This window comes from Lygodium microphyllum, chromosome 29 (assembly GCF_053477565.2).
Source record: "Lygodium microphyllum isolate KBCC chromosome 29, Lygodium_microphyllum_v1.1.10, whole genome shotgun sequence".
NCBI lineage: Eukaryota > Viridiplantae > Streptophyta > Polypodiopsida > Schizaeales > Lygodiaceae > Lygodium > Lygodium microphyllum.
In genome coordinates, this window is record NC_141163.1 from 102916455 (window position 1) to 103060633 (window position 144179).

A 144179-nucleotide genomic window follows, 5' to 3' on the forward strand; every position below is an offset into this window, starting at 1 on the left:
GGAGGTATGGATTGGGAAACCTCCGTCTTATGCGCATCTATGTGTCTTTGGATGTGAGGCATACTGCCATGTACCCAAGGTCAAGCACAGTAAGCTAGATCCTAAGAGTGTCAAATGCATTTTCCTTGGCTATGGAGATGCAGGCGAGATGGAAAAGTCATCCACAACCGTGATGTAGTCTTCCATGAAGACAAGATACATAGGCAGCTTGAGAAGGTGGTAGAGATACGTATGGTTATATTCCAGGAGGAACCACGTGCTCTTGCATAGCCAGTTGGATAGCTATCAGTAGTAGTTGGTACACATGGCTAGGGTGTTGGACAGGATGCTAGAGATGCAACAGAGCCTGCAGTGAGACGGTCTACTAGAGCTAGACGTCCACCTGATTGATTTGAGCCCTCGATGCATTATGTCTTGGTTATAGATGTACGAGAGCCTCTCACCTATGATGAGGCTATGCGCAGGGGTGACACTCACTCCTGGGAGAGGGCTATGCAGTCTGAGATGGACTCCCTGCATAAGAATATGACTTGGGATTTAGTCACATTTCCTAACAACAAGAAGGTTTTGCCATGCAAATGGGTGTACAAGCTGAAAAGTACCCTTGGATACCCCAAGCTAGCTTATAAGGCAAGACTTGTTGTTAAGGGTTTTAAACAAGAGCAGGGAGTTGATTTTGATGAAGTCTTTTTTCCTGTGGTTAAGATGACCACCCTACGCTTGGTTTTGGCCTTAGTCGTGCAGCTTGACTTGGACATGTATCAGATGGATGTCAAGATTGCATTCTTGCATGGGGATTTGCATGATGAGATTTACATGGAGCAGCCTAAGGGCATTGCAGAACTTGATAGGGAGCACCTAGTGTACAAGTTGAAGAAAAGTTTTTATGGCTTAAAGTAGGCACCTAGGGAGTGGTATCATAAGTTTGATGCCTTTATGTAGTCACAGGGCTACAACAGGAGTGCTATGGATCCATGTCTTTACACAAAGAAAGCTCGTGATGGCTCATTGCTTATTTTGGTACTTTATGTGGATGATATGCTAATAGTGAGGAAAGCTCATGATGAGCTGGATGCTCTTAAATCTCAGCTGAAGAAGAGCTTTGAGATGAAGGATTTGGGACAGGCCTCTCACATTCCTGGTATGCGCATTAAGCGCGATCGACATCAGGGACTATTCTACCTCTCATTGAGAGAGTACATTCATAAAGTCCTTGAGCATTTTTGCATGTAGGACGTGAAGCTATTGGCTATCCATTACCTTCTTATGTGAAGGTTTCACATGCCGGTTGTCCGTAGACAGACAGATGAGCAGAGGATGGAGATGGCAAATATCCCTTATGCATTAGTCGTGGGCAGTTTGATGTATGCCATGATATCCACTCATCTAGATATTGCCTTTGCAGTTGGTGTTGGGCATGCTATATGGCTACATCTGGAAAGAAACATTGGGATGTCATGAAGGGTATCATGAGATACCTGAAAGGTACATCAGATATGCGTATTTGCTATGGCATCTAGGATACAGGAGTTATGGGATACACAAACTTTGATTATGCAGGACATGCAAATAGTAGGAAGTCCACTTCTGGCTATGTATTCACCTATGCTAGAGGTGCTGTCTCTTAGATGTCCAAGGTTCAAAAGTGTATGGCTCTCTCTACTACTAAGGCCAAGTATGTTGAAGCCACTGAGGCTTGCAAGGAGGCCATATGGTTGGGCCGTTTGGTTCATGACCTTGAGATTGATTCTATACCTATGTTGCATTCGGATTCTGTGAGTGCTATTTAGCTAGCCAAGAATCCGATTTTCCATGTGAAGATGAAACACATTGAGGTGAGGTATCACTTCATATGTGGGGTTGTGGAGGACAAGTCTGTTGACCTTGTCAAGATCTCTAGTGACGAAAATCCTGCAAATTTGCTCACGAAAATCCTCACTACTGAGTGCTTTGCCTTCCTTAATAGATTGATGGGCATTGGATGAGATGACAATTTTCCTCATCTTGTTGTACATGTGTACATTGTACTATCTTTTCTTTTACTTTTCACTCCTCACTGGGGCAAATTCACCTTTAAGTGGGAGGTTATTGGGGATAAAGGTGCCTTTGCCTAGCCACCTGTGTATTACTACACTGACAGTACCCGCCACTGCACATTGCAGTTGGCGGGCGCCCATGACCATCATTTTATTCTTTATTCTTTCAATGACAGTTTGAATAAAGGAAGGCCTAGTCACACATTGTGATTGTTGGAGTTCCCATTTGGTCTCTCTCTCTTGCTCTTGCTCTCCTGCCATAGCTCTTCCAAGCAAGCTTCGATCCTTCTCACCTTTCATTTATGGGGAGGAGAATGCTCATTAGAATGTAAGGTTACCTTAAGATAAGGTCTACCTTGGCTATGGAAGGTGTGAATTGTTGCTACATGATGGTGTGATTGTGATTGTTTGTGTTTGCTAGAATCTAGATCTTTGATTAAAAACATTGACAAATAGGATAAAAAGAAAGATTGCGTTAGGCTACCCCCAAGCTAGCTACAAGACCCTACTCCAAGGAGGTTATGGTTATTGCTTCGAGAGGCTTAGATTAGCTCTGCAGCGAAAGGTCTATTCGTAAGGATAGCCTCGGGCAGTAGGAGATGTGGGTGCTAGGGGGAGACTTTGGCCGTAAATTCCGCATTACTCCTAGAATCTAATGAGCTCCTTCGTGACCTAGGATGGGATCCTAAAACCCTAAATACTAGTCACAAGGGTGGAATCTTGATGGACAGAATACCCTCGTGGAATTCTGTATAGCTTTTGTAGGGTCAAAAGATGGAAATTGTAATAAAATTCCAATATAATAAAGAAATTTATTTTACTCAAGGGTTGTTTGAATTGTATGCGTGTCCATGAGATAAATTATGTGAAGGAATCTGTAATTTAAATGACTAATTAAGGAAGCTGGTTGTATATGTTCCAATAAATGTAATGTAGGTAAGTAAAAAACTAAAGATGATTCCATCATCAAAGGGAAGTGGGTGGGTGTAACCCCGACGGGTCCGTAGGGTGGTCCCAATTAGCTAGGAGCTTTTCTAAATCAGTGATAAATTGACCAACTAGTTGTTAGATAGAAACGACTTGCATTGTTTTAGGGGTTTGCTTGATGGGTAGGAGGGTTGACATACCACACTCCCCTCCGTCTCCCATTCTCTTTGAACCAAGTGCAATGGCAAGTCCACTTTAGATTGAGTAATCTTGTAGAATTGGGAACTTGAAATTATCGATGCTAGTTGGTTGTTAGGAGACTTGTCTGATTTTAGGAACCCAAAAATTAAGGTTGATCCTAGTGGGTTCGGTTGGAAAATCTTCCATTGCAAGGTAGACTCAGTAGTGCCTAAGTGACAAACCCCATGATACTCCAAGGGAGTGCTGGGTGATATCATTTTGGAAAACCTATTGATGGACTACTAAAAGGTGCACCTTGGATTGAGACTGGTGGACACCTCACAAAAGTAAGTGATCAAATCAGCCCATTGTAGGATAACTATATCCAATATATATCAACAGCATGTACATGAAGTAAGTGTCCCATAGTCTCAATGAAATTAAGCTCAAGCTCAACTATGAATATCCAAAGCTTTATGTAACATTCAAAATGTCAAGAAAGCTCCCACTAGAGCAAAGAGTGAATGCTAGAAGTTCAATACATCAGAGTTATAACATCCAAGCATCCAAGATACATATGACATATATCCGGCATCATAAGACCCAATATTTTTTCCAAGCTCTTATTGTGGCATCCAAAGTAGTAGCCAATGGCATAAATCACATTCAATGTTGGTATAACCAAGCCGCCCAAATTACAACTCAAGAACTCTCAATGCGCATAATGGAGCATGTAGCATCCATGTTAGACATCAATGCATCCAATGGAGTGCTCGAATAGCATTCGAGAGAGCAAGAGGGTTACGGGGGTGCTCATAAAATGGTATGTTGCCCTATTATTATAACACTTAAATGACATTGAAATCTAAGCTATTTTGACATCAATATGCAAGCATACCAGCATCAGTAAGGCTCAAAAGCTTTTAGAAATAGGCTGTCCCAGAGGTATTATAGCAAACTATCTACAATAACTAGCAAATTGTTGCTCTATATAATCCAAAATGGAGGTAAGATCAACTTAAAAAACATCCTAAGGCATTGGGAAAGTATCCTCTAATGATCTCAACATCAGATAAGCATGTAGCATAACCGAATGACATCAATACATGAAATGCATAAAGCTTTCCCTGTCAAAGCTTGATGTCTAGAATTGTGTACATCACTGAAAATGATTGCTAAACAGAGCCAAGGATGGGACGCAGAAAGAACATGAAGAAGAAAAAGAACAAGCAGAAGAAGCTTCAGAGGATCAGAAAAAGTTTGAGCTCGAGTGACAATTCATTAGTCCAGATTGAAGAGGAGGAGATCATGGCGTCGATAGGAACAATTCAAAAAGTTCATAAGAAATGTCTTGTTGTTGTAATAATCGGGCCAGAACGTTGGGGCATTCTACTGCGTGAAGCTCTTATCCCAACAAATATAGAGCATGATCTTGCTCAAGTTTTGTGAGCAAGAGTGGGCATGGTTTGCTGATTCAGAAGTTTAACTTCTTATGCTGCCGCCAATGCTTCTGAATTTAAGCCCAAATATCGGCTTTGTAAAGTATCGATAATGCAATTGAGAGGTCTTCGTCAATTGTGCTGTGTGGTGCTAGTGAGCTATAGAGAAGGGAAAAGATTTTCGTGATCTTTCTTACAATTTTGATGCACAACATAGTGCGTGTCAACTGCAATCATATGAAACACTAAAAGGAAGGAGCCTCAACCCGTGCATGAAAGTGATTGCACATATAGGCTTCAAGATCTAAAGCAAAGCGTCTCTGATACATATACATGAGGTCTACTATCCATAATCAGGAATAACAAAGATTTGTGAGATCCAAGCAATGTCCACATGCAATACACCAATGCGATTGCCTTTGTCAAGTGATAGAGAGGAGCAAGAAGTGTTTGACTAAGTGTTGCAAGTCAGAGAAAGGGCCTGAAATTCAAGCATAAATGACGACGAGTGGGCTAATCACTATGATGGTCTTGCCAGTCTCCTTGGATACTAGTGAGTCCTTAGCAATGAGCAAAAAAGTCTCTTAAATCCTTGGAATAGGCCTCAACACATGGGAGCAAGTCAGGAAGAAGCGGGAGCAAGATTCATACCTCGGGAAGAAGAGACTTGAACTGGCATCATAGAAGCATCAAGTTGAAGCTTTGTCTTGAATTAAAATGAATGATGGGAAACTTACTCAAACCAATACTTTGATACTAGTTGAAGAAAGAAGCCTTGAGTGAAAACATGCTAGCGGAAGCAAGAGTTATGGTGGAAGAAGCAAAAGAGCAAGAGCAAGAGACACAAGATGTGGGAACTCCAATAGTCACAATGTGAAACTAGCCTTCCCTTATTCAAATGTAACTGAAAGAATAAAGAATGAAGTGACAGTGATAGGTCTCCACCACCTATGGTGTACAAGTGTACGAGTATTATCAATGTACTGAATACACTGGTTCTGCCTTTACCCCCAACATCCCTCCCTCACTCTCCACCAAGCTACTTGAAATGTATGCACTTTGTTTAATGCACCTATTTGTGTGTGTGTGTGTGCACGTACACGCATCTATCTCAAACATGCATACAACATGTCTGCTATCCATAATCGGTAATAAAAAATATTTATGAGCCCCAAGCAATGTTCACATGCAATATACTAATGATGAGAGGATGCCTCTACTTTGTCAAGTGCCAGAGAGGAGCAAGAAGTGTTTGATTGAGTGCTACAGGTCAGAGAAAGGACCTGAAATGCAGATGCAAATCATATTGCGTAGGTTGACCATTGTGGTGATCATGCCAGTATTCTTGGCTACTACTGAGTCCTTAGCAATGAGAAATAAGGTCTCTTGAATCCTTGGAATAGGCCTTAGCACATGGGAGCAAGATTCATACCTCGGGAAGAAGAGGGCTAATCTTCCATGGAAACTTCAAGCTATAGCTTTGTCTTGGATTGAAATAAATGATGGGGAAGCTACTCAAACCAATGCTTTGATACCAATTGAAGGGAGAAGCCCTGAGCAGAAGCAAGGGCTATGGTGGAAGAGGCAAGAAAGCAAGACCAAGACACATAGGATGTGGGAATTCCAACAGTCACAATGCACAACTGGCCTTCCCTTTTGAACAACATGTATCTCTTGAACCATTTCTTTATGAGCATAGCCACACATGAAGAGGCAGTTTGCCATCAAAGACATGCCAGGTTTTTAATAAGCGTCCATGTTCCATAAGTGTAGGGATGAGTTAATTGCCAAGGAGTGTTATTATAAGCTCCACGTTCTATGAGTATGGGGATGAGGTAGTTGCCAACAAGGAGAGGCCGCATGTCCAAGTGATGATAACACATGTAGGCATATAGGCGCTTATCATACGAATGATCAAGCAAGTATCTTGGTGCACCAAATTTCTCTCTCTATCTCTCCTATATATATATATATATATATATATATATATATATAATAGTTCTTTAGTGTGGCGTTAATGGAGATGGCTACATGATGAGTCTCAAATGATGTTGAGTGGTCAATGGAGATCAATGATATGACATGTATGTTCTCTTATCTTTTCTTTATAGAGATTTTGATGAAGATTGCTATGTAAAGAGTCTTTGATGAGACCGAGGGGTCGATGGAGATCAATGATATTACATGAATGTTTTCTTATCTTTCTTTGCAAAGGGTTACTGGACATGTTTACACTAGGGGTCTTTGATAATGCCAAGGGGTCAATGGAAATTGGTAAGAGAGATCGATTAGGTGTGCTGGTTGACAAGTCATGTCTCTTTCTATCTCCAATGTAAGATGCCTATTCTTATATGCACATTTTCTTATGTTCTACATTGCTGCAAAAATTGGGAAGGGATATTAAGCAACATGTGATGCCAATAGGGTATGATGTGCATCATGGCCTACACATCAAGAGTAACATGCATATTTTCAACTCTCTTTTAGTTTCCAGGTGTTTTGATTTGAATTCCTCTACTTGCATGTGGGGAGGGAAGAGAGAGAAAGAGATAACAATATTATGGACCCATATTTAAGGGCAACAATACTTTAAAGGAGAGAGAGAGAGAGAGAGAGAGAGAGAGAGAGAGAGAGAGAGAGAGAGAGAGAGAGAGAGAGAGAGAGAGAGAGAGAGAGAGAGAGAGAGAGAGAGAGAGAGAGAGAGAGAGAGAGAGAGAGAGAGAGAGAGAGAGAGAGAGTTTTGTGGCTAATAAACAGTTTTGTGGCTAATAATATAGGTGAACTCCTTGGTAGGCACATCCATCTCTCTAATATAAAAAGTTTTGTGGCTAACAATATAGGTGAACTACTTGGTAGGCACACCCAATGTGTATGTTTTGGGTCAAGTCCCCTTGAGTTTAGGTCTATAATGGCAGAATGGAGTGAATTTACAACAAGGAGTGCTTTATTTGATTTAAAAGACTTATTTTTGTGTACATCTAGTACTAACCTCAGTAGAAGAAGAAAGCAGAAAAAGTGGAAAAGTGCAAGTTGGGACCTAAAAGAGGTTGCCCAGAAGGAAATCACACACAATGGAAGAAGCAAGAAGGGAAACAGCCAAAAGTGCAAGGGTAGCCTCAAAAGCTAAGTCAAAGGTGAAAGCACATTTTTAAATGCAAGGCGCCCCTAAAACTTTTTGTAAAAGAGCTCTAGGCTCCCTCCTGTGCAAATTGTTAAGGTAAATGGGTGGTAAAAAGAAAGCTAGGAAGATAGGAGGACAATGGAAAAAAGGGCCTAGTAGGCCACGAAAGGCCATGTAAAAAAGGGGATGATTGCCCAAAGGGAAGTAGGGTGAGGGTTTTGTATATAAAGTTGAAAAGTCAATGAGGAGCTCATTCATGTGTGTGGCCAAAAGAAGCTCTTCTCCTCCTCCTCCTCCTCCTCCTCCTCCTCTTCTTCTTCTTCTTCTTCTTGTTTTTGCTTGCTTGAGCTTGTGCTTGAGAGAGGGAGTGTGAGAGTGTGAGGGAGTGAGTGTGTGAGGGTGAGGGACCATGGTGGAGAAGCTATCCATATTCTCCTCTCTTCTTCTCTTCTCTTCTCATCTCTTGTCTTGCTTGTGACAATGGAGCTTGGAGCATGGAGCTTGAGGATTGAGCTCGCTTGAAGCTTGCACTTGGATCGTGGAGCTACCTGAGTGCTCGAGAGAGGAGCCAATTGGATCGAGCATGGAGTTAAGCTCACTACGCTCGTAGAGTTAGATAGTGCGTCGGCTATGTGAGAGGTAGCCATTAGTGATCGGCTTGAAACGCTTGAACAATAAGTGGTCCGGGCGTCTTGGCGCTTGAGCTTGAGCTCGGTCCTCTACATTTTGGTTCCGTTGCCAGACCAACTGATTCAAGCCTTGAGTGCTTGTGCACTCCGAATTGAGCATTGAAGTAGGGTTTTCCCCAAATCGGTGCTTGAGGTAGATAGGTAGGAAGCGAGGGAGTTTGAAGAGGGATTCAATCTCCTTAGCAAGTAAGTTTTTGTTATTTTTTTGGATTGGGAAAAGTAGGTTGGAGTATGTAGGTATTTGCTTTGTGATTTGGATGCATTAGGTAGGAAAAAACAAAGAAAAAAAGGAAAATATGCATTAGGGTTTCTGTTGTCATAAGAGGGCAAGAGGTTTGATTTGTTTGCTGATTTGAATATTGGAGTTCATTTGCTATTCCAAGTATATACAATCCTTGATTAGGGTATATTCTTACATTCTGGAAGTTTTGTGACTCCTCATAACCAATATCATTAGAATCGAGTTGATTTTTGTCATCCCTAGAAACTCATCACACAGAATTGGCCCTTCCGATTCCCAGAATTGGAAAATCAGCCTGGACGATTGCCTTATGGGTAAATTGACATGTTCGATTCGAATGACTAAAAATCAGACTATTCGATTGAAGAAATTAGCCCACCAAAAATTAGCCGTCAGCCTGTTCGAGTTGGCCAGAATTGGAAATTGGAACCAAAATCGGATAAAGCTCAAACCTAAAATCGACCGAAGCTGATAATCGGCATGTCCAATTATGAGAATCGACCAAGGTTGTATCCAAATAAAAAAAAAGAAAACAAAAAACCACAACTGATTGACCCTACCAATCAACGCATACATCGTAGCCCAATCAATTAGGACGATGCTGTAGAAATCATAGCAGACCCAAGAGTGGTTAGGAATCAAGCATAGAGCCCCATTAGGCTAGGTATGTAGATGAGAGTGCGAGAGCTGCAATCATCACCTTGTATTCGCACTCACATTGTTTTTCATCACTTGAAGTGTACTTAAGAAAAGCTGAAAGCTTGATTTAGCACGATGCACAGAAGAAAGCACGTGCACACACATTGAGTGAAATTAATTGAGGACTGTTTGTAACTAATAAAGAATTTACTTAGATCTAACGATCAGGACCAACCCATTGATAGGAGAAGACCCTAAAACATAGTCGGGTGATTGGGAACCCCAAGGACCAAGCACGGACGTGACCCAGGAGTCAGAGGCTGCAAGGATCGACACCATTGGAGGAGTGGATCTATCCGACTTGATCAATCTCATTGAGACAACTTAGTGGAGCATGAGATTGCGAATATGATAGAGTCAAGCACCAACCACAGACATGGTGAAGAGCTTGACCTAGGTAGTTTCCTAACAGAAATCCAGTGGCTAGTCACTAATTATGACCTACAGACCCAGATAGAGACCACCATGGTAGGACACCTGAGGATATCATAGCGGACCTTGAAGAGGAGAGGAGACTAGTGTGGGAAGATTTGTAGGGCATAGTGACCTACAATCGATAACAAAAAGTTAGAAACTTGCGATTGAACATAGAAATGTGCGAGATTTAGCGAGTGCTAGCCCTAGCAAGCAGAAATAGAATGGGTCCAGATGTAGAGAGGGAAAGAGCACTGGAAGGTGATCTCATGCTGAGTGAGCTTCTTACGAAGCGATCGCTAGACAACTCGTCAGCAGAGTAGAGCGCTGCTACAATGGCAACCTCATTGCTTACAGGTTTAGGAGTTAACTAGGGCTCTAAGAGCCAATCAAGAATCCCTGCTGTGGCTAAGCAGCTAGACAAGTACCAGCCGAAAGTTGACCCATATAACTACATAGAGCAGTTCGAGCAAGTTTGCGAGGCCAACGGCCTCACTGATCTTACTTGGTGCTCGCAAGCTTTTGATCTATGCTTAGGAGATAAGGGTAGGACCTAGTACACGAGTCTGGATGCTACTGAGTGAACTGACTTCAACAACCTCAAGAGTCTCTTCATTAAGAGATTCTACGAGCTTGGGTACTTCGACAACCTTCTAGTGAGGCTAGTGAATGTCAAATAGAAAGACAAGGAGGATATAAGAGATTACACCACCCATGTGCGAAGTCTCTTCAAGAGGATCCCAACTGGTGAGCAACCCACTAAAACAGTGGTCTCCACAGTGTTCATCAATGGGATAAGAAGTGAGGAACTCTACAAGGCATTGGTAGGCAATTCAAGCTTGCAACGAGATGCGCTAGCTAGGGTCTTTGATGAGGCAATTAGAGTGGATGACCAGCTCAAAGAGAAGCTCCAAGAGCTCACGACTCGAGAAGAGACAAATGCTAGAAACTCTGAGAGAGTTTCAATGTCAAGTGAAAGATCAGGCTCAAGTTCTCAAGATAAAGGGAAGGGCATGGATGCAAGTCAGGAGCTAGCAGAGATGAAGACAAAGCTAGCCAAATTACAAGAAATGATGAGACGACCAACATGCCCTCACATCCAATGCATGTATTGTGGCAAAAACCACTTGCCAGCCGAGTGTCAGGACCCAAGATGTGAACATCTAGCCTTCCTATTGGACAATCCAAAAGGCTCATCTCTTAAATTATAATATTTTTAAAGACTCATTTTTTAGTCCAAATTTTTCCTAGTATTTGTTATAATATAATGGCCATATATTCACATTTTTGTACTCCTCTTTTTATCATAATGTAGTTACCATTTGTTCATGTGTATTTGTAGTTCTTTTCATTTTATTAATTGATTTAGGTATTCTTGATTGTTGGTTTTATTTCATCAAATTAGTTTAGGTACTCTTGGTTGTTGGAAGGTTGTGTAGTCAAACAATGGATCCAGTTTCACTCGATAGTAGATATCTACTATCTAGTTTCACTCGATAGTAGATATGGATAATAGGGATTTGGCCTTTGATGAGTCTAGATCCCTGATACCAATAGTGATGGTGAGGGCCAAAATTTTCAAAGTCTTGCAAGAGTACTAGAATTAGAGCAATTGTTAGTGTACCCTTCATGTGTTGTAGTGCATGGGATAAATTTTCCAAAAGGATAAGGACCCCTTTTGTTCATTCACCATGCAAGAAAGGGGAGGAGATCATGGAACATGTGTTTTGGAAAATTGTTGAAGCAAAAGCATTGTGGTATAAGAAGAAACTACCAAGGTGTGGAATGTTATTAGAATGGTTGTCATATGCCACATATGGCTCTTTAGAAATACTAAGGTTTTAAGAGAGCATTAGAGAGCTACACTTAAGTCCTTTGATATTTCTAGAATCGTTATCCTCAGCACCTATAAGGGTGCAAAAGATGATGAGCATGTATTTAGGTTGATTACACACTCTTTGAATGGATGAGGTCGGTTATACACATGCATGGACAATCACTTCAATGCAAAAATAGAAGGGATATTGTGTTGACATGGCAACTCATGATTTGCTCCATGAAACATGCATGATGGGCAAAGCCAGGTGAAGAAGGTCCCTCATTGTGAAGGGGAAAAACCTTGCCCAAGTGGGATAAGGATAAGCACTTATTTTCCAAAAAGTAAATCATGCTTGATAGGCTTTAAACCATTGTCAAATCACCATGCAGTCTTAAGCCCTAGCCATTAAGACAAATACCTCTTTTTGACATATTTGTCTGTGTTTTATATATATACAACATAACAAATGGTTTGGAGGCTAGGTGGGGGCTTACGTCCAATGTGTAACATGCAAGTTTGGGTAGGGGAGGTCCTCGGTCTAAGGGGTAAATCCCTGCCCAAGTGGAATAAGTTGACAAGCACCTTTTTAACAAAAAGTAAATAACATCTAATAGGCTTTGAACCAATGTCCAATCATCATATAGTCCTAAGCTGTAACCATGAAGACAAGCAGTCCTTTTTTCATATTTGTTTGGACCTTGTATGTAAACAACATAACATACAATTTGGAGGCTAGGTGGGGGCTTGCTCTTGGTGTGTAATAGGCCTGAGTGCGCAAAAAAGAACTTTTAAGCCATGTGCCGAGATATTTACCAACTTCGTAATTTCCAAAAAGCAAACACATTTAAAAGAAAAAAGGAACCTTCTCATCTCTATAATCTTCAAATATCTGGGTGGGGGATATATATTGCCCAATATTTCTATGCATGCCCAATTCATGTGTTAACAACCTTAATTATTTTAAAAACTAATTGCAAACCCAACAAGGTTTGAACATTGAGAGGGGTCTTTTAATGAAAGGGCCAAGTGCTCTTTGATGTCACATGTGGGTATGGACTATGTGTAATGAAAACCACGGACTGGTTCAGGTAGTGCCCAAGTTCTTGAAGGGAGTGTGTAACCAACCTTAAAGTTGTAGCCAAAATCCTAGAGAAAAGCAAGCCTCGGCCCTCTTGTTTTTGTTGGAACCTTGTGGTGATGTGATGACTATACCTCACTATGAGCCGCGCCCCACTCAATTGTATTGACTTGAGCGGACATGACAAGTGTAGCCAAATGTCAAGACCACACCCATGTGCAAAGTGTGAGGTAGTGCGAGGGAATTTGACAAAACCAATGAGAGAGAATGATCTAATCCAATCGTAGAGGGGAGAGACTTGCTTCCACGAATGACCGATCGCCACACTGTCTTAGCTTTGGAAGTCCATGAAATCCCTCCATTTTTAGAGGGACTACATGGCTTGCGTGGAGTCGTTGAGAACACAGTTGTCAGTGGGTCCCCATGCTTTGTGAGGTGAAGTCCCAAGGTCGCACTTGCATTTTCTTTTGCTTTGTGGACTTGCCTATGACCTAGGTGTGTTCCGTCTCTATGAATATAGGAGGTTGGGTATTTTGTTGTATAACATTGGGAGGGTGCCTAAGGTGGGGGACTTTATCCAGCTAGAGTCCAAGGGGGGCCACGGGAAAAAGGGATAGAAAGTTGTATTATCCTCCTCCTCTCATTCCCTTGCGAAACCTCTGCCACCCAACCGACTACACACACACACACACACACACTCTCTCTCTCTCTCTCTCTCTCTCTCTCTCTCTCTCAGACATACACACAGCCCTTTGTATCCTCTCATTCTCTCTCCTGTTGTGTGTGGAGCTTTTGCCATTCCCCATTGGCCGCCACCTTTCTCTTCTTGCTCGACTGATTGGCCGCCTCTCGAAGGAAAGAGAGCCTTGCAGCACAGACATACACACATACTCCCGGCTGTATGGCTATGGCGGCGGCCCCTTCCTCGTCTGTTGCTGGCCCCTCAGCATCTTGCCACCACAGCAGCCCTCAGCTGCTCGGGGGATGCAATCATGCCACCCCCTCCTCGCATCTCCGAATCACGTCTCTCAAGCAGAACACAAGCGTGCGTGCCCCATTTATTTGGCCGACACAACGAGCATTATCACATTGCTTTGGTTAACAAATGATTATTATAATTATGAAGTTGTTGTTGTTCTTGCTGCTAATATTTGATGATGATTTCTTGGTTCGTTGTGTGCGCAGGTGCGGGCTGCCAATGCTTTCTTCGGGCAGAGATTGGAGAGCCTCTCCCTCACCTGCAAGAAATCTCAGTCAGTCCAAGCCAGCAATGGAAACGCTAGAGCTGAACTGGGAGACACCTTGGTAGGCCATCCACAAGACTGATGTTTTTAACTCCAATTGGAATTTACCATTGGTTGGACAGCAGTGCTATTTGTTGCTCTTATTGGAATTCACTATTGATGAAGAGTAGAAGCTGAAGCTCACTCATGAAATGGTTCTAGAAAGTTTAGACATTTTCTCATGCAGTAAAAGGGCCTTTCCCCCCTTGTTTTTCCCTATATAGTGTTCAATATCATGAGCTTCTGTTCTGGAGGCACCACATACCTAGTTAGATGCAGTCGCCAGTTAGGAGCAGAAGGCTGCCGGTCCCCCTGCCCCCTACCAGACCCAGGGCCGGGAAACCCCCACCGCCAACTGCATCTAGCTAGGTATAAGGTCCCCCCAGAGCAGAAGCTCATGATGTTGTCTTAATTCACAATGTGGGAATTATAGTGGGAATGTCTAAAGTTTATTGTGAACTGGAAATCCACCATTGATGCAAGGTTGAAGCTGAACCATTGATGAATAGTTGAAGTTGAAGCTCTCATTATGAAACGGGATGCAAGTGATGTGGTCGATTTCAGTTCAATTCGGTCGTGGAAGATTACGGTGGTAATGCCTGATGTTGGGATTGGTAGGAAGAGTTTCTGACTAAGACTAGCAAGAACAAGGACCTGAACAGGCTGATGGTTGCCATGGGTGAGGCTCTGCGTACAATCGCATTCAAGGTCCGCACTGCATCTTGTGGAGCCACTGCCTGCATCAACACATTCGGAGATGAGCAGCTAGCTGTGGACCTTCTGGCCAACAAGCTTCTATTCGAGGTAGAGCATGTGAAGCAGTTGTAGTTCTTAGAGACCAGTTCGAAAGTCTATTATCAATCATCAATAGAGTTTCGCTCCACATAGATCAGGGGGAAAGATTGCCTGTCATGGCTGTTTTGCAGGCTTTGCAGTACTCGCATGTTTGCAAATGGGCCTGTTCTGAGGAGGATCCAACACCTCTTGACATGGGAGGAGGTATTCAGTCTTCTTAAGAACGTTTAGTTATAGCTAATTAATATGCTTCTCAACCTGATCCCTAATGCATAGTGCCATGCTTTTGCAGAGGGATTCAGTGTGGCTTTTGATCCACTGGATGGGTCAAGCATTGTGGATACCAATTTCACCGTTGGCACTATTTTTGGGGTATGGCCTGGGGACAAGCTTACCGGCATCACTGGAAGGGATCAAGCTGCTGCAGCCATGGGCATCTACGGCCCTCGAACCACTTATGTGCTTGCCCTGAAGGATGTCCCCGGAACACATGAGTTTCTTCTCATGGATGATGGTACACATATGCATATCCTATAAGTTCATGATTCTGAGGCAGGTTATTGGTGCATGTGTATGGATGAATACATATGAATGCATGGCTGCACCCATATGTATGTGTATGTGTGTTTGTATGAATAAATGCTACAGGTATATAGCGGCGGTGTTGCTAACAATGCATGGTTTTTCATGTTAGGCAAGTGGCAGCATGTCAAGGAAACTACAGAGATTGGAGAAGGCAAACTCTTCTCACCTGGGAACTTGCGAGCAACATTTGACAACCCTGAGTATGAGAAGGTATATCTCAATGCCGTCTATCTATGCTTTCCTAGTGATTATCACTTACCACGGCCACACTACTTAGGGTGTGATGTATAGGCTCTTTGGCAGATCAATGATATTGTGATGAACTGAACCATACTTCTGTATGTGATTCTGTTCATCTGCTATTCTCAATCAGTGTTTTAGATTGTGAAAGCACAAGTTCTGATAGATAATTCGGTTTATTACACTGCTATTTCAATGGAGGATTGCAGGCTTCCCCTACTAAGAAGGGCATGCTTTTCAACTCGTGTCCAAATGGTCTCAAGAAATATTATTGTGATAGATTCTGAAGTGCAATTTCATAAGCATCATTTCCTATTTCTGATTTAGACACTCCTTACAAACCATGTCTTTTGACAAATGTAGCTCATCAACTACTATGTGGGGGAGAAGTACACTCTTAGGTACACGGGAGGCATGGTTCCTGATGTGAATCAGGTAAAGCAAATGCTCAGATCCCAAAGAGTCTATGATGTAAATGATTGATAAATGGGAATATGTCGCCGTGAGCTAGAAATTGAGTTTATGCGAGTGATTGATGTATGGGACATTGTGATTATGAGCTTGAAGTGATCGTGGATTGGTAAGTTGGTGATTGATGTATGGAACATTGTGAGCATGAGCTTGAAATGATTGGGTATTGGTTAATGTGAGTGATTGATTTATGGATGTGATCAGGAGCTTGAAATGGTTGGGGATTGGTTAGTGTAGTGATTGATGGAAGCGATTTGTGACCGTGAGTTGGTTTTTGAGGATGATTGAGGCATGGGGAGGTGGTCATCACAAGAAATTTAAAACAAAATTGCATGATAATTCTTTCATTGTGGATCACGACAACATCATGAGCTTCTCTGTTGGAGGGACTGCACACCTAGCTATGTGTGGTTGGGGGTGGGGGGGTGCTAGCCCCCAACCCCCAGCCACAGATAGCCAGGTATGCTGTGCCACCCAAGCAGAAGCGCATGATGTTGAAAACTTGTTTGCATAAGCCTGAGATGATTTGGCATTGTATATAAATGATTGATGCCTGGATGAGTAGTTAGACTTGAATGGCTGATTGGGGGGAGTGAGTTCTGAGGCTTGAATGATTGATATCCGATTGATGTATTGATGAGTTGTGAGGCTTGACTATATGGATTGGGGCCGGAATGGTGCAGATAATAGTGAAGGAGAAGGGGATCTTCACTAATGTGTCATCGCCAAGCACGAAGGCGAAGCTGAGGCTGCTGTTCGAGGTGGCGCCATTGGGGTTGCTAATAGAGAAGGCCGGAGGATACAGCAGCGACGGGAAGCAGTCGGTGCTGGACAAGACGATCGTCGGGACCGATGACCGAACCCAGGTCGCCTATGGCTCCAAGAACGAGATCATCCGCTTTGAGGAAACCCTCTACGGCTCCTCCCGCCTCGCCAAGGTTGCCGCCGCTGTCTAACATCCCCCTCCCCCTCCCCCTCCTAACGGCTCTATTTTGAAAATTCAAAAATTTTTCCTCCTTATTAGTAGCCCTCTCGTTGTACATTATCGAATCGATTATTTTTGAAAATTGAGGCATCCCACCCGTTTTTCTTAATGTGAACAGATAAGGAGATAAGTTCTCTTTAATGTAAACAGATAGGAAAGTTGTACACTCTTATGAAGAAGATTTGGTATATTCTCACCATAGGTGTTTTTTGAGGAAGATAGAATTCGCTAGAAATGATCTATTTAGGAGGGTGAATTATTTCTTGGTTTCAGTCTCTGTCTATTTGAACATGCCATATAGAAGCTTCCACCAATTTGATGAATCTGAGTGGTAGCACTAGTGTCCCTAAGAGGGACTGTGTCTAGAATTTACAAATTCCATTGAGCTCTTCTTAAACTAGTAGATCAAGTAACTTGGATATACATTCTTGAATTTTACACTAGTTCAAAAGTTTTCTTTTCACAAGCTAAAACCCTTCTAGGTTTAAGTCTAATGAGAAATATCAATGCTAACTGGCTCTATAATAATGTGAGATACCTCTATTCCAAACAATGGGTAACACCTTTAAAGGTGTTGTTAGAATATTAGAAGAGCTATGCACAATATAACTTATCTCTACCAAGGGTACCCCACCTCATTACTCTAATAGCTTTTGTATGCTAAGTCCCCACACTTCACAAGGTGAGCTAAGCATATGCATGTCTCCATAAGAGGGAGAGACAAACATGGATAGAGGGCAGACAATTTGCTTTAACTAAAGCTTCAAGTTTGTTTTCTATCTACATTTGAATGTGTGTGTGTGAGAGCTAAGAGTATAGTATTTCATGATAACTATTGTATATTTATGCACAAAGATGTCTTGATTTGCATATTGCAGAGGCCTACATATGTGCCTCCACACATGCATAGAGGGAGAGGAGATATGCAAGACGCATATGTTCCAACTTTGTTTCCCACTTTACCTATGTAAAAATATACCAATGTGTAAATGAAATTACCATAGACTTAATATTCATACTAGTATCTTCTTAGAAGTTTTTAGACCAAATTGAAGACATTAGAGTATATAATCATGCCAATTGTCTCGAAGGAATTATTGATAATAGAAAATAACAGCTATTTGCCCTTTATATTCAATTTAGAGAGTTGCAATTATGAAAGTAAAGATTATTGTATTTTTGGGATTGGTGGGATTTTACACAACATTACATGTGGAGAAAGTTATTTGTTGCATGAAGGCATACCACTCATCCTTTTTTTGGAAGTAAAGGGAAGTAGTTAATGTAACATGCAAAGCACACTATCCACCCTGCTCTTATGAGCATAGGAAAGTAATTGAGCAGCAAAGGGAAGCATCCATGTGTTACATTTGAAGCACACTATCCACTATGCTTTTCTAAGCCACTCTACTTTTCTAAGCAAAGGAAAGTGGGCGTGGTTGCTTTCCTTTGCTCACTAAAATGCAAAGTGCGTGAGCCGAGCTTTTTCAAGCATGCAAACCACCCAATATCGTGATGCTTGGCCAACAACATTGGCCAAGACCAACAAGTTTGATAAATCTGAGTGGTAGCACTAGCGTTTGTGAGAAATATTATATCAACAATTTGCAAATTCTATTGGGCTTTTCTTAAACTTTTAGATCAAGTAACTTGGATATACATTCTAGAACTCTACACTACTTCAGAAGTTTTCTTTACAAGCTAAAATCATTCTAGGCTTCAAGTCTAATGAGAAATATTCATTGCTAAATGACTTTATGATGAAGTGAGATACCTCTTTTCCAAACAATGGTAAGCACCTTTAAAGGTGATGTTAGAATTCTCGAAGAGCTATGCACAATATAGCTTATCCCTACTAGGGGTATCTCACCTCATTACTCTTAACGACTTTTGTTTGAGAAGTTCCCACACTTCACAAAGGTGATGTAATCACAATAGCCTATCTTGTAGAGAGGCTAAAAATGTATAAAAAAGGTAGTGGTTTTGTCTTTAGAGGTCAAAAGCTGCGTAGTTCATAGACTTATTGAAATTTTAAGTTTTTCAAAAAAAGTTAAATATGAAGCTCTATTAAAACAATATGTAAATCTCTATTGGGCCTTTGAAGATTTGATTTGATTACAAAACTCTTACTTGTCCTTGAGGTCTAGATAAACAACCTTGATTTCACACAAAAGGAAATCCATCATGCACAAAATTTCACATTTGACCTCTACTAGTAGCATGCGTATAACCTAGCTAAGTATCTAGCTCCCAACCAATTAATTTTTTAAGGAAAGTACTATCCTTTTGCAAGGATGAAAAGTGTCTTAGTATCATGTAAGTATGGTTTTCAATACAAGTTTAAAACATTTCTTACTGATGAATGTTGATTAGTAACCATAGCAACAAGGGAGACCTTTAATTTAAAAATTATAGCATTTGTGCATGATGGGTACTAACATCCCATGCTAGGATGCATGTAAGCATAGGTTGTCCAACCACATATAAATGATGGTATTTACCCCTCCTCCCCTCCTCCTCTGTCCCTTTCTCTCTCTTACTCTCTTGCTTCCCCTTCTCTCTCGATAGGTGAGAATTCTAGGTCATTATACAAACACATTAACCTATAAGTGGTGGCTCAAAGATGTATATCACACAGCGGACATTGAGCCAATAGTATTGGCTCACATATGTAGTTCATTGCACAGATAATGTTGATTCAAAGCATTGGCTCAAAACTATAGTTCACATACTATTGGCTCAAATATGTAGTCAATTGCATAGATAATGTTGATTCAAAATTAGCGTTGGCTCAAAACTATAGTTCACCCTCAGTTCACCTTACATCATAAATCACCATGAATACACATACATGTACAAATATAATAGTGAACATCATCAATCCTGCGACACATTTTGAGTGGTTGCAATTGTATGAGCAAGAGGAATAGTCAACATTAAGCTATTGAAAAGCTCAATTTGTCTAGTGATTATGAGAGCTTGACATAATACGGATTAACAACATTCAAGTTTTTTCAAAAGTCATGAATTTTTGTTCGAAAGGGCAACATCGTCCTTAACAATTAGTGTATATATGCACTATATCTATCCCTATATTTGTGGATGTTCCAGGAGGGTGTGTGCTCATTTATCTACATGGTTATAGTGCGCACATATCATAATGTGTGTGTGTGTGTGCATGTGGGCATGCACACCTTTGAGGCCTCTTTGGGGACGTTAATAAAACTCTCCTCTCTCTTCTCTCTCTTATGCAATGGTGAGGTGCAGGTGGAGTGTTTTCTTGCATGTCAATACGAACGCTTGTAACTTTCTCTGATCTGTTATGCAACAGCATGATGGAGTGTCTTGGAAGCCAGTGAGTTACACAACACAAACACTTGTAAACCATATATACCCCTGAAGAAGAGGAAGCAGCCACGCAGGAATATCAATGGGTGACATGCATGTGAATTCAAAGTAGGCTAGTGTCTCTCCTTCGGTACTCGTTTGGGAGCTGGCTGCATGCATCAGTCAGAGCATTGCCTTTCCAGATTGGTGTTATTACCCACAGCCGCCCGTTGCTGGAAAGAAGAGAGAGTAACATCAGAGCCTCCTACTAGTGTGTATATACAGAGAGAGAGAGAGAGAGAGAGGGAGAGAGGAGGGATGATTGCCTGCGCCGTGCTAGATCATTTCATCTTTGGTGCAGCTCCACGTGAGGAGAGAGACCCTGCGGCCCATGCCCACGTGACTAGATAGATTGCAGCACGCGCACATACAGCTTGAGCCTTGAATCCGACCTGCTATCGATCGGACAGCTTACAAGGACATGCAGAAGACTGAGCTGACAACGGGAGCAAGCTCATGACATGGTAAATCCTATCTTCTTCTGCCGGTCATGAGTACAAGGTGCCTCTTCAATGGGAGGAAGATTTTTTGTCTTTTGAGAAGTCAGCATTGGTTATAACTTAAACATTAGCTATACTTAAGTGCTATACAATCAAAATTTCACTTAGTATAGTATTATTTGTGAGCTCTACATTTTAATTGTCTAGTCGATGCAAAACCAACATGATATAAATCTTTTCTATTAAAACATTGAACTTTGGAGCATTTACCTTGTTTCATATCCCAATGTTAAAGATCAATTAGAAGTAATCATGCTGCTAAAAGTCATGTGTACTTGTTCATGCTATTAAAAGTCATGTGCACTTGAATAAGCAATGGTCCTAATGTTAAGGATCACTTAAAAAGTTTAATTTATTTTTTAAGTCAAAATTTGACCTTCGTATGCCTATCATTGTTTTGATCCTAAAGAACAAAACTATGTGCATGTGTTGCCAACACATTAGTCTCCATGATGTTCTTCCATGCTAATGACACACTTCTACAAAACAATTGCTAATTTGGCATTTCCATAGAGTTCCCATGAAATTTAAGAGATAATGGTCTTGGTCCTATCTCAATTGCAATAGGAGGTCAAGGTATTATTATGCCCATGGTCGATTGCAACCCCTTTGGAAATTAGCTTGCCACAAGTTGACTTGAAACACTCAAGAAAAAATATCACTCATAAGCTTTCCCATTAGTGCATGAGATACACAAAGGGTTTCAAGCTATGGAGTAAAGGTACAACGGGTGCCTAAGATTTACCATTACACCTAGTTTACCTTACACTGTCATGAATGATATGTAGAGGAAACCACATTTGATTATTGAAGTCTTGCAATAGGTCTAGATGTAGAGGCGAGCTCAAGCTCAACTGCCAAGATCCTTGGACCACTTATTATTCAAGTGTTTCAAGTTGAGCATTAATGTGGCTATCTCTCACATAGCTGACGCGCTCTCTCTCTCTCTACCAGTGTAGTGAGCTTACCTCCATGCCCGATCAAGTTGCCTCCTCTACCAAGCACTCTGGTAGCTCCATGATCCAAGTGCAAGCTTCAAGCAAGCTTGATCCTTAAGCTCCACACTCTAAGCTCCATTGCTGTTAGTAAGACAAGAGAAGAGAAGAAGAGAGAAGATGGAGAGCTTCTCCCCCATGGTTCCTCACCCTCACACTCTCACACTCCCTCTCTCAAGCACAAGCTCAAGCAAGCAAGAAGAAAAAGAGGAGAGCTTCTTTTGGCCACACACACGAATGAGCTACTCATTCACTTTTCGACTTTATATACAAAACCCTAACCCTATTTCCCTTTGGGTGGTCATCCCCTTATCCCGTTTTTTACATGGTCGGTCGTTGCCTAGGCTCTTTTTTCCATTGTCCTCCTATCTTCCTACTTTCTTTTTATTGTCCATTTACCTTTACAATTTGCACAGGAGAGAGTCTGACACTCTTTTACAAAAAGATTTAGGGGCACCTTACATTTAAAAATGTGCTTTTGCCTTTGACTTAGCTTTTGAGGCCGCCCTTGTGCTTTCGACCATTTCCCTTCCTGCTTCTTCCATTGTGTTTGATTTCTTTATGGGCCACCTCTTTTAGGTCCCGACTTGCGCTTTTCCACTTTTTGCACTTTCTTCTTGTGCTGAGGTTAACATTACCCCCTCTTAGCCTAGCGCCAGTCCCATGGCACTGATGGGTAGTAGTTGAAAGGTGGGATGGGTGTAGCTAGATGGTTTTTTTGAGTTTATATACAAGCTGTTGCAAGGGATGGTGTTGCCTCGCACTTTCCTTGTGAGAGCTCTCGGGGGTTCTCCTTCATCCTTGATAGAGCCTTGCTAGAATATTCGGTGCTTATCTCCAGCCTTTCTGAGCACCTTACTAGAAACTTTGGTGCTTTTTGACATCCTTGAGAGAGCATCCTTCATCCTTGATAGGGCCTCCCTCATCCTTGAGAGGACCTCGCCAAAGTAGATGGAGCTCCCTTTTTTTTCTGAGCTTGCCTTGTCTTGCATTGTTCCAAATGAGCTTCTTCATGCACTTTTTGATTGGGGCTGCCTTGGTCTCTACCTCTGGTTTGTTTCATATGCATGGTGACATGTCATATAAGATTAGCCCCCTCTTAGACAGATGCTAGTCCCAGGACACTTGTGGTTATGAGTAGATGAAGGTTTGATGAAAAAGGGCAAACGCGTGAGTCGATGATGATGGGGTCTTGGGAAGAAACTGATCAACCAATTAAGGTGGTGGAGGTCGGGAGCACATTGCATGGATGATGGGGCTTTTAAAGTTGGTGGGTTGCAGCCTTTGTTTGTACCTGAAAAGAAAAGAAGGTGCACTATCTGGGGGCGTGTCTGCCTTACCATGTGGTGCATTGTGCTCATGCTAATGGAAGTGGGAGTTGGGTGGAACCACAAGCAAGCTTGGGTGTTGTCCCACACTTGAGGACCCAGTTTGTGCATCGTTGGAGGTGCGGTGTGCACAGCTTAGGGAGATAGGTTTAACAATAGGTAAGTGTGACCTCCCTCGGTATGTCCTGCCCTTGATGTGCCCTAAGCATGATGTGGGGAATCAAAATGGGCTAGGGAGTTAGAGACGGAGCCGGCCGATTGAAGCCATCGGACCTTTCTAACTTGAGGACCACCAGGTGTAGTGACTGTGACCTACGTGCATTTAAAAAAAATAAACACATTGAGCCAGCCATAGCACATATATCTTTGTCGGCATTGGAGGTCAAAAAGAGTGATGGGGGGCATCCTTGTTGTAAAAACCGCCCATTAAGGAGCAGTGACTTGCTGTCCCTTTTCAAAACTTGGCCATGTGACTTCAGTCAGCCTTCACCTCTCTTCGCACTTATGCTCTGGTGGCTCTTCTTTTGTGGGCTTGGCAATTTGAATTTGGACATGTAGCCCATGCCTTAGGGCCATGCGAGCGATTACCAGCTTTTGCCTTAAGGACTCAATGGCCTCCTCTCCCTCAAATTGTGTGGCGTCCAAGAGAGTGCAGAGGAAGGCACGTTGTTGGGCTTCTAAGGTCACGTGTGTGGCCTCCATCTTGCTCTCTGCTAGCACTATGTCGCCTTCTTCAAGGGCTAGTCGGCATGCTAAGGCGCTTACTCTTTCTTTGCTCTGGTTCATTCAGTCATCTGCTTTTTTCCTCATATCTTCCAAGCTTTCGTTGTGCCTACAGGCTAACGCCTTTAGCCATCTCTCCAGATCTTTCATTTCTCTTTCTAAGTGCTATTGTTCTTTAAGCTCCAAGGCTAGCCTTTGTTCCAGATTTACTATATGCTGCTTTAGGTGTTGTCAACTTCTTTCATTGCATCGTGGATTTTTTCATTTTCTTTTTGCAGGCCTTAGTATATGCCACCAACTCATTAAAATTGCATTGTAGGCTCATAAGGCTGTGTTCTTCTGCCGACCGTGAGTTTTGCTTGCCATCTCTCATCTCCTTCCTTGGTGCCTCAAGCTTCTCCTGTAGCTCCTTGTTCTCTCTTTGAGAGAGGACCACTTGACAAATTCTTTTCAACTGAGAGGCTGCCATTGTCTCAATTTTGGCCTTGAGCTCAGCTACGATGATGTTTTTGTCTTCCTTTGCATTGTGACATGAGTTCTTGCACATAGGTGTTGTAGGTTGTGGATAATGGCAGTGCAGAGGGACATGTGGTTGTAGATGCCTCTATCTTCGGCTGTTTGAGGTCCCATCTGGATTTCGCATCTCTGCAGCTGCCTATCTTCTTGCGCCCGTCACAAAAGTTCTTGCACTCACACCTTGAGTTGCCCAGGAACTACACCCAAGCCACAAGATTGCTAGCATCTAACATGGTAGAGGAGTCTTGGGTGGGTGTAGTGACCAGGGTTGTGGGTAGTAGGACGATTGGGATAGGGTGGATCAAACCCTTGCTCTTTCCCTTGGTCATTGGGGGTGGCAGGTCTTTGGGTGCCTTGGAGTTGGTGCTTGGATTTTCGTGTTGGGGTGGGCTCATGGCCGCCAACACTTCTTGTCTTGAAGGTTGCTCCATTGAGAGAGGCGGATGGCGAGAGTTATGTCTTCTTCCTCCTTCTCCTAAGCCCCATCTCTTCCTCCCCAACTCTTCTCTTTCTTTCATCCTCAGCTCTTCTTGATTTTTCTTTTATTCTCTTCGCCTCGTCCCTTTCTTCTTTATTCTATCATTCTTTTGTGCTTTTGGACTCACTTTGTGCTTTGTGTAGATCTGTTTTCTCCTTCTTCTCCCTCTCTTCTTTGGCCTTCTTCTGCGGAGTCTCTTTCTTTAACTTCTTGGCCCTTCCTTGTGCTTCTTGCTCTCCTCTATCCTCACTCATGGTCCTTTTGCTAGACTGCTCATGTCCTTGGTGTGGAAGGACCTAACCGGCATCTCACCAACTATCTCGTCCTCTCTTGCTTTCCCTAGTGCTTGTCTTGTGATGGCTGTCAAGATTCCTTTGAAGCCAATGGTGGAGGCCTTTGAGGACGACAATTTCCTAGGTTTGGAGGCCGGGGATTTTGCTCCCATGGGTCTTCTGCTGATGGCTAATGCTTATGCCGACATCTCTATCGTCTTCCTCACGAAGCCATTGAGGGTTACCTCGTCGAAGGACCGGGCAGCAATGCTCTCTAGCATTGGTATGTTGATTTTGTTCATCAATGCATTATACCTTTGATTGGGGAATAGAGCATGTACCATTTTGGCTTGGATTTGAACCTCAGGGTCGGGCATGTCCGCTAGGCTGATGCCGTGATGGTGGTGTGGACCATCACTTTGTCCATCCCTAGCATGTTGTACACATCTCGTTTTGGCCTAGCGCTCAATGTCTACTTGGAGGGCTTTCTTTTCTAGATATACTATGACAGTGCCCTAGTTTTGATCGAAGGTCCAAAGGAACTCGACGCACTTCTCATAGTCGACAGCTTGACCCACCTTTTCCACATACTTCTGCAGTCTGAATTTGAGTTGATTATAAGCCCTCATCTCTAATGAGAGGCCGCATTTTGCTTGCTCCTCCTCTGAGAATGGAAGTTTGCTGCTTTTGTCTTGACGTGCCATTGTGGGTACCTGTCATAATGCCATAGCTCACCATTAGTGTCCTCAAGGTAATTTGTTGCAGAAAGGTGAGCATGAATTAATTATGCTTTCTAAGGAAAACTAACATGCTTTATTACAAGAAGAGCATCTTTTCCTTCAATCAACCTACTCATTCCAAAAATTTTACGACTTTTCATTAGTCGCGAGTTGATTTTTATCCACTCTCTTTCGCTCTTGCTCACTCACTGATGGAGGTTTCATTCGTGCATTTCATTCACCTTTTCCGTTCGCATGTTTGATTCCACCTTGCCCCAGAATCCTTCCTAGCATTAAGGTTTGAGGGGTCAAGGGCATTCAGTGCTGGCTTATGGCCGTTTACTTCTGCATGAGCCAATCATAGAGGTTTGGATTATATTCAAGATTAGCATAGCAGTGAGGTGCATGTTGAAAGGATGGATGCTTACTTGAGTGATGTAGGTGACAACATCCATGAGGAGGTATCTGGAGTCGATTATGCTAGCAATGTGTAACTCTTCCTCAATAAGGACTTGATCTAGATAAGGGTAGCTCATGACATGATCTTCTAGTGATCGATTGTGAGTGATGGCCAATACCCTAAAAGAGGTAGGAGCTATGTAAGTAGGATCATACTCGGAGGTCATAATGGCGCGTCATTGCTTAGCATTGGTCATGATTTGGCAGCCTTCTTGTTCCCACTGGAGTCTGAGGGCATACCACTTCCTCAAGAAAGACGAGTCATTATCGGCTAACTTGCGGAGTTCATCCAAGCTTTAGCTCATGGTAGTGACTCTGCTCTTGCTCTGTAGCAGGTGATCAATTGTTGGTTGAGGGCTTAATCTCGAGATATCTCGGCATCACTGATCAATTCCTCCATGACCGTGGAAATGTTTACCATCACGAATTCGTAATCCTCCCAGGTGCATGGCATGGTGTAGACTTCCAACGCTAAGGATGGATCAATTAGACCTAGGTCTAAGTGTTCATAGCTCTTAGCAAGTAGAGTGAATGTGGCATCTAAGCACTTAATGCAGGTGATCAGGTCGTCTCCTGTGTTCTCAGCCTCTAGTAGGTCTTTAGCCAATGTGAGGATTGATTGTCTCGTTCTTCATAGGATGGCTTAAGACCTACTGGTGGGTAAGGCTTGACCAAACTAGATATTTTGGCATCTAATGGCTACGGCTCTGGTTGTTCTCGAGACTGTGATTGGGCTCCTTGTGTGATGGGCTTGGTTAGAGTGGGGAATGCTACGCTACTAGATGTTAGTGATGTCGTAGGGACACTAGTAGGACTTGGTTGAGGCAGCTTGTGAGTGGTAGGCTGTGGCTTTGGTCAATAGACTTATTGAGTCTTTGCCGGCTTACACACTTGAGGTTCTATGGGCTTCGTGGTCTGAGTCATTTGTGGCATTGGGGTGTTTTTTGTCACGTGGCTTGGTGTGGTCAAGGTTGTGGGTGGCTTTTGAGTAGTGCTGTTGGCCCTCTTAGCTTTAGGTACCCATATTAAGGTATTACCCTCATAATAACCTTGCGATTGCAATAAGATCTTGGGGACCCATCGTTGTTTGACCATTGTGTCGATGCTTATAGTTCCTTCTCTACCTCCAAGGTTTTGAATACAAGTTCCTAGCCTTGTGAGGTCATGATTGGGTGCCCCCAAGCAACAATCTTGGATATTTTGGTACCCATTTGCATTGTGGTGCATGGGCCTTGGATTTGATTTCAGCGGTTTGCTAGCTTTGAGGTTTAGTGGGCTATGAAAAGTCACGACCCCCCTCCTTAGCCTTGGTGGTGGATTGCTCTATTGATGGCTTTGTAGGTTTTGATGGAGCCTCGTTGCCCTTGCTGAAAGCGGTGACTATTCGTACATTGCCGATAGCAAGGTGAATACATTGTGAGTTATAGTCGATGCTGCAGAGTGTCAGCTTTTTAAATGTACATCCTAACAACGATTCCTACTTGCATCCTTTGCATTCGAAAACACATAAAAAATCATTGGTATGCTTTTAGACTTGATAGAGACTGTAACTTTGTACTTTTCCAGAAGTGCATATGATTGACCCCCAAATGGGCTGAGTTTGGCATTGGTGGGTTGTAACTGTGGTCTAGCAATTTGAACCCAATGACCGTGAGTTAATATATTAAAATCAACACCCTCATCAATCAACACCTCAAATGTGTGTGTTTTCTTGGCAGTGATGACAGTCATACGTAGGTAAGTTGGAGTTACGGTTTCCCCATCTTCATCTTCGATTTTTGTGATAGTGGCCACTCGTATCTTGACAGGGGATTCTAGCAATGGTGGCTCGTGTAGTGGGTACAACCCTCGATGCTAAAGGAGTAGCAGTCCTCGTATTCTTCGTGAGATCTATCCTCATCTGATTGCTCGTCATCTCCTTGTTGAGATATTTGCAATCACACCTACTTCAATCCCTTTGTGAGAAGCAATGAGGGCTTAGGACCAAAATCCCATATGCACAATAGGAGAAAGTACCACCACTCAATTCCTATAAAGCATTGTACTTGCACTCTTTTTCTAAGGCAATGGTAGTACTCTTTTCTTTCCACTAAAGTGTCATGTCACTGTCAATACAAAAGATTGTGTTTATGAGTCCAAGTCTCAATCTTGGAACCTAATTCACTTGTGTAACAATTTTTCCTTGTCAAGTCCAATGTCTTCATGAATTCATTTTTCCTCTTTCAACCTCCATAGCTTCCACATCTGCCATGCTCTAGATCCCACGTATTTTAACATGGTATCAGAGCCCAGTTGGGCATGGCCTAGCTCATCTCAACCTCCTTCTATGCTCTTCCAGCTTCTATTCATCATTGCTTAGCTCAAGTCCCAATTGAAGGTCTCATTTTCCACCTCTATTTCCACGTGATCTTCTTGGCAGCCATAGCCAGCCTGTACCTACCTTGCTTGGAGCCTTCATATCTCTCAAACCAAGCCATATCTCACTGAGATTCCTTCTGGAGATATCTTCCTCTACTCAGGGCGCTTCTTCCTGGCACTTCAAACCAAGACATTGATGATCATCTAGCTCAGCATTGCGTGAATACTAGCTTGCTGTCCTGTTTGTGCATGTTTCTGATCGTACAGTTCATTCAGCTCGTACATGCAACAATGTTGGTCATTATCATAGGGCTTTTGAAGCTATACATCTAAAACCTCTCCCCCTTAGAGGGTTTCTCAAATGGCTACCTTTGTGAACAGCAATAAGGAAAAGACCAGTCACCTGCTCCTGTGAAAACCCTAATCTTCCATAGCTCACTTTCACTGAAGCTCTTTTTAACTTCATATTGAAAGATCTTGAAGGATTTTGTAGATTTGGAAGATTTAAGGAAGAAACATAGTGTCTATTGACACTCATTTTAGTGCTCTAAGCACGTGCTTTTTGACACATCCCAACCAACTCTTCTATTGCTTAAATTTGATAACTCTAAAGTTGATTTGCTATTGTTTCCACAAGTTTAATGTGGGCAAAGATTCTTCAACTGCCCGTTTCAAAGGAGTCCGGTTTCATACCTGGCAGACCCGCATCAAACTCATCTTGATGAAGAAGGGCCTCTGGGCCATTACCACTGGAAAAGAAAAGAAGCCTCGTGATGCGGATCTTGCTGTCACTTGGCAAAAGAATGATGATAAGACTCATGCCATTATCAAACTGGAGCTAGACGATAGCTATATCCACCATGTGGATAACTATGAGACCTCACAGGATACATGGAAGAGACTTGACACTTTGTTCGCTGCACAATCTAAATCTTCAAAGTATGGTCTCTTGATAGAGTTTTTCAGGCTTGACATGAAGTCCAGCACATCACTTGCCACGCATCTAAATTACATGGAAGGACTTCTAACTCAACTTGCAGGAATCAACATTAAAATGGAAGAAGATGTTTGCATCGGTGTTCTACTTAAGAGTTTGGTGTTTGAATATAATAATGTATCAATAAATTTAATCAACATGCCAAACCATGAACTTGTTGATATCCAGGCGTCATTGTTAGAGGAGGAAAAGAAGCTAAAAACTAAGGAAGAACCGAGCACCTCTAGAGATGAACATGCATTATATGTTGGCAACAGGTACAAAGGCAAGAAGGATCAGCTCTTCTGTGACTCTTGCAAAAGGACTAGACATACTGAGAAGTTCTACTATGCCAGAAAGAGGTCCCAAAAGGCCTATCTAGTTACAGTCAAAGAAGAAGAAGAAAACAGAGCAAAGGAAGAAGAAGACCACCAGGAGAAGGACAAACCTCATCAGCCCTTTTATTCAGATATGCTTTTTCAGTTTCGTATTTCCTAGCCCTAATGCCTTAAACATAAACTTGTAAACTCCTCAGTTATCCTTGTACTATAGCCTCTGTACACTTGTGAGGCCCCTGCTACAGTCTCTGGATGTCCACCATGTTTGTGGTATCCATGCTTAGCCTTTTTTGCGACAACCTCTGGTGTTTTGCCATGTTTATGGTGCGCCCACACTTTGCAGGTGTTGCTTTCACTAAAGCCTCTATACGCTTTGTACTTCTGGTTGTGATTGAGGAGGGGTGTTGATATATTTGCAATCACACCTACTTCAGTCCCTTTGTGAGAAGCAATGAGGGCTTAGGACCAGAATCCCATATGCACAGTAGGAGAAAGTACCACCACTCAATTCCTATAAAGCATTGTACTTGCACTCTTTTTCTAAGGCAATGATAGTACTCTTTTCTTTCCAGTAAAGTGTCATGTCACCGTCAATACACAAGATTGTGTTTATGAGTCCAAGTCTCAATCTTGGAACCTAATTCACTTGTGTAACAATTTGTCCTTGTCAAGTCCAATGTCTTCATGAGTTCCTTTTTCCTCTTTCAACCTCCATAGCTTTTGCATCTGCCATGCTCTAGATCTCGCGTATTTTAACACTCCTAAGTCTTGATGCGGTGTTTCCTTTTTATCAGTGACTAAGGCCTGGTTTTGTACATTAAGTTTAGGTTGTGCACCCTAGTCCATCACCACTTGGGTTCATCCAAGAGATTGTTGAGAGGTTTCAAGTTAGCGGCAGGGTTGCTAGTTAACTTGCCCTAGTCTTCTACAACCTGTGCATTGCACATCCAAGGCCGCATCCAAGGCCGGCATAATAGGATGCCATAGTCCACCACTCCCTTCATGACTATAAAGTCAACAGAGAATTGGATCCCTACGATCTTCAATGGCCAGCTCTTTAATACTCCAAATGGCTGCACTTTCACTCCATTGGCCAGGGTGACATTGAACCTAGCATTCTCAACAGGAGGGTTACCCCAGTCCTGGAGTACTACATGGCTCAGCACACTAACTCCTACTCTCGTATCTACGATTCCCTTTCTTGTGGTGTCTCCCAAAGCTAGGACCAGTAAGAGTGCATGCCTTTCGATGCCTTTCCAAAAAGCATTGACGTGCAAGTACTTGGACACCGAGTGTAACGTTAGACTCGGTATTAGAGTTACTGCATCGTGATGATGTAGATCAGCTACCCCTTGCTCCATTGGTCCTTCAACCCACTACTTCAGTTCTTGCATAGCATCGGATGCCGCCTAAGCATATCTCCTAGGCTTAGAGTCACATAGGTGGTCACTAGCATGGTGAGGAGGTCATTGGCTACTTGCCTCTCTCCTAATTCTGTGTTTCTTGGACAACAGCCTTGACTGGTTTGTTGGCCTGTAGCATGTAGGCTCTATTTAAGTGGCACTGCTTATGGCATAGCCGTGTCCCTCGACTTTGCTCGTGGAGACGAGGTTGGTGTGCTTATGCTTGAGAGATCATCTAGCTCATCTTCCAATAGGGGCTCAACATCCTTTAGGCGCTTCTGGGCCTCTTTCACCCATTTGACCTTTTCGATGGCCTTGAGTTGGTGCTTCGGGTTGGGGTACTCCCCGATCTTTGCACTCCCCTTCTCAGTCGTCTTTGGAGTCGACGTCTTTGCTTCTCCATCTGTCACCTTTTTTCCAGTAGGTAGCGTCATGGTACTCTCAATTTTTAGTGTGACCTTAGCGTCAGCTTTCTTTCTCCTTTACCTACATCTTTTCTTTTTGATTGAGGTTGCATCTAAGTTGGTAGGCCCTGGCAATGATATGACAACTTGCGTGTGGGTCATGACATGCAACAGGATGGGTGTGTCCTCTCCGTTAAATGTCTCAACTCCAAACAGCACCAATGGTACAGATGGCTCATTTGCAACACTAGAGGGTGGTCCTCGTCTAGGGCATTCGGCAACCAGGTGAGTGATTCCACACTCTGGGCATCTAAGATCGGCCTTTTCTCGATTAGTTTACTCTTGTTAGGGACAACGTGAGGAGATATGTTCTGGGTGTCTACAAGTCCAACACAAGATCAACACAAGATTGACTCGCGGTAATGGAACTTGGAGTGTGGAGCTTGCTTGAAGCTTGCACTTGGATCGTGGAGCTATCGGAGTGCTCGGGAGAGGAGGAAACTCGATCGGGCATGGAAGTAAGCTCACTACACCCATAGAGATGGATAGCATATCAGCTATGTGAGAGGTAGCCATTAGTGCTGCTTGGCTTGGAATGCTTGGACAATAAGCAGTCCGTGGGTCTTAGCGGTTGATCACCTCTACATTTTGGTTCTATTGTCGGGGCCAACGGATTCAAGCCTTGAGCACTTGCATGCTTTGAATCGAGCATTGAAGTAGGGTTTTCCCTGAACCGGTGCTTGAGATAGATAGGTAGGAAGCGAGGGAGTTTGAAGAGGTATTCGATCTCCTTAGCAAGTGGGTTTTTGGTTTTTCAGATTTAAAAAGCAATTTGGAGTAGTGTAGGAGTTCTCTTTATAATTTCTGTTTACATTTAGGTAGGATAGGAGTAAAACCATGTGAGCACATAGTAGGGTTTCTGTTGCTATATAATAGGTTGAAATAGGGAAAAGAAGGGCAAAAAAAAAAAATTCTGGGTTAAATGGTGGTAAGAGGAGCAAGACTAAGGTGAGTGCAGACCTGGGCGGGGCAATAAGAGGCCAGGAGTGGCAAGGAAGACCTTATTTTGCATTTGAAAGGTTAAGGAGAGCTTGAGAGAGAGAGAGAGAGAGAGAGAGAGAGAGAGAGAGAGAGAGAGAGAGAGAGAGAGAGAGAGAGAGAGAGAGAGAGAGAGAGAGAGAGAGAGAGAGAGAGAGAGAGAGAGAGAGAGAGAGAGAGAGAGAGAGAGAGAGAGAGAGAGAGAGAGAGAGAGAGAGAGAGAGAGAGAGAGAGAGAGAGAGAGAGAGAGAGAGAGAGAGAGAGAGCTTCCAGGTCCAGGCCTACATCAGATCTCGATCGGAGTATATGGAGACTTTTAATGAGATTTAGGTATGGAATGCCCTTGCCTCACACTCCTCTTTGATTTTTGGAAGATCTTGTAGCCACTAGTGATATCAATCTTATTTTTTGGGCAAATAAGTGATCAACACGTGTTTTGGTCGGTGGAATCGGACGCTCCCCACAGTGTCTGATTCTCAGAATCGAAAGTGTGCGATTCTCAGAATCGGACCAAGTAACCTGTTGGATTCCCAGAGTCGGAACACTCGGACAAACTTACGTGGTCCAATCAGACACCCTGTCCAATTTTGAAAATCGGACACACAACCTGTCTGATTGGACACTCGACTCATCCGATTGCGACGCTCAGACCACACAATCGGACCATCAACCTTGTTCGATCAGACATACCCACTCTGATTTTTAAAATCAAGCCATCCCAAAATCACACTTCAAATCGGACACCTATTAAATCGGACATCGGATTGCAAGAATCGAATGCACAAAAATTGAACCAATCGTCCCAACTGTCTAATCAGACAACCTTCCCCAACCGATCCACTCGTCTAGTCAGATGCACACAACAATCAGATCACTCTATGGTCGGGACCAACCATAGGACTTAGATCCAACTACTAATTGGACCACTCTTTGGAATTGGATCCAGTCCAGTGGTCGGACCGTCCGACTTTGAAAGACGAACCACCTAGAATCGGACAGTCCGATTCTAGGAATTCGACCAACAAACCAGAACAAGAAAATATAGACCCAGAGACCGTATAGAGCCGAAAGCACATCATAGATCTATCATCAAGCTGAAATCTAGAGCAAATAGTTCAAAACTTGGCTACGAATGGTCCTTCAAATTGCACATGGTGTTTAGCATAGCGGTTCTGTGGGCCTTGCGGACCCCCATAGAGGGGGCTCTACCTCCACACCTCCCCCAAGTAGGTTGGAGAGAAAATGCACGCTGTGGTAGGTCCTCCAAATCAGATCCTAGTGTAGTAGTGGCTCTACACAAGCATAGATCCTCACTTGCAAAACAACAACCAAAAGCCCATACATGAACAAAGACAAAACATAGACACTAGAACCTCAATGGGCCAATCTAGCCAACAAGGGGAAAAAGGCCATACCACAAAAACATGTGTAGGTTGCGTCTAGATTGCATCTAGTCAAAACAGAATGCAACAACATCAAGCTACTGCGATGATGGCTAGACATGACAATCCTAACGATAGATGCACCTTGAACAACACTGCACAAAAGACCCAAGACATCAATGGAGAATCAACATCTGGTTGTGTAGTTGAGGACTCAAAGGCATACATCAGAAGGCTTAAATCTATAAGCCAAGACTCGGAAGATGAAGACATAGTATCACTTGCTTATCTTAGAGTCAAACTCACCGCAAAAGAGAGCATACTGTCGATGCTCTCATTGATGAAGGAGCTGATTTCAATATCTTGACCTATGAAGCATGGACCCTACTAGGCCAACCAAATCTCACACCAACTAATGCAACTCTTAGTCCTTATGGGGGACACCCACAAGCACTTATAGGGAAGTGCAAAATCCTTGTAACTATTGAAACTGAAAGCTTTGCCTATCCTATTCCATGTTTCTCCAAATAGTGTAAATTGTGGAAAGGAAACCCTCCTAGGACGACCCTTCAAAAGGGCAACGAAGCGTGAGACTGATTATGTAGAGCAGAGGATACACTTGACACTATCAGGTGTGACAATAATCACAACCTTTAGCAACTGTTACCTCATCAAACCTCGAGGGAAAGACAAGGAATGTGCTGATATACCAAGCAAGCCTACTAACGAGAGCAAGGACTTGTTAGAAGAGTTGATACAAGCATATGTTGAACAAAGAGAACCAGTGAGCGAGGCCATGCTTGAAACAAGAAGGTCATGAGGCAATGCCAATGATAGACTGTGGACTTACAAATATCGTAGAAGACCACAAAAGAAGCCCAGGCCTTATAGAGATGAAGGTATCGATGGAGAGCTAGCACAATGCTGCGATGGATATCCAAAGCGTTGCTATGTGCTCAAGGGTATTACACATGCAACCAATGGATTTGGTACCAAAATCCCCCGCTAAACCTCCTCTATCGATTGAAGGCTAGATCACGTCAAAAGCAAAGAAGCGTAGGAGGAAATTTAAATGAAAATCCAAGTCTCAAGGCAAGAAATCAAACATGACTATTTGAAAGGCAATCCTCAGCCTAGCGTGCTAGCAAGAGGACATAAGATGTAACCATTGGGTGTGCACAAAGACCATCAGTGCTCAAGGAGCCTTTGAATTTCCAAGAGGATGATGAGCACCACATGCACAACGTTGCTCATGGTAAGGCTGATTTCTCAACAAAGCTATCAAGAATCGTGTGGTGGGGGGACTTGCTCAAGATGCTGCGCCGAATACACACAGAATGCACAAGGAGAAGCTCACTCAAGAGACAAGAACAGAGATGGAGGCCAAAACGTTTTCTTGCTGGTTTCTTCTTCTTCTTCCATACACTTTTTACAATTTACACAAAGTATAGATAAGATACAACATAAAGGAAAGTGGCCTATTAAGTCAAACAATGCATAACCGGCTACACTAGTCGACTGGCACTATAACTATGCCAGCTGTAAATAGGTGTAACAACCTGAATATAATAAGTAATGAGTTAGCAGCCATGTGAGAGTCATAATGACCAAAAAATGTGCTAAGTGTAGACATGTGGACCCATCTAACCAGGAGGTCCATCATTAATGTCCGCATGTGTTGAGCTTGTCATCTCAACGCTCCCCCTCAAGCTCAATTGCATCTCTGCAACTCCAAGTAAGCTTTGAAACTTTTGAAGCTTCTCTGTACCCAATGCCTTCATGAAGATGTCAACTATCTAATCCTGTATGCTGACATACACCAAGTCAATCTCACCTACTAGTACCTTCTCTCTCACAAAGTGGTAGTGTACCTCAATATGTTTTGTCCTGGCATGGAACACAGGGTTCCTAGCCAATTGTATACTGCTCATGTTGTCACAATAAATGACAACTAGACCTTCCACCTGCACATCTAAATCAGCCAATAACTTTTGTAGCCATACTATCTCACATGCTGCAACAACAACATCTCTATACTCAGCCTTTGTACTCGACAAAGCAACTGTAGATTGCTTTTTGCTGCTCCAAGTAACTGCTACACTACCAAGAGAGAACATGTATCCGCTGGTAGAACTTCTATCAGACATACTACTAGCCCAACCTGCATCTGTGTATCCAAACACCTATACATCTATACCTGCCTCATAGAAAAGTCCATAATGTAATGTGGACTTCACATATCTCAATATGCGTCTGACTGCATCTAAATGTGGCTTTCTAGGTACTTGCATAAACTGACTCACAAGACCAACAATGTAGCTCAAGTCTGGCCTTGTAATGGTCATGTAGATCAAACTCCCCACTATCCTCCTGAACATAGTAGGGTCTTCTATCTCATCCCCAATATGAGCACTCAACTTTACATTCTGCTCCAACAGGACTGAAAGTGGTTTGCATGTTGTCATACCATACTTGGACAACATATCCAAGCCATACTGTTTTTGGGAAAACCATATACCATCATCACATCTGATCACCTCAATGCCAAGGAAGTACCTTAGCTCACCTAAATCCTTCATCTCAAACTTCTTCTTAAAAAAATCCTCGACTTCAGCAATCCCACTATCACTATCACCTGTAATAATCAAGTCATCCACATAGATGACTATGATGACCAAACCTGCATCTCCCTTTCTCACATAAAGTGAGTGATCAACATCAGAAACATAAAAGCCAATATTGACAAGATACTCTCTGATCTTGTCAGACCATGCTCTAGGTGCTTGCTTGAGCCCATAGAGCACCTTCTTCAACCTGTACACATACGTGGGATGCTCTAAATCTTCATAACCTGCTGGCTGATCCATATACACTTCTTCTTGCAAATCACCATGCAAGAAGGAATTCTTCACATCCATTTGCTGCAACCTCCAACCTTTGGCTGCTGCCAAAGCAATCGCACATCTAAGAGTTGCCATCCTAGCAACTGGACTGAAGGTTTCATCATAATCTATGCCATATGTCTGGGCATAGCCATTTGCAACCAGCCTAGCTTTATACCTACTAATAGAACCATCTGCATTGTGCTTAATCTTATAAACCCACTTACATCCAATAGCTTTCCTGCCCTTCGAAAATGATACTAGGTCCCAAGTCTTATTGGCCTCTAATGCAGCCATCTCCTCATCCATTGCTGCATCCCAATGAGTATGACCAACAACATCCTCAAAATGAGTGGGCTCAACATCCTCAACTAGTTTCACCATATAAGCATAATGATGAGTTGCATAACCTTCAAAACCAAATCTTTTAACAGGGTATCTGACCCTGCTAGATCTGTGTACCATTGGATCACTCAATGGAGCCTTTACATTACTATGAGCTCTCTATACACTTGGTGTCTTGACAGAAGGGATACCAAGTTCATCTTCCAAGCTCTCTGAGCCACTAGAATCTCCATGAAGAACTGCATCAATGCCATCTGACACTTTATTCTTTCCTTTGTCTTTACCTGTAGTGCTACTAGATGCACCTGAAGATGTAGAGCTACTCCTTAGTCTCCCAGACCATGGACTACCAGATGATGTCTCTGGTCCACTAAGAGTCCGTGATTCTTGCTTTTCAGCCTGTACATGAGTGTCATGATCATCATCATCATCCAATGCATCACCCCTAGATGCATACCGACTACTCATTTCATCAAAGATGACATCCCTGCTCACTCTGAACTTACATGTGACAGGGTTATAACAATGATACCCTTTTTTCTCTAAAGAGTATCCAATAAAGACACACTTTTCAGCCTTTGGATCCAGTTTCTTCCGCAACTCATCTGGCACATGAACGTATGCAACACAGCCAAATACTTTCAAGTGCGCTACATTAGGCTTCTTGCCAGTAAAGCATTCTTCAGGAGTCATACTATGAATTGCAGCTGTGGGAGTTCTATTCATAATATAAACAGCAGTATGAACATCCTCAGACAAAAAATGCTTAGGTATATTCTTTTCAGCCATCAAGGCACGTGCAACTTCTACAATATGCCTATTTTTCCTTTCTGCAACCCCATTTTGCTATGGGGTATACCTGCATGTAAACTGTCTCTTTATCCCATGAGACCTCAGAAAATCACTGAATTCATTTGAGAGGTACTCTCCCCCTCCATCTGACTTCAAGCACTTTACTTTCAAGCCTGTTTCTCTTTCAACTACAGCCTTGAAATTTCTAAAGTGCTCAAACACTTCACTCTTTTCCTTCATAAAATATACCCACAGCTTTCTAGAACAATCATCAATGAATGTGACAAAGTATGAACTGCCTCCAAGAGATACATTTTGTGTAGGCCCCCAAATATCTGTATGCAGAACATTAATGATATTTTTTCTTGCATCTCTGTCATGTGAAAAGGGTTGACTTGCCTACTTACCAAACTGACATGCTTTACATACCTTATGAAATTCTGCAACTCTAAATATAGGCAAACCTGTACCCTTTGGAATGCATTAATTTCAGCCTTTATACATTTGCATGTCCAATGCGTTTGTGCCAAATCTCAATATCTGCAACAACACCTTTTCCTTTAGCATACATAGCAGCATTCATAGTAGGAATTCCAACATCCAGAGTAAACATACGTCCAACTCTACTTCCCTTTGCTACCAACTTGCACTTGTCATTGAAGTCTTCTACAAAGCAGCCCTTTGCATTAAATCTGACTTGCAGCCCTTGCTCTACCATTTGACCGACTGATACCAAGCTCTTTGTAATAGATGGCACATGCAATACATATGAAAGAATCTTTGTCTTACCATCATGCAAGGACAAGGGAACTTTTCCAATGTGTGAAATTGGGTGGTATGAATGATCACCCGTCTGCACATAACCTGCATTTTGCGAATCCTGCATCTCTCCAAACCATTCTGCATGGCTAGTCATATGATTGGATGCACCTGAATCAACATACCAAACATCATCATGTGTTCTCTTTCCTGTAACAACATTCAGCATATGCTGCATAACAAACAGATGTGCATTTTTATCTTCATTCTGTGGTGAAGACGATGCATAGTTTCCTTGCTACAACTTACCACTACGAATATAATCTTTCTTAGCATAACATTGGGCTGCAATATGACCTGTTTTTCCACAGTAGTGACACACATTACTAGAGTTGTTAGAACCTCTGTTCTGCCATCCACCTCTTCCTCTAAGGCTCCCCCTGCCTCTAAAGTTACCACGACCTCCTGAAACGTGCATATCGCCAAATCGCTGATTCAATCTGTTTTGCTAGTTGTCACTACCATGTCCTGTACCACGACCTCTTGAAGAGAACCTGCCACATCCCCTTCTTGAACTGGAGTAGAAAGCTTGGACCTGCTCACCACTTCTTTCAGATGTCTCACTCTGCATGTTGATCTCTTCAGTGATCATAAGGGAGACCAACTCATCGAAATCTAGAAATGGCTTTCTGACATATACGGAAGTTACAAAAGACTTCCAAGCCTTTTCATTGTTAAGTCCACCCAAGGTAGACAACACCAAATCATCATCATTGGGCATTGCATCAATCGCTGCCAAGGCATCTGCAATGCTCCTTACATTCAGTGCATACTCATTGATAGACATCTTTCCTTTCTTCAATGTATTCAACTCTTGCTTGAGTTGAATCTTTCGTGCCTTTATATCTACGGAAAACATACTTTCAAGTATGGTCCAAGCTGCATATGAATTCTTTGCATTTCTAATATGTCCCAGCATATTATTGTCAATTACTGTAGACAACCAATACATGACCTTTTTGTCTTTTGCATTCCATTCCTTTCGTGCCTTTTTCTCTTCTACAGTTGGAGGATCACTCACCTCTGGCTCATTTTCTTCTCCTGAAACAAACTCGTAGAGGCATTTTCCAATAAGGAAGTTCATGACACGAAACTTCCATGAAGGGTAGTTGTTCTTGTCGAGCTTCTCAATGATGGGGCTTCCACTATTCTCTGCCATTATCATAAAACTAATACCAAACATCAAGCGAATCTTCTGCAACCCTCGACCTGTAGTGCATAGCAATATACCAGACAACCTTTTTCACTGCCTGCTCAACAATACATGCAATCTGAAACCTATTTGCAGATAAACCTTATGTTTGCTTCCTGCAAACACCTAAAAAATTACAGATTTGCAATCTATAACCTGTGCACCCACTTTCGGTCAAAATAGCCAAGACCACAATGTACCTTGAAATTGCTGTCCGCAACCTTGTGGCTCTAAAACGGGGCTTGAAACGGCCTCAGATGCCCAAAGTAACTGCGGAAAGCCCTAAAGGATCTATTTGCAGAATACACAAGGCTCTTCGCGCACACCAAATCTCACTGCAATCTGAGATTTTTGCTCTATCCTACTTCCGATGCCTCCACAGGCACTATCCAAGAGAGAGAGGGGAAGGATGGGAGAGCTTCTTACCCGTGGCTTGCTTGCTCGAAGCTTGCTTCTTCTCCTTCACTTCAGCCTTCGAAATCACCCTCTCTCAGTGGCGCGGCTTTGATACCATGTCAAGAATCGCGTGGTGGGGGGACTTGCTCAAGATGCTGCGTCAAACATACACAGAATACACAAGAAGAAGCTCACTGAAGAGACAAGAAGAGAGATGGAGGCCAAAACGTTTTCTTGCTGGTTTCTTCTTCTTCTTCCACACACTTTTTACAATGTACACAAATTATAGATAAGATACAACATAAAGGAAAGTGGCCTACTAAGTCAAACAATGCATAATCGACTACACTAGTCGATTGGCGCTATAACTATGCTAGCTGTAAATAGGTGTAACAACCTGAATATAATAAGTAATGAGTTAGTGGCCATGTGAGAGTTATAATGACCACCGACATGCTAAGTGTAGACGTGTGAACCCATCTAACCAGGTGTCCATCATTAATGTCCACATGTGTTGAGCTTGTCATCTCAACAAAAGCAAATGGTAGAATTGTCTAATAGCCACAAGAAAATCCAACCAGTGCCAAGCCCACCTAGGAGTCCCAAATCTCCTACACCCCTTTCCCTAGATGGACACAAGAAGCACAACAATAGTCGTCAAGTGCAGCTACTCAATCCCAATCTCTATCTCCATCTGAGCTTCCAAATGTCCGAGGTGTGGGACATGACAACACCCCTAACTCTCAACCTAGGTATATGCATGTACAATCCACCGTGGCTAACTCAACTGATGCTCAGTGATCTGGACAACTAAGTGCTCAAAGGGCAACAAAAGACATGACCACTTTTGATATGCCTAAGGACTTGACACCGAAATCCACCAATAGTAGCCAATCCACTGAACTAGCTACTACTACTTCCAATCAACAATCATAGCAGTCATAGCTTTTGGCCGTGACAACGCCCCTTGTGGAAATGTCATTAGTAATTCACTTGTGGAAGAGGTGTCGCAGCCAACATCCTTGGCACTTCCAAAGCACCTAAAGCCTAGGCTTGAGGAGAAATCTCTCAAAGATTTGGCCAAGGAGATGGTGCATTTGACCAATGAACCAGAGATGAAGTGTCTAATGAAGCTTGATCACAAGTTGACAACCATCACACGTGCCTACATCCATGTGGACATTGGAAGGCCAACACCAGAGCACACAAAGCTCATAGTCGAACCCTTGACTTGGGACGAGCAACAACATGTTTTCTCCCACTATGTAGTTGTTACCGAAGAAGTCATAAAGGACATCCCAAAGGCCACAGCTAGAGAATCACGCTTGATACCCTCACTCTATACTGCTCAATGTGAGACAAACAAGGAAAAGTTGGAAGCAATAAAACAAAAAGGGAAAGGACAAGGCAAGTTTGTGCAGAAATGGTACTCCAACTAGAGTTTGGCGTAGCTAGAATTGGCCACCAACTAATGACGCTCATCGCTGAGCAAAGGAATGACCTTTGGACATCAAGACATGATCCCACATACGTTGCCCTAACCTCATTAAGAGTGTTGGTAATGGTCCATGAGGTCCAGCTTTTTGCCACTATCCAAAAGGATCCCTTGTTCGATAAACTACTTCTAGAAGAAGATATACATGTGGCTAGTAGGCTAGGAGTAGGGAGCATGGTTCTTGATGTTAGTGTATATGTCTTTTGCCTAACTCAAGACCTTGCAATCCTAGATCTCTATGCTTCCCATCAATACAACCCTGACTTCTTTAGCTGGTTTCATCCAAGTCTACATGACAAGAATCCTAAACCATCTCTTGGTTCTACGCTAGAGTCACCCGAACCTCCAGAGCAAGAGAAAAATAGCTCTAAACACAACACCCGCTTTGATAGGAAGCAATGGAGGCATGTTCCAATGGGTAAGGAGACAAGAGTCTAGATCAAATTCTCAACTAGAAGCAACTGCCAATGCAATCGAATGAGGGGCTAAATGCAAGGGAATTAGCTGAAGAGCTAGACTCTCCAAAAAGAGAGGGAGTTGTATCCTCACAACCTAGCGAGGCTGTCCAGCAAGCTGCGGCTATGTCCCATGAGGACACACCATAAACAGAGAATGTTAAGGCCCAACCAAGCACATCAATGGCTGACCTAGTTCAGGGCCTTGAATCTTTAAAGGATACACTTCAATTGCCTAATAAAAAGAGGAGAAAACAACGGTAGGTGTAATTTTCTATTCTCTATTTACACAAAACAGAATTGTTTTGGTTTTGATAGCTTTAATAAATTCCATAATGCATGTTTGATGCTCCAGGGATGCTATTTTGGTGCCCGGATGGTATGCTTATGCTTTTGGGATTGATTTGAGCTTGAAATAGCTCAAATTTCACTATCATTTTAGAGCAATGATAAGAAGGCAACAAATATTTTTCATGGAAAACCTTATGCCCCTAATGCTCATTGATGCTTTACGAGATACTCAGTGTGGATGTACTACTACTTCGATTGTTATGTATACTTCTCAATATGCTATGGCATACTTTTAAGCTAAGATTTAAGCTTTGTTACATCGATATTGGCTGTGGTTACATGCCTTGGTTACTTCAATGGCTTATGTAGTTTTACAGGCTTACAAAATATATTTCGTTTTGTGCTTCCATATGTATGCTCTATGGATCTTGGATATTTGGATGTTATTCAAATGATGTCTTGCTCATTTCGCATTCAATTTTTGCTTCAATGGGAGCTATTCAAATTTATGCATTGAGCCACATTGATACTTGGATGTACTACAGAGAATTTGGTTTATGAAATTGAGATTGAGCTTATTACAATGAGACAGTGGGAATCATTATGACATGTACATGCTTTCTTGATATTTATTGGATGCAATTACCCTATCGAGGTTGATTTGATCTCTTGGATTAGACCTAGTACCTATGCCTATCAAGGTGTCGCCAATGGTATTTATATGATTTTGAGTTATGTATTGAGCTTTGCTCAGCTGGTTATACATCTAGTAGTTCTCTTCATTTACCCTTGAGACCTATCCTATGCATGATGTCTATGCCTATTGCATATATAGTTTTTTACACAATGCAGTTGTGATAGTCTTTAGTGTTGATTGTTCCTAGGTTTTTCCCTCTTGGTTGCTTACAATTGGTTGTTGGCACATTGCTGCAATTCATTATAACAACATGTTATTTCAGTTTCATTCCTTCTATTTGAGGACAATCGCGTGTATTTGACTAAAGTTTGTGGACAGCTCATTATTTTGGTAGTATCTCTTGTCTCCTGCTTGATTTAGTAGTGGTTTTGGGGCTGATTTATAGGATATTATAGCAGCCCATTTTGGTGTTCTGTGCAATTGCTTAGTCTCATTATGGCTAGTGGTTCTCATGGCAGTGCTATCTTCAATATTGAGAAACAGGATGGGACCAATTATAGCTATTAGAAGACCCAAATATGGCAAGTTTTAGTGTAGAAATTGCAGGTTAGACCACTCAAAAATAGGGGTATCAAACTCGTAGTCAAGGATTGGGATGAACTGGATGAGTTATGCAAGTCCACAATCATTTTATCACTCTCTAAGTAGGCTCACTACAATATTGTACTAGAAATCAAAGTGCATATGAGCTTTGGATACAAATTAAGAATCTTTATGACAAGAAGAGTCTGCATCTCAAATGTATTGGCTAAAATAGTTGATGGACCTTCACATGAAGGAAGGGACTTCTATGCTTGCACACTTGAATGAGTTTCACTCCATCATTATCCATTTATCTTCACAGGAGATTGAGCTCAAGGATACTTTGCATCCTTTATTTTTGCTTTGTACTCTACCTGAGTCATGGGATACTTTTAGTATGGCTCTCTGTGCTAAGGATGGATTGAAATTGCAGGATGTTGAGAGTGCCCTCTTGACCAGAAGAGATGAACAAAAAGAATGTGGATGCTTCATATACATCCCATATATTAATTGTGAGAGGCCAGTAGGATGAAAATGGCCATGGTAGAGACTCTAATAGGTCTCAGTCTAGGACACATAGATAGTCTTATAGTAAGTCCCATGGTTGTAAGTCCTGTCTTGTCATTATTTTGAAAAAGCATGTCATATTTAGCCACAATGCCATAAAATGCGCAAAGATAAGTACAAGGAAAAGAGAAAGGATAAGGTGTAGGACAAGAATGATGATTGTAGCATTATACCTAGTAAGGCTAGTGTCAAGATTGAGAAGATTAATATGATGCAACTTGATGCATCTAATGATCTTATAAGAAGGCACTACCATGTAAGTGGACATACAAGTAGAAAATTATCCCTGGACGTGCCAAGCCTGCTTATAAGGCTAGATTGGTAGCTAATGGTTTCAAGCATAAATATGGTATTGACTTCAATGAAGTATTTTCTCCTGTGGTAAAAATAATGACCCTATGGTTGGTACTAGCACTAGTTTCTCAAATGGATGTAAAGACAATTCTTTTACATGGAAAATTGCATGATGGGATCTGGACCTTTATTAGATGGATATAAAGATGGCTTTTTACATGGAGACTTGCATGATGAGATCTATATGCAGTAGCCTAAGGGGTTTGAAAAAAGGGAAGGGAATACCTAGTGGCAAGTTAAGAAAGAGCCTTTATGGCCTTAAGCAGGCACCTCGGGAATGGTACCACAAGTTTGATGCTTTTATGCATTCATAGGAATATAGCCATAGTGCTATGGATCCATGTTTATACATGAAGAAGGATCATGATGGTAGCCTTATGATTATGGTACTCTATGTGAATAATATGCTTATTGTTAGAAGAGCTCATGATGAGGTAGATGCCTTGAAAACTTAGCTCAAGTTGAGTTTGGAGATGAAAGACATGGGATAGGCCTTGCACATTCTTGGGATGCACACCATGTACCATCTCTCTAAGGGGCTCATTTATTTATAAAGGAGTATATCCAGAAAGTCCTTGGGTAGTTTTATATGGAGACGATGGTAAGCCTATTGGCTATCCACTACCTTCTCATGTGAAGGTTAGTTCGGCCGATTGATTGCAATCTAATGAAAAGAAGGCCAAGATGGCCAAGATCCCTTATACATCCATCGTGGATAGTTTGATATGTGCCATGATAACCACTCGTCTTGACATAGCATTTGCAATGGAAATTGTGACACACTATATGGATATACCTGGCAGACGATACTAGGATGTTGTCAAGGGTATCACGAGGTCACAACATCTATGTGCATACATCATGGTGGCCAAGATACATGAGTTGTGGGGTATACTAACTTTGATTATGGAGAACATATAAACAGTAGGAAGTCCACCTCTTGCTATGTCTTCACCTCTACTAGAGGTGCTATTTCTTGGATATCCAAGGTGTAGAAATGCATAGTCCTCTCAACTATTGAGACCAAGTATGTTGTAGCCATTGAGGCTTGCAAGGAGGCTCTCTGGTTAGGCTAATCTTGGTATTATTGATGTGGTCCCTACACTAAATTCGGATTCTATGAGTACTATCTACTTAGCCAAGAATATAGGTTTTCCATATGAAGACAATACACATTGAGGTGCATTACCTTGTAAGATCTCAATAATTGACCAAAATCCTACAAATCTAGTCATGGAAAGTCTCTTAGCAGAGCATTTTTCCTTCCTTAGGAAGTTGACGGGCGTGGATGAGATGACATCTTTTCTCATCCTATTGTACTTATGTATATTTTGTACTTTATCACTTTTTTTTTGTTCTCTCCTTACTAGGGACACATTTGTCTTTAAGTGGGAGGTTGTGGGGGATAAAGGCACTTGTGCCTAGCTGCCTATGTATTACTACATTGACAATACCCTTGCACCTATACATTGCATGTGGCGAGTATCCATCACTGTCACTTCATTCTTTGTTCTTTCAATGACATGTGAATAAAGGGAAGGCAAGTCACACATTGTGGCTGTTGGAGTTCCCACATCTTGTATCTCTCTCTCTCTCTCTCTCTCTCTCTACTTTCACCATAACTCTTGCTTCTGCTAGCATGCTTCCACTTTGGGTTTACTCCCTTCATTAATGAGGAAGGGAATGCCCCAATTCATAAGTCGCAAACTATGATGGGTGAAAAAATTTGCATATTATAGTTCTTGATTAAAGTAATGGAAGAAAAACAAGGTTGGTAAAAGCCAAGGTTTGGATTAGTCTCAATAAATTGGCTCCCTTACTTTGAAAGATGGTGTTTGATAATGGAGATATGTAAGAATTTATTGATCTTATACATAGCTTCTACAAAAACATAGTGCAAGCATAGAGTAAAAGTTCTATTACACATTATATGGTGCATGCTAAGCCAAGGCTTTATTAGTGTATGAATTATATACATTATTGAGCTATCACAGCATGTCAAGGAGTATCTTCTCTGCAAGGGTTGTTTCTAGTGCATGCTCAAATCACTACATGAGTGATCTACTCATCACTTAGACATTATCATGTATTTTAAATTTATTTATTTTAAAAAATAAAAATAAAATAGAAAATAAAATATTGAAATATAATTTTTAAAGAATAGAATAGAAAAGCACATGCACATCACTGAACCTAGGCCAATACCCTAGCCCCTTCCTCACATCACAATCTCAAGGTACATCAAGGGTGGGACATTCCACAAGCTTGGCATCAAGGAGACAAGGTTGGGTTTATGAACATTTGGCTCTTTTAAAGAGATGGCACCATGAAAGTCAACCCTCACTCTGCCACCACCCATTGTTCTCTTGAACATTTATTGGCTCGTCTCTCCTTTATGTGATAACAACATATTTGGAGCTATATCTTCATCGTTCTCCTCCTCTATAGGTACATCTAATGCAAGGAAGTAGATCACAATACACAATCATGCTCTATGAGCTCCCAAGGTACTGTACTTGGTGCATTCCCTATGAAAAAAATGAATACTCTATGTGAAGGATACACATGGCCAAACACTTGTTCTTCCAGGCTTCAAAAAGAATGAGTTGTTCAAAAGGCACCCAAATCATATCGAATCCCTCGAGGAATATGTACAAATGGTGATGTTGCTCACAAAGTCTTCCAAGACCTGAAAGAGAGGATCTAAAAGTAAGAGTATGCGTTTAAGGTTGAAGATATATGAGAAAACCTCAAATATCTCATCATGTTGGCTAGTACAATGAGTCTTATGGATCCACACATCAAAGTGTATATGAGCATCCATCGTAGTAAATAGGAGAGATGTGGTGGATGTGAAGAGATAAAGAGAGAATATGTGAAATAAAACAATGAAACAAAAAATAAACTAGTTCTACCTTAAAATTTTAAGTTTTAAATAATTAAAAGATTGTTCACATATAATGCTTAGTTATGTTTTTATGTAATGTCTTTGTAAAGTTGACATATATATGTAAATGTGTCAATATAGTACTTGCATATTATATGAGCCAACATCTGGAAGGAGTCCCCCTCCCCCTTCCCAACACATAAGTGTACACATCTATGTGTCATATCTAAAAAAAAAGATGTCTATACATGTTTTAAAAACTCATTGTACACTACACGAATACATACATACTCTTATCAATTGTCATAGGAGAGGAGTTCCCCCCTCTGGTCCCAAGTGGATGTGTGGATATATACATCTTATCTTGATAAAAAAATGTGTGTATACATATTCAAAAGAATCAAGGTTAGGGGAGATGTTTCTCTTTTCTGATATGGAGTCCAACGCATGCATCTTATCTCAAAATTTAAAGTACTGTTCCAATAGTTTCAAATATAATTGCATATATATATGATAAGTTTAAAAAAATATTATAAGTATATAATTTTATAAAGGAGTAATATTCCATTAGCAAAAAAAAATCCAAAAGTTTACATGTGCTAGATATTACAAGTTGTGGAGTTGGGATTTTTAAGTAGATTCTACAATTTCTATAATGTATGGAGCCACATAGTTTCCACTCATAACAATACCCTTAACTAAACTTTAAATCTTCTTACCATGTAATTTGAAATAGAAGCTAGTAGGTGTATTCTCCATTAACATTGTGATTTCTTAGCACATTCTACTCAAGGGCCAATCATTCTCCATTTGTAACTCTCACGACCCTCATAGATGACGATAACATCCCCCATTTATATTATCACGTATCTTAATCAAGGCATAACCATTCACCCCTCGAGTATCTAGTATTTAAGATACTTAAACACCAGCCATAAGGTTTGCCATGCAACACAGTATGTGCAATCAGGAAGAAAACTAGCTGATCTATCCCAAAGCAGGAAAATAGTCAATTAAAAAGGTAAAATTTTACCTAAAAGTCATGTCCCTTCTTATGACTCAACACTTTATTATATACTAGGACTGTGAGTGCTTTTTCATATCCAATTTTTGCATAGAATTTCTATCATATAATCCTTTGATGCACTTTTTATGACGCACATGCTTTTAGTAATCTCAAACCCTCACATTTCTTGAACATATGTGCAAAAATTGCAAGTGGTACGAACCATCTTAGATGTATATTCTTTGAGTTAGTGGTTGTGTGCTTCATAGAGATCAATATGTCTATTAAATTTTTGTGCTACACATGTGTATAATATAACTACTATACATTGGCCATTCTGTGCTATGGAGATTTGGTACATGCATAGATTCAAGGGTTCTATATTCTCAATCCCCCTTGGGTAATATATACTTGGAGTCATAGAAAAAAAACAAGGTTCTCTACGAGTTGCTTGGCTATATGCCCCTCAAAAAGCACTCTATCAATTTGGATGTGGTAATACTTAAAATAATATATGAAACGCTCGACATTTTTTCACTCATAGCAACCCAAAGGGTACACTTCTAAAGATACAAGACAATTAGTTACATAGATATCATGAGGTTTCTCATTCTCCATGTGTTGTAAAGACTCATTGTTTGCAATGTTTTGTTCAATGGTTATATTAAGTGCAATATTTATTTGTTTTTGTATTAATAATGCACTAATGCCTCTCTTACAAGGTGAGAATCAACCTTCCTTTATTTGAAAGCTAGAATTTTACCCTTCCAATGGTTTGATACATTTGCAATTGCAAATGCTTTCACCCTGAAAGCTTCCTTCATACTTGGATGCATATGTACCCAAGATGAGCAATGATACATATTAATGATTTAATTCCCTTCTTCATCTTTCCTATTATGTACTTCTATTGCTCTTTTTTCTCTCAGGTACTATAACCTGGGAAATACATGTAAAGAAATACATGTTAAATCCTAAATAGTAAAAAAAATTAAGTCTGACCAATAATCACTAATATTCCATCCAAATTTACTATGGCATCAAGAGATTTTTGCACTTTTGTAACCAAATACAAAAATTGATATCAAAATGCCTATGCGAATGTATATTGAAACAAAATACAGATTCACTTTCTAGGCATCACTTGATTCATATCATTTACATAAAATAGAATGGGAAGAACGTTATAAGAATACTTAGAGAATTTTACAAACAGAAGTTTCATTATAATGAGTAGATTTTGATCTAACTCATTATATTATATGTGCTTGATAGAAGGATGTTAAGCACTCGGCAAGCACATGGTATGCAAATGCCAATAGGCCCTTTGGATTGACACGTGAGATGTTCTATGACTCAGTATATTGTGCATTATATGGATGATATGATACAAGAGTTACGTGGATCATAGCCAAATGGCATGGAGATCCAAATAGACACATCTATAGTAGGACTGACACATCACAGGTTTTTTAAATCTCGACTTCCAAACAGATCCATATTGTCTAGCACAAAGGAATTACTCATAGAAATAAAATGGTTGATCAAGAGTTATGTGCTTCATCTAAACCTTGTACAATACCTACATGTTATAAAAACATATCACTTCAATAATAACTAAAGTAATTAATCATTAATCTGAATTCTCACAATGCAAAATAGAAAAAATTTATCTATATGATAGAATATTTGCACTAATCTGTTAATTGCTATGACAAGTGATTCTAAAGTTATGATCATCAAAACTTATTAAAAGTCATAAATATGAGAAAAAAATGACTAAATTGTTTAAATGATAAATCTCTCTTAACTAAAAATAACTAGTCAGTTATATGAATTGAAGTAACACAAGATAGGGCGAATTAATGGTGCTCATCAAAACCCATTGCAAATAATAGATAAAAGAAAAATTTAATGCTAACAAACAAAAAAAATTAATAAAATACAAAAAATTGGCATCTCAAAATAAAAATTTTACATGTAAATTGACTTACAAAATCTCTACTCTACCTTGTGTTAAGTGTCGCAACAATAATCAACCCTAAAGTTAGAACTAGCATTAAACACTATTGTAAAGAAAGTAGAAAAGAAAAACAAAGAGACTAAGAAAGAGAGTGTGTGTGAATGAGTGCGAGAGAAAGAAATGAGCACCTATACAATCTTGCCCAAATTGATCGCTACAAAAAGATAGTAGCAAGAGTTAATTATCTCTACAATAAAACAAGAATAAAGGTTAGAACAAACAGAGAGAGAGAGAGAGAGAGAGAGAGAGAGAGAGAGAGAGAGAGAGAGAGAGAGAGAGAGAGAGAGAGAGAGAGAGAGAGAGAGAGAGAGAGAGAGACCTATCCCTCTTACTCCAAATGAACTCTACAAGAAGACAATAACAATTAGAACCAATACCAAGGTCTATTAACAAACAATAAAAAATAGAAATAACATGTAAAGACACACAAATATGAGCACCTATGTCTCCTACCTAAAATAATATTTACAATAAAACAACAACAATAATTCAAAATGATATCAAACCCTATTGAAAAAATAGCATGTATGAGAAAATGCAAAGAGAGATGGGGACCTATGTTTTTACCCAAATTCTAAAGCTACAAGGAGAAGAAAGTTTCAAGGTAAGTGGAATGATCAAAATTCTAATTACTCTCACCAGAGAGCTTCAATGGAGGTGAAAATTTATTAGAATAGAGAAGAAGGGAAAGTGGTTTGCTTCTCAATGTTTGGGTCAAATTTATTTTGTAAGAGGAAAGAAAAAAAATAATAAAAATTCACCAAAAAATGAGAGGAAAGTATGTGGTCAAAGAAAAAAGACTATGGTAGGTTTGATCACAATGCCATGCACTGCAGACTACTCAGGAGACTCCCATATTCGCAACCCTATGGACGACCTTACCTAGCGAATAGGTCGCAAAACTTTTTCGAGAGTGGAGTCCCATTGGCTCTCCCGGCACCTAATGATGCCAAACTAGCCATTCCTAGGATGGAGATTGTAGAGGCGATCAACTGTCAAGACCCACGGACTGCTTATTGTTCAAGTGTTCCAAGCCGAGCACTAATGACTACCTCTCACATAGCTGGCACGCTATCCATCTCTACGGGTGTAGTGAGCTCACCTCCATGCTCGATCGAGTTGCCTACTCTCCCAAGCACTCCGATAGCTCCACGATCCAAGTGCAAGCTTCAAGAAAGCTCCATCCTCAAGCTCCACGCTCCAAGCTCCATTGCTACGAGCAAGACAAGACAAGAGAAGGTAAGAGAAGAAGAGAGGAGAAGATGGAGAGCTTCTCCACCACAGTCCCTCACCCTCACACACTCACTCCCTCACACTCTCACACTCCCTCTTTCAAGCAAAAGCTCAAGCAAGCAAGCAAGCAAGAAGAAGAAGAAGAAGAAGAAGAAGAAGAAGAGCCACTTTTGGCCATACACAAGAATGAGCTTCTCATTCACTTTTCAACTTTATATACAAAACCCTAAATCCCTTTTGGGTGGTCATCCCCTTATCCCCTTTTTTACATGGTCGGCCGTGGCCTAGGCCATTTTTCCCATTGTCCTCTATCTTCCTAGCTTCCTTCCTACCGTCCATCTACCTTTACAAATTGCACGAGTGAAAGCCTGACACTTCTTAAAATAAATCATGGTGTGCCTTGCACTCTTTTACAAAAGTGTTGACATTCGCTTTTTCTTGTGCACCTTTCCCCTTTATTTAGGACTTTTCTACACTTCTTGTGTTTCCAGATTCTTCTTGGTGCACCTTCATCTTCCATTTCACTTTTCCTTGGCCATGTCTTCCTCTTTAGATAAATCTAGATTTTCCACCTTGTTGGTCTAAGGGTTAACATTACCCCCTCCTAGATGAGTGCTAGTCCCATGGCACTCATTGTCGTAGTAGGTAGCATGCTTTGGCATGCATCGAAGACGTGGGTGGAAAGGACATTTGTGGTTGCCTTGGAGGAGTTTTGGTGGTGGTGTGGATAAAGGTTGTTGAGGGCACATTGGTGGTCTGGGTGGCTGGTGGTAGGGTTGTTGGAGTTGGGGATAGGACTGTTCATTGTTGGGAATTGCACTAATGGCTGGCACAGGTGTTGGTTTGTGGGGATTTTGCACATTATGATTCTTTGGTGGGCTTGCATGATGAGAAAAGACAAGAGTTCAGAGTTGAGTGTTGATGAACAGTTGATGGTACTTTTGTTGAAGTTATCAATGCCTACAATTGAAAACCTCTCATATGGTCTCTCCCTAGGGGTTAGTGCTAGTCTTCTTATTGTGTGCACAAGACGTAGTTTGACTAGTTCGGGAAACCGGTCAAACTCTAAGCAAGCTAAGAGTAATGTCTTGCACTTGAGGACTCAAACTGTGTATAGATTGTGGTTCAGATAGTATGTGAGTGCCCTTGCATACTTAGATATTACGTAGTTAGAAGATTGATGGTTTGGTTCCTCGTAGCAATGTGTGGATGAAGCAAGGGTTCAATACGATGGAAAAAGTTTTCAATGTTGAGGAAAAGTACACACGAAGGCTTCTGGAGACATCATTTGCGATTTTGACAACACGATGTAGCATAATTGAGCTCATTGACGCTTTAGCTTTTGGTAGCTGGTGGCTACTTGTGTTGTTCAAAGAGTAGGGTGTACTTTCCATGGTCCTTTGTGCCTTGCTTACCACTATTGATTGCAATGGTACTACTGAGATGGAGTGCGAAAAAGAATTGTGCAAATAGTTCAGGATGACACGTTTAACCATAGGCGAGACAAGCTCCTTAGGTATGTCATGTCCTTGATGTGCCCTGAACAATTGTGGGGGATGTGTAAGGGGCTAAGGGACTAGGGAATGAGCCAATCGACAAAGGTCAGTGGATATATCTAATTTGAGGATCCCTAGGTGTTGTGTTGTGATTGTGGGTGCCTTTTTTATTTTATTTTTGTTTTCTCTCTCTTTTTCTCTTTTTTTTTCAATAACATGAATACAACCATTGCAATACGTTGAGGCTATCAGCCTTTCATTTGGATTGGGAAATGTTGAGATCCAAAGGCTATGAAAATGGATATTACAACGATGATTGTGTTACTAGCCTCAATGCTAGAGAACAGTTGTTGAGATGGAGAGATACACTTGAGATTTTGCAAACCTCTTTGTAACATGTGAGATATCGGTACAATTGAGGTAGCAACTACAGTGAGCCAAATTAGAGTTTGTCCAAGAAAGAGAGAGTAGCCAATGACTATGATTTGGGGCATGCTCAAATGATATGGGCATTTTTCAAGGGTGATTTTCTGTTCTAGCAATAAGACTTCCATCATGGCTCTTTGTTCTTGATATTTCTATTGCTTTTTCTATAATGACTCTTTATGGGGTTGGTGGTCTTGTGGCAACTTGGACATTTGAATGCTTTTGTACTGAGAAATGTGGCGTCCTATATCCACTTGACAACTTGTGAGAGTACATGCAAGTCACATGCTTCAACTATAATGAATAGGTGCAATGCAAAAAAGACATCACTTATCTAAATCCTATGGTGTTGACTTCGATGCATATCACCTGCACTTGATTATCCACTTTTTTCTTTTTTTTTTTGTTAAAGACGTGAAATGTATTAGAAGTAGGTACAAAAAGTTTGTACAGTTGGGGAATCTACCCCTTTTAACCACCTAAAGACTAAAAGTCATGGCAAGATAGCACTTGGTAAGCATCTTATACAAAATTAGGGCTATTCTATTTGTATGAGGCGAGGTGAGTCCGGGTGACCAGATGACTGAGGTACTGCATGCAAACCCTAGTCCCAATCCATCATGTGAGGGACTAGAGTCTGAGCAGTGGGAGGGTTGCACATCTTGATTCGGGTTAAGGGCAGTGGAGGCGTCAGTCGGGATCCAAATGGTGTAGTCCCTGATTGTTGCCGTATTAAGAATGCTCTGGAAGAGTTCAGCAATTTCATTCTTAATTTTTTCTTCTTTTTCTTCTCTTGAGCATTTGGTTCCCGAGTGTCTGTGGAAGGTTTGCACGCCATGGGTTGCTACCTTCTGGGCATTCCTTTGAACCTTCCTCTTCTTGGTTTGGGGAGGAGTTCTTGCGTTCACTCGGCTTGTGTCCTGGGCGTTTCTGCTTTGGGTCTTGGCTCAGAAAATACCTCTTCATCATGGGCACATAACGTTCTAGCGGTGGAGCTTGCACTGTGTGCTCCCTTCTGTGGAGGAGAGCTTCCTTGCAGGCCATCAGCATGGGGTGCTCCATGACTGGCGACTGTTGAGGAACTTGCAAAATGTGAAGCAAGGGTTAGAGCTCGAGGCAGGCCAAAGCTACTCACATGAGAGGGATTAAATAGCGGGTTAACATGCGCATATGACGAGGAGGGGTGAGGCGAGGCATGCAATATTTGCAGTAGAGGGGATGACTCCTATGCTGATACCCATCCTGCCTCAAGTGTGGGGCGGATTCCAGCCAATAGTAGATCTTTTCTCATGCCAAGTTGTGTGGACTGGCTGTGATGGAATGGATCAAGGCTCGTCGTCCCTAGAGGAATAGACTGAAAAGGGGGAAGGCTTGTAGGGGGGAACAACGCCTTGTTTACACCCTTGTGTTGGCCAGGGCTTCCAATGGTGGCAATGAGGGCTGCATGCCCTGCACTTGGAGGTGGGAATGGTCACATGACTTCTAGATGCATGGTGAGAGGAGGACCTGAGGAGCTCAGCTTGTCAAGCCCAAAATTTTTGTCCTGCGCTTGATTATCATTGCTTGTGTGTGTACTGGCTTTGCTTTTTTGGTATTATCTATACACAGTCACAAAACTCATTATTTATTTATATACATATTTATAAATCCATGTCACTTCATGAGGATAAAAACCAATTGTAGAACTTAGAATTGTACTAGAGTGTGGCACATGCATCCAGTACTTGTGGCAACCTACTCAATAAAAACAGATATTTTGCACCATCGGGTAGCATGGTATCTTGTTCGAGTCTACTTGCAATATGTAGCTCCTCCTAAGTGAGAATTTTATCGATCAAAGAGTTCTCTTGGCTAGCTTCGGCTAAGTCCATACCCCAAACGACATTTAGTACTCAAAAGGAAGTTGGTGCCACATAGGTTGGGTCTCTTTGAGACCGCCATTTGGCCAATCTCTCCTCTGAGACTCTGTCATAATCTGGGCTTCAAGTTTGGCCATTGTAGTGCGGTTTTCAAACCAATGCTTTTCAAATAGACTTTGACCCTCTAATTTTCGCTTCTGCTGCTCTATCTCAAAGAGATTCGGTTGGCAAAGCACTTCATTGAATGCCATAGTTAAGCGTAGTTCATCGACTTTCTCATGAAAGATGAGTTGCATGCGTTCATATAGGAGCTCGTCATAGTGCTCGTTAAGATATTCTTGCTCTTCCTAGGATAGAGGATATGGTAAGTATTCCTCAAGATGCTCCCTAGGGAATGTGCCCATGTCTACAAGGATGTAGACACATGAGAATAGTTTGAGCTTAGCATCCAACTCAGTTAAGTGCTCTGTAACACTTCTATGTTCTATGAAGGCTTGCTCGGTTGCTATCTCCTGCAAGGTTTTGTGGGTTTCCCTAGGCTTTAGTATAGCTAGGGCTCAGGACTAGATGAGTAGGATTGGTCAATGCTAGGATTACTTTTGTCCTTGGTATTTTCGTATTTCTCCTGAGGCTTTGCTCCTATTGTGTCATGGTTCTACTCGAATGTGACTAGTATAATTTTGTCATCCTGTTGTGACAGTGTTGTACCCACTCTTGATTTTTCAATGCAAGTTCTATTGTTGTCGGTGGATTGAGTGTTGCAAGCAACTGTTGATGGTAATGGTTGCTTTGACTTATCAGAACACATGAATGTGCTATGGTTTCACCGCTGTTAGGAGAGATGGCAATGGGTTCATTTGTGGGTGGACTTGATGCTTCATTTCTCAATTCTTCAGCACCCTTGGTCTCAATCTTCTTGGCATCTACTGCCACTTGCAAAAATCAACTCCCAGATTTGTAGATCTCATCGTGCTCTTCATTTCTACTATAGAATGCCAAAATCCAATACCGTATGTAAAAGTTATGGCCAAAATATGACAATGCTATCAAGCTTCCATAGCTATCCACCACTTCTACAACATGCTCTTATATCCACTCAAAAATGGATAAAATGGCAGCTCCTCAACTCAACAAATACTCTACAAGGCTCAACTAAGCCTTTGGAAGCTCCTCCACAAGCATGGAGCAAGCTGGAAGAAGACGGAAGAAGGAAAGACTCAATGGATACCTTGAGAGAAAGAAACAATGGCTGCCTTCACCTGAATTGAAGCTTTGAATTCGGATTGAAGCAAATGATGAAGAAGATCCTAGAATGGTTAGCTCTAATATCGATTGAAAGCAGTGAGCCCAAAGTGGAAGCACACAAGCAGAAGCAAGAGCTATGGTAGAAGTAGCAAGAGAAAGAGAGAGAGAGAGATACAAGATATGGGAACTTCAATAGTCACAATGTGCAACCAGCTTTCCCTTTATTCAAATATCACTGAAAGAATAAAGAATGAAGTGACAGTGATGGGCACCCACCACCTGCAGTGCACAAGTATGCTCAATGTTGTAAGACATGGGCATCTAGGTGCAAATGCCTTTACCCCCAACAATTGATATGTGTTGAAAGAAACTTTATTGTCTTCACTCCTCCAAAGCAAGGCTTTTTTGATAAGTTACAATATTTTCCTGATCTCTTCACATCCTTGTCAATTGTTACTCGATGCTTGTGTAGCCCAATCTTTGATAACACTTGCTCCACATTCTTACACGTTATAGTGGCTTCTTTTTCTAGTTGCATCTTATTAGCAAAGAAAATATATTCATATAAAATTTTCTACATAATTCCAACAAAAGCATGCAACGAACAAATATGAAATGATCTAATGGAATATTAAAAATAGGCTTCCAAGTAAAATCTTCTTTATCATGTGTTGTTGTAGCACTTGTCACCCTTTGGTACTTCTTCTTCCCATCCTATCCTTCTACCCTCTCTGTCAAGCAATATAGAAATGGATATTTTGCATTTGCACATTGAAGATTTCATATATGTACTTTAAAATTTTCAAGTCTCCTATAAGATGCCATTCAATTGAGTATTTGCCAAACCCTTCAAGTGAGAATATCTCACCATGTTCTTGAGATGATCAATGATATTTGGAATGCTTCTATGGGCAAAGAAGAATTGTAGTATCTCAAATGTTTCCTCATGAACAAATGCAACAAGACATCACACATGATGCTCTTATTGAGCACTAAAAATCCTTGTGTTCTTGTTGAATTGTAAGGCTCTACTTATCAAAGTGACACAAACTTTTTTGAGCTTTACTCCCTTGACCATCTCACATTACCATTGTCAACTACACCTTGTATAGATCTAAATAGTAATTATTGAGTTCAATAAACTTAAGCTTATATGTATGTTGTCTCAATATTTTTGTGTTTTCATGCCAAGAACATGCATGGGGTCTCCTATCATCTCCCGAACCTTAATGTTAAGTAGTTGTTGAGCCTCTATTAACTTTAAAGGTCTTGGAAGAGACACGATTCTATTTCTCTTCAACACATGACCAAACCCAACCTTCACTCCCTTGAATATTTTCAAGTAAGTCCTTATGCTAATGTTGGCCCTATCACAAATATATTGTCTATCCATAGTTGAGAACTTGTTTGAGGTATCTTTTAGCCTTCACTCAATTGCCTTCTCCTTCATAGCCTTGAACTTGAGATTGATCAAAGCATTTTCCAAGGTACTTGCCTTCAAAAATATTTGAATGGCTGATCCAAGCTCATCCTCACCTAAGTTTTTATTCTAAGCTATCTTGCATGCTTTGATACATCACTTCCACTTGCCAAATTTCACAATTAACTCACTAGCTGACTTTTTCTTTTGTTTTCCCTCCTGTGTCAACTTGCTATTGATCTTTCTAATATCACCCAATTGTAGCTTTTCCCTCTCATGCAAGATGCCAATGTCATGAATAGTAACTTGCATTGTGATAATCAAATTATTTTTTAAAAATTTTACTTTCATTCAAATTTTTAATGTTTGGACATGATGGAGATACCCCACTCTTCAAGAATCTTTAAGAGAGTAGATGAATATTAAATTGAACACAAAGTATAATATATGTAAAGTTATGTTGCACCATAAAAGTGATGACTTGGCCCAAAACTTTTCACGAATGTGCTCTTATAGAAGGTAGACATAGTGATGTCTATTGAAGACCCTACTTGACTAAATCTATCATAACTTTTGATTAGATATCTGAATCAACCGTGCTATAGCTTCAAATGAAGCTCTCTTCAAGCACTTTCAGTCCCTCCATATACCTGTCACTTCTCTACACCTAATGCAAAATCAAGTCTGTCCAAAATAGAGGACTGTCCTATAGACAAGTGCAATAAAACAGAGCTCATGAACTGATATAACCTGATATAATCTTCCTTCCAAAACGACCCCTTGAAAATGTGGAAATAATTCCAAGGCAAGCATTGGTTTAAATGGAGGTTTCCTTTTCAATTGTAATTCTTTATTTCCTAGGCTCAAAAGGAAAGGTGTCATCATGTCCATCCACTGAATTCTTGGCCACTAAGCCATAGGTGTTGGGTTTCAAATGCATGTATGTTTAGACCCATAAAATTATAAGCAATTGAATCAAATAGAAACTCATGTTGCTCCTCATGCTGGTCATGATTTGCATGATCTTTCTTGTGCTGGTCTTCAAGGAACTTCTCAACATAATATTTAGAAGCCTCATAAGCTACTATTTTATACCCTTATCTTCCTCTTGAGTTGCATCAAGTTCTTTTTTAGCATGACCATCTTCATCCTCTTCATCAGAATATTCAATGACCAATAGTATTTTTGTGTTCTTCACCTATATTTTTCTTTCTGATTGGAGAACGTTGGTTTAGCATATCTATTATATAACCCTCGAGCATGCAATTATCTAATATGGTCACTAGTTAAGTATTTAGCTCTAATAGCATTAGAGATAAGATTTTACCCACATCATCACTGTCTAGTTTAGCAATAGATTTGTCATATTGATGTCCATGGTGCTCATGATGATTATGTGGTTGAGAATAAAATGTTGTTGCTCATAGTTATGTTGTCCAAGACAATATGTTTTATCACCATGTCTTTACTACCCATGAGAAACTGATTCAAGAGTGTGATGTCCATAAGCACTAGTATGCTATCCATATACATTTGCATACTACTCATTTATATTTAGATGCTACCCATGTATATACTATTGCCTATGTGACCATGCTGCCCATGATAATTTGCATAATCATTAGATGCATGATGCTCATAGTATGCATTACTATCATATGCATGTTGACCATAAGTATACACATGCTACTACCTTTGCTCATTATACCACCCATACCAATGGCCACAATGTTGTTCATAATGCCCATGAGAATGCTCATATTGCTGACAATACTTATCATGCTACTAATGATACTCATCCACTCTCATGCACAAATAATTTGGTAAACTATGGTCAATATTGTTCAACATTTCATCCAATATATTAGTAAAACTTGAATGTTGCTTGGTTGTCATGCTGCTCCAAATTGATCAAAGTCAAAATCAAATGCTTGATCAAGCACCAACCCCTTTTTTTCTCACTACATATAAATGGCCCTACTAAGCTTAAGTCTCCCTTGAGAACGCAAAATTGGTGCGCAGATCGGTCGCTGTATGCTCACGTAGTGAATCCCGGAAGGTCCCCAAGAACAATGAACTCTACCTTTTTGCACAAAAAACAATGTAAAAAGCATGAACGACAAGAGTAAGAGACCAATTGGGTTCAATCTCCCCCATGCCTTGTGTGAGCGCTTCACAAAGCATGTATTTTATGTATATTTCCATCTTCATGCTCAATAATAGCCCAATTTACAAAAATATGACAAGCTTTTAGCTTTTGAGTTTGCTTTTACAAAAATAGGAAATAAAGCTAATGGACGGTGCCCATAGAGTCTGGCATGCCCAATCTCAATGTCCAAATAGAAATAACATATTCGTGCGCATAGGCGCATACAAAATAATAATAAATAATCGATGCCTCAATAGACATAACAAAATATAGGCGTGGTGCCTATCAAAATATAATCCATAGGTCGAATACTCGCTAGACTCCAATGCTTTCCTCCGCCACTGCTGCTATCTCTACACATCAACTGAAGCATTCACAATCGTTAGTAAAATAATACAATTAAACCAACAAAAGTGAATACCTAGCAGTCTTCAGCTACATAAATAAATCAACTGGTTAGAAATAAATCCTAACCTTAATTTATTACGAGTGCGCACTCTAAACTCATAAACGTTTATTAATTTAATATGCATTTTGCGGAATCACCTGCTATGGAATCACCCATGTACACACTAAATTAATGAAACGCCCGAAAAGGACAGGCGTCCCCATCAACTTCTCGCACAAAGAATCCACTTTGTGTATGAGCCCCGATCATCTAAGTTTACAGAATCCACCGTAAAACCTCACGGAATCCACCGTGGAATATGCCTCCTGGCATCATACCCCCGGGGTGGGATAGCAATTGACCTCAATTGCTATTAGCTCAATGTGGAGCTAACAGAGTGGGGAAAGCATTTAAGTCTCTAGCGTGCATCCATTGTGCTTCCTCTACAGGATGATTCTTAAATTTTACTAGATATCTAGAATACCTTCGGCCAGTTCTAGTGGTCATAAAGTCAGTGTCTATGATAGCTTCTGGTTCAAGTATTTCAGTCTCTTCCTCTAATAAAGGTGGGTTTTCATAAATAGGGTGGACAGGTAATTGGCCTCTAAATGGTCTCAATAAGCTAATGTGAAATGTATTGTGAATTTTCCAATGAGATGGTAATTCTAACTTGAATGCATTATCATTAATTTTATGAATGATTCTAAATGGTCCATAGAATCTAGGAGCTAATTTGACAACTGGATGTCTACCTACACTTTGCAATCTACGTTTTTCTATTCTCAGCCAAACATAATCATCAACTTTGAAATTCATGGCTTGTCTTTTCTTGTTGGCTTGTTTGGTATATGATTGCTGGGCTTTAGCAATCATATCCTTAACCTCATCAAAAATACTGTTATGCATACTAGCAAGATCGTCAGCACTCTGAATTCTATTAGACAAAGATGCAACAGGTGTAGATAATCTATATCCATAAATTACTTCAAACGGTGCTTTCTTTGTAGATGTGTGCGGTGTATTGTTATATGCAAACTGTAATAAATGCAAATGAGTGTCCCATGTCTGAGGTTTAGAGATAGTATATGCACGTAAAAGATCTAAAATGGTGCTATTTGTGGCTTCTGTTTGTCCATTTGTTTGTGGATGAAATGCAGATGAGAAATCAGTCTTTGTGCCTAGATTAGCAAAGAGAGTAATCTAGAAATTGTTACAAAATCTAGAATCACGATATGAAATGATAACTTTTGGCAATCCATGGTTAGTAAAAATAGTTTTCAAAAACAATTGTGCTGCTTGTGATGCTGTTAAAGTTTTCTTACATGGAATGAAATAAGCTTGCTTACTAAATCTATCTACAACTGTCCAAATCATGTCATGGTTAGATTTAGTATTTGGTAAACCAGTAATGAAATCCATAGAAATATGTTCGCAAGGTTTAGATGGAATAGACAAAGGCATTAGTAATCCATACTGTTTACCATGATGTCTCTTAATTCTTTGACAAATCAGACATTCAGAAACGAAATTAGATACATCTGCATCCATATGTGGCCAATAAAAATCTTCAGTTAACATACGTAATGTAGATATGATACCTCTATGTCCTTGATATGGGGGACAATGAATTTCATTCAAAACAAAAGATCGGAATGGAATAGTAACACACAGTCTCTTTTCATAAAACATAAATCCATCATTATATGACAATGAATCAACAGGAATGAAATTATTTTGAACTAATTTATTCCAATCAGAATGAAAAGTAATATCCTGGTGATATGTATCTTTCATAGCAATCAAAGAATCAAAAGATATGACATAAATATTATGAATTGCAGGTCTTCTACTCAATGCATCAACAACTACATTTTCTTTTCCAGGTTGGTATTGAATGATAGGATGAAAACTTTGAATGAAGGAAGCCCATTTGATATGACGGTCAGAAATTCGGGGTTGGCTAAGTAAATGTCTAATGCTTTGCTGGTCGGTCTTTATCATAAATTCTGAACCCATTAAGTAGTGTTTCCACTGTCTTAATGCTTGTACTACTGCTAATAGTTCTTTGTCATATGTGGAATATTTCAGCTCAGAGGGTTTCAGCTTACAACTAGAATATGCTATTGGATGATTGTCTTGCATTAGTACGGCTCCTATTCCTGATCCGCTAGCATCAGTCACAACTAGAAAGAATGGTCTATTAAAGTCAGGCAACTGTAGAATAGGGGCATTGGTTAATGCATGTTTCAGTAAGTCAAAGGATTTCTCTTGATTTTCGGTCCATTGATAAACAATTCCTTTCTTGAGAAGTTTGGTTAATGGTAAAGCAAGTAATGAAAAATTACGTACAAACTTCCTATAGAAACTAGCAAGACCAAGGAATGAGCGTAACTCATGCACGTTTTTAGGAACATGCCAATTCAATATTGCATCAATTTTCTTAGGATCAACTTTAATTCCTTCAGATGATACAATATGACCTAAATACTCAATTTCTGTCTTAAAGAATTCACTCTTTTCAGGATTTGCAAACAATTGATTTTCTTTCAATAATTGAAAAACTAATGACAAATGCTCATAATGCTCTTTCTCGTTTTGACTAAACACCAAAATATCATCAAATAAAACAATCACACAGTACTGATATTTCAGAAAGATACGGTTCATCATTCTACTAAAAGTGGCAGGTGCATTAGTCAATCCGAATGGCATGACTAAGAATTCGTAATGGCCAAACTGTGTTCTGAATGCAGACTTAAATATGTCAGATTTATCTAGCCTCACCTGATGATATCCAGACTTAAGGTCAATTTTACTAAATATAGAAGATCCTTGTAGTTTGTCCATAAGGTCATCAACTCTAGGTATAGGATACCTATTCTTTATAGTGATCTTATTTAAAGCTCGATAGTCAATACACATACGATAGGTATTATTATTTTTCTTGACTAAAAGTACAGGTGCACCGAATGGAGAATTGCTAGGTCGAATTAAGCCTCTATTTAGTAATTCTTCAACTTGACTCTGGATTTCTTTTTGCTCTATCTGATTGTGCCTATATGGTGCTTTGCAAGGTGGTTGTGTGCCAGGGATCAAATCAATCTTATGGTCTTCTGGACGTGAAGGAGTTAAACCTGGTGGTAGGTCTTCGGCAAAACAGTCCTTAAAATATGCAAGAAATTCTTTATGCCTAGGGTGCATATGATTTTCCTTTGCTTGCAATATTTACTACTCTTGCATAATGCACGTTTTGCTTGAGTATGCGAAAGCAGTGGAAAAACATTAGATGCATGCATACCATATAATGTAATAGATCTTCCTTGAAAATTAATATTCATTGTGTGTGTGGAATAATCTATATCAGGGTTATGCTGGTGTCTCCAAGGCATTCCTAAAATAATGTCACTTGACTGTAATGGAATAACTAAGAAATTTCTTCTTTCAGTGTATGAACCAATTTGAATTTCTAAATCTTGGACTTCCTGTGTACCATTATACCTAGTGCCTAAAAATGCAACTTTTATATGATAATGCGTAGGTACAGTCTGTAATTTCAATTCCTTTACCAATTTTGCTGAAATAAAGTCATGAGTACTATCGTCATCATGCAAGATAGTCTTTTCCTTTCCATGCACCAAACATTTCATAGTCAATAATGAATGAGGAGTAGGCATACCTGGTAAAGTATCGAAAATAGTAGTAGTGTCGTCCTCATCTTCAGTGAAATCAGGCATATCCTCATGTTCGTCTTCGTCCATGGCTCCAAGATAGTTGATATGTGCTAGTGGCTTCTTTGAATGACAATTTGCTGCGAGATGTCCACGCTGGTGACATTTATAGCATACTATTGGCTTGGCTTTGGTTACATTATTTGCAATGGATGGAAGTCTGGGTACATTTGGATTTGCTTGTGGAATAGGCTTAGGATTTGGATTGACATTGGATGGTAATGCAGGTGGTTTAGCCCAATTCTTGTGGAAAGATGGTGAAGATAAACGACCTGGATTAAACCTTCTAAAATTGGAATTGAATTGTTTAGATCCATAATTACCATTGGCTTGGAATTGTTGTGGTCGTCTGTCTCTACCGCGTAACTTATCTTCAGTGTCGTGAGCTAGTGAGATGGTGTCTTCAAGGGTAGCAGGCTTGAACATGTTCACTTCAACGTAGTAATGCCCAAGAAGTCCAGACATATACTTCCGCTTATGTGTCATCTCTGGTACGTCTTCAAGCATGCGTAGCTGTAGGAGTGCATTTCAAAAACGCTCTGTATACTGTGGTATAGGCTCACGATCCCGTTGTTGAAGTAGATCCCATTGCTTGATAGCCTTCTCATGAAATTGCGGTGGAAGGAAATTCTGCATGAACTTCTTCTTAAAATCTTTCCAAGTAGCAGGACATTCTATGCTCTTGCGTACTACAGTCCACCAAAGTGATGCTCTGTCTACCAAATGATTAGTAACACACTTGATTTTATCTTTTTCTGGATAGGTTTCCTCATGGAAATAGTCATCAAACTGACTAATGAATGATAAAACAGTCTTTCCTTCTCGTATGCCATTGAAAGTGTGAAATTTGAAACTTCGTTTACTTATCTTTGATTCCTTGCGAATGGTTTGAGCTTCAAGAGTGGCGTCGATGGTACGTCGGATCAAATCTTCAGCTTAAGGTTCTTCTTTGTCGGTAGACGCTCTTTGTAATTTTGTCAATTGCGCTTGCAATGCTTTCCTAGCCGTTCGTTCTTCTTCCAATTGCAGCATGATTAGATCCAGCTTTTGCTCCATGGTAGGCTCAGGTAGGTCGTCTTCAGCCATAGGATCATCCATATGTGGTTCCATTATCCTGTAAAACTCAAAAGACCTTTCTCACTCAAAATCAGGTTAGCGGGATGAGCGTAGCTCAAATTCGGGGTTACAAGGCTATGTGTTTTTGGGTATTTCTTTCTCAATTTTCAGAAAATCTGCGATATTTCCTTCTTCGTATGCTGAAAATACTTCAGCGAACCTGCGTATGGGTAGAATACCTTGCCACGAACAACTTTGCAGTTCAGAGTTTCTGCGCAGGAACAACCCTTCTAGGAGTTTTGAGCACTAGTCAGTTCTGACTCCAGTTGACTAGTGTGACTTGCAGAGTTGCAGACTTAGCCGACTTGCAGAGTTGCAGACTTAGCCGACTTAGTGAACTTGCAGGACTTGATCACAGTCGACTTGCAGGACTTGATTTCTGGAGTGCAGGACCTGAAGTTTGTTGACTTGCTGGAGTTAAGAGCTTTGAATGACTTGATTAAGCTTAATGTCTTAAGCTTAATAGCTTAAGTTTATGGAAGGGGAGGGGGGGTAATTGAGAAAAACGGCGCAGATCGTGGAGGATGTGGGCAGCCGTTTTCTGATGTCGTGGATTTTTCGGACGTCCTCAGATACCACGCGATGAGTTTCTGAAGCAATTAAGCTTCTAATCCAAGCTTGTTGATTAATAATGTTAAGCTTTAAAGCTTGAGGGAAAGAAAGTACTCTGTATATCCACAACTTTGAGGAAGGAGATGAATGGGTGGTCCTTCACCTGTACAGCCTGGTCATTCGTGATCTAAGAGTAGAAACAGGGGTTCTTGATCGTCAGAAGTCTGCCTGTATCGACGGTTCGCGATGAGATTGACCGTAGAGCCCGATCGTTCCAGGAGCTCCGCCTTCGCCCGAGATGGGTAGTGATTGGAAGCTCTTGATCTCAGCTCCGCTTTGATACCACTGGTGCGTAGATCGGTCGCTGTATGCTCACGTAGTGAATCTCGGAAGGTCCCCAAGAACAATGAACTCTACCTTTTTGCACAAAAAACAATGTAAAAAGCATGAACGACAAGAGTAAGAGACCAATTGGGTTCAATCTCCCCCATGCCTTATGTGAGCGCTTCACAAAGCATGTACTTTATGTATATTTCCATCTTCATGCTCAATAATAGCCCAATTTACAAAAATATGACAAGCTTTTAGCTTTTGAGTTTACTTTTACAAAAATAGGAAATAAAGCTAATGGACGGTGCCCATAGAGTCTGGCACGCCCAATCTCAATGTCCAAATAGAAATAACATGTCTGTGCACATAGGCGCATACAAAATAATAATAAATAATTGATGCCTCAATAGACATAACAAAATATAGGCGTGGCACCTATCAAAATATAATCCATAGGTCGAATACTCGCTAGACTCCAATGCTTTCCTCCGCCACTGCTGCTATCTCTACACATCAACTGAAGCATTCACAATCGTTAGTAAAATAATGCAATTAAACTGACAAAAGTGAATATCTAGCAGTCTTCAGCTACATAAATAAATCAACTGGTTAGAAATAAATCCTAACCTTAATTTATTACGAGTGCACACTCTAAACTCATAAACGTTTATTAATTTAATATGCATTTTGTGGAATCACCCACTATGGAATCACCCATGTACACACTAAATTAATGAAACGCCCGAAAAGGACAAGCATCCCCATCAACTTCTCGCACAAAGAATCCACTTTGTGTATGAGCCCCGATCATCTAAGTTTACGGAATCCACAGTAAAACCTCACGGAATCCACCGTGGAATATGCCTCCTGGCATCAAAAATTGGGAAGCACGTGGAATGCTTTATTAGTTATGGAAATGTTGCTAGTTCTTAGATATGTCTTTCAACCAATATCTTTGATTTGTGCATCGTCTTACAGCTCTAAATATCATCAAGTTCTAGTGATGGCTTCAATTTGTATTTGATGGAGCAAGACTCTTAAGGGTATAAGATGGACATTCAATAGTGCAAAGTTTGATGCCATAGGAAAGTTTGATTCAAGGCATATTGAAGGCTTTTAATTGCTACTAGATTGAAGAGATTCAATTGATAGCAAGTTCCTCAATGGCCTCAATCAAAGCTAACATGAGGTCAAAGGAAACCTGAATATTACATGTCTAGGGTCCACCAACAAAACATCAGCTTCTACTTGTTGAATCCCAAATCTCCAAAGGCAGAGAGGGACTGATGATGCACAAATTGTGCTTCAGTCCCAAATGTACCAAATCCACAAGATGAAACATCATAAATTGGAAGGCCTTGTCTTGTAGTGGTACTACAAGGTTCGTAGATCCTAAACGAAGGACTAGGTGTCCCACATGAAAGGGAAGCCAACCCAAACAGAGAGGGATTCTGGGTAGTATTGGAATGGCCTCAAAAAAGCTTCAAGATGATTAACCATCAATCTCTATAAAATCTATGACATCTTGAACTTGAGTACTATTTCAACCCCTTTTTCCATGCATGCATATCTATTAAATCTCAACCTTGAGCATCGAATCACAAACCAACCACTCTGTAGATATTAATTTTGGACATCTAACAATGGCACATGAGCAAGTCCAATTGTTTTGTTTTGACTATTTCAAGTAATATGTTACTTTTAATCGATCAAAAATGTGTTGGCAATCTAGGCTACGGACTAGATCATCTGATTCCTCTGTGGGCTTTCCTAATATGTGGCAATGTGTATTTATTACATTGTATTGAGTGCAAGTAATGATTAGATCTTCTTTCTGATGACTTGGCATTAACATGTCACCATGATGAACTTGCCAGATTACTTCCTTGAATTTCTTATTTAGAGGAGGGTAGTGGTGTCCCTCTTGATGCTTTCAATGTTGTTGAATGTAAGCTACTATTCCCTTTTATCTATATAAGGATCTCTATTTCTCATACTCATTGTCTTTCCTCTCTCTCTCATATATTGTCCAACTCAAGTTTCCATATCTTTATCCTCTATTCTACTTTTGAGCACAAAGATTACACTAGTAGCAAGCTCTAGAATGTCATCAACAAGCAAGACCATGGCCACCTGCTAAGAAATTGTTGTCTCTTCTTAGGCAGACAAAACTCAACCTCAATGCGCATTCTGAGTCATTGCAATCCTTCTATACAATCTCTGCCACCATCGATAAAGCATGGATCCTTGTATCAATGATAGGGAAAGAAAACTTGGAAACAATGATTATCATGAGTAAGATTGATCTCCTTGCAAATTCAAACAAGAAATTTATGTCCTTTGTGCAAATTGCAAGATCATTTGGGGATGAAGTAGAATATAATTGGTTAGCTTTCCCATTTGCATTCCATGATGCCACTTTGGTAGTGACTTCCAGCTTTTAGAAAAAAAATCAAATCTCTTTAGGGAATGATCGTGCTAATAGTGTGCATTCTCCATGGACCAAAACAATTGGCAAGATAGTAAATGCATTTGGTATATGCTCCTTGGACACTAAAATCAGTCTGCTTGATGAATATTACCCTCACTTGTCAGAGAGGCTTGCGTTGCCTTAGGCAAGATGTATCCTACAAATTTTGATCTATTGCATTCCTCTCTTCTTGCAGGAGTTTGCTTCTCGATAAATTAGGATCTTAAAGAAGAGCCAAAGGTGCTCCATGCCAACTTGATTGAGTTTCCCAAGGAAGAGGAAAATCAACAAAAAAAAAAACAAACCTAAGATGCTGAGAGAAGAACAACACACTAAGTCATAGAGCATGAAACCTAATATTGATTATTGTAATCTTGATGTTGTGCTTGCAATTCTATCTTGCTATCAGAATATATCAATGGTTGAATGGTTCAATAGAAGCCACAGACTCAGTTGTTCAAAATCATTGATAAACTTTGCATATCCAAACATTCTATCTCTATTTATTTTTTCTCTCCTCTCTCTAGTTTCTCTCTCCTTAATCTCTACTCCCTCTCTCTCTACTATATACTCTCACTACTCTCTCTACTCTCTCCTCTTTTTACTTTCTCTCTTCTCTCTTTGCTATACTTGTGAGAGCCTTTGCAAGAGGGCAACATGGTCACCCAATCATTTATGCAAAATGTTTTGGGCTCCCAATTTCCGTCTACTCCTTGGCTATAGACAGTAGACAGTGAAGAGTTTATTAAACAAGATGGGCACCTTTTGGATGCCATACTTAGATTGAATTCACCGAGAAAAGCACTCACTGAGAAATGAAAATGAGCAAAGAAAGAAGCTCACCGAGAAAGACGAATGAACAAAGAAGAAATATTGAAAAGATTAATGCAAATATATTGGGGGTGACAAAAGCTCCAGACTTTCAAAAAAAACATTATCATGTATGCCTCACTAAACTCAGTTTTCATATACAACACATAAAATTCTTACCCCCTTGATGTCCTTCCTAAGCTACATTATGCTGCACTTACATGCCCATGTCAGTTTCCATGCACTAGAGTGAGTCAACTACAACTTGAAGGTTTGAAATTTGTTCCAAGACTAAGTGAGTAGAATAATTAGATCCATGACAACTTGGGCCTAATAAAAGTCGACCAAGTCTCATGCTAAAGTCCTTTCTTCAAATGGTGGTCCATCAAACTAAAATGAGGCTCTTGACATCATTGAATCAAGCACAATCCCTAAACATGCCATGGCAGCATGAAACTAGTATGTCATGAGTTAAGTCAAGCTGTTGGAGATGGAGAGAGTATTTCCTGCTATGGTATCCTTTTGCTTTTTGGCATCCTTGCTATTTAATGTCTAGTGCTCCACCATCATTCTTTGATGCTACTTTTCCTTCAAGCTAGAATGATACAAAAATTATGTGCAAACCAACTCAAACTTAGATGCTACTGCAAATTCAACCACTTTGACTAATGCTAACAAAAATGCATTAGGGAGAGGATATTTTAAGAGAAAAGAGTCAAGAGTGTAGCTTAGCAATGGAGACCAACCCATTGAACACTTCTAACATGTGTCATAGTGAATCTTGAAATAGAATATATAGATTTTGACTTATTCCTCTACTTGCTTTTTGAGCTTTTAGGGCTACATAATTGCATCAAAGCCTTGAATCTTGAAGAGATGTTGATAAATCTCTATTGAAGGTGGGCCTTTAAAGTAGGAAAAGTAGTATTATTCAAGAATTACTTCCTTCCTTGGCCTATCACAACTAGGGCTTCAAGATTTTGATGGCAATCCCTACCCTGTCATAGCTAGGGTTTCAAGAGGAGAAAATAATTTAAGGGATAACACTTAAACTTCATCAAGTCCTAATGGGGATGATGCTTAATGAAGAAGCACAAGTATTAGATAAACACACATGATGATATTTAGTAGGGAAATAGAGCTTTTCAAGCAGCACATGCAACCTGCTCCACTTAGAAGAATGCTCACGTAAAGCTCTTAACAACGGTGCTTATCTTCAAGGTTTTGAAGCTAGAAAGCTTCCTCTGTAGTTCATTATGCTTGAGAAGTAGAGATCAAAGAGGAGGGTGGTTAGAGAGAGAAAAACAAGAAGAAAAGAGAGAAAAGAGAGGAAGCCATAGAAGCTAGATAAGAAGCTTGGAGATTAAGAGGATTTGTACTAAAAGTGTAATATCTCTCTAATGTAATCTCTCTAATTTCTCTTCATTATACATACAAAGATGCTTATGAGAATAGGGGGTTTGATATTTATGGACTTAGACTAGAGAGAAACAAATTGACACACATATATGTTAATAGAAATGGTATTATTGAGTCTGCAGAGATAAACTAGAGAGACACAAATAGACATACTACGATAGTCACATAGAGATGTTATTGAAAATAGTTGGTTCGATGTCTATAGAGATAGGTTGGAGGGGATGCATAGAGATGTTAATGGAAATAGAGAGTTAGATATCTCAAGAGATAGACTGGAGATGCACAAAATAGAAACGTAGAGATGTCAAAGGAGTTGGATATCCCTTCTCTCAAGTTATTTTTCTCCATTTTATTACTCTCTCATAGCTATACTGTGATCTCTGATCTATTCCTTGACACAATATACAGATATAGATAGATTGCATACATTGAATTGATGGACTCATTGTGAGCAAGAGAGATCAAGGTAGTTCATTGTGTCAAGGAATAGATCAGAGATCACAGTATAGCTATGAGAGAGTAATAAAATGGAGAAAAATAGCTTAGAGAGAAGGGATATCCAAGATTTTTTGTATTTTAGAAGATTCAATTTGACCTCTAATTTTTTTTTCAAAAAACATTAAAACTGATCAAGAAGTTCAATTTTTTGACCAAAAGCTAAAAATTATAAAAAAATCCCCAAAATAACTTAAAAAGAAAATCTTGAAATTTCATTTTTTATTTTTAATTTAAAAATAAATTACTTCATATTTACTTATGGTTTTCATTAAAATTTTAATTAGTTCATATCTACTAATCATTTTTCATTAAAAATCAAGCACCATGCTTCCATAACTATCCCCTTTTTTAATATAAAATTTGATTTAAAAAGGGCTCTTAAATGAGAAGAGAGAAGAAATATGAGCAAGTCCTTTGTGAATAATGTAATAAAAGCAAAATGAGATTACAAAAGTCGAGAGAGAAAGATTATTGTACTATTCTTATCTCCACTTTTTCTTGTTTTAAGGAGGATAAAGGAGGGGAGAGAGCTAAAAGGTCAATTTCTTAGTTCAATTTTTTCCTATGAAAAAGGAGGACTAACACTTGTAGATAAATATATATCTAGATATCGAAACATAATAAAGAGAGTCTATACCAATAGCGATAAGACTAAGACATAGATGAAACAAAAATAAAGCAATGGGACCCCTCATTAGGAAAAAAATGAACTCACAAATGGGCCTTTTAGTCCCCCCCTCTCTCCTCCTTAAAACAAGGAAAAGAGGAGAGAAGAATAGTAAAATAATCCTCTTCTCTCTCCACTTTTGCAATCTCATTTTGCCTTTTTAATATTATCTACAAAGATATACTCAAATTCCTTCTCTCTCCTCATTCAAGAAGTTTTTTAAAACCAAATTTGATATTAAAAAAGGAGTTAGTTACGAGAGTGTGGTGCTTTGTTTTCAATGCAAAATGATTAGTAGATACAAGGTAATTGATTTTTTAATCGAGAAAAAGAAAAAGAAAAATTCGAAAGTTCCTTTTAAGATATTTTGGGGATTTTTTATATTCTAGATTTTGGTCAAAAAACAAATCAAATGGTCAAATTTCGTGTTTTTTGGAGGCAAAATAGAAATATCTAAAATACGAAAAGTCTTGGACATCCCTACCCTCTGAGCTATTTCCCCCCATATCTATACTCTCTCATGGCTCTATTGTGATCTCTTCTCTGTGTTTATGCAACCTTCATTAATAGAGTGAATTACTTACACCCTCCTTTCCCTTGGCACCTTTGTGTGTCTCTCTATGCATCTCCACTTTACCTCTTGTGACAACCAAGTAGGCTCCCCGTTTCTATTAATGGTAAAATGAATACAGAAAAGAAGGAGCTGCATATTGAGGTAGAGATTGAATATGCCCCATTATTCAAAAGAACCCAATGTACTAGTGTCAACCCTCAGGTTCTGCAGAGTTATAGGCAAATGGGATTGAAACATGTGGATTTTTGGGTTGATGGGGGAATCTACCCAATTGACCCCTTAAACAATATGCCTCCAACTTTCTCAAGAATCACAAATTTGCTGAAATATGTGTGTGAGGGTGAAAATGGGTTACTCGGTTATACTAGGCGACTTAATGATCAAGTGTTCAAAGTATTTACAACTTGCCAAGCAACCATAAAAAAATGTTATGATGTGATCGCTGCACATCAACTTCATATACAAGAGCTCATAGGATAAGTGGTACATCTGAATGACACTATAATTCAACAAAACAATCAAATTGTTTCAATGCAAGACACTATCCATGGCATTGGTATCTCATATGAGGAGGCAAAGGCACAATTGGATGACTTGAGAAAGATCAACAACAAGCTAACACATGAGTGCAAACAAAATAAGAAGCCAATCAATGAGTTAATTGTGAATAGCTACCAGTGGAAGCGATGTATCAAAGCATGTAAGGTAGCTTAGAAGTAGATTGCTGAAGGCAAGTATATTAAAAAATGCTTTGAGCAATCCTAAGTTTAAGGCTATGAAGGAAAAGGTGATTGAGTGCACATTAAAAGATGTGTCAAATGAGTTCTCAGCTGTGGATGCACAATCTATTTGTGACAGGGCCGGTATTTTGAACATAAAGAGGGCATGGAGGACATATTTCCCATAATCCACGAACGAACTGGTATGTGGTGCTGAGTCATTGAGGACCAAGGTTGTCAGGTACGAAAGGTACAATACGATAAAATATGGTACTAATTGGTACCTTATGATTTTATAAGATACGGTACAATATTAGTAGGAAAAAAACAATCTCTCTCTCTCTCTCTCTCTCTCTCTCTCTCTCTCTCTCTCTCTCTCTCTCTCTCTCTCTCTCTCTCTCTCTCTCTCTCTCTCTCTCTCGACCCAAAATGGGCTCAGCACACTGACTCTCTAGGAACTAGGTAGGCCTCTATACACTCAAAGAACACACCCTCTTGGTCTCATGGCGCATGAGCCTCTAAAGGACACACTGCCCTAACTTCTATCATAAATTTCGTGTTTGTTTTGGATTTGTAATCCAATGGTTAAGATTTCCCCAGACTCCTCAGAGGGAGTCCCTACACATATTGGTGTAGAACACCACATAAGCACATACAAAGAAGGCACCCCTTGGCTGAATGCCACGGCCCCACCACGGCTCTCCTACACCTCGGGGATTGGCCCCTCCATGTGCCGCTAACACAAATAGCATGTACACGTAGTAATTTGTGATTTGGGAAATACCTCTTTTAACTTCTTGGTAAATTCTTAGATATCCTCATGCGGCTCTTGACATGTCACATTTAGTACATGTAGCTACTATTGACCACCCCTTTTAGGGGAAAATTTCCTTTGAAAGGCTACATAAAATAAATCAATAGTGGTTATGTTTCTAGCCTCTAGGCCATGATACCATACTTTAGCTCTTTCCTTGAGAGTCCCGACCTCTAGGCTGTGATACCATACTTTAGCTCTTTCCTTGAGAGTCATGTTAAAGAACATCATTAAATGTCCTTCATCTTAGATACAATGTTTGAGCATCAATTTTTGAAACTCTGTAATGTGGAGCTCCGTATCTTCCTCCACTAACCCATTAAATATGGGACCTAAGTCTAGAAAATTTGTTGTTCCAGCAGGAATTGCAATAGGCTGCACCATAATGATGATTGGATTTGCAATAGGATTTGGTGAAGGTGGGTTTACACCTGCACTTGATGTATGTTGACTTACCAAGGGAAGTGGAGCACTAGAGCTTCCTCCTCCCAATGGACTACTTCTCACTTTAGGACCACTAGATCCATTCCCTCGTAGGAATATTGGACTACTATTTTGAGAAGAATACCTCCTCAAGATCTCGGCACATCGCCTAGCTCTTTCTTGCTTTTGGATTTTAGCCAGACGATGTTAATTAGTAAACAATGGATCAATCTTAGTGTCCTTTGGCATAAACTGGCTAAATGGTCCCTAGACAATCGAGATTCGAGGACCACCACTTATAAGCAGCTCTTGGAAAATGCGCCACTTGTTGAGACCCAAAATGGGCCCGACCCTAACTCTCTAGGCAGTAGTTGGGACTCTCTACACTCAAAGAACACATCCTCTCAACCTCATGGCTAGGAGCATCTAAGGGACACACTTTCCTAACTTCTATCGTAAATTTTGCATTTGTTTTGGATTGTAATCCAACGGTTAAGCCTTCCGCACACTGCTTAGAGGGAGTCCCTACACATATCGGTGTAAAAAACCACGTAAGTATAGATAGAGGAGGCACCCCTCAGCTAAATGCCGCTGCCCCACTATAGCTCTTCTACACCTTGCAGATTGGTCCCTTGATGTGCCGCTAACACAAATAGTACGTACGCCACAAACTCCAATGTTATTTTCAAACATTCTAGGAGATATAGATATTTTCCTCACTAAATAGTACCCAAGGAAACTGATTGTAATAACCTCCCTACAACTTAGGATATCTCACATACTCAACATATGTTATATGCATGAATACAATTGTAGTGCATCCACTAATGATATCGTGAGTTGTGTGCAATGCAATTGTGTATAAAATTTAGTGCTTAATCATTTTATCATTTAGAAATCAGCATTGTGAGGTGGAAAGACATTTCTTTCAATGATTTTAATCTACACTTAATGCTGTGTTGCTGAGGGTCAGCACCGAGCATTCTCATGCTGCTAGACCCTCTTAAACTTAAACCATAAACATCCTATATGTCATGCGTCAACAAAAGATTAGAATTTAGAATCTTATCATTAATTAGTCACCCTCAAATCCCCTCATTTTCCCTACCGCTTAGGTTATGCATGTGTTGATAAGTGTATGAAACATTTTTTAATGTGTTTTTCTTTATAAAAGCGATAAATACTCCACTTTAACACAAAGACAAGGCTGAATTGAGGCTCATCCCTCATGCTCCATCCATGTCACACATCCACACACATAAGTATTATTTTTTAAAATTTTCAAATGTAAAAAAATATTTTTTATATTTTTTATATTTATTTATACATAAAATGTGATATTTTTTATTTTTTGGTTTGGATTGATCATCTGTAGTGAGAATTAATTTAATATCATTTTTAATTCCACACGAATCCCATAAACACCACAAAAATCCCAAAATTGACAATTTTCCTTAAAACCGCATAGTTGTAGGTTTTGCAAGTTTATGAATAAATTATTATGTGATTGAATTTTCTTATTTTCTTTAGAATCTCTAATAGATTACAACATTAACAACCAAAGACAACCATTTCTAAACAATTTTAACTAAAATATATCATAAAACAAGGAGAATAATCACTTACACATAAAAACACACTTTTTGAGACTCGTATTTCAACATTGGGAGGCTGCTAATGCTCTTTCTTGGTCGTTGACACTCTTCCACAACCTGATCTATGATCCTTTGTACTCCAGTACCATCACTCCATCAACATCTTTCATCAAACCCCACCCTCTTCTCTCATCGAATCAAGCATATGAATGTGCAACAAGAGGAGAGAGGAGAGAGAAAGATTAAGAAATCAAAATTTCATTTCCTTGATCATATTTCACATACTTACAGTCAAAAACTTATTCTTGGCATGTAGATCAGGCTTCCATCTCTCTCTCTCTCTCTTGATTGGGGTGTATTGAAGAGGCACAAATCCATCCAAAAAAAGGGGGCGCAAAATAAAAAACGCCCCCTCCTCCTATCACACAAGGATCTGTATGTTATTTTTTCATTCACATTTCATTTCATGTCATTTATTAAATGTTCACTTTGAAGAAACCACTTTCACACAGCTTCACGAGGGTTTTCGGCTTGTTTAGAGGGGCAAATGGACTCCGCGGATTGGATGGCTAGCTACGTGACATTGAAATCTATAAATGTTCATCTCGTTGTGCACTTTTTGGCTCCCAAATCACATAGCTTCTTTAAAGCTCTAAACCTTGCAAGGATTAAATGGGGGGTCAAATGGCCTATGATCGACAAATGAAGACTTGCGTTGGATTCCTGGCGTCGAAATCCACTTAGGAAAACTCTTATTCTCCTTAGAACCTTATCGGGGTTTCTAAGTTTACTAGGGTTTCACTCCCTTAAGAATTCATAATAGAAACTTTTGTTCATTCCTTCCGCAAGCCAAGAGCAAACTAAGTCCTTTGCAATCCTTGAGCATTCGTGAGCATTAAATGACATGTGGCGAATGGTCATTCTTTCTTGCAGATACGACACTCGAGTATTCTTGTATTGTCATGGAGTTGTATCATGGTTAAAAATCATACCCCTAAAGGTGTTATTGGACTTATTGCAGCTAACTGCTAGGATAGAGACCCATGAGCATATTTACTTGATACTAGGTCAACCTATGATCATAATGATAGCTTAGCTTATTTATAATTACCCCTAAATAAGTAAAATTAAACCCTAGCCCTACTTATCATATAGGATTTCATTCTCCGAACTATCTCTTGCACTTAAGTTTAACAATTTACATGTGCATCTTGAGTCTATCTTTTAGGATGAGCCCCTATCATGTAGTGCAATCAGAACTATCCACGATGCCACACAAATCTAGATGCAAGTCTTTCGTGAGTTGATGATGCAATGCAAAACTTCTATTCTTGGAAATTCATTTCAATAAACTTATGCAAATCATAAATTGTGACTTATATTTATATTTATGTGAGGTACATGAATTTTTCATACCTAATGTAAATGCAAGTCAAGCCTCTCTAATGGTTTATAGAATGCCATCGTCTTACAAGGTCTTGCATATTTATATATTGGTAACCTAAGATGCACTTACAAAAATTTGTGCCTAATAACCAGCTTAGTTTTGCAACAACTATAGATGCTTAAAATATTCGGGGCAAACCATGATCATCATGAACGTGATTTAAGCCTTTACAACTACCTTTCTAGTTATGCAATTTACACGATGCAAAAGTATGATTTCTTTCTACATTGATTATTCTTTACTGTTCCACTCATAGGACTAGACACTGTAATAGTACCTAGTTTTGGAATTTCAAATTAGCATTTATACCCGATAACCCATTTGTGTTAGCAATGGCATCTTTCCTCGATCCTCCTTCCGAGGTTGTGACCTTTCCGATTACTTGGGAGAGTTTGCGCTTGGGGGACCATTTCAGAGCTTGGAATGCAGCTCCTCTTCTCTCGAGCACTCCTTTGTGCCGCAATTTCCTACGCTTTGCCTTAACTTCCAAAACTTTTTGCTAACTACAAGGAAACTAATGGGGAGATCTCGGAAATAGGGATGGGGTAGTTGAAACTCCTCCCAAGAGAGGAATTTCCCTTGAGGCCCTTCCCCCCCCCTCTCTCTCTCTCTCTCTCTGTGTGTCTCTCTCTCTCTGTCTCTCTCTCTCTCTCTCTCTCTCTCTCTCTCTCTCTCTCTCTCTCTCTCTCTCTCTCTCTCTCTCTCTCTCTCACCCTTCTGCAAATCGGCATTAGGGGGAGGAAGAAAATTAACATGTCCTTGCTTAAGGATGGGGGGTTTATAGGGGAGGGAGAAGGGTATTATCGGGGGGGGGGGGGGGGGGGGGTGTGACATGGGGCCCCCTCCCTTTGCCTCCACCGAGGCGGCCAAAATGGCCCCCCTTTCCATTTAGTTAATTATGTCTAAGGGAGAAAGAGAGATAGTGGAGGGGGGATTGGAGGTGGCACATGTATGCCCCTCCTCCCCGTTATCACCGTCATCTTTAGCTTTATCGTCATCCTTGTCGTCATCAACATCCTCGCTGCCATCGACTCAAGCTTCCTGTCATCTTGTCAACTACCACTATAGCTCCCCCTCCCTGGCGGAGTCAAAAAGGGGGCTTAAAGTTTTTTTGTTTGAATTTTATTATTAAGGGGAGGGTCTTACGGCCCACTGAAATATTACATCCTTCCCCCCTTAAGGAATCAAGATGTCCTCATCTCAAAAGGAATTGGGGGTATTGTTGGTTGAGAGCACTCTCATCAATCCATGTGGCATCTTCTTCTGGATAGTCCTTGCATTGGATGAGGTAATCTTTGAGGGTTCTATCCCTCAATTTCTTTTCTTGAATGTCTAAGACTCTATTTGGGTAGAGCTCAAGGACTCCTTGGCTTGGCATTACAACTTGTCAATCAATGAGTACATGGCTAGGATTGGATACATATTTCTTTAGTTGACTAACATGAAATACATTGTGAACCTTTATGTTCTCGGGGAGTTGGAGTTTGTAGGTGTTGGGGGCCTAGGCACTTGAGGATCCTATATGGCCTGCAATACCTTGGACTCATTTTCTTAAATTCTCCCAATGATAAGAAACTCTTCTTGGGTTGTACACGAATAAAAACCATATCTCCCTCCTTGAAGAGTTGCTCTTGTCTATTTAGATGTGCATAGGCTTTTTGCCTATCCTTGGCAGCTCTAATGTCTTATCTAATAGCCTTGACTTGCTTATCCATTTCCTCAAGCATTTTCTTGGAAGCTTCTACCCTTAGGTTAGAATCTGGAATATGGCAATCATGCCCATACAATGCTTGAAAAGGTATCATTTGAATGCTTTGTTGGTAGGAACCAAAGGTAGATATTGGATCCACTTCCAAGATTCACGACAGCAATATGCCCTAAGAATATCTTCAATGACTTGGTTGACCCTCTCCGTTTGGCCATTAATTTGGGGTGATAGGCTGTAATGAAATAGATTTGAGTCCCAATGGCCTCGAATATCCCTCTCCAAAAGTGAGATGTGAAGAGGGAGTCACGGTCACTAATGATCCTTCTAGGCAACCCATAGAGTTTGAATATCTCCTTGATGAATAATCTGGCAATATCTGAAGCTTTATAGTTTGTCTTGACTGGAATGAGGTGTGCAACCTTGATGACCATGTCCACTATAACCATAATTGAATTGTATCCTCTTTGAACCAAGGGTAACCCAACAACAGAGTCCATGCTGATAAATTCCCACTTCATTTGGGGAATGTCAAGAGGTTACAGCTTCCCAGGAATCTTAACATATTTTGCCTTAGTGCATTGGAAATACAAACATTCTGTGACATATTTGAGCATGTCTCCCTTAAGCCTTTCCCAATGGTAGCTCTTTCTGACCATGTTGAGAGTCTTGACATATCCAGGGTGGCCTAAAAAGGGGGAGTCATGTGCTTCCCAAAGTATTCTCTATTTGAGTTTCTTGCTCGAGGGTATGCATAATCTTGTCCTAAAATAGACAAGTCCCTCATTGAAAAAAAAATTCTTGATACATGACCCTAAGTCTAGGGTTTTGGTCCTTTTACAAAATCTCCTTCATCATCTTTAAATATTCTGGGTCATGGCTAGCTTCCTTCTTAGCTAATTCAAGGATAGGGTTGCTAGGCATTGACACCATAGTTGCTAATGATTCCACCATTGAGGGTTCCTCCATGATAAGAGAGTTGAGGAACGCCTTGAAACTTAAGGCATCAACAACCACATTCTCTTTACCAATTCGATACTTGATCTCAAAGTCATATTCTTGCAGAACCTCAATCCAATGATGTTGCCTCATATTTAAGGCTCTTATGGTCCGTGACCAAAGAGAACTTATTACCAAGAAAATAGTGTCGCCAAAGTTTGAGAGCATGAATAACTGCTAGTAGCTCCAGGTCATGGGTAGCATAATTCCTTTCATGGAGTTTTAGCTTCATCGAGGAATAGGCTATAGGATGACCTTCTTGCATTAGTACACAGCTTAGTGCAAGTGAGCTAGCATCCGTGACAACTTCAAATTCCTTGCTCAAGTCAGGGAGTTTTAGAATCAGTGCTATAACTAGGCTATGCTTGAGTTGATTAAAACTGGATTGTTCAGTGAGCGTCTACACTGTGGCAACCTACTTTTTCAGCAAATTTGTGAGGGGTGATGCGTTTAAGGCATAGTCCTTAATGAAGATCTTGTACCAACCTGTTAATCCAAGAAAGCTATGCACTTCTTTAACAGAAGTTGGTGGAGGCCTCTCTTGGAAATCCTTAATCTTTGTAGGATCTACAGAGATTCCTTCATTTGGCACAATAAATCCAAGATATTCAATCTACCTCTTGAGGAAGGCACAATTTTTCTTCTTAGTATAGAGATTATGAGTCCTCATGATCTCAAGGATGATGTGAACTTGGGACTCATGATCCTCCTCTTCCTTGGAATAAACCAAGGTATCATCAAAGCAGACAAGCACAAAATCATCGAGATATGGTCTAAAAATGTCTTACATTAGCTTGTTAAAGGTGGTAGGGGCATTAGTCAATCCAAAAGACATTACTGTGAATTTGAAATGACCATATCTGGTATTGAATGTCGTCTTAGGAATATCCTCTTCCTTGACACGGATCTGGTAATATCTTGAGACCTTAGATTGATATTGAAGAAGATTTTTGGTCCCTGGAATCGATCAAGCAACTCATCTATCCTTGGAATGGGGTATTTATTCTTGATGGTTACTTGGTTCGGGCCTCTATAATAGATGTAAAGGCAAAGTGTACCATCCTTTTTCTTTTGGAACAAGACTGGAGTCCCCCAAGGAGAATTACTAGGATGTATGTACCCCTGGTCCAATAGTTGTTTGAGTTATTCTTTTAACTCAATAGCCTCAAGAATAGACATCTTGTACGACCTTTTTGCAACTAATGCAGCACCTGGTATTAGCTTAATCTCATGATCCACTTCCTTAGGTGGTGGTAATTCTGTCAATTCTTTCGGAAACACATCCACATACTCTTTTAGCCATGATGGTTCTTCATTGGAGTCCCCTACCTGTTCCGGCTTGTTTAGCTTGATCAGATAGATAGGTAATCCTTTCCTTATTCCTTGAGCTATTCACGTTGCCTTAGCTAGTTGGATCTTTGGTTTATGTGCTTCCCCTTGAGTTCTAACTAGCTCATCCTTAGGATTTCGAAAGGAGACTTGTCCTTTCCCACAATGGATGTGAGCATTGTTGGGGGATTAGCCAGGGGATTAGCCAGTCCATCCCGAGTAGACAGTCATGGACTCTTAGATTCATTACCCTGAACTTAAAAAATGTGGACTTGTTTTTGAGTAAAAAATCCACAATAGTAGTTTGTCTGGTGCAAGTGATTTCTCACCCATTCTCTAGTTTGACAAGGAACGTAGGTGCAGCTACAATGATTATCCCTAACCTTCTTGCACAAGCTGGTGAAATGAAAGAATGACTGCTACCACAGTCAATCAGGGTTTTGAATTTCTTACTGTGGTAATTGCATGGTGTTTGGATCACCAAAAATCGGCTATTTGCGGCCCCTTTTTATGGAGTGGCATGAACAAATGCCCTCTCAATATTAGCTTCCATGGATAGGTCTTCTTCTTCGTTGATTCCCTTGGTGGTGATATTGGAAGTTTTTGCCCTTCCCATCGCTGCACAACTGCGCTCGGGTAGGTTTGGCTTTGGTCATTGAATTTTCCTTGACGACAATCTTTGCCAAGTTTGAGACATTCCCTTTTGAAGTGGCCAGAGTCATTTCAGTGAAAACATCGCAGGCTTTGGTCACTTCTTTGAGTGGGGACAAATTCATCGATTGCATTTTCCCTCTGCTTCTTCCGTTGGCCTTGACTCTATCCTTGAGCCCTTTTAAATTGAGCTTTCAACATTCCTAGATTTTGGTCTTTGTGAGACTAGGGTCTATTATTCCTGGACTTTGGCTTGACTTCTTGGGCACTAGGTCGTCCCACTCTTATCAATGCATCTTTTAAATCTGAAGGATGCATTGATTCCAAGCAAGTGTTCATTGGTGGATTTAGCCCATCACAGAACTTCGAGACTTGTTGGGGAATACTCATTATTGGGGCATATTTTAACAAGGAGACAAATCTCGAGTAGTACGTCTCTAGGGACATAGGCCCAATTGTTTCAACTTAAAGAACTCATTCATCTTTTGAGTTCTATATGCAGGTGGCATGTACCTTCCTTGCATTACTTCCTTTAGCTTATTCCAAGTTACTGTGCTTTTCGTGATTGCTTGGTCTTTACACCATTGCTTCCACCGGTGCCTAGCTTCACCGGTAAGTTTGAGCTTGTTAATCATAGCCTGATTTATAGGTGTTGTTCTTGCTGCACTGAAGTAGTCCTCCATGGATTCAATCCATACTTTGGCATGGGCTTCAATAGTCTTCCCTTTTCCGTCAAATTCTAGTGGTTTAATTTTTTTGAGAAGAAAATTCTTCTCTTGTGTCTCCACCGGGCTTAGTGAGGAAACAAGGTTCTGGTTCTGCATTTGGGATTGTATCTCGTTTTCAATTTAAACTTCCATGTTAGGATTGCATTTACACATCTCTACACAACTTAAATCAATACACAAATTATTTTTCATCACTACTATGCAACAAATCAAATAATCATAGAATTCTTATTTATCCATAAAGAAGCATAAGCCTCAAGTACAATTATTCAAGAATAGATAGAGATTGGATGGGATGATATTCTTTTCAAGAGATACATCAATGTAAGGTTAATAATTTCCTATTGGATTCAGCTAAATGGAGAGAATAGTAATATGGATTGGGGAAATGGATTCTCAGGAAGCGGTAAGTCATGGGAAGTTCAGGAAATCCCTGTTTTTGATAGCCATGATGTTTGTTTCGTCCCATTGCTTTAATTCTGTCTGGTGGCAAGACTTTGACAACCTCTTGATAGATATAGCGATTCTGTTCTACTTGCTGACATCTGATGTGTAGAATCGAGTTCACGCGAGCCTCATGGAATATGAATAACTTGATAATCTTCAAGTCCTCCAACCACTTTAGCCTCTTCTGATTGTTTTGAAGATAGGCGAGTCGATTGGCATCTATGTAGCAGTAACACGTGCTCCAAGTCCAACGCCTTTTCACATACGACAGTGAAGGGTTGTAGAGTCGATCCAGGATCCCCATCACGTCGGATCATTTGTGATAACTTGAAGAGTTCATAGCTGTCCTAAACATGGTATGAAATACGAGGAATCTGCTCCATGCCTTGTAGCTCTGGAAGTAGCAACAATCCGCGAGTGAGTAAAATAAAATATTCTCTACTGAAAACATCACTTCACTCTTTCCAGCTTATTCCTACCATGATTGGCTTATTTGTTGGTTTGCTCTGATACCAACTGTAACGTGCCCACCTATCGGCTATCCAAGCATGTTTTTTTAGCGGTCCATCTAAGCAATGTCGCTTGACGCTCCCATGGAATGTTATGGGGTTTGTCACCTAGGGTTTCTCGAGTCCACCTTGCAATGAAACGTTCGTGGCCAGACCCACTAGGATCGACCTAAAATCTAGGTTCCTAGTGATCAAGGTCTCCTGATAGCATTCTAGTATTGGATCCTAGACATCCTACTTTACGGAGAGATACCCAAGCCAAAGCTGACCCATACCATACTTGGTTCAAAGAGAATGGAAAATGAGAGGGATATGCCACTCCAACCTCTCTACCTGTAGGATATAGTTCCATTCCGGTCCCCTAAAACAGCATGAATTGGGTTCTAACCTAACAACACCTAAACGTCGTATGACTATAGAACCTTGTGAGAAGCCTCCCAGTTCTCTAGGACCACCCTTCTATAGGATGGACTTGTCGAGGGTTCTGCCAACCCACTTCCCTCAATTGGCGTTCTTTAGTTATTTAAATAGGTCCTACCACATTTATGTGTGACATTTAAAATCAGCTCCCTTAATTAAGCCTTTAGGGAATAGGAATTGTTCATATAACTTATGGCACTGATATGAAAAAAGTTTAGACATGTTCCTTGGAAGAAAGATTTATATTAATGTTCTAAATGACATAAAGTCTTGTTTAAAAAGGACGATTCCCACAATCTATGAGGATGCATCTTATTTCCTCCAAGTTTTTGCCCTTGTACTAGTAACAGGGCCTCGAGAATCCATATGTAGATTGTTTGAGTAGGATCCGGAGAGGTAGGGAATTTATAGCCAGAGTTCCCCCGGCATCCAAGCGTCCTCCTACGTTCATACTAATCCATGGAGAGACCTCTTGTGGCAGGTTTGGTCCATGTTCCCATCATGGATATTTAGAACCCCCTTGGTTAGGGTTGGCAGTTAGCTGGGGGTGGTATGGCGTGCCCTCCATGAATTTAACTTGATTCATTATTCGAATTTCTTTTGTGAGCTTGCGTCATATAATCCTTTCACATATAGTGATTCTAGATTTACAAGCACAAACAATAATGAAGGTGAGTGCTCAAGACATCTGCTAAGGTGGAGTTCCTATTTTTGAATGCTTAGTATTCACCCTTCTTGGGTCTTTCTTGCCTTGGTGTTAATTTCCATAACCTTTTAAGGGATAGAGAATACCCTCATTTTGACCTCATTTCTATGTGATAGCAGCAAGCAATTACACTATTGGATCTATATTCGATAGTTCTCGGATGGTATCCACCCTAATTTGCTAGCCTTTAGTCCACGGTTCTTATCTTGGAATCACATGTCCTAAATAACTCAATCTAGGATTTTAATTGGTTATTTGGTAACCATTTTTCTCCTTAGAACCTTATCGGGGTTTCTAAGTTTACTAGGGTTTCACTCCCTTAAGAATTCATAACAGAAACTTTTGTTCATTCCTTCCGCAAGCCAAGAGCAAACTAAGTCCTTTGCAATCCTTGAGCAATCGCAATCATTAAACGACAGGTGGAAAATGGCCGTTCTTTCTTGCGGATACGACACTTGAGTTTTCTTACATTGTCATCGAGTTGTATCATGGTTAAAAATGATGCCCCTAAAGGTGCTATTGGACTTATCGTGGCTAGCTGCTAGGATAGAGACCCGTGAGCATATTTACTTAATACTAGGTCAACCTAATATCATAACGATAACTTAGCTTATTTACAATTAACCCTAAATAAGTCAATTTAAACCCTAGCCCTACTTATCATATAGGATTTCATTCTTCAAACTATCTCTTGTCCTTTAGTTTAACAATTTACATGCGCATCTTGAGTCCATCTTTTAGGATGAGCCCTTATCATGTAGTGCAATCAGAACTATCCACGATGCCATGCAAATCTAGATGCAAATCTTTCTTGAGTTGATGATGCAATGCAAAACTTCTATTCTTGGAAATTCATTTCAATAAACTTATGCAAATCATAAATTGTGACTTATATTTTTCTTTATGCAAGGTACGTGAATTTGGCATGCCTAATGTAAATGCAAGCCAAGCCTCTTTAATGGTTTATAGAATGCGATTGTCTTACAAGGTCTTGCATACTTATATATTGGTAACCTGAGATGAACTTGCAAAAATTTGTGCCAAATAATCAGCTTAGTATTGCAACAACCATAGATGCTTAAACTATTTGTGGCAAAATATGATCCTCATGAACTTGATTTAAGCCTTTACAACTACATTTCCAGTTACGCAATGTGATGCAAAAGTCTGATTTCTTTCTATGATGATTATGCTTTACTGTTTCGTTCATAGGACTAGACACTGTAACGGTACATGGTTTTGGAGTGTTGAATTAGCATTTATACCTGATATCCGTTCGTGTTAGTAGTGGCATCTTTCCTCGATCCTCCTTCCTTGGTTGCAACCTTTCCGGTTACTTGGGAGAGTTTGTGCTTGGGGGAAATTTCGGAGCTTGGAATGTAGCTCTCCTCTTCTTTTAGAGCACTCATTTGTGCCGGAGTTTCCTATGCTTTGCATTAACTTTCGCAACCTTTTGCCAATTGGAGGGCAACTGATGGGGAGATCTCAAAAATAGCAATGGGGAGAGAGGGTACTCAAAACTCCTCCCAAGAGAGGAATTTCCCTTGAGGCTCTTCTCACACACACACACACACACACACACACACACACACACACACATACACACACACACACACACACACACACACACACACACTCTCTCTCTCTCTCTCTCTCTCTCTCTCTCTCTCTCTCTCTCTCTCTGAGATTCCCCTTCCCTCTTGTCAAGAATCATGTGGTGGAGGGACTTGCTCAAGATGTTGTGCCAAACACACACAGAATGCACAAGGAGAAGCTCACTCAAGAGACAAGAAGAGAGGTGGAGGCCAAAAACGTTTTCTTGCTGATTTCTTATTTTTCTTCCACACTCTTTACAATGTACACAAAGTATAGATAAGATACAACATAAAGGAAAGTGGCCTACTAAGTCAAACAATGCATAACCAACTACACTAGTCAACTGGCGCTATAACTATGCCAGTTGTAAATAGGTGTAACAACCTGAATATAATAAGTAATGAGTAAGTGGCCATGTGAAAGTCATAATGACCACCGACATGCTAAGTGTAGACGTGTGGACCCATCTAACCAGGTGGTCCATCATTAATGTTCGCATGTGTTGAGCTTGTCATCTCAACACTCCCCCTCAAGCTCAATTGTATCTCTGCAACTCCAAGTAAGCTTCGAAACTTTTGAAGCTTCTTTGTACCCAATGCCTTCCTGAAGATGTCAGCTATTTGATCCTATGTGCTGACATATACCAAGTCAATCTCACCTGCTAGTATCTTCTCTCTCACAAAGTGGCAGTGTACCTCAATATGTTTTGTCCTGGCATGGAACACAGGGTTCCTAGCCAACTGTATACTGCTCATGTTGTCACAATAAATGACAAATGGACCTTCCACCTGCACATCTAAATCAGCCAATAACTTTTGCATCCATACTACCTCACATGCTGCAACAGCAGAATCTCTATACTTAGCCTCTATACTCGACAAAGCAACTGTAGATTGCTTTTTGCTGCTCCAAGTAATTGTTGCACTACCAAGAGAGAACATGTATCCACTGGTAGATCTTCTATCAGACATACTACTAGCCCAATCTGCATCTGTGTATCCAAACACCTGTACATCTGTACCTGCCTAATAGAAAATTCCATAATGTAATGTGGACTTCACATATCTCAATATGCGTCTGACTGCATCTAAATGTGGCTTTCTAGGTACTTGCATAAATTGACTCACAAGACCAACAGTGTAGCTCAAGTATGGCCTTGTAATGGACATGTAGATCAAACTCCCCACTATCCTCCTGAACACAGTAGGGTCTTCTATCTCATCCAACATCAGCACTCAACTTTGCATTCTACTCCAACGGGACTGAAAGTGGTTTGCATGCTGTCATACCATACTTGGACAAGATATCCAAGCCATACTGTCTTTGGAACAGCCATATACCATCATCACATCTGATCACCTCAATGCCAAGGAAGTACCTTAGCTCACCTAAATCCTTCATCTCAAACTTCTTCAAAAAGTCATTGACTTCAGCAATCCCACTATCACTATTACCTGTAATAATCAAGTCATCCACATAGATCACTATGATGACCAAACCTGCATCTCCCTTTCTCACATAAAGTGAGTGATCAACATCAGAAACATAAAAGCCAATATTGACAAGATACTCTCTGATCTTGTCAGACCATGCTCTAGGTGCTTGCTTGAGCCCATAGAGCGCCTTCTTCAACCTGCACACATACGTGGGATGCTCTAAATATTCATAACCCGCTGGCTGATCCATATACACTTCTTCCTGCAAATCACCATGCAAAAAGGCATTCTTCACATCCATTTGCTGCAACCTCCAACCTTTGGCTGCTTCCAAAGCAATCACACATCTAACAGTTGCCATCCTAGCAATTGGACTGAAGGTTTTATCATAATCTATGCCATATGTCTGGGCATATCCTTTTGCAACCAATGTAGCTTTGTATCTACTAATAGAACCATCTGCATTGTGCTTAATCTTATAAACCCACTTACATCCAATAGCTTTCTTGCCCTTTGGCAATGATACTAGATCCCAAGTCTTATTGGCCTCTAATGCAGCCATCTCCTCATCCATTGGTGCATCCCAATGAGTATGACCAACAGCATCCTCAAAACAAGTGGGCTCAACATCCTCAACTACTTTCACCATATAAGCATAATGGTGAGCTACATAACCTTCAAAACCAAATCTTTTAATAGGGTATATGACCCTGCTAGATCTGCGTACCACCGGATCACTCAATAGAGCCTTTACATTACTATGAGCTCTCTGTACACCTGGTGTCCTGACAGAAGGAATGCCAAGCTCATCATCCAAGCTCTCTAAGCCACTGGAGTCTCCATCAAAAACTGCATCAATGCCATTTGACACTTTATTTTTTCCTTTGTCTTTACCTGTAGTGCTACTAGATGCACCTGAAGATGTAGAGCTACTCCTTAGTCTCCCAGACCAAGGACTACTAGATGATGTCTCTGGTCCACTAAGAGTCCGTGATTCTTGCTTTTCAGACTGCACATGATTGTCATGATCATCATCATCATCCAATGCATCACCACTAGGTGTATACCAAATGCTCATTTCATCAAAGATGACATCCGTGCTCACTCTGAACTACTGAAGTGAATAAGAAGAAGCAAGGTTCGAGCAAGCAAGCCATGGGTAAGAAGCTCTCCCATCCTTCCACTCTTTCTCTTGGACAGTGCCTGTGGAGGCACCAGAAGTAGGGCAGAGCAAAAATCTCAAATTTCAGTGAGATTTGGTGTGCACGAAGAGCGCTCTGTATTCTGCAAATAATCCTTTAGGGCTTGCCCGTTGCTATTTTGGCCATTCGAGGTCATTTCACTCCCTGTTTTAGAGCCACAAAGTTGCGGACAGCAGTTCGAGATACCCTGCAGCTTTAGCTATGTCTGCCATATACAGGTGCACAGGTTACAGATTTTAGTTCTGTAAGTTCAAAGGTGTTTACCAGTGAATAAACACAAGGTTTATCTGGAAACTAGTTGCAGATTGCATGTATTATTGAGCAAACAGTGAAAAAGGTTGTCTAGTGTATTGTTGTGCACTACATGTCAAGGGTTGCAGAAGATTTGCTTGTTGTTGGGTATTAGTTTTGTGATAATGGCAGAGAATAGTGGAAACCCCATCATTGAGAAGCTCGACAAGAACAACTACCCTTCATGGAAGTTCTGTGTCACGAACTTCCTTATTGGAAAAGGCCCCTACGAGTTTATGTCAGGTGAAGAAAAGGAGCCGGAGGTGAGTGATCCTCCAATTGCAGAAGAGACAAAGGCACAAAAGGAATGGAATGCAAAAGACAAAAAGTTCATGTATTGGCTATCTGCAGTAATTGACAATAATATGCTGGGACATATAAAAAATGCAAAGAATTCATATGCAGCTTGGACTATACTTGAAAGTATGTTTTCTGTAAATACAAAGGCACGAAAGATTCAACTCAAGCAAGAGTTGAATACATTGAAGAAAGGGAAGATGGCTATCAATGAGTATGCACTGAAGGTAAGGAGTGTTGCAGATGCCTTGGCATCGATTGATGCAATGCCCGATGATGATGATTTGGTGTCGTCTACCTTGGGTGGACTTAACAATGAAAAGACTTGGAAGTCTTTTTTAACTTCCGTATATGTCAGAAAGCCATTTCTAGATTTTGATGAGTTGGTCTCCCTCATGATCACTGAAGAGATCAACATGCAGAGTGAGACATCTGACAGAAGTGGTGAACAGGTCCAAGCTTTCTACTCCACTTTAGGAAGGGGACATGGAAGGTTCTCTTCAAGAGGCCGTGGTACAGGACGTGGTATTGACAACCAGCAAAACAGATTGAATCACCAATTTGGCGATATGCAAGTTTCAGGAGGTCGTGGTAACTTTAGAGGCAGGGGGTTTAGAGGAAGAGGTGGATGGCAGAACAGAGGTTCTAACAACTCTGGTATTTTGTGTCACTACTGTGGCAAAACAAGTCATATTGCAGCCCAATGTTATGCTAAGAAATATGATATTCGCAGTGGTAAGTTACAGCAAGGAAACTATGCATCGTCTTCATGACAGAATGAAGACAAAAATGAATGTATGTTTGTTATGCATCATATGCTGAATGCTGTTACAGGAAAGGGAACACATGATGATGTTTGGTATATTGATTCATGTGCATCAGCCATGCAGAATGGTTTGGAGAGATGTAGGATTTGCAAAATACAGGTTATGTGCAGATGGGTGATGATTCATGCCACCCAATTTCACACATTGAAAAAGTTTCCTTGTCCTTGCATGATGGTAAGACAAAGAGTCTTTCAGATGTACTACATGTGCCATCTATTACAAAGAACTTGGTGTCAATTGGTGAGATGGTAGAGCAAGGGCTGCAAGTCAGATTTAATGCAAAGGGCTGCTTTGTAGAAGACTTCAATGATAAGTGCAGGTTAGTTGCAAAGAAAAGTAGAATTGGACATATGTTTACTCTGGATGCTAGTGTCAAGATTATGGGAGAGAAGGAAGTGTGAGAAATGCGGGATCTAGAGCATGGCAAAGGCTATGGAGGTTGGAAGGTAGAGATAAACCTCATGATGACATAGACAAAGAAGACAAGACTGTTACACAAGTGAATTAGGTTTCAAGATTAAGACTTGAACTCATAAACACATTCTTGTGTATTAGACAGACAATGACAATGACACTAACTAAAAGAGGAAAGCATCATGATATTGTATTCATCTCATATGAAAGTGGCATCCAAGTACAATGTTATATAGAACTAGGTAGTAGCATTCTGCACCACTGTGCTTATGGGATTCAGGACCTCATCCTAGACTGCTTGCTTTCCCTTGTCTACTGCTCCATACAAAGAGGCATACAAGTGGATGTGATTGCTAGATTCTCAACAGGAAGGAGTCTCACTTGTAGCTTTCTTGCTTGCACAATGGGGGAATACATATATAGGTGGAGGCTAAAAACAGTTTTTCTCTTCTTAGTTGTGTAAGCCAAAAGAACTCAAGTACATAGAAATAGAAGAACCCTATATATGGGTCTCAAACCAAACTCAACTAACTAAGGTGGCATACTAACTGAGCCACGAACTAGAGTAGATAAGGATAGTTGTCATCTAGCTATTATTCATGGGTGGTGTACCAACCGCATCTGCAACTGACAAGTCAGTGACATAAATGCACAACGGTCACCCTGGCATATCACGAGTGGAGCTCGATATCTCAACACTCCCCCTCGAGCTCAATCCCAATTCCTGCACACCAAGCAGGTCTCTGAACTTGCGCAGCTTCTCTGTGCCCAATGCCTTCGTAAATATGTCAGCTACCTGATCCTCTGTGCTGACATAAACTAGATCAATAAGACCTAGTAAAACCTTCTCCTGCACATAGTGATAATGCACCTCAATGTGCTTTGTTCTAGCATGATATACTGGGTTATTTGCCAAGTGTATACTACTCATGTTGTCACAATAAATGACAACTGGCCCATTTGTAGATTGATGCATATCATAAAGTAGCTTATGCAACCAAGCTACCTCACATGCAGCCATTGTTGCGCCCCTGTACTCAGCCTCTATGCTCGACAAGGCAACTGTAGGCTGTTTCTTGCTGCTCCAAGTGACTGCAGCACTCCCAAAAGAGAACACATATCCACTGGTAGATCGTCTATCGGAAATACTACCAGCCCAATCAGCATCAGTGTATCCATACAACTGTATCTGAACCCCAGTCTCATAAAGTAGTCCATACCGCAATGTGGACTTCACATACCTGAGTATGCATCTAGCCGCATCCAAATGCGGTTTCCTTGGAGTCTGCATAAATTGACTTACCAATCCAACAGCATAGCTCAAATCTGGCCTGGTAATAGTCATATAAATCAAACATCCTACTATGTGTCTGTACATAGTAGGGTCTTCCAGAAGCTCACCTGCATCTGCGCTCAGCTTCACATTCTGCTCCAAAGGAACTGAAATAGGCTTACAGCCTATCATCCCATATTTGGACAGCATGTCCAATCCATACTGCCTCTGCAAGAGCCGTATCCCACTTGGTGATCTAATCACCTCAATGCCCAAGAAATAACGCAGCTCTCCCAAATCCTTCATCTCAAACTTCTTCTTCAATAGCATTTTCACATGAAGGATATCTTCATCACTGTCACCTGTCATAATCAAATCATCAACATAAATGACAAGTAGCATAATACCTTTCTCTGTTTTTCTCACATAAAGTGAGAAATCTGCCTTGAAAATCTAAAAGCCAATAGTGACAAGATATTGTCCTATCTTGTCAGACCATGCTCTAGGTACTTACTTCAAGCCATACAAGGCTTTCTTCAACCTGTAAACAAACTCAGGGTGAACAGCATGCACATAACCTGGTGGCTGCTCCATATAGATCTCTTCTTGCAAATCAACATGCAAGAAGGCATTCTTTACATCCATCTGATGTAAAGACCATCCCTTTGATGCAGCCATCGCAATGACTGCTCTTACAGTTGCCATCCTTGCAACCGGGCTGAATGTTTCTTCATAATCAATGCCATATGTTTGTGCATATCCCTTGACTACTAATCTTGCCTTGTATCTATTCACAGAACAAACTGCATTGTGTTTCACCTTATAAACCCACTTACAAACAATTGCATTCTTATCTTTAGGCAAAGGTACCAATTCCCATGTAGCATTTGCTTCCAAGGCATCCATTTCTTCATCCATGGCTTTCTCCCATTTTTCTTTTCCCATGGGTTGCTCAAAAAATGTGGGTTCTGGTTCCTGTATCACTTTGACCATATATGCATAGTGAATGGCTGTAAATCCATCATATTTCAGCCTATCCACAGGATACCTAGCTCTGGTAGACCTGCAAAAAGTAGGTTCACTCCCAAGTGCTCTCAAAACATCCATGTTCTTCCTTATTCCAGGTGTAACAATAGAAGAAATACCCAACTCATCATCAATGATATGTTCTGAGCCACTGGATTCACCATCCACATAATAGTGACCTGCATTCACATCAAACATGGGCTGATCTACCTTCTCTTTTCCTTTTTGTGATACCTGCATACCACTATCTGCATTGCTTTGAGAAGATTCTCTTGATCTCAATCTGCCTGTCCATGGCAAAGAATGTGAACCACTGCTAGAGGACGCTCTAGGTCCACTAATATCTTGTGACTGCTGCTGTGAATTCTGTGCAGCATTACCATTTTGTGCATCTACATTATCAATCACATTTACTGGTTTATACCAGCTACTCATCTCATCAAAAACAACATCTCTGCTCACTGTAAACTTACGAGTAGAAGGGTTATAGCATCTATACCCTTTTTGCTGCAGAGAGTAACCAATAAAGATGCACTTCTCAGCTTTTGGATCCAACTTGGATCTCAACTCATCTAGCACATGAACATAAGCAATGCAACCAAAAATTTTCAAATAAGAAATATCTGATTTCCTACCAGTATACCTCTCCTCTAGAGTCATGCCATGTATTGCTGCAGTGGGAGTCCCGTTCATTATGTAGACTGCTGTAGCAACTGCCTCAGCCCAGTAAAAATCTGACAAGTCTTTTTCATTGAGCATGGCACGAGATACCTCTCCAATATGCCTATTTTTCATTTTTGCAATTCCATTTTGCTGTGGGGTATGACTGCATGAATATTGCTGCTTTATGCCATGCTCCTGCAGGAACCTTGCAAACTCATTTGAGAGGTACTCTCCCCCTCCATTTGACCTTAGGCATTTTATTTGCAGGCCTGTTTCTTTTTCAACCATAGCTTTAAGAGTTTTGAAATGCCCAAAAACTTCAATTTTCTTTTTCATAAAATACACCCAAACTTTTCTGCTATAGTCATCAATAAAAGTGACAAAATAATGACAGCCTCCAAGAGATGCAGCTTTAGTAGTCCACACATCAGAGTGGATTAATTCCAATGGCTTCTTACTCTCTTGAACATGTCTAGGAAATGGTTTCCTTGCATGTTTTCCAAACTGACAGGCTTCACATACCTTATGCATTTCTGCAACCTTGAATTTAGGCAATCCTGCAACAATATTTTGGGCCTGCATTGATTTAAGTCACTATACATTAACATGACCAATGTGTTTATGCCAGATATCAATATTTGCAACTACACCGGTCCCATGTGCAAACATTGTTGCACTCAATTCGGATATGTCTGCATCCAACGTAAACATTCTGCCCTTCTTCTTTCCTTTTGCTATCAACAAGCGACCTTTATTTTTTATATCTTCAACATAGCATCCATGAGGATTAAATATGACCTACAAGCCCTGCTCAACCATTTGACCAACAGAAACTAGATTCTTGGTGATATTCGGGACATGAAATACATCGGACATGTATTTCTTTTTCCCATCCTGCATAGACAAGGGAATTTTTCCAATCTGCACAATAGGATGTGCAGTATCATCACCAGTCTCCACAAATCCTGGTTTTTCCATTTTCCTTGCATCCTCCATCCATTCTGCATGACCTGTCATGTGGTTGGATGCACCTGAGTCAACATACCATACATCGTTGCTTTCTTCTGCACTTGTCATAGAATTGTTCATGTGCTGCACCATGAACAAATGCTCATTTCTGTCATCACCCTGTCTGCTAGAAGATGCATAATTCCCTTGTTGCAGTTTTCCATTCATGATGTCATTCTGCTTTTTATAGCAGTCTTTAGCCATATGACCCATTTTACCACAGTAGTAGCATTCAACATTACTGTTTGCATTTTGGCCTCTTTGCCATCCACCACGACCTCTTTGGCTCCCCCTGCCTCTAGAGTTACCACGTCCTCCTCCATAGGACTGGTTTTCTTGAGTTTGCTGCATATTCTGATTTCTGCCACGGCCTCCAAATCGGCCTCCTCTACCTCTGCCTCTACCTCTTCCAGCATTTGAGTAGAAGACAGCTTCTTTTGAAGTTCCTCCTGAAGAAGATGCACCACCATTTCTTTGCTCCTCAGAAATTAGAAGAGCAATCAACTCCTCAAAATCAGTAAATCTTTCACGGATGAAAATGGATGTTCGGAATTGTGCATAATCCTTTCCTAGACCATTCAAGGTCACAGAAACTAAATCATCATCTTCACTGGCGACCCAATGGAAGCAAGTGCATCTGCAATCTTCTTCACCTTCATGTGGTAGTCATTGATGCTCATACTTTCTCTTTGCACATTGTGCAACTCTTACTTGAGCTGCATTTTCCTGGCTTGCATATTTGTGCTATACATTTTTGACAAAGTATCCCATGCCTCCTTTGGCGTACTTGCATCTTGAATATGCACAATCATAGAGTCTGAAATGCTGATAGATAGCAAGCATATAACTTTGCTGACTCTCTCATGCCATGCTTTAAATGTTTGCATTTGCTGTTGATTGGGAACATTAGGAAGAACTAGTTCTTCTTCATTTCCTACAACGAATTCCCAATATCCTTTTCCCATAAGGAAATTCATCATTCTGAACTTCCATGCTTGGAAGTTGTTCTTATCAAGCTTTTTAGTGACAATATGTGAAAGAGAATCAAACGCCATTACAGAACACTGCAAAAAATTCTATCACTGCAAAGAACACAGCTTTAGCCTCACAAGGGCAAATCTGCAAAACTGACGAAAGTGGTATTTGACCACACAGTCACTTCCTAGTGACGATTTTGCATCAACAGGCAACATGGATGATTCTGTAACTGCACACAAGCATACGATGCAATTTCTACAGTAACTTTTCACTGACCTGTAGAACAGTGGTCGCACAGCATAAAACAAGGCCTTTTCATGAATGCGTGTAGAAAACTTCTGCCTCCAAAACAGGCCCCGAAATGGCCTCAAATAAAAAAAACAGGGTCACTAAGGGCTAAAGCCATATCCCGCAGCATATATTTTCCTCTTGCTTCACTGCGAAGGGCGTCTCAACCTGAGACAGTGCACTCTTGCACTTTCCGGATGTGCTACCTGTAGAGACTTGCTCCCAAAACAGAAAAATGAAAGCAACACTGGTCCTCTTACCAGAACACTGTGAGCTTGGTTTGCTTTCTTGAGCTCCTTACCACGAATAAGGCTCTGATACCATGTCAAGATTGTGAAAGAGAAGGAAGGAGTCTCACTTGTAGCTTTCTTGCTTACACAATGGGGGAATACACATACAGGTGGAGGCTGAAAATAGTTTTTCTCTTCTTAGTTGTATAAGACAAAAGAAATCAAGTACATAGAAATAGAAGAACCCTATATATGGGTCTCAAACCAAACTCAACTAACTAAGGTGGCATACTAACTGAGCCACGAACTAGAGTAGATAAGGATAGCTGTCATCTAGCTATTATTCATGGGTGGTGTACCAACCGCATCTGCAATTGACAAGTTGGTGACATAAATACACAACGGTCACCCTGGCATATCACGAGTGGAGCTCGATATCTCAACAGCTAGAAGTCCTACTATGAATGCTGCTATGTATGCTAAAGGAAAAGGTGTTGCTGCAGATATTGAAATTTGGCACAAACGCATTAGACATGCAAATGTACAAAGGCTGAAATTAATGCGGTCCAAAGGGTTGGTTACAGGTATGCCTACATTTAGAGTTATAGAATTTCATAAGGTATGCAAAGCATGTCAGTTTGGTAAGTAGGCAAGACAACCCTTTTCACATGACAGAGATGTAAGTAAAAATATCCTTGATGTTGTGCATACAGACATTTGGGGGCCTACACAAAATATATCTCTTGGAGGCAGTTCATACTTTGTCACATTCATTGATGATTGTTCTAGAAAGATGTGGGTATATTTTATGAAGGAAAAGAGTGAAGCGTTTGAGCACTTTAGAACTTTCAAGGTTACAGTTGAAAGAGAAACTGGCTTGAAAGTAAAGTGCTTGAGGTCAGATGGAGGGGGAGAGTACCTTTTGAATGAGTTCAGTGATTTTTTGAGGTCTCATGGGATGAAGAGATAGTTCACATGCAGGTATACCCCACAGCAAAATGGGGTTGCAAAAAGGAAAAAGAGGCATATTGCAGAAGTTGCATGCGCATTGATGGTTGAAAAGAATATGCCTAAGCATTTTTGGTCTGAGGCTGTTCATACTGCTATTTATATTATGAACAGAACTCCCACAACTGCAGTTCATGGTATGACTCCTGAAAAATGCTTTATTGGCAAGAAGCCTGATTTATCGCACTTGAAGGTATTTGGCTGTGTTGCATACGTTCATGTGCCAAATGAGCTATGGAAGAAGCTTGATCCAAATGCAGAAAAATGTGTTTTTATTGGATACTCTTTAGAGCAGAAAGGGTATCATTGTTATAACCCTATCATGGTGATCAGGTGACTGTAACTCGTTTAAAAACAATTTAAGTCCTTCCGCCTTCATATAAAATACTACCTTTTTATAGAGAATATAGTGCCTGAACTTTTTGGTTGCAAACACCATCCCAAGGCACAATTTCTCCATGTAGGTGTAACTAAGTTCAAAGATCCCCAATTTACGACTAGCAAATGCTATTGGATGATGCCATTTCTCCTCCTAGATTTGGGCTAAACAATTGCTGATGCTATGCTTTGTGGCTACTAAAAATATATAAAAACCTCACCACTTTTGGGTGCTTTCAACACTGGCACTTTTGCGAATTCTCCTGCTTCACATCCTCAAAGGATGTTTGACAAGGATCACTCCAAATAAATAGACAGTCAAAAGATAATAGATTCATCAATATGACAATATTCTTTGTACTAGTGCATTAACAAATTGTGAATAATATCCCACTGATGATGGCAGAAAGCTATGCACTTCTTTAGGAGTATGTGATGGACTCATAGCAACAAAAATCTTTATCTTTTCACGATCGGTCGCAATACCAGTTGAACTAACCACATGACCCAATACTAGTCCATAGGGCACTCCAAAGATGCACTTTCTTGGGTTAAGAGCAATGCAAAATTGCCTGCAATGCTCAAAACACTTCCTTTAAAAAATCAACATTCTTTTCCTTACGGTGGTTGCCCCCAAATAGTTGATAAAGAATTTTAGCTTGTAATATTTTCATGGGTCATAAGACCCTCCCCTTAATAATTAAATTTAAACGAAAATTTTTAAATCCCCCTGTTGACGCCGCCAACTAGCAGAGGGAGGGGGAGCTATAGTGATAGTTGATGAGATGATGGGGAGCTTGAGTCGATGGTAGTGAGGATGTCAATAACAACGAGGATGATGATAAATCTAAAGACAATGATGATAACAAGGAGGAGGGGCACACATTTGCCACCTCCAAACCCCCCCCCCCCCCCCCCCCCACTAGCTCTCTTTCTCCCCCAAAAGTCATCGATTGCATGGCGGGGGGGCATTCTGGCCGCCTGGGTGAAGGAAAAGGGAGGGGGGCCTATGTCATGCCCCCCCATAATACCCTTCTTCCCCTATAAAACCCCACCTCCTTAAGCAAAGAGACATTAATTTTCTTCCTCCCCCTGCTGCCAATTTATAGAAGGGTGAAAGAGAGAGAGAGAGAGAGAGAGAGAGAGAGAGAGAGAGGTGTTGAGATGACAAGCTCAACACATGCGAACATTAATGATGGACCGCCTAGTTAGATCGGTCCACACGTCTACACTTAGCACATCGGTGGTCATTATAACTCTCACATGGCCACTGACTCATTACTTATTATATTCAGGTTGTTACACCTATTTACAGCTGGCATAGTTATAGCGCCAGTCGACTAGTATAGTCGATTATGCATTGTTTGACTTAGTAGGCCACTTTCCTTTATGTTGTATCATATCTATAATTTAAGCAAATTTTAAAAAGTGTGGAAGAAGAAGAAGAAATCAGCAAGAAAACGATTTTGGCCTCCATCTCTCTTCTTGTTTCTTGAGTGAGCTTCTCCTTGTGCATTCTGTGTGTGTTCGGTGTAGCATCTTGAGCAAGTCCCCCCACCACGCGATTCTTGACATGTCAAAATGAGGGTATTCTCTATCCCTCAGACGGTTATGGAAATTAAAACCAAGGCAAGAAAGACCCAGGAAGGGTAAACTCTAAGCATTCAAAAATAGAAACTCCACCTTAGCAGATGTTCTGAGCACTAGCCTTCATTGTTGTTTGTGCTTGTAAATCTAGAATCACTGTCTGTGAAAGGATTGTATGACCCAAGCTCACAAAAGAAATTTGAATAATGAATTAGGTTGAATTCATGGGAGGTGTGCCAAACCACCCCCAGCTAGACGCCAACCTCAGGTAAGTTACTCATGAATATATGTGTGCATCACGTGAGTTTAAAATAATGATTTTTAAAATACTTATTTTATATATATTTTACATACAAAAGGATGTAATATAAAGGGATTATTTACAAATTGAGTAGAAAAGGGTTATGTTTTATTCATGGAAAATTCACAGATAAGGATATTTATACATAGGCCTTGAACTCACGTGATGTAAAGGATATACATATAGTAACTTCCCCGAGATGCCAACCCTATCTAAGGGGTTCTAAATATCCATGACGAGAACATGGATTGAACCCACCATGAGAGGTCTCTCCGTGGATTATTTTGAACGTAGGAGGATGCTTGGATGCTAGGAGAACTCTGGTTGTAAATTCCCTACCTGGGTTCTACTCGAATGATCTACGTGACTTGAGATGGATTCTTGAGGCCCTATTACTAGTACAAGGGAAAAAACTTGGAGGAAATAAGATGCATCCTCACGGATTGTGGGAATCATCCTTTTTGGACAAGACTTGTATCTCAGTTAGAATGCTAATATAAAGTTTTCTTCCAAGGAACCTGTTTGAACTGTTTTCGTGTCAGTGCCATAACTTACGTGAATGAACCATGTTTCCTAAAAGGCTTAATTAAGGGAGTTGATTTTAAATGTCACATATAAATGTGATAGGACCTACTTAAATAACTAAAGAACACCTATTGAGGAAAGCGGGTTGGCGGAACCCTTAATGGGTCCCTCCTATAGAAGGGTGGTCCCAAAGAACTAGAAGGCTTCTCATAAGGTTTTACAACCGTACAACCTTTAGGTTTTGTTACGTTAGAACATGATTCATGCTGTTTTAGTGGACTAGAATGGGACTACACCCTATGGGAAGAGAGGTTGAGCGGTGCATCCCTCTCATTTCCCATTCTCTTTGAACCAAGTGTGGTATGGGTCAGCTTCGGCTTGGGTATCTCTGTGTAAAGTAGGATATCGATGACCCAACACTAGAATGCTGTCAGGAGACCTTGACCACTAGGACCCCGGATTTTAGGTCTATCCTAATGGGCTTGACTGCGAACGTTCTGTTGCAAGACGTGGACTTGGAAAACCCTAGGTGACAAACCCTGTAACATTCCATGGGAGTCCTGGGCAGCGTTGCTTAGATTCCTCTCTCGATGGACCGCTAAAAAAAAACCTGCTTTGACATGGGCACGTTACACAACTCCTCGGGGGAAATATCACCAAAAGTCTTATCGGTTGTAGGTTGCCAATAACTTGATACATTGCATAATCCAAATGCCATCACATGATATGGAAAGGTACCAAATACAATAATAAATATCATTTTTAGTTTATCTTCCTCTACAATAGCCATTTGGTTATATCTAGCAAGGCAGTCCATAAATGAATAGACATACTTACCTGTTAAGTGATCTAGAATCTGATCAATGATTGATAGTGGATACTAATCTTTAACTGTCTGTTTATTGAGCTCCCTAAAATCTATGCAAAGCCAAATTTTATTATTCTTCTTTTTTGTGATAAGCATTGGCAAACACCACTCCATGCTTTGTACAAGAAATATTAGGCCAACCTTACACAATTTTTGTAACTTCTCAAAAAGTCCGTCCCTTAGCTCAAAAGGAATACACCTGATTTTCTGTCGCACAGGATGACTACCTTCTTTCAAAGGAAGAGTATGCATAACCAAACTAGGAGGAATACCCCTCAGCTCATCATAAGTCCAAGCAAAGATGTTGCGAAATTCTTGGATCAGGGACACATAGTCCCTCCTCTCTTGTATACTGAGCATAGCCCCTAATTTAATAGGTTGTGGATCATTCAACATTTTGAGATCTAGCTCAATCACATCCACATATCTTATTTTATCTTGAGCTTCAATCGTCTCATTTAGAGTCATCTGATATATAGGGATAATGTAAAACCCGCTGAGGTACACCCTAAATAGGATGATAAAGGGATGCAAGTCCTTATTCCTAATCTAGAAGCCAGTCCTCTAAAAGCTACTGATGGCAAATTTGACCCTCAAAACGAGTTGCCAAAGAAGAAGGTAAAATCCAAGAAGGAGGTGCCAAAGCCAGTTCAAAGGCCAAAGGAGAGAATGGTCTAGTAGGAGAAGAGAACCATTGCTAATTATCATGAGTTTGATTTAGTGAGTTCTCTTTATGACGTAAAGCCTAATGTGACCCTCTTGCAATTGATTGAGTTCTCTAGGAGTGGGTAAAGAGTTTCAAAAGATTTTTCACATTGAATATATAATTGATCCCTTGGCAATAGCTCGTGTGGGAAAGGATTGGTTTGAGCATGTTGACGAGCATTGCCCAAGGGTAGTAGTGTATGTTGATGGAATATTAGTGGATCATGCTATTGTAGACACGAGATCCTCCATCAACATCATGAATTTGGAATTATTTGAAAGGATGCCTCCACAATTATTCAAATGGTTGATGACAATTTAAGACAACTTGAAGGTTGCATTACCAAAGTCTATGTAACTATTCCAAGTGTGGAATGCACTATAGGCACTTTAGGATTATCGGTTTGCAGGATGGCCAAGCTATCAAGTATTGGTAGGAAGGCCATGGATCTTGTGATCCAATTGTCAAGTGGATATACCTACTAGTCATTTGATTTTTGGTAGAGGTTCCAGTTGTGTGGTAGACGATGCATATCTCGAGTCTCCTCAAAGTGAGAGAGCTCCTTTATCCTCATCAGAATTAGATGCATTAGCGAAACCATTTGGCTGTGAGATTTCATCAAAAGCAATGATTTGAAAGAGGTGTCCAAAAAACCCCCTCCTCATGTTGGGCATGAATTTGCATGTTTTTTTTCATTTACATTTCATTTCATGTCATTTATTAAATGTCCACTTTGAAAAAAACCACTTTTACACTACTCTGCAAGGGTTTTGGACCTGTTTGGAGGGGAAAATAGACTTGAAATTGCGATCCAACTAGATGGTTGGATTTGTGACATTGAAATCTATAAATCTCAACCCCGTTGTGTACCTTTTGGCTCTTGAATCACATAGATGTTTCATAATGCCAAACCTTGCGGGGATTAAATGGGGGGTAAAATGACATCCGATCGACAAACTAAGACTTGCATTGGATTCTTGGCATTGAAATGCATCTAGAAAAAATCAAACTTGGTCTTTTGCCACTATTTTCATGAAAATTTGGTCTTTAGCACTTCCTGGGCAATTCTTGCTCCAAAAACGGTCTCAAATGCTTCAGGCACGGCTCAGAAGCGGCTCTCCTAAAATCCAGCTCTCATTGGTGACCACGGGATTTGGCGACTCAACCTGCTGAATCCCACTAACAGATCTGCACATGCATAACCACAAAGAGCATCAAGCTGATACCATAAATAAACAACAAAACATATCACAGCTCTTGCCCTACCCCCTGACAAAATCAAGGCAGGAAATCAACCAAGGATAGGCCTAGGATAATCTGACAAAAATCTTGAGTGAGTCGCTAACCAACTACTCAAACACGAATTGGCTAAAAAGTTGATCAAAGAGGTCACCCTAGTGGTGGTTTGAAATACGTATCCAACTTAGGACAATTGGACTAGGACCTCCTACTAGTCGAAGACTGCTATAGCTTGGTCATCATATTCTTCTTGTAACACATTTTTCGTTCAATGTTTCATACTCGGGTGTACAAAAAGAAGGGAGTTGAGTGTAGGGTGACCTAAGAAGAACACGGCATCAGTCTCAGGACCTGACTCGATACCCAAGAACCTACCAAGCACTCGTGAGGCAACACTTAATCCTTTTCTTTTGCTGAATTTTATTTTCACTCCAACCTTTCTTTCTTTTCTCTTCTCATAGCTATGGGAGCTCTCGCTCGACCGCCAAGACCCACGGACTGCTTATTATTTCAAGCGTTCCAAGTGAGCTCTAATGGCTATCTCTCGCCTATCTGATGTGCCTCCAAACCTATGAATGTAGTGAGCTTACCTTGATGCCAAAATGAGTTGCCTCCTCCTTCACACACACCTGTAGCTCCATGATCCTAGATGCTGGCTCAAGCATCCTCAAGCCTCCTCCTTCAAGTTTCATACCATAGCCATATGCGAGTGAGAAAAGAGAAGAGAAGAGAAGGGGGAACGGTAAAGAGCTTCACCCTCTTGATTGCTCACTCCCACGTGCTCACTCCCTCACCCTCTCAATCTCCCTCTCTCTATATCACACACACACACACACACACAAACAAGAGAAGAGAAGAAGACAAGGAGAGAGGTCTCTTGTTAGTCACACGCCAAAGAATGAGCTTACATTCACTTTTTGAACTTTATATACAAGCCCTAAAATCCCATGGGCATCTATTCCTTTTTACATGACCGGCCTTTGTAGCAAGGTCCTTTTTCCTATTTCCCTTTTCTTGCCTCACGCCTTAAGCCTACACATGTCCATTCTTTTACAAATGGCATAGGAGGGAGCCTAGCACTCTTTTACAAGAGTTTTTAAAGTTTTTTGAGGCACCTTCTATTTAAAATTGTGCTTTTGCCTCAACTTAGCTTTTAGGAGAGCCGCCTCTATGTCTTTTCTCTTTTTCTGTTCTTTTTTCACTTTTCACTTCATATTTCTGCCATCTCGAACTGAGGTAAAAATTACCCCCTTCGAGACGGGTACCAGTTCCATGGCACATCTAGGTCTTTGTTGTGGAAGGGTGGGTTTTGGGCTAGTGGCTGGTGGGGGGATGATAGGGCCGCATGTGGACTCGTTTGATTGGGAAGCTTTGGTAATGATTTGGATGGAGAACCCAAGGTGTGTCGAGTGGATGATGGGGGCCTCCAAAGTTGGTGGTTTACAGCATCATGTTGTACCTGAAAGGAGAAAGTGCTCGACCTAAGGGGAGTGTCTACCTCATAGTGCCGTACTCTGTGCTCATGTTGGTGGAAGAGGAAGTTGTGTCTAACCCTAGGTAAGCTTGGGTGATGTCCCACACTTGAGGACCCTGTTCCTGCAAAGGGAGTGCGTTGTGTGTAGCTTAGGTTGATAGGTCTAACCATAGGCAAGTGTTATCTCCTTAGATATGTCATGCCCTCGGGGTGCCCTAAGCATGAAGTGGAGAGGAAAAAAGGGTTAGGGGTTTAGGATGGGAACCAACCAATTGAGGCCACCGAACGTGCGTAACTTGAGAACCCCTAGGTGCAGTGATTGTGAGCTATGTGCCGCGACTTGCATTTGGACATGTCGTGGGCTCCTTTCATTGTTAGTTTTTTGCTTTTTTTCTTAAAAAAAAAAACCTTGCTGAGATACAGGATTCACGCGGTAGCTAATTGCTAGTTCTCGTTATCAGAAGGTGGTGGTGAGGGGGATTTAATGGAGCGACTCAAAAATTTCTAGCTCTGTATGAAGCCCATAAGGTTCAACCAGACCTGGAGAGGGTTCGTGGAGAGGAATGGGTAGTTACAGAGGGTGAATTGGCTGTCACTCATATCCTCAAGAATAGCAAGGCAAAAGGAAGCTAGAAGGTTGGCTCACATAATTAGGCGGGTCATCTCACAGCTATCAATGGCATTAGGGTAAAGAAAGAGCGGGGGGAGACCACATTCTGCCGGGGTGGGGTCTTGTCTAAGTAAGATTTTAATAGCCTAAGATAGTTGCATGTGGTAATGAAGGTGGGATTGTGACAGAGGAGAAGTCACAATAAAGAGGGTCATGGTGGCATCTAGGTTGTCGGAGGTGAAAGTGAGGGCTTGGGCTAAGTTGGTAGTACAGGGGTTATATATGAAGGGGAAGTTGTAATGGTCATGGGTGTTTGCATCAAAGTCTACTCCTATCCTACGAGGACACACCATGAAGGTGGGATTGTTTTTCTTAGAAGGGAGGGTGGGGTATTACAAAAAGCCATCCATGAGAACACACTGTCATCGCAGATGCATCTCTGCCACATTGACTAGCACTCGTATCCAGGCATGGACCGAGGCACTTCAAAAACCTTATTTTTCTAGTACTCCACATCCTCAGTGCCCCAAAGGGTGGGATTCTTCTCTCTTTCTTCCAGCCATTATTGGCTTAGCTGACTTCCAACGCCGATCACCTCATCCACTATTTTAGGGGAAAGGACTCTGCGCAGGGCATTGGGGATGAGGAAGCTGAAGTTGAAAGGCTATTTCTCCTTTTTCTGTCTCTTTTAGACTACAAGCTCTATATGGAAACTGGCCAGTAGGTCATTTGGGCATGGTGGAAGGGGTACAAATGGTTGTGCCATAGGGTTAGCCCTCAATCTTTGTCTGGGTTCTTCTACCATTTTCCTTCTCTTCTCCCTCAGGGTGGTTTTTCTTTCCATGGATGTGTCTGTTGGCTGTTACTGCTCTTCAGAATGGGGTGAAGGGGGTTGTGGGATTACTTCTTCTTTGAATTTGCCCATGTCAAATTGCAATTTAGCTTCACTTACTAGGCAATCTTTGTGTTGTACCTCCTCTAAAAACCCCAGAGCATCAATCCCCTAGGGGTTAGGCCGCCCAACAACAAGTACCTATGTTGTTCATCAAGGCTCAGCCCAATTGCAATGGGTTGGGGGGGCATGTGTAGCCCTACTCATAGAGCTCTGCGTGCTATGCTTAGCTTCTTCTTTACCACCTCTAATGACTCCCCTTCCTCTGCGTGACTAGCATCCATTAGGGTATTCAGGAAGACTCATTGTTGAGTATTGAAACCCACTTGGGCTGCCTCTGCTCTACTTTCTACTAGGACTTTCTCTTTTTCCATGAGAGCCAAGCAAGGTGCCAAGGTCTTCACTCTTCGTTCATTTTGGCCTACCCACTCTTTGCTCTCTTTTTCATTTCCTCCATAGCTTCTCCTTGTCTTTGTACAAGGGCCATGAGTCTCTGCTCTCTTGGTCTTCCAATTACCTGCTCATTCTCTCCTACTCCTCTCTTTCAAGACTCAACTTTTTGGTCATGGTTTCCATTTCTCTATGGTGTTGTTCCTCTTCTTGCTTCCTTCCTTCTTTCCTTGCGGCAAACTCTTTCATGCCCTGTTCAAACCGACCTATTCTTGATGCCATATCCTCATGTTGCATGATTAGAAGCTTATACTCTCTCATGGGGGGTTCACTCATAGTAAAGAAGACATACCACCTGCACGCAAGGACTTCTAAAGAAACCCCTATTTATGAAGCTTGTAAGACTAATATATCCCCCTATTTAAGCTTATAAGATATATACATATATGACTTCTTATGTATCCCCTTTCTTAAATGTAAGTCTTCATAGAGCATATACTGACTTTCTTTTTAAAAGCTGGAATTATCCTAAGCAATTAAAAGTATAAAAATGTTCATATCACAAAGCAATTTATGCAAGGGCACTTGGATACCATCAAAGTATGTGTCACAATGTTTTTGAGTACCCATGCCCCCTTACCAGATGAGGAGAGAGAGTAGGGGAATTGAACCCCTTTATACTTAAAGTGACTACACCAAGCAGACACCAGGCTCTCTTGGAAGAAGGGGAGTTGAATCTCTCTACCAAAACCATGGGAGAGTGCCAATTCCCCCCTCCCACACTATGATTAATTCAATAACCCAACTATGTGAGGGTTTAGGGTTTTAACCTTACTTGTCAAGGTCTCTTGTATACCATGGAGAAACTAATCTATGGAGAGAGGTGATCAAATGCATCCTCCCCTTCTTTTTTCCCTCTATCCCCTCCTTAAATTTAAGTTCAATATAGGAAATTAAGAGGGGTCTACCTCTAATGTATACGCTTAAGTGTCCCCTTCCAAAAACCCCCCTCCCTTACACTCATGTGATACCATACAACATCTATAGTGAACCCCTCGGGTACTCTCTCTACATTTTCACTAGCTTTTGATTTTCATCTATGAACTATTCTTGCCAGCTTTGCTCCTTTTTATCTTTGACCTTTAGTTCCCGCTTCAGATCAAGGATTTCCTTTTGTTGCATAGCCATTTGCCTTGTCTTTTTGAGCTGGAGGTTGCCACCAACTCCTTTTTTACTTCCAACTTGGACACCGCTATCTTTCTTTCCTTCATTGCCTTCTCTAATTGAGAGAACAATTCAACAACATATTCATCATAATTTGCTGGTGGCATCATAGTAGTAAGGATTGGGGTGGTCGAAGCTTCCATCTTTTGGCATCTTGGATCTTGCCTAGACTCGGCATCTGTGGCCAACCTTTTTTGCCCATTGGCAATAGTCTTCACACTCTTTCCTTGTGCTAGTTCGTTATTAAAAAAGTACTGCATCTAGGCCACAAAATTGTTTACCTTGGCGCTACTCGGGATGCTTGGAGTGACAGTGGTTGCTTCGCTGGCTGGCACCAAGAGGGACGTGATGGGATGGATGGGAGTCTTACCCTTTCCTTCGATGACCATGGGTGGCATGACTTGTTGAGATATCGAGCTCCACTCGTGATACGCCAGGGTGACCGTTGTGTATTTATGTCACCGACGTGTCGGTTGCAGATGCGGTTGGTACACCGCCCATGAATAATAGCTACATGATAGCTATCCTTATCTATTCTAGTTCGTGGCTCAGTTAGTATGCCACCTTAGTTAGTTGAGTTTGGTTTGAGACCCATATAGAGGGTTCTTCTATTTCTTTGTACTTGAGTTCTTTTGGCTTACACAACTAAGAAGAGGAAAACTGTTTTCAGCCTCCACCCTTGTGTGTCTTCCCCCATTGTGCAAGCAAGAAAGCTTCAAGCGAGACTCCTTCCTTCTCTCCCACAATCTTGACATGGTATCAGAGCCTTGTTCGTGGTAAGGAGCTCAAGAAAGCAAGCCAAGCTCGCGGTGTTCTGGTAAGAGGAGCAGTGTTGCTTTCATTTTCTGTTTTGGGAGCAGATCTCTGCAGGTAGCACAGCCGGAAATTGCAAGAGTGCATTGTCTCAGGTTGAGACGCCCTTCGCGGTGAAGCAAGAGGGCAGTATATGCTGCGGGACAGAGCTTTAGCTCTTGGCGACTTTGTTTTTTTGATTTGAGGCCATTTCGGGGCCTGTTTTGGAGGCGGAAGTTCTCTGCACGCACTCAGAAAAAGGCCTTTATGCTGTGCAACCACTGTTCTACAGGTCGGTGAAAAGTTACTGTAGAAATCGCATCGTATGCTTGTGCGCAGAGACATTGGGAGTTACAAAATCATCCCTGTTGCTTGTTGATGCAAAATCGTCACTAGGAAGTGACTGTGTGGTTAAATACCACTTTCGCCAGTTTTGCAGATTTGCCCTTGTGAGGGTGAAGCTGAGTTTTTGCAGTGACAGAATTTTTCGCAGTGTTCTGTAATGGCGTCTGATTCTCTCTCACAGATTGTCACTGAAAAGCTTGACAAGAACAACTTCCAGGCATGGAAGTTTAGAATGACGAATTTCCTTATGGGAAAAGGATATTGGGAATTTGTTGCAGGAAATGAAGAAGAACCAGTTCTTCCTGATGTTCCCAATCAACAGCAAATGCAGGCATTCAAAGCATGGCATGAGAGAGCCAGGAAAGTTATGTATTGGCTGTCTATCAGCATTTCAGACTCTATGATTGTGCATATTCAGGATGCAAGTACGCCAAAGGAGGCATGGGATACTTTGTCAAAAATGTACAGCACAAATACTCAAGCCAGGAAAATGCAGCTCAAGCAAGAGTTGCATAATGTACAAAGAGAAAATATGAGCATCAACGACTACCACATGAAGGTGAAGAAGATTGCAGATGCACTTGCTTCCATTGGGTTGCCAGTGGAAGATGATGATTTAGTTTCTGTGACCTTGAATGGTCTAGGAAAGGATTATGCACAGTTTCGGACATCCATTTCAGTTCGTGAAAGATTTCCTGATTTTGAGGAGTTGATTGCTCTTCTAATTTCTGAGGAGCAAAGAAATGGTGGTGCATCTTCTTCAGGAGGAACTTCAAAAGAAGCTGTCTTCTACTCAAATGCTGGAAGAGGTAGAGGCAGAGGTAGAGGAGGCCGATTTGGAGGCCGTGGCAGAAATCAGAATATGCAGCAAACTCAAGAAAACCAGTCCTATGGAGGAGGACGTGGTAACTCTAGAGGCAGGGGGAGCCAAAGAGGTCGTGGTGGATGGCAAAGAGGCCAAAATGCAAACAGTAATGTTGAATGCTACTACTGTGGTAAAATGGGTCATATGGCTAAAGACTGCTATAAAAAGCAGAATGACATCATGAATGGAAAACTGCAACAAGGGAATTATGCATCTTCTAGCAGACAGGGTGATGACAGAAATGAGCATTTGTTCATGGTGCAGCACATGAACAATTCTATGACAAGTGCAGAAGAAAGCAATGATGTATGGTATGTTGACTCAGGTGCATCAAACCACATGACAGGTCATGCAGAATGGATGGAGGATGCAAGGAAAATGGAAAAACCAGGATTTGTGGAGACTGGTGATGATACTGCACATCCTATTGTGCAGATTGGAAAAATTCCCTTGTCTATGCAGGATGGGAAAAAGAAATACCTGTCTAATGTATTTCATGTCCCGAATATCACCAAGAATCTGGTTTCTGTTGGTCAAATGGTTGAGCAGGGCTTGCAGGTCAGATTTAATCCTCATGGATGCTTTGTTGAGGATATGAAAAATAAAGGTCGCTTGATAGCAAAAGGAAAGAAGAAGGGCAGAATGTTTACATTGGATGCAGACATGCCTGAATTGAGTGCAGCAATGTTTGCACATGGGACCGGTGTAGTTGCAGATATTGATATCTGGCATAAACGCATTGGTCATGTTAATATACAGCGACTTAAATCAATGCAGGCCCAGAACATTGTTGCAGGATTGCCTAAGTTCAAGGTTGCAGAAATGCATAAGGTATGTGAAGCCTGTCAATTTGGAAAACAGGCAAGGAAACCATTTCCTAGACATGTTCAAGAGAGTAAGAAGCCATTGGAATTAATCCACTCTGATGTGTGGACTACTAAAGCTGCATCTCTTGGAGGCTGTCATTATTTTGTCAGTTTTATTGATGACTATAGCAGAAAAGTTTGGGTGTATTTTATGAAAAAGAAAAGTGAAGTTTTTGGGCATTTCAAAACTCTTAAAGCTATGGTTGAAAAAGAAACAGGCCTGCAAGTAAAATGCCTAAGGTCAGATGGAGGGGGAGAGTACCTCTCAAATGAGTTTGCAAGGTTCCTGCAGGAGCATGGCATAAAGCAGCAATATTCATGCAGTCATACCCCACAGCAAAATGGAATTGCAGAAAGAAAAAACAGACATATTGGAGAGGTATCTCGTGCCATGCTCAATGAAAAAGACTTGCCAGATTTTTATTGGGCTGAAGCAGTTGCTACAGCAGTCTACATAATGAACAGGACTCCCACTGCAGCAATACATGGAATGACTCCAGAGGAGAGGTATACTGGTAGGAAACCAGATATTTCTCATTTGAAAATTTTTGGTTGCATTGCCTATGTACATGTGCTAGATGAGCTGAGATCCAAGTTGGATCCAAAAGCTGAGAAGTGCATCTTTATTGGTTACTCTCTGCAGCAAAAAGGGTATAGATGCTATAACCCTTCTACTCGTAAGTTTACAGTGAGCAGAGATGTTGTTTTTGATGAGATGAGTAGCTGGTATAAACCAGTAAATGTGATTGATGATGTAGATGCACAAAATGGTAATGCTGCACAGAATTCACAGCAGCAGTCACAAAATATTAGTGGACCTGGAGCGTCCTCTAGCAGTGGTTCACATTCTTCGCCATGGACAGGCAGATTGAGATCAGGAGAATCTTCTCAAAGCAATGCAGATAGTGGTATGCAGGTATCACGAAAAGGAAAAGAGAAGGTTGATCAGCCCATGTTTGATGTGAATGCAGGTCACTCTTATGTGGATGGTGAATCCAGTGGCTCAGAACAGAGCATTGATGATGAGTTGGGTATTCCTTCTATTGTTACACCTGGAGTAAGGAAGACCAGGGATGTTTTGAGGGCACCTGGGAGTGAACCCACTTTGCGCAGGTCTACCAGAGTTAGGTATCCTGTGGATAGGCTGAAATATGATGGATTTACAGCCATTCACTATGCATATATGGTCAAGGTGATACAGGAACCAGAACCCACTTCTTTTGAGCAAGCCATGGGAAAAGAAAAATGGGAGAAAGCCATGGATGAAGAAATGGATGCCTTGGAAGCAAATGCTACATGGGAATTGGTACCTTTGCCTAAAGGTAAGAATGCAATTGGCTGTAAGTGGGTTTATAAGGTGAAGCACAATGCAGATGGTTCTGTGAACAGATACAAGGCAAGATTAGTAGTCAAGGGGTATGCACAAACATATGGCATTGACTATGAAGAAACATTCAGTCCGGTTGCAAGGATGGCAACCGTAAGAGTAGTCATTGCTATGGCTGCATCAAAGGGATGGTCTTTACATCAGATGGATGTAAAGAATGCCTTCTTGCATGGTGATTTGCAAGAAGAGGTCTATATGGAGCAGCCACCAGGTTATGTGCATGCTGTTCATCCTGAGTTTGTTTGCAGGTTGAAGAAAGATTTGTATGGCTTGAAGCAAGCACCTAGAGCATGGTCTGACAAGATAGGACAGTATCTTGTCACTATTGGCTTTCAGATTTCCAAGGCAGATTTCTCACTTTATGTGAGGAAAACAGAGAAATGTATTATGCTACTTGTCATTTATGTTGATGATTTGATTATGACAGGTGACAGTGATGAAGATATCCTTTATGTGAAAATGCTATTGAAGCAGAAGTTTGAGATGAAGGATTTGGGAGAGCTACGTTATTTCTTGGGCATTGAGGTGATTAGATCACCAAGTGGGATACAGCTCTTGCAGAGGCAGTATGGATTGGACATGCTGTCCAAATATGGGATGACAGGCTGTAAGCCTATTTCAGTTCCTTTGGAGCAGAATGTGAAGCTGAGCACAGATGCAGGTGAGCTTCTAGAAGACCCTACTATGTACAGACGCATAGTAGGAAGTTTGATTTATATGACTATTACCAGGCCAGATTTGAGCTATGCTGTTGGATTGGTAAGTCAGTTTATGCAGGCTCCAAGGAAACCACATTTGGATGCGGCTAGACGCATACTCAGGTATGTGAAGTCCACATTGCAGTATGGACTATTTTATGAGACTGGGGTTCAGATACAGTTGCATGGATACACTGATGCTGATTGGGCTGGTAGTATTTCTGATAGACGATCTACCAGTGGATATGTGTTCTCTTTTGGGAGTGCTGCAGTCACTTGGAGTAGCAAGAAACAGCCTACAGTTGCCTTGTCGAGCACAGAGGCTGAGTACAGGGGTGCAGCAATGGCTGCATGCGAGGTAGCTTGGTTGCATAAGGTACTTTATGATATGCATCAGTCTACAGATGGACCAGTTGTCATTTATTGTGACAACATGAGTAGTATACACTTGGCAAATAACCCAGTCTATCATGCTAGAACAAAGCACATTGAGGTGCATTATCACTATGTGCGAGAGAGGGTTTTACTAGGTCTTATTGATCTAGTTTATGTCAGCACAGAGGATCAGGTAGCTGACATATTTACGAAGGCATTGGGCGCAGAGAAGCTGCGCAAGTTCAGAGACCTGCTTGGTGTGCAGGAATTGGGATTGAGCTCGAGGGGGAGTGTTGAGATATCGAGCTCCACTCGTGATACGCCAGGGTGACCGTTGTGTATTTATGTCACCGACGTGTCGGTTGCAGATGCGGTTGGTACACCGCCCATGAATAATAGCTACATGATAGCTATCCTTATCTATTCTAGTTCGTGGCTCAGTTAGTATGCCACCTTAGTTAGTTGAGTTTGGTTTGAGACCCATATAGAGGGTTCTTCTATTTCTTTGTACTTGAGTTCTTTTGGCTTACACAACTAAGAAGAGGAAAACTGTTTTCAGCCTCCACCCTTGTGTGTCTTCCCCCATTGTGCAAGCAAGAAAGCTTCAAGCGAGACTCCTTCCTTCTCTCCCACAATCTTGACATGACTTTGGGTATGTGAGTGCTTGAGCCACGTCTATCATCCCTGGGCAAACTTAAAGCCCCAGGCCATCGAGTTAGCTTTTTTGCTCTATGGACCGGTGAGTTGCTTCGGCCATGTCTTCCTCCTTTCTCCTCAACTTCGCCTCCTTTTCCACAACTCTTCTTTCTCTCTCTTCCTCTATTTTCCTTGATTCTTCTGCAAGCTTTTTAGCTTCTTTCTTCTCCTTATTCTTCCTCTCCGTAGCCTCTCTTAGGGATTCCCTTTTGGCTCTCTCTAGATCTTCTTTTTCATACTTTTTGTCCTCATTTTGTTTCTTCTTCTGAGCTGTCTTTTTAGTGGGCTTCTTTAATTTTTTCCTCCCGGATTGAGCCTCCTAATCCTCCTTCTTTGTCTCAGTTTCTATCCTATCGCTCGATGGCTCTTTCCCTTGGTGGGTCACGACCTATTTGGAGTCTCATCTGCTCCTTCTTTTCCTTGTTGGGCTTCTTTTACAGCCTCCTGGATGATGGCCGTCAGCACACTTCCATACCTGATGAAGGAGGCTTTCGGGGAAGGTTTCTTTCTCTCCGTATTTTTAGAGGCTGGGGATTCTCCGCCTGCTTGTTTGCTACCCAGGGCTAGTGCTTTGGCTGCTTGGTCTATATTCTTGCACACGTAGTCATTCTAGTCCACCTCATCCAAGGTGTGGGCTACCACATTCTCTAGCATTGGCACACTAATTCGGTGCATGAGGAAGTTATAAGGCTAGCTAGAGAAAAGTGAGTGCACCAATTTTGCCTGCATGTGGATCTCAGCATCGGGGATATCCTGTATGCTGATATTGTCGTTTGCCAAACATCCTCCCTCTTCATCTTTAGCATAGCATACACATCTCTCTTATGTTTCTTCTCCACCTTAGGCTCCAGCCAACCCCACAGTGCCTTCTCCACCAAGGCTTGGTTCAATGGCACCTGCACCTATCATGCATTGTCTCCTCTTCCCACAGTCAGTGCTCTACATTCTTGATTGGGGTTGTATGTTCTTAGAAATTCCACACACTTTGTGTGGTCGGGATCCTGCGCAAACTTCTCTAGGTACTTCGAGAGGTTACACTGTTCCACTACTCTCCTTGCGGTCTCCTCCTTGGCTACCAGCTTCTCAAGGTTGTGAATGCTACGGAATTTTAGCTGATTATAAGCACGGTTTTCTAAGTTGATGCCGTACTGTGTCCTCTCCTCCTCCATGAAAGGGAGTTAGTGAGCGCAATCTTGCTGTGACATCTTTTGTTCCTGTCATGAACCATCATTCCCATTAATGGTTTCAAAAGAGTTATTTGCTGAAAAAAGAAAGGCTTCGTGTTTGTTGAATGAAAACATTTAAGCTCCAACATAAACTTTCCTTTCAGACTTTTCACCCTTTATTTCAATATTTTTGTGATATTTTTCCTCAATTGCAAATTAACATTTTTCTTTCCTTCCCGTGTTTAAATGTCGATTGAGGTTTTCGTAGCTGTGTGTTTTTTCTTATGTGTTTATGCATTTGCTTGCTTTTGATTGGTTCCGATTTGACTCACTCACCTTATCCCCTCCCCTTTTGGATTTGGGGGGAATCTCGGGAGAATCCTTTCTAGGATTAAAGCTAGCGGGCCCAGGGCATTCAGCGTATAGGTCGAGAGTTTACTTTTGCATGAACCAAGCATATAAGTATGGATTGTACTCCAACTGAGTGTCGTGGTCCAGATCAAAGGGTCGGCTACCTATGTGTGTGTGTGATGTAAGAAAAGACATCTATCAAGACATCGTTGAAATTGATATGGCTAGCAATATGTAACTCTTCCTTTGACAGGAGGCGATCAAGGTAAGGGTGTCCTTTGATGTGCTCTTCTAGGGGTTGCTCACAAATAGTTGTTAACACCCTATAGGAAGTTGGGGCGACATAAGTTGGGTGGTATTTGGATGTCTTGATGGTGCGTCATTTCTCAACATTAGTCATCATTTGGCATCCTTTGAGTTCCCATTGCAATCAAAGAGTGTACCAATTCTGTAAGAATGGGGATTCGGTTTCAGCAAGCTGTTTCAACTCCTTGACTTCTGGATCAGTGAGATAGAAAAGGCTTGCTTATCGTATGACATAATGAGACATTGTTTGATGGATTGCTCTGTAGATATCTTAGTGTGGAGAAACTCTATAGCCGAGTGGGGTGATTTGAAGAATGCAAATTCAAGTGTGTCCCATGAACAAGGCATTGTACAAACTTTTGTCACAAAGGGTTCTTGCAACAGGTCCAAGTCCAAGCGGTCATAGCTCAGAGCTAGTGACATGAATGTGACATCTAAGCGTCTGAGGCAAGCAATGGCATCATCCCTTGTGTCTTCAGCTAGATCTGCAGTTAGTGTCAAGAATGATTTTTGCTCATAAGAGGGTTTAAGGCCTACGGGTGGTTAAGGTTTGATAGAACTAAAGAGTTTGGCAACAAATAGTTGCGGGCTTGATTGTTCCTGAGATTGCGGCTAGGTCCCTTGCCTAGCAGGCTGGGACAATTGGACTGCGAATGGGGCACCACTACTTGTAGATATGCGGCCTCTTGAGTCTTGGTTGAGTTGCATGGGACTAGTTCGGGAGTAGCAGGTTGAGATTTGGGCTGGTAGACTTGGTCAGTCTTCATGGGCACAATCAGTCGTGAGTCAATGGGCTTGGTGTCTCGAGGCTTTTGCAACGTTAGGCCTTGACACATTGTATGGTTGGGTATAGTTACATGTGAGGGTGGCATTTGATCAATGCTCTTGGCTGTTTTATACTTAGGGATTCATATCTAGGCATTACCCTCATAATAACCTTATGCATGCAATAGGGTCTTAGGAACCCATCGTAGCTTGACCACACGTCATTGTTTGTAGCTTTATTTTGGCCTCCTAGGTTTTGAGGTTGTGTTGTTAGCCTTGCGAAGGTGTGGCCGATTACTTTTTAGTGGTAGGCTTTGATGTTTAGGTACCCACTTTAACTAGGGTTCATGGGCATTGACCTTGGTTTCAGCAGGTTGCTGGCATAGAGGCTTGGGAGGGTGTAACAAATCACAACCCTCCTCCTTGGACATGGCTGAATGTGTGTCTACCGATGGCATTGCGAGTGTGGTGGGAGTTGTGCAGTCCTTGTTGAAAGTCGCCACTATGCGGACATTGCCAATGGCTAAGTGGATACACTGCGACTCATAATAAAAATTGTAGTGAGATTGCTTTTTAAAGGTTCAACCCAGTAGCGATTTAGTGCCTGCATTTTCAGTGTTCCTGGCAACACATAAAATATCATTGGTATGCTCTCAAACTTGATAGAAATTGCGGCCCTGCATTTCCCTAGGAGTGCATATGATCGACCCCCATATGGGCTCAGTTTGGTGGTAGTGGGATGTAGTTGTGGTTTGCCAATATGGGTCCAATGATCGTGGGTGAAGACATTGAAGTATGCTCCCTCATTGATCAAGGCATTGACAATACATGTTTGCTTGGCAGTGATCATGATGCAGAGGTAGGCATGTTCTACGGTTTCTTCATCTTCAATGTCAATCTATGTGATTGTGGCTATCCTTACTTTGACCCGGTGGCTCTAACATTGGTGATTTGTGCAAAGGATGCGTGGGAGGATAATAATTCTTGATGCGACTGCCATTGAAGAAGCCTACGCCCTTGCCTTCCAAAGTCTCGAGTTTGACATTTCTGGTTTGGCTGATGGCATGAGCCTTGAAGGGCCTTAGACCTTTAAACTTCATTTTTTGTTTATGCCCCTTAACGGAGTACAGGAGCAATAAGTTGTCTTGTTCAAAGTCGTGCTGATTGACATGCTTGTCAAACAAGCTTTTGCATCGTGCTTTCTTGCATATGAGCGCATGGGCAGCTAGAAGGCGAGGTTTTTGAGAGGCGTTCGAGTTAAATTAGACGTTTCGTGCATGCTTCCTTCTCTTCCCCCATCATTTGTGAAGCACAATCCTCAGGCTAGGAATGAATAACTCTACAAGTAGAATTGCTTCAGTTCCATAGGTCAACCTAAAAGGTGTCTGGCCCCTTCAACTATTTTGTAGGATGTGTGGTAAGCCCACAAGACTGCCCCACGAAGAAGAGACTACCTTGGTTAGGAAGTTTACTAGAATTTTATTGGTGGATCGGCTTGGCTATTTTCCTAAGGGTAGTATGGCAAGGATTTTTGATGGATAATTAGAAAGGTGGATAGAAGATGCATGATCACTTTATTAATGAAGTGTGTGCCCTGGTCGCTAACCAGTTTGATGGGGCAACCAAATCGTGAGATCATCTGCTCCCATAGGAACTTGGCACTTGTTCTCGCATCATTCTTTCTCATAGCCCTTGCTTCTGCCCATTTTGTTAGATAGTTTGTGGCTACAATGATATACTTGGCTTGAGAGTATTGTGTCGCATGAGTAATAGGTCCTACAAAGTCAATTTCCCACTTCTCGAAGGGTTGTCATGCAATTATCGAGGTTAGCTCAATTTGATCCTTGCAAATCGGGACCTTTGTTCATTGACACTTGTCATAGTGCTTAATGAACCGTGCCGCATCATGAAAAAGCATGGGCCACCACAGTTGAGACTGCAGCACCTTGCGGGATGTTGTTTCTATGCTAAAGTGTCCTCTAGCGATTCCGTTGTGTGCTTTTGAGAGCACCTTGTGCATCTCGTACTCGCATATGCATCCGCGCAACAATCTGTCTTGCCCTAGCCTATAAAATTGACCTACTATCAATTGATAGGGTTGGATCTTGAGGATGAGCTGTCTAAGTTAGGCTTTCTCTATTGGTCATTCAGGTAGTCCATGCTCAAGAACTTGGACTATGTCGTCTGCCCAATATGGCATCAAGTCGAATCAAAATAAATCTCTCGCTAGATAGACTAAAGAAGTGCGCATCTAGAAAATCATCTACGATGCCTCATCCAGTGGCCTCTCCCGTGGGGATGGGTGACATGTGGTCGGCCATGTAGTGCTGTTTTCCTTTTTGTACAACCACAAAGAAGTCAAATTCTAAAAGCAGAAGGAGCCATTGAGCTATGGGGCTTGTAGCATAAGGTTTGTTTACTAAATATAGCAAGGCTTGATGATCCACAAAGAAGGTGAAAGGAGTGGCTAACAAATAATGTCGAAATTTCTTCATGGAAAATACCATGGCTAGACCTTCTCTTTCTATTGTCGAGTAGTTCATCTCGGTATATTAGTGAGTTGTCTACTAGCAAAGCTCACTGGGTAGCCAAGATTGTGTTCACCAAGTTGACAAACATTGTCTCCACAGTGAATTTCAAAGCATTAATATGCACGTGGAGGGTAATGGTCAAATCTGGGGCTCGTAGAATCGGTGTTGTGGCCAGAGCTTTTTTAAGCTCCTCATATGCGTGTTGGCATTCTGCAGTCCATTCGAATATAATCAATAGTTTGTAAAAGGTTTAGCAATTAGCAAAAATAGTCGATAATACCCCATATGGCCTAAGAAGCATTGCACTGCCTTATAGTTGGTTGGGGGTGGAAGATCAACAATGACCTTGAGTTTTGAAAAGTCCGTGGCAATGCCATTTTTCGACACCACGTGCCCTAGGATGCATCAGTTCTTTATCCAAAACTAGCACTTTAAGGGATTCAGGGAGAGGCGATATAGGTGATGCCATTCAAAGACTGCTTTCTAAGTGTTCTCTCCAGGTCAAGTGAACACACAAGTTGTCTACGAAGACTTCTATCTCTTTCCTGAGCATGTATTTAAATATAGTGCACATAAGGTGTTGAAAGGCGGCTGGAGCATTAGTCAACGTGAAGGGCATGACTATGTAGGCAAAGACACCCCACTCAGTGGTGAATGCAGTCTTATGCCTATTGTCAGGATGCACTTGCACCTGATTGTATCCAAAGAAGCTATCCAAAAAACTATAGGCCTCTTTTCTCGCCACTCTCTTGAGCATGTGCTTGGTATACGACAATGGATAGTTGTCCCTCTTAGTGGCGGCATTCACCTTCTTGTAATTGATGCACACCCTAATCTTTTCATTTTTCTTCATTACAATGACTATGGGTGATACCAAGTCTGTGTGCTCAATTTTGTAGATGAATCCCACTCTCATCAGCTTGTCGATCTCTTCCTTGACCGCATGTGTATGTTTTGGATTCATGGGTTACGGTCACTGCTTGACTAGCATTGCATCTAGCGTCATGGGTATATTATGAATCACTACACTTGGATCTACCCCCTTGAGTTCTTCTAAGGACCAAGCGAACACGTCTATATACTCTTGTAAGAGGACAACGAGAGTTGTCTCCTCTTCCTCTGTCAGGTCATCGGCAATAAAGATAGGTTGGGATGTCTCCCCTTCCTAGGCTAGGTTCACCTCCTTGACCTTGGCAGGTCCCTCGATGGGTTCACTTGTTTGCCCTTAACATTTGGCACCTAGAAGGATCACTACCCTATCACCCTTCTTAAACTTTGTAAATCTCTTAGGGACGTCATGTGGTTTTCGTTGTTCATCTACTCTTGTGTCCTTAGACTATTCTGCCCTTTACTCTTTCAAGTGTTTACGTCTCAAGTGGACGGGCATGTCCTCCTTGGTACGTCTAGTCTTGAGATGCCTTAGTATTTCCAGGTCACTCTCTGAACTCACTTTCGACTCGGAATCAAACTCCTCGACTTCACTGGATGAGGTAGTCTCCCTCGGTGGTCGTGGCTCAGAGGGTGACTCTGTTCTAAGCACTAGCATGTTACCTGGTTGAGTTAGGCTTGCTTGCTCAAGATCTATGGCTCTTATACGTTCCAACCAAGTCCAGTCACAATCCATGTGCATGACCCTTTGCTCTATCCTGAAGGTGTTTTCTCTCTGTGACCTGGCGTCTACCCATATACGTTATATCACTCATCCCTTAATGTCGTATTCTACGGTATCTATCTCATCCTCACTCTTGTCACTGAAGAAGCGATAGTCCTTGTATTCGTCATCAGAAGCATCTTTGTTTGATCGCTTTTCATCTTCTAGGTCTTGGTATGTCTCGTGTGTTTGATTGGGGACTAGGGCCCAATTGTACCTAAGGTCTAGGTCATGCACCTTGGTCCATTACCATGTTGGTTTATTTAAGAGATCTTGGAGTGGCTAGAAGTTTGCTACTAGATTACCCGCTAGCTTGCCGGTCAAATCCTCTAAAACCCCCTGGAGCTTCCTCCTGTTGGTTGGCACTTGGAGAGTGACAGGGTTGGGTCTTCTACTCTGTGAAGATTTCTTGCCATCATGCAAATTAGTACCGAGGGTGTACCCTTGGGCTTGCCAATCATTTTAATGTCCTGCTCATACTCCTTGTTGTCCAAGAATAGCAAGTCGATGGTAGTAAGGACATGCATCTAGTCTTGCTTGCCTTTAGGACATGGGATATACTTAGTTAGGGGCCCATAGGATTCCTTGATCTAGGTATCACCCTTGAGCATAGTGGAAATGGCGTCGATGTCGACTAGTGCGGTTTTCTAGGAGTCCATTTCTACCCTTACGACTTTTATTCTATTACCTAAGAAGATGAGACCATTTCCCCAATCTTCAATCACTCTGGCATTGTGCATCCAGGGTTGGCCCAATAGGATATCATAGTCCACTCCCTTCATGACTATCAAGTCAACTAAGAATTGGACTCTGGAAATTTTCACCAGGTAGTTTTTTAGCACCCCAAATGGCTTCACTTTCATTTTGTTAGCTAATGTGACATTGAACCTAGTAGTCTCGACAGGTGGGTCGCCCCAAGTCTAGAGCACTACATGGCTCAGTACACTAACTCTCGCCCCTATGTCTACAATCCCTTTCCTTGTTGTGTCGCTTAGGGCTAAGACCAGTAAGACTGCATGCATCTTAGTGCCTTCCCAAAAAGCATTAACGTGCAAGGATTTAGGCATGGAGTGCAATGTCAAACTTGATATCTGCATCTCTATATCATGTTCTTGTAGGCTTGCAGCTTGCTCTTTTGACCCTTCAACCCACTGCTTCAAGTCCCGCCATAGGATCGGATGCTGCCTCTAAGTAGATCTCCCAGGGTTAACATCACTAGGGTGGTCACTAGAGTGGTAAAGAGGTCATTGGCTTCTCATCTTCTCTTGTTTCGAATTGTCTCGGCAAGTGGCCCTGATCGGGTTGCTAGCCCATAGAGTTAAGGCTTTGCCTAAGTGGTACATCTTGTGGCATAGTTGCATCTCTTAGTTTCGGTGGAGGGGGTGAGAGTGATGTGCTGATGCTAGAGAGATCCTCCATCTCATCCTCCAAGATGGGCTCTACATCTTTCAAGTGTTCTTGAGCCTCCTTTACCCACTCCTTCACCTTGATGGACTCTAGTTGGCGCTTCGGGTTGGGGTACACCCCTACCTTAGAACTTCCCTTTTTTGTAGTCTTTGGGGTTGATGTCTCTGCCTCAGCGTCAATGACTTTCTTTCCAGCAAGTAGCATTGTGGCACTCTCAGTTTTGAGCGTGACTTTAGCTTCGGGTCTCTTCTCCCTTTGCTTGTGGCTCTTCTTCCCTATCTAGGCTACGTCAAGATTGCTAGGACCTGGCAGTGACATGCCGGCTTGCTTTTTTTGTGCACGGGTCATTACATGCAATGGGATAGGTGTAGCCTCCTCATCAATATTCTTGAAATCAAACAACTCCAATGGGTTGGATGGCATGTTAGCTGAATTCGAGGATGGCTTTCGCTCTGGACAGTCAACGAAGAGATGAGTGATTCCATACTCAAGGCACCTTAGGTTAGCCTTGTCTCTATTTTGTTGCTCCCTTTCAGGATAACGTGATGAGATGTGTCCCAGGTGACCACAAGTCCAATGCATGATTGGATCTTGGGTCTGCCCTCCTAGGCCTCTACCTCATCCCCTACCTAATGCCATTACCAGTACTGATCGATAGTCCATAAGGACTGCATTGCCCTCATCATCGTGTGAGACATAATGGTATACATAAGGCTCTTCCTCATTTGGCTCTTCCACATAGTGGATTGGAGTGTCGCTCGGAGATGTGTCACATAGGGGCCAAGTGGTCTAGGTATTCCAGTAGGATTTATATCCATTCTAGGAACAACCGGCTTAACATCATTTGGCACGGGAAGGGCTAGTGGCGCTCCCCTTCTTAAGAATTTTTGTGGCCTGTTCGCTAGGTAAGGTTGACCGTATGATTATGAGTATAGAAGTCTTCTAGGAAATCTACAATGCACACTATCGTGACCAAATCTACCGCAATTAGCACAAGGTCATGACCTGGGGTCTTCACACTCAGTTGGCAAGTGGTTCCCTCCACAATACATACATTGGACATGTGGTTGCATTGGTCATCTTAGCATTTCTTGCATCTTGGCTATTTCCATTTTCATGTCAACCAATTCCTGGTTGGCCTCCGAAGCCTTTTCCTTATCTTAGATACTTGCGCTTGAGCACTCACTGGATGTTGAAGCTCTCTCCAAACTTCTAGAGTTGGTCTCTTCTTGGTTTCAGTTTCTAGAGCTCCTCTCCTTCAATTGGTCATCTACCTGAATAGCCTTTTTGAACACCCTTGCTAGCCCGTCTCACTGCAAGCTTGAGTTGCCTGCCAAGGCTTTATAAAGCTCCTCATTTTGTATTCCATTGATGAATACGGTCGACACTGCTCTTTTGATCGGTCGTTTGCCCATCGGGATTCGCTTGAAGAGACTCTTTACATGGGTCACATAGTCGAGATGTCCTCTTTTTCCTTTTGCTTGATGTTCATAAGTCATACTAGCAGGTTGTTTGAGTATCCAGCCTCGAAAAACCTCTTAATGAAGAGGTTTTCGAGTCCATTGAAGTTTTCTCGCTCTACAATATCTAGACTTGTGTACCAAGTCCGACCCTTGTTGCCTAAGCAAAGCTCAAATGCTTGAGAGCATTGAGTCAAGTCGGTGAGACCGTTGGCCTCGCAAACCTACTCGAATTGCTCTATAAAGATGTACGGATCGTCTTGGGGGTGGTACTTATCGAGCTGCTTAGCAACGACTGGTATCTTAGGCTGGCTCTTGGAGCCTTGGTTCACCCCTAACCCTACTAGTAGTGACATGGCTAATGCTGTAGCACTTTGCTCTACTGCTGTGTTGTTTAGCAATAGCTTCATGAGAATCTCACTTAATGTCAAGTTTCCTTTTAGCGCTCTCTCATGGTCAGTTTGATTCCTATTTGCTAGGTTCAACAGTCGGTGTATCTCTCTCATCTTTGCATTCTGCCGACTCCTACTGTGCTAGTCTAGGTTGTATTCCACTATGCCTTGCAGTGCTTTGTGGGCTAGTTTCCTTTCCTTCTCTAGGTCAGCTATGATGGCTTTTGCTGTTCTACTGCAGTGCTCATACCGAGCATGAGAATCCTAGCTACTCACCAATTGCTGGATCACTTCTGGAAAAACCCCTAAGTCAAATTCCTCGTTCTGCCTGCGGTCTGAGCTTTCTAATGACATGGTTGTGTTCTCATGCTCCACCAAGCTGTTAATAAGGTTAAGGAGGTCGGGTAGATCCACATCTTTGTTGCTATTTGCCTAGTCCTACATTGGGCTCCAATTGCCCATCTATGTCTTGGGATCTTCTCTTATTGGTGGGTTCCTTCACGTTCTTTTATCTAAATGAGTTCCTTAATTATTGCACATAATCCTCAACTTACCTCCACTTAGCGAGCACATTCTTTTCCGTGCACTTGTATGCTCAATCAATCTTTCGGTTGTTCTTAGGTGTAATTCAAGTGCCTGAAGTCAAGATGAGTGCGGAGAGCAAGTGTCTAAGCGGCCTGTGCACTCTCGTCTTGTCTTAGGTCTAATAGGCTTGTTTGATCAATTTCTGGCTGTCTTGGTAGGTTTTAGGGTTTCTTGCTATGCCATCTTTACTCGGTTTAGGTTTGTTTAGGGTCTATGTCTCCACTAGCTACCATCAAGGTGTTGACTCTCTCGACAATCTCTCAACAACCTACTCAAGCTGCTAAGCAGCCGCGTCTTGCAAATTTTCCTATTCCTTGCGCCAGAATCGAGTTATGGGCATCGAGATGGCTCACAAAGGTTGGTGCCGTTAAGGTCTAGCTGGGTCTGGTGCAAACTTCCACAAAATTTGCAAAAGTCTGGCTCCGTCCAACTTGTATGAATCGCAAGGGTCGAGTGGTAGACTCGGAGGGGCCGAGGGCCGAATAGGAACATCGGTTGAACTTGTAGCTCGGACGGCTGAATAGATGTGGCAAAGGGCTGAATATCAGTTTTGTTCGAATGGTTGACTCAGACGTGGGCCAAGGATACATGTCCGAGTCGAGTGGTGTGAGGGCCAAGTGGTCGAGTGGTTCAAGGGTCGAATGGTCAAGTGGTCCGAGAGCCAAATGGCCGAGTGGTTTGAGGGCCGAATGGTCGGCGCTAAGGATAATCCCGTTGAATACGATGATACATGCAATCACCAAGCATGCGGACTTCCAGATCACAACAAATACCTAACATGAATTTTTTGATATACCTGAATCATGTGAAGAACTCCCCGATGGCAAGATCAAACCAAATCACTGATGAAAACTCTCTCCCTCTCTCACTCACTCTCTCTCATCATTGCTAGGGTGAAAGATAAGCTCTTCTATGGTCTTCTGGCCCTTAAACCCCCGAATTTACTTAATATTCCCTACTTTAGCCTAAGGCATATGCTAAAGGTTCCAATACTATACATGACGTAAGTCCTATTATTCCAATGCAAATTAATCAATCTAGCAAGAGCATTTATGCCTCTTCTCTAAGTGACAATTATCTTTTAGCATTTTTCTACTATGCAATATTTTTTCTTGGCTTTATCTTCCTTTCTCCTAAGGCAAGGAGTCGCATGTCATTGATGTAAAGTTTACATAATCTCTCCCATGTATGTACCGTGTATATGCATTTGTGAACTTTAAACAATATTATCCTCGGTAAAGATTAATCAAAGACTCATCGATGCTCAATACTTTAGTGTCCCATATGTTGCTTACTATGCATGGATTCATCACATAGCAACTAGGTACAATTTAACTCCCTTTGATACAAGTATTACACAAACTTCAACTTTGAATATTTGAGATGCGATTTATCCTTTTCAATGACCTATTCTAGCACAACAAGGTAGGATCCTAATGCATCTCTTGCAAGCATTAAAACCAGCATCTATCAATTTGAAAATACATTACTTATGACCGGTACTGCAATTGGATTGATAGTGATGCCTTCACCCAAAGCTCTATTGCTGGTTGTAGGATTGTTATCCGCATGCGACATTCTTTGCTTGGAGGCCATCGTCCGCTAGACTTGAGAGATTAAGAAGGTGGAATAGATTTGAGATGGGAGAGCGAAAGAGAAGATGGTTAAATTGAGGGTCGAGATAGAGGGAAATTGTGCAGTCTCTCGGGGTAACTCTTCTCTTTCTCTCTCTCTCTCTCTCTCAAGCTCTCTCTCACAATCTCTTGGAGGGGTATACTCTCTCTCCCTCTCTCTCTTGCAGCCTTTTGGGGTCTCCTTATGCTCCCTTGTGCCTCCCCATGCCTCATATTTATAATGAATTAGAGAGGAGGGGATCAGTCTGAGAACAAGAGTGGAGGGACTCTTAGAAGACTCAGATATCTGATGCTCAGATCATAAATTTGATGGTTGCATTGGCTCCAAAAGGGGGGTAAAACTCCAACACACTTGCTTAGAAAGCTCTTAGTTCACTCCTTCTTTTCTCTGTTTGAAGTGCTGTGTAGTGTCTGTAGACTGCAATCGCGGCGTGCACAATTTTGCCAGTCACTTTTCTTTATTTCTCTTTTTATAAAATCTCCAAAACTAGCTAAAACATCACTTGCCTTTTCTTTTAAATGACTTTTAATTCTATCTTTTTAGGATAATATCTAAAATATAATAGTTTTTTTCCCCAAGAATCTAATATTTTTGGACCATTCAAACTATACACATTCATACTAGTGATTAATATGGCTCATAAGTCCCGTTCACATTGTACTTTTCGTGAAGGGTGGCTAAGGTCCTTATAAATCCGAGAAAAATGTCAGGATTTATGAGTCTCAAAATTTTAAATATATTTTTGATTGAATGAAAATTACTAGTTATTAATGCTAGTCAGTTTTTACCTTAGTTAGTCTTTAGTTAGTAATCTTACTAACTTATTAATTGACTAACTAACTTTCGAACTAACCAACAAACTTTTATTGCATGGAAATATTACATCCTCCCCCCTTAGAGATATTGAGATGTCCTCATCTCGAGAGAAATTGGGGAAGAAAAGCACTAATGGGGCTTATGACTTGTGGGTTAAGACCCACCATGCATCCGCTGCGCTACTCTTAATGTTTCAAGTAGTGCAATCATATTATTCAAATTAACCATAGGTACAAGAGTAGGATTTATTCTCAATTGTGTTACTTGTTGATTAAGCTTCTAGGAAATTTAGTCCTCCTAATAAGGTTTAGTGGGCTCTAGATCTTCTTCTTCATCTGATTCGTCTATATATCCATAGACTGCACCTATGTAGCTTCATTTTCTTGGAGGCTCAATGTCTTATGGACTTAGATCAGGGCGAGCTGCTTAGATGTGTCCTAGCTCATTACAATGAAAGCATTGACGGTAGGGACATCTCCTACGGATGTGCCCTATCTCTCCGCATGTATGGCATCTCTTATCTTGATCTCCATAGTCATCTTTGCTACAATTGTCCGATTTAAGTTCTTGGACGATTGGATTCGCTCGGAGCAATGCGTCTTGCAAGTCCGTTGGATGCATTGCTTCAAGAAGGTGGTTCAGAGGAGTGTTCAGGCCATGGCAAAACTTGGATACTTGCTGTGCAATATCCATAGGCGGTGCATATTTTGGTAGGATTACAAACTTTGAGTAGTAAGCTTCCAAGGTTAATTCCAGCTGCTTGAGCTTGAAGAATTCATTCATCTTCAAGGTCTGGTAGGTTGGTGGAAGGTATCGTCCGCCTACAACATCTTTCAACTGAGTCCATGTAACAGTGGCTTCAGAAATACCTTGATCTTTGCACCATTTCCTCCACCATAACTGAGCCTAGCCAACTAACTTCAGTTTTCCAATCATTGCTTGATTCATGGAAGCAGTTCTCGAAGCAGAGAAATAGTCATCCATCGTCTCATTCTATATCTCTGCTTCTGTTGCGACGTCTAACCCTTCTCCATCAAACTCGTGTGCCTTAATTTGCTTGAGAAGAAATTTCTTCTCTTGTGTGTCAGCATTCCTGGGTGTAGAAGGTGCCTAACAATCAAGCCATACCACTCAGGTTATTTTTGTTTAGGATATGTCTATGAACCGAACATTAATCAATCATGTATCATCATGAAGTTTAACTCTGATACCAACTATAACGTGTTTGCTTGTCCACTTGTGGGACACGTCTTAGTAGCCCATCAAGAGGGGAGTCTAGAAAGTGCCACCTGGCACTTGCAAGGAATGTCACAGGGTTTGCAATCTAGGTCTTCCCGAGTTTGCCCCGAAGCGGAAGTATCCCACAGTTCCCACTTAGGACCGACTTGAAGTCATGGTTTCTTTCCTATCAGCCAAGTCTCTAGGAAGTAGCTAGTGTCGAGTTCCAGATGAACCACTTTGCATAGGAACAACAGAGTCGAAGCGGATTTATGCTGCACTTGGTTCATGGAGAATGGGAAACGAGAGGGATGCGAAGCTCAACCTCTCTGCCCATAAGGCATAGTCCCATTCCACTTCCCTAAAACAACTTAAATCGGGATTCTAACTCTACTGACTCTAGGTCTTCACAGTTTCGTTATTACCTCTTTTGAGAAAAGTTTCCATCTAACCGGGACCACCCTTCCGTAGGACGGACCCAAGTAATGTCCATGCACTTTCCTCGATAGCTTTAGTTGTCTAATTAGGTCCTACCACATTTATCTGTGACATTTAAAATCAGCTTCATTAATTAAGCCTTTTAGGACACAGAGTCCGTTCACGTAATTTATAACACTTGCACAAAAACAAAACAAGCAGTCCTTTTATCAAACAAATTTCTTAACTTATCTTTAAGTTAATCTTTGTCTCTTGCACATACAGGAGAATTATGTATCCCTTCTGTCCAACAGAAGTACCCGGTCCAAATCACATGGCACCGAAATTTCCATCCTTTATCTAGAATAGGATCTTCCAATGTCCCAGACGTCCCTTCACGGGGATCTCCAACTCCATTCTAGACATGCAAGGGGTGTCCAGAGCTCCACTTGACCTACAAGTGGTCTAGGAGTGAGATGCCATTTCTGTGGTTGGCCTTTTCACCACTCGACCATCGGCCTGTGAACTGAGCAGTGCCCTCTTGGGATAATCCGCGATGTGATCTTGGAGATTATCCACACGTCCAAAATATCCTTCCTTAATTAATCCAATTAAAATTCAAGCATAATCAAAGCAATCAACCCTAATATCATATTCTAGAAAAACATTCCTTTATTTCCATGGCAACTTGTCATTACAAACCCCTGCCATGCATTTTCCATCAACACAAGCCTTGGAATATTTATCCAAATCACAATGCAACAATCCCTTGATTGAAAGAAAAACATTTAGGGTGTTGTTAAATCAAACAACAAAACTAATTGTATTTTTCCCAAACAATACAATCATAGACACGACAATAATTCCATCTCATATTCACTCTCCCCCTTAGGGCCAAAGAGTAGAATTTACTTAATATTCCCTACTTTAGCCTAAGGCATATGCTAAAGGTTCCAATACTATACATGACATAAGTCCTATTATTCCAATGCAAATTAATCAATCTAGCAAGAGCATTTATGCCTCTTCTCTAAGTGACAATTATCTTTTAGCATTTTCCTACTATGCAACATTTTTTCTTGGCTTTATCTTCCCTTCTTCTAAGGCAAGGAGTCGCATGCCATCGATGTAAAGTTTACATAATCTCTCCCATGTATGTACCGTGTATATGAATTTTTTAACTTTAAACAATATTATCCTCAGTAAAGATTAATCAAAGACTCATCGATGCTCAATACTTTAGTGTCCCATATGTTGCTTATACTATGCATGGATTCATCACATAGCAACCAGGTGCAATTTAACTCCCTTTGATACAAGCACTACACAAACCTCATCTTTGAATATTTGAGATGTAATTTATCATTTTCAATGACCTATTATAGCACCACAAGGTAGGATCTTAATGCATCTCTTGCGAGCATTAAAACAAGCATCTATCAATTTGAAAAGACATTACTTATGACCGGCACCACAATTGGATTGATAGTGATGCCTTCGCCGGAAGCTCCATTGCTAGTTGTAGGATTTTATTCGCACGTGATATTCTTTGCTTAGAGGCCATCGTCCACAAGTAGACTCGAGAGATTAAGAAGGTGGAATGGATTCGAGATGGGAGAGCGAAAGAGAAGATAGTTAAATCGAGGGTCGAGATAGAGGGAAATTGTGCAGCCTCTCGGGGCAACTCTTCTCTTTCTCTCTCTCTCTCTCTCTCTCTCTCTCAAGCTCTCTCTCACAATCTCTTGGAGGGGTATACTCTCTCTCCCTCTCTCTGTTGCAGCCTTTCGGGGTCTTATGCTCCCTTGTGCCTCCCCATGCCTCATATTTATAATGAATTAGAGAGGAGGGGATAAGTCTGAGAACTAGAGTGGAGGGGCTCTTAGAAGACACAGTGATCTAATGCTCAGATCATAAATTTGATGGTTGCATTGGCTCCAAAAGGGGGGTAAAACTCCAAGACACTTGACACTTGCTTAGAAAGCTCTTAGTTCACTTCTTATTCTTTTCTCTGTTCGAAGTGCTGTCTACTGTCTGTAGATTGCGATCGTAGTGCGCGTGATTTTGCCAGTCACTTTTCTTTATTTCTCTTTTTATAGAATCTCCAAAACTAACTAAAACATCACTTGCCTTTTCTTTTAAATGACTTTTAGTTCTATCTTTTTAGGATAATATCATATATATATATATATATATATATATATATATATTCCCCCAAGAATCTAATATTTTTGGACCATTCAAACTATACACATTAATACTAGTGATTAATATGGCTCATAAGTCCCATTCACATTGTACTTTTCGTGAAGGGTGGCTATGGTCCTTATCAATCCAAGAAAAATGTCAAATTTATGACTCTCGATTTTTTTAAATATATTTTTAATTGAATGAAAATTATTAGTTATTAATGCTAGTCAATTTTTACCTTAGTTAGTCTTTAGTTAGTAATCTTACTAACTTATTAATTGACGAACTAACTTTCGAACTAACCAACTAACTTTTATTGCGTGAAAATATTACAATCTTTTCAAGGGCTTGTTAGAGAAATTTGTGGCAAGCATAGTCTATATAGTTTTAGATGGACTAGGGCAGGTCTCAACTGTATTTAGGAGGCTATAGAGGATTTTTTGATTGAGTTTTTTCAAGATTCTTATATCTATGCTACTCATGTACATAGGCTTATGCTTATGGATAAAGCTAGTCCCTCTTTTTGATGTGAAGGATTTCAATATTTTAAATGTGCCTCCATATAGAAAGAAGAAAAATGATCCTGGTCTGAAGGTTGAAGATGTTACACATGTAAAGGACATAATACAACATAAAAAAGAGGAAAAGGCCACAGTAGAGTAGGGATATAAATGGAGGGAGAATAAAAGAAAGAAGGAAGTAGAAAAGGAAGCAGAATAACTCCCAACTTTTGAAGAGGAGTTATTTACCCTTCTTGAAAGGGCTGACCTTGAGGGTTTCAATGTTTGTTGCTTTTTACCTTGTGATATTAACAAAAGATCTAATATGGTATTTTTAGACTCTTATTGTGTTCGAATGCTCAATAATAAAGTCAGAGAAGTAAATGACTCGATCCTTCTTGTTGGGATGAGGTATAGTACACCAAAATTTGTTTTTACTCACCATATTTTTCTAGCAATAGACTTTCATGTTGATGCTTACTATCTTCATTTCTTTGCTAGGTGTGTAATGCATGAGATCCCCTTTGATATACAACAAAAGATTAAGGTTCTTGATCCATCTATCTCATACTATATGAGGAGTGAGCTTGATGCAAGTGCTTTTGACCATAGGTTCAATTCAATTGACTTTAAATATTTGGAGCTTCTTCTAATTTCATACAATGAAAAGTAAGTAATTTGATATTTTGTTAGATTTTATGAGATCTTTTTTTACTAGATTATTGAAATATTTTTATTTTAAGTTCTCATTGGAGCCTAATTGGAATAGACTGTGTGGAGAGGCAATGTTTCCTTGTCAAATCTATAAAAGAAAGCCATGGAAATACCAAATTATAAGTTATATAATCTAGGGTCTCCTTGATATTTTGATCTTTTTGTTGCAGGTACTCTAAATATTTTGATCTTTCTTTTCTAATAACTCTAAATTTAATTGCCTTTTTGGTATAGAGTTGTAAAAAGATTGATTGAAGTGCTAGAGAAAAGGCCTCCCATGCCTTCTGCCTTACTTGCAACAATGCAATATAAGCAAGTTGCGATAAGGTCTTGATTCATATGGTTGGAACATACTAAGAAAATTTATTCGAAAAACTACCATAAACAAGTTTCATAGTTTCACTTTATATTATTGATTGTAGTGTCCTCATCAGGATGATAGTTACTCTTGTGACTGGAGAGTAATTATAAATGCTAGAAGATTGGTTCAATTTATTTATCTCAATGATGATAAACTTATAAAGATAATGTGAAACATACTAAACTTTAAGATAGAGTTTTATTGCAAAATTGTCCATTGTAGAAAATAACGATGAACTAAAAATATTTTCTTACAAATATATGACAATTTACAATGGATTGCTATACAAGTGAGCACGTTTGGTATATAAGAGCAAAGCTCATGAAGTACATAATGGCCAATTGTATGCAACAAACAATAATGGTGTGAGGTGTCCGCTAGTCTCAATCCACGGAACACCTTTTAGTAGTCCATCAATAGGTTTTCGGTAAATGATGCCGCCCGGTGCTCCCTTGGAACATCACGGGGTTTGTCACTTAGGCCCTACCGAGTCTACTTTGCAACGGGAGAGTTTTGACAGAACCCATTAGGATCGACCTGAAGATTTGGGTTCCTAAAATCAGATGGGTCTCCTAGCAGCCAGTTAGCATCAGTAATTTTGAGTCCCATTTTTAGAGGATTACTCGATCTGAAGCGGACTTGCCATTGCACTTGGGAGGCAGGGAGGGGAGTGCGGTATGTCAACCCTCCTGCCCATAAGGCAAAATCCCATTCTGGCCCACAAAAACAATGCAAGTCGATTCTACCTAATGACTAGTTGGGTCAATTTACCATCTTCCTATTTCTATTGTTGATTTAGAAAATCTCCTAGCTAACTAGGACCACCCTACCATTGGACAGACCCGTCGGGGGTTACGCCCATCCGCTTTCCTCTGATGATGGGCCATCTTTAGTTTTTTAATTACCTACAATACATTTATTGGAACATATACAACCAACTTCCTTAATTAATCCATTAAGTCACAGGTTCCTTCACATAATTTATCTCACCAACACGCATACAATTCGAATAGTAAAGCAAACTTCTTTATTATATTGGAAGTTTATTGCAATTTCCATCATTCCGTCCTAGTGGAAGATATACAGAATTCCATAAGGATATTATGTCCACCAAGATTCCACCCTCATAACTATTATTTAGGGTTCCAGGATCCCATCCTAGGTAACGAAGGGGCTCGTCAAATTCTTGGAACAATGTAGGATTTACAGCAAGAGCCCCCCTTGGCACCTACAATTCCTACTCTCCGAGACTATCTCTACTAAGACAGACCTTTCGCCTACGGAGCCGGTCCAAGCCTCTCGTAGCGATAATCATGACCCCTTTGGAATAGGGTCTCGCCGCTAGCTTGGGGGTAGCTTGGCATGATCCTTCCTTTTATTCTGTTTGACAATAATTTCAATCAAAAATCTAGATTCTAGCAAACACAAACAATCCTTTCAAATGTGTATCAAATGATGCAAAGACAATCACCCCAACATGTAATTCACAGCTTCACATAGGCAAGGTAGAACTTATCCTAAGGTAACCTTACATTCTAATGAGGATTCTCCTCCCCATAAAGAAGTGTTGAGTACACCTCTTATAACATGTTAAGCAAGGCATGAATTTTCTATTTGGGTTCACTTATCCAACATAAGTAAAATCCCTTAAGAAAATATATTGTGTCAATAACTCAACAAGATGACCTATAGGAATTCCTAAATAGACAATAAGTTTCTATAACCATCACTAGTCAACTCTTAACCTTGTCGCATTTGACCATAACTATATCGAATGTGCATAAAGACATATGTACAATAACCTTTGGCAATTAATTCTATCATGATTCTATGACTTAGATTCTCAATTAATCTAGCTACAAATCATAGTGATTAATTGTCTATGCTTGTACTAATATGTTTTCTAGATGAGTTATCAATTTGTGTAAGTGAAGAATATGGAAGCTAATATCTTATGTAATTATCTTATATAGCAAAATAATAATCTAGTAATGAATAACCTCGTTTGGCAGCATGATGACATTAGGAACTTCATCTTTACTCGCACTTGCATTAGCCACACTCGATGTTCCATTAGTAGTGGAAACTCTCGCACCCTCGCGCACTCACGTATCATTGGCAATACCCGTTACTTGACCAGTTGCGTTAGTCCCAATGGTTTTTCCACTTCGTCGCTTTGGAGCCATCGTCCAAGAGTGGTTCAAGAGATAGGGAAGGTGGAATAGATTTGAGATGAGAGAGCGTAAGAGAATATGGCTTAGTTAAAGATCGAGACAAGGGATTTGAGGTAACTCTCTTCCTCTCTCTCTCTCTCTCTCTCTCTCTCTCTCTCTCTCTCTCTAGTTTCTTCTCTCAGCCTCTTAAAGGAGTATCCTTCTTTCTCTCTTCTTCTCTCTCGCAGCCTCTCAAGGTCTCCTTATGTCTCCTTAAGTGCCCCCCATGCCTCTTATTTATAGTGAATTGGACAAGAAAGGTTGTGGCTGAGAGGAGGAGCTCTTTGTGGAGGGGGATCTTGAAAAGATCAGTGATCTGATGCTCAGATCGTAAATCTAATGTTCCATTGGCTCCAAAAGGGGGGTAAAACCCCAAGACACTTGGTTGGAAAACTCTCAGTTCACTCCTTCTTTTCTCTATTTGAAGCACTATCTATTGCCTATAGACTGCGACCGTGGCGCGTGCGATTTTGCGAGTCACTTTTCTTTATTTTTCTTTTTATAAAATATTCAAACTAACTAGCACATCACTTGTTTTTTCTTTTAAATGACATCTAGTTCTAGAAATCACCATATCTCTCTTTTTAAAAAAAGGATAATATCTAAAATATCTAAATTATTTTAGTCTTGTCCAAAAGTCTAACATTCTTAGACCATCCTTACTGCGCACATTAACATTAGTGATTAATATAGCTCATATCTCTTGTTCACGTTATGGCTTCCATAAAGGGTGGCTACAGTCCTTGTTAATTCATAAGAAATATCGAGTTACGACTCTCGATTTTATTTATTTTTGTTAGTTAGATACTAATGTTAGTTAATTTTTTTCTTTAGTTAGTAACCTTACTAACTTATTAATTGACTAACTAACTTTTGAACTAACCAACTAACTTTTATTGCCTGGGAATATTACAAATGGACAATAGTGGAGGTTGGGACATTGAAGGAGAGGAGGTGCATGTAACTATAGTAGGTGAAGCTATGCCTTCAACACCCAAGGAAACCAAAGCATCAAAGATAGACAAAAGGACTCCTAGAAAGGATGTCCCTTCTCCTAAGGAAAGTTCTCAAAAAAAGTAGCTTTGCCTCAAATCGTAAGCCCTTGTGTATAAGTCATGGAGATGGCTGATAAAAATTTGTACATGTATTTTATATTGATAGTAAAGATATATTTTCTTCAATATCCATGCATTGTATATTCTTTTCTCTCCTCGTTGATATCTATAAAAAAATAGTACAAATGTTTATTAATCAGGAAGTGAAATCAGATATACACTTAAGTGGATGTAATATGAAATAAAAACTTACTCCTTGGTTATTAAGTAAATGAGTATGGTAGTTCAATATCTTCATTCTGTAAATCCATCCTCAACTTGATGTAGCGTACATGATGATCTAACCTTTAGGATTGCAATAATGTCCTCATTGTACCAAACATCAAGATCCACTATAGGATCATTGCTAAAATTATCAAGATTTTAGTCTAAAGTGACCAAACTACTGCCAACATAATGCCATCTACTATAATAAAAGCTAAGGATGAAATTTTGGGTAGCAATCATATATTTACAAGCTATAGAGTCTTGATCTATCTTACATATAATTTTTCCTTTTGTCCTAGTGTCCCATCCCTCATCAACAAATTGTATAACATGGTCATATGTTAGTCTCTTCATTGGAAGCATAGCCTTTGATTTTCTTATCTCAGAATTAGAAAAAAAGTCAACAAATATACTAATAAGCATGAACAAAGTAACTTTTCTTAGCCTACTTGAGATACTAGGTTTTAATGCTCTATCTCAAAAAATATTTTACTTCTATAGACCTCACTAGTAGCTGGGCTTAGCAAAGCCCACTCAAAGCTTGAAAAATCTGGCAAATGAAGGGGGGATATTGATCCCCATTGGATATGCTGCATGGGAACAATGTAAGAATAGTCATAGAAGAATATTTCATTCTCTGCAAGCTCTATCTTCTTTCTACCTTTGTACATCTCTTCTCCAATCAAGCCATGCATCACATCAATCACATCAACAATAGACTCAATCGGTTGCCATTCCTCAAGATTAGAGGGAAAGGCATCTACAAGACAAATGAACAAATATTATAATGAAAAACCTTAAACCAAGTTCAAGAAAAGAAAGACTTTAAGAATCAAATCCTTACAATTTAGTTTGTGCATTGGAAGATTTGAACTTCCAGGTTCCAAATATAGCTCTCTATGTATAAACACATGTTGCACTAGAACCTCTTTTATGCTATTGTTATTTACTCCAAGCTTGAAATATCGGATTCTACCCTTCCAATCAAAGATGAACAAGCTCTCATATCTTTGCCTTTTCCCATATTTTGCTTGTTGCATGGTGATTCAACTGCCTTTGCTAATGATTGTAAGAATCCATCTTCCATCTTTTTGGAATGAGTTAAACACTGATATAGATGTGATTTGAGAGCTTGGACTCCTTGTTGAAGGTCAAATTTATGTATCCATAGCACACACACACACACACACACACACACACACACACACACACACACACACACACACACACACACACACACACACACACACACACACACACACACACACATAGAGAAGACTAGGCTACCACAGATGAGGGAAAAACACGAGAGAGATAAAATAAAGGAGGGAAAAAAATATGTGCCAAGATTTTTACTAATTTGGATTTAGAGTAAACTTGTCATTATCATTAATTCAGACATAACATTAAATAAATGCACATGGATTGTATATCATTAATGCAAAGAATGTCATAATCACGAATATAAGAGGCTAAAAATAGATATTGATAATACAAATTCGTAATATTATTATATATGCATCTTTTTATAAAATAAAATTTTCTCTTTTTTAAAATAGAAGTTCCATTATAGAGGCTTTTCTCCTATTGGTCTAGAGCACTCTCTGTCTATCTCCTAAAAGGTATTTTCGAGACCTCAAATCTCTCCTAATGATACTCTCACTAAAAGGAATAACATCTAATCGAAAGCATGATTCATCCATAAATTGGAAAGGTCTTTCAAGAGCCTTACTAGGAGCACAACTAGAATCACTCATAGCGTTGTTATCCACACTTGTGGGCCTAATGGTTCTATCACTAATGCTTCCACAACTACCTCTCGTGGAAGTGTTGCAAGCCCTAATGGGACTTGCTTGGCTTGAAATATATTTACCAAGAGGCACACTATCACTGCTCCAGGACTCCCATTTCGTACTTGGAGGTTTTGGCTATACCAAGATCCCCCACAGAGGTTTTCCTTGTAGAAATGGCTAGATATTAGGATGCACTTGCAGTGAACGAGGAGAACTCCAAAATTCTTCCCAACATCTTTGAATATATTTCTCATAGTCTATTGCATGCATCTTAGCATCCCTTAACGACTTAGGATCTCGCATCCTCACTTGGATTTGTGTATTAAGCACAAGACCACTCATAAAGAGCTCACATTGCACATCCTTTGACAACATAGTGGCTCTTCCTGGCCAAAGCCTAAGATTACCATCAAAGGCTCTAGAATATTCTTTAGCAGACTCCTATCTAATCTATAGAAGCTGCCCTAAAACCTCAGTCATAGGCACTTTCTTTTCATATTCATCTAAATTTTATCACATAGCTCATTGAAGGATTTAAGAAACCCTATTGGGAGACTCCAATACCATTTCCTAGCTTCTCCCTTTAGGGTGCCAGAAAATACAAGCATTTGATGAATATCATTGGACCCACTTGCAAGGCAAGTTAGGCCATATTCTTTCAAGTGCAACATTGGATCCTCCTTTACTAGCCCATGAAACACTGGGAGATCCCTATAAGCATTAGGAAAAAAATGAACTCACAAATGAGCCCTTAAAAATAATATAGTTTAAGATGTGGGCCTTTTGGATTGTCCAATAGGAAGGCTAGATATTGACATCCATGGATGGTGAATCTTCTCTCTCCAAATCTTGGGTTTTCTATTAAAAAAAGGGGTAGTGGGGGATTAAGAAAAGGGAGAATGAATAGTACATAAAATTTGAGTTTCTCTCACCTCGTATTTCCCCCCTTTTTTGGAGAATTTTCAATTTCGGTTTTTTTCCCTCTCACAAAATCATTTCACCCAAAAGTTGAGTAATAGACCACTTTCCCTCTCTTCTCTATACTCATGAATTTTCGTCTCCATTGACGCTCCCTGCTGAGAGTAATTAAGGTTTTAAGCATTATGCTTACCTCTACACTTTCTTTTCCATGCAACTCTAAATTTTGGGCAAAACACAGGTGTCCATCTCTCTTTGCATTTTCTTTTGTTTGCTATTTTTTCAATAGGATTTGATGTCATTTCTTACTTTTATTTTTGTTTTATTATAAAGGTTGTTTGGGACAAGAGACAAAGGTGCTCATCTCTCTCTCTCTCTCTCTCCTTTCTTTCCCCCTATCTCTATGTGTTGTTTCTCTTTTATGTTGTGTTTTCAATAGAATTTGATGTTGGTTCTAATTGTTGTTTTCTTGCGAGCAAGAGGTAAAGGTGTTAATCTCTCTCTCAGTTTGGTTTTTTTTTTGCTGATATCTTTTCAATACAACATAATGTTAGTTCTAACCTTTGTTGTTATTTTATTTGGAGCAAGAGGCAAAGGTGTTAATCTCTCTCTCTGTTTGGTTTTTTTTTTGCTGATATCTTTTCAATACAACATAATGTTAGTTCTAACCCTTGTTGTTGTTTTATTGCAGAGATAATTTTGGGTGACATTGCATAAGTACTCATCTCTCTCTCCCTCTCTTTTTCTCTCTCTGTGTTTCCTCTTTTCTACTGTTTTTTCAGTATACCTTCATGTAAATACTAACTCTTGCTATTGTCTTTTACAGAGATCAATTTGGGAAAGATTGGATAGGTGCTCATTTCTTTCTCTCTCCTGCATACTCACACACTCTCTCTTTCTTCCTCTCTGCATTATCCATTTTCTACTATCTTTACAATAGGGTTTGATGCTAGTTCTAACTTAAGGATCAATTGTTGTTGCAGCACTTAACACAAGGTAGAGCATAGATTCTGTAGCTCAATTTACAGGTAAATCTGCCATATTTTGTGGTGCCAAAATTTATTCATTGTAATTAGTGACTTTTATGTTTGATGGAATTGATGTTTTCTTATGTCCATCATTTGCAATGGGTTTTGATTAGCAATGATTCAATCTTATCTTTAACAAATCAGCTTATAGGTAAATTGGCCATGTCTTGTATTGCTTCTATTCATGCACTTATCTAGATATGTTTTGCTAAAAGGGATTCATGCAAGTATTTTTGTTAAAAGGGATTCATGTAGGTGTTTTTTTCTACATGCAGGTATTGTACAAGGTTTAGGTGAAGCATATAATTCTCGATAAACTATTTTGATGTGGTGAGTGATTCCTTTGTGTTGGATGATATGGATTTGCTTGAAGTCGATGGTTCAAAAATCCTCTACTTTATTGATCCTATGTGTCCATTTGGATCTCCATGCCAATTGGCAATGATCCATGAAACTCTTGTAGCATATAATTCATATAACACACAATGTGTTGAGTCTTAGAATATCTCAGGTGTCAATCCAATGTGCCTAATAAGATTTCCATGCCATGCGGTTGCTATCCTTGTAATAACTACTCTATAATACCCACATTTCATACATTGTATTGAGTCAAATGAGACTCCTCTTCATTATAATAAAATTTATTTTGGAAAAATTCTCTGAGTACTCTTGTGCTATTGTTTTTATTATATTTCATGTAAATGGTATGATTAAAGTGATGCCTCAAAATTGAATCTATACTTTGTATTGATGTATATATCCACATGTGTTTTGATATAGATGTTTATGTATATTTACAAAAGTGTAAACATCTCTTAATGCCATGTTGATTTGTATGGCATATTGGGGATTACTGGCTAGACTTAAAATGTTTATTATTTAGGGGTTAATACATACTTCTTTATATCTAATGCGTAGGTTATAATGACTGAGAGAAGAACAAGCATTCTCTCAATAGAAGTATGTAACAGAAAAGATGAAGAAGGGTATTGGATCAGTGATACGTATCATTGCTCGTCTTGTGTACATATGCGTCTAAGTATGAAGAGAGCTTTTAGGGTGAAAGCATCTGCAGTTGCAGATGTATGAAAGCACTGGAAGGGTAAAATTTTAGCTCTCAGAAAAGGAATGTTGATTCTCACCTTGTAATAGAGGCGTTTGTACAACATGTATTCATGAAAAAATAAATACATATTGCGCCTACTGTGCCCTTTCAATGAAACATTGCAAACAGTAAGTATTTGCAACTCATTGAGAATGAGAAATTTCATGATACCTATGTAACAACTTGTCTTGTATTTACAGAAGTATACCCTTCAGATTGCTGTGAGTGGCAAAATGTTGAGAGTTTCACTAGTTCTTTTAAGTGTTACCACCTCGAAATTGGTAGATTTCTCTTTGAGAGGCGTACAACTTGTTGAGATATTGAGCTCCACTTGTGATATGCTAGGGTGACCGTTGTGCATTTATGTCACTGACTTGTTAGTTGTAGATGCGGTTGGTACACTGCCCATGAATAATAGCTAGATGATAGCTATCCTTATCTACTCTAGTTCGTGGTTTAGTTAGTATGCCACCTTAGTTAGTTGAGTTTGGTTTGAGACCCATATATAGGGTTCTTCTATTTCTTTGTATGAGAGTTCTTTTGGCTTATACAACCAAAGAAAAGAGGAAAACTGTTTTCAGCCTCCACCTTTGTGTGTATTCCCCCATTGTGCAAGTGAGAAAGCTACAAGTGAGACTTCTTCCTTCTCTCCCACAATCTTGACATGGTATCAAAGCCTTGTTCGTGGTAAGGAGCTCACAAAAGCAAGCCAAGTTTGCGGTGTTCTGGTAAGAGGATCAGTGTTGCTTTCATTTTTCTGTTTTGGGAGCAAGTCTCTACAGGTAGCACAACTGGAAAGTGCAAGAGTGCATTGTCTCAGATTGAGACGCTCTTCGCGGTGTGGCAAGAGGGTAGTATATGTTGCGGGACATGGCTTTAGCCCTAGTTGCTCTGTTTTTTTTATTTGAGGCCATTTCGGGGCTTGTTTTGGAGGCGGAAGTTTTCTGCACGCACTCAGGAAAAGGCCATATTTTATGTTGTGCGACCACCATTCTACAGGTCAGTGAAAAGTTACCGTAGAAATTGCATCATATGCCTATGTGCAGAGACATTGGGAGTTACAGAATCATCCCTGTTGCCTATTGATGCAAAATCGTCACTAGGAAGTGACTGTGTGGTCAAATACCACTTTCGTCAGTTTTGCAGATTTGCCCTTGTGAGGCTGAAGCTGTGTTTTTTACAGTGACAGAATTTTTTGCAGTGTTCTGTAATGGCGTCTGATTCTCTTTCACAGATTGTCACTGAAAAGCTTGACAAGAACAACTTCCAAGCATGGAAGTTTAGAATGACAAATTTCCTTATGGGAAAAGGATATTGGGAATTTGTTGCAGGAAATGAAGAAGAACTAGTTTTTCCTGATGTTCCCAATCAACAGCAAATACAGGCATTTAAATGATGGCATGAGAGAGCCATAAAAGTTATGTACTGGCTGTCTATCAGTATTTCAGACTCTATGATTGTGCATACTCAGGATGCAAGTACGCCAAAGGATGCATGGGATACTTTGTTAAAAATGTATAGCACAAATACGCAAGCCAGGAAAATGCAGCTCAAGCAAGAGTTGCACAATGTGCAAAGAGAAAGTATGAGCATCAATGACTACCACATGAAGGTGAAGAAGATTGCAGATGCACTTGCTTCCATTGGGTTGCCAGTGGAAGATGATGATTTAGTTTCTGTGACCTTGAATGGTCTAGGAAAGGATTATGCACAGTTCCGAACATCCATTTCCGTCCATGAAAGATTTACTGAGTTTGAGGAGTTGATTGCTCTTCTAATTTCTGAGGAGCAGAGAAATGGTGGTGCATCTTCTTTAGGAGGAACTTCAAAAGAAGCTGTCTTCTACTCAAATGCTGGAAGAGGTAGAGGCAGAGGTAGAGGAGGCCGATCTGGAGGCCATGGTAGAAATCAGAATATGCAGCAAACTCAAGAAAACTAGTCCTATGGAGGAGGACGTGGTAACTCTAGAGGCAGGGGGAGCCAAAGAGGTCGTGGTGGATGGCAAAGAGGCCAAAATGCAAACAGCAATGTTGAATGCTACTACTGTGGTAAAATGGGTCATATGGCTAAAGACTGCTATAAAAAGAAGAATGACATCATGAATGGAAAATTGCAACAAGGGAATTATGCATCTTCTAGTAGACAAGGTGATGACAGAAATGAGCATTTGTTTATGGTGCAGCACATGACCAATTTTGTGACAAGTGCAGAAGAAAGCAATGATGCGTGGTATATTGACTCAGGTGCATTAAACCACATGACAAGTCATGTAGAATGGATGCAAGATGCAAGGAAAATGAAAAAACTAGGATTTGTGGAGACTGGTGATGATACTGCACATCCTATTGTGCAGATTGGAAAAATTCATTTGTCTATGCAGGATGGGAAAAAGAAATACCTGTCGGATGTATTTCATGTCCTGAATATCACCAAGAACCTAGTTTTTGTTGGTCAAATGGTTGAGCAGGGCTTGCAGGTCAGATTTAATTATCATGGATGCTTTGTTGAGGATATGAAAAATAAAGGTCACTTGATAGAAAAAGGAAAGAAGAAGGGCAGAATGTTTACGTTGGATACAGACATGCCTGAATTGAGTGTAGCAATGTTTGCACATGGGACCGGTGTAGTTGCAAATATTGATATCTGGCATAAACGCATTGGTCATGTTAATGTACAGCGACTTAAATCAATGCAAGCCCAAAATATTGTT

General features: G+C 40.7%; 1 protein-coding gene across 1 annotated transcript; it reads left to right on the forward strand.

Moving 5' to 3' along the window:
• Positions 1–13340: 13340 nt before the first annotated feature.
• SBPASE (sedoheptulose-bisphosphatase) lies at positions 13341–17095 on the forward strand. Its single transcript, XM_087671673.1, has 8 exons — positions 13341–13688; positions 13829–13948; positions 14545–14730; positions 14853–14925; positions 15014–15235; positions 15416–15516; positions 15910–15981; positions 16701–17095. Exons 1-8 carry the CDS (start codon positions 13545–13547, stop codon positions 16971–16973), a joined length of 1191 nt encoding a protein of 396 aa, XP_087527799.1. The 5' UTR covers positions 13341–13544; the 3' UTR covers positions 16974–17095.
• The last annotated feature ends 127084 nt before the right edge of the window (positions 17096–144179 follow it).

What these genes read in the sequence shown, in the direction of transcription:
- SBPASE (XM_087671673.1), top strand. Translation starts at nt 13,545, where the DNA reads ATGGCTATGGCGGCGGCCCCTTCCTCGTCTGTTGCTGGCCCCTCAGCA. An exon ending in CTCTCAAGCAGAACACAAGC is followed by an intron (nt 13,689 to 13,828) that starts GTGCGTGCCCCA and finishes TTGTGTGCGCAG; the next exon opens with GTGCGGGCTGCCAATGCTTT. An exon ending in TGGTTCCTGATGTGAATCAG is followed by an intron (nt 15,982 to 16,700) that starts GTAAAGCAAATG and finishes GGAATGGTGCAG; the next exon opens with ATAATAGTGAAGGAGAAGGG.